Source organism: Melospiza melodia, chromosome 6, assembly GCF_035770615.1.
Source record: "Melospiza melodia melodia isolate bMelMel2 chromosome 6, bMelMel2.pri, whole genome shotgun sequence".
NCBI lineage: Eukaryota > Metazoa > Chordata > Aves > Passeriformes > Passerellidae > Melospiza > Melospiza melodia.
Genome location: NC_086199.1, coordinates 42203447 through 42347625, shown reverse-complemented (window position 1 = coordinate 42347625; position 144179 = coordinate 42203447).

Here is a 144179-nt window from a genome sequence, read left to right as displayed (position 1 = left end):
GCCCCCAAACAAAAACCACAGCCTTTTTCTCTGGCAAACAAAATTCAGCTGCCCCACTTCTGGATGGCAGATTGCAGGAGCCACTTGGGACTATCACACCAGCACAACATGGCACTGGTGCCACCTTGGATATGGGAACCATCCTTCCTATCGTGGATTTTCAGGGGCCAGCCGGTCACTCTCAGCCATAGGCCCCAAACACAAACCACGGCCCTTTTCTCTGGAAAACAAAACTCAACTGCCCCTCTTCTGGATGGCAGATTGCAGGAGCCACTGGGTACTATGAAACTAGTCCTACTTGGCACTGGTGCCACCTTGGGTCTGGGAACCATGCTGCGTATCATGGATTTTCAGGAGCCAGCCGTCCACTGCCAGCCACAGGCCCCGAAACACAAACAACAGCCTTTTTCTCTGGCAAACAAAATTCAGCTGCCCCGCTTCTGGATGGCAGATTGCAGGAACCACTTGGTACTAACAAACCAGCCCGACTTGGCACTGGTGCCACCTTGGGTCTGGGAACCATCCTGCGTATCGTGGATTCTAAGGAGCCAGCTGGCCACTCCCAGCCACAGGCCCCAAAATACACACAACGGCGCTTTTCCCTGGAAAACAAAACTCGCCTGCCAACTTTTTGATGGCAGATTGCAGGAGCCACTTGGTACTATCAAACCAGCCCAACTTGGCACTGGTGCCACCATGGGTCTGGTCACCATCCTGCCTATCGTAGCTTTTCAGGAGCCAGCCGGTCACTCCCAGCCATAGGCCCCCAGAAAAAAACCTCGGTCCGTTTCCCTGGAAAACAAAAGTAAGCTGCCCCGCTTCTGGATGGCAGATTGCAGGAGCCACTTGGTGCTATCAAACCAGCCCGACTTGGCACTGGTGCCACCTTGGGTCTGGGAACCATCCTGCGTATCCTGTGTTCTAAGGAGCCAGTCGGCCACTCCCAGCCACAGTCCCCCAAACACAAACAACGGCGCTTTTCCCTGGAAAACAAAACTGACCTGCCAACTTTTTGATGGCAGATTGCAGGAGCAACTTGGTACTATCAAACCAGCCCAACTTGGCACTGGTGCCACCATGGGTCTGGTCACCATCCTGCCTATCGTAGCTTTTCAGGAGCCAGCCGGTCACTCCCAGCCATAGGTCCCCAGACAAATACCTCGGCCCGTTTCCCTGGCAAACAAAAGTAAGCTGCCCCGCTTCTGGATGGCAGATTGCAGGAGCCACTTGGTACAATCATACCAGCCCAACTTGACACTGGTGCCACCTTGGCTCTGGGAACCATGCTGCGTAATCCGGATTCTAAGACGACAGGCAGCCACTGCCAGCCACAGGCCTCCAAACAAAATCAACGGCGCTTTTCCCTGGAAAACAAAACTCGCCTGACAACTTTTAGATGGCAGATTGCAGGAGCCAGTTGGTACCATCAAACCAGCCCAACTTGGCACTGGTGCCACCTTGGGTCTGGGAACCATCCTGCCTATTGTTGCTTTTCAGGAGCCAGCCGGTCACTTCTAGCCATACGTCCCCAGTCACAAACCTCGGCCCGTTTCCCTGGCACACAAATGTAAGCTACCCCGCTTCAGGATGGCAGATTGCAGGAGCCACTTTTCACCATCAAACCAGCCCGACGTGGCACTGGTGCCACCTTGGGTCTGGGAACCATCCTGCGTATCGTGTGTTCTAAGGAGCCAGCCGGCCACTCCCAGCCACAGGCCCCCAAACACAAACAACGGCGCTTTTCCCTGGAAAACAAAACTGGCCTGCCAACTTTTTGATGGCAGATTGCAGGAGCCACTTGGTACTATCAAACCAGCCCAACTTGGCACTGGTGCCACCATGGGTCTGGTCACCATCCTGCCTATCGTAGCTTTTCAGGAGCCAGGCGGTCACTCCCAGCCATAGGCCCCCAGACACAAACCTCGGCCCGTTTCCCTGGCAAACAAAAGTAAGCTGCCCCGCTTCTGCATGGCAGATTGCAGGTGCTATTTAGTACTATCAAACCAGCCCGACTTGGCACTGGTGCCACCTCTGGTCTGGGAACCATCCTGCCTATCGTGGATTTTCAGGCGCCAGACGGCCACTATCAGCCATATGCCCCCAAAAACAAACCACGGCCCTTTTCTCTGGTAAACAAAACTCACCTGCCCCTCTTCTGGATGGCAAATTTTAGGACGCACTTTGTACTACGAAAACCGCCCGACTTGGCACTGGTGCCACCTTGGGTCAGGGAACCATCCTGCCTATCGTAGCTTTTCAGGAGCCAGCCGGTCACTCCCAGCCATAGGTCCCCAGACAAATACCTCGGCCCGTTTCCCTGGCAAACAAAAGTAAGCTGCCCCGCTTCTGGATGGCAGATTGCAGGAGCTATTTAGTACTATCAAACCAGCCCAACTTGACACTGGTGCCACCTTGGGTCTGGGAACCATGCTGCGTAACCCGGATTCTAAGACGACAGGCAGCCACTGCCAGCCACAGGCCTCCAAACAAAATCAACGGCGCTTTTCCCTGGAAAACAAAACTCGCCTGACAACTTTTAGATGGCAGATTGCAGGAGCCAGTTGGTACCATCAAACCAGCCCAACTTGGCACTGGTGCCACCTTGGGTCTGGGAATCATCCTGCCTATTGTTGCTTTTCAGGAGCCAGCCGGTCACTTCTAGCCCTAGGCCCCCAGTCATAAACCTCGGCCCGTTTCCCTGGCACACAAATGTAAGCTACCCCGCTTCAGGATGGCAGATTGCAGGAGCCACTTTTCACCATCAAACCAGCCCGACGTGGCACTGGTGCCACCTTGGGTCTGGGAACCATCCTGCGTATCGTGTGTTCTAAGGAGCCAGCCGGCCACTCCCACCCACAGTCCCCCAAACACAAACAACGGCGCTTTTCCCTGGAAAACAAAACTGGCCTGCCAACTTTTTGATGGCAGATTGCAGGAGCCACTTGGTACTATCAAACCAGCCCAACTTGGCACTGGTGCCACCATGGGTCTGGTAACCATCCTGCCTATCGTAGCTTTTTAAGGAGCCATCAGGCCACGCCCAGCCATATAGCCCCAAAAACAAACCACGGACCATTTCTCTTGGAAACAAAAATCCGCTGCCCCGCGTCAGGATGGCAGATTGCAGGAGCCACTTTGCACCATCAAACCACCCCGACTTGGCACTGGTGCCATCTTGGATCTGGGAACCATCCTGCCTATCGTAGCTTTTCAGGAGCCAGCCGGTTACTCCCAACCATAGGCCCCCAGACAGAAATCTCTGCCCGTTTCCCTGGCAAACAAAAGTAAGCTACCCCGCTTCTGGATGGCAGATTGCAGGAGCCACTTGGTACTATCAAACCAGCCCAACTTGGCACTGGTGCCACCATGGGTCTGGTCACCCTCCTGCCTATCGTAGCTTTTCAGGAGCCAGGCGGTCACTCCCAGCCATAGGCCCCCAGACAAATACCTCGGCCCGTTTCCCTGGCAAACAAATGTAAGCTGCCCCGCTTCTGGATGGCAGATTGCAGGAGCCACATGGTACTATCAAACCAGGCCAACATGGCACTGGTGCCACCTTGGCTCTGGGAACCATCCTGCCTATCGTGGATTTTCAGGCGCCAGCCGGCCACTCTCAGCCATATGCCCCCAAACACAAACCACGGCCCTTTTCTCTGGTAAACAAAACTCAACTGCCCCTCTTCTGGATGGCAAATTGCAGGACGCACTTGGTACTACGAAAACAGCCCGACTTGGCAGTGATGCCACCTTGGGTCAGGGAACCATCCTGCGTATCGATGTTTTTAAGGAGTCAGCCGGCAACGTCCACCAATATACCCCCAAAAAAAACCCACGGAACTTTTCTCCAGCAAGCAAAAATCCGCTGCCCCGCGTCTGGATGGCAGATTGCAGGAGCTATTTAGTATTATCAAACCAGCCCGACTTGGCACTGGTGCCGCCATGGGTCTGGTCACCATCCTGCCTATCGTAGCTTTTCAGGAGCCAGCCGGTCACTCTCAGCCATAGGCCCCAAACACAAACCACGGCCCTTTTCTCTGGAAAACAAAACTCAACTGCCCCTCTTCTGGATGGCAGATTGCAGGAGCCACTGGGTACTATGAAACCAGCCCTACTTGGCACTGGTGCCACCTTGGGTCTGGGAACCCTGCTGCGTATCATGGATTTTCAGGAGCCAGCCGTCCACTGCGAGCCACAGGCCCCGAAACACAAACAACAGCCTTTTTCTCTGGCAAACAAAATTCAGCTGCCCCGCTTCTGGATGGCAGATTGCAGGAACCACTTGGTACTAACAAACCAGCCCGACTTGGCACTGGTGCCACCTTGGGTCTGGGAACCATCCTGCGTATCGTGGATTCTAAGGAGCCAGCTGGCCACTCCCAGCCACAGGCCCCAAAACACACACAACGGCGCTTTTCCCTGGAAAACAAAACTCGCCTGCCAACTTTTTGATGGCAGATTGCAGGAGCCACTTGGTACTATCAAACCAGCCCAACTTGGCACTGGTGCCACCATGGGTCTGGTCACCATCCTGCCTATCGTAGCTTTTCAGGAGCCAGGCGGTCACTCCCAGCCATAGGCCCCCAGACACAAACCTCGGCCTGTTTCCCTGGCACACAAAAGTAATCTACCGCACTTCTGGATGGCAGATTGCAGGAGCCACTTTGCACCATCAAACCAGCCCGACTTGGCACTGGTGCCACCTTGGCTCTGGGAACCATGCTGTGTAACCCGGATTCTAAGAAGACAGGCAGCCACTGCCAGCCACAGGCCTCCAAACAAAATCAACGGCGCTTTTCCCTGGAAAACAAAACTCGCCTGACAACTTTTAGATGGCAGATTGCAGGAGCCAGTTGGTACCATCAAACCAGCCCAACTTGGCACTGGTGCCACCTTGGGTCTGGGAACCATCCTGCCTATTGTTGCTTTTCAGGAGCCAGCCGGTCACTCCTAGCCCTAGGCCCCCAGTCATAAACCTCGGCCCGTTTCCCTGGCACACAAAAGTAAGCTACCCCGCTTCAGGATGGCAGATTGCAGGAGCCACTTTTCACCATCAAACCAGCCCGACGTGGCACTGGTGCCACCTTGGGTCTGGGAACCATCCTGCGTATCGTGTGTTCTAAGGAGCCAGCCGGCCACTCCCACCAACAGTCCCCCAAACACAAACAACGGCGCTTTTCCCTGGAAAACAAAACTCGCCTGACAACTTTTTGATGGCAGATTGCAGGAGCCACTTGGTACTATCAAACCAGCCCAACTTGGCACTGGTGCCACCATGGGTCTGGTAACCATCCTGCCTATCGTAGCTTTTCAGGAGCCAGCCGGTCACTCCCAGCCATAGGCCCCCAGACACAAACCTCGGCCCGTTTCCCTGGCAAACAAAAGTAAGCTGCCCCGCTTCTGCATGGCAGATTGCAGGTGCTATTTAGTACTATCAAACCAGCCCGACTTGGCACTGGTGCCACCTCTGGTCTGGGAACCATCCTGCCTATCGTGGATTTTCAGGCGCCAGACGGCCACTATCAGCCATATGCCCCCAAAAACAAACCACGGCCCTTTTCTCTGGTAAACAAAACTCAACTGCCCCTCTTCTGGATGGCAAATTTTAGGACGCACTTTGTACTACGAAAACCGCCCGACTTGGCACTGGTGCCACCTTGGGTCAGGGAACCATCCTGCCTATCGTAGCTTTTTAAGGAGCCAGCAGGCCACGCCCAGCCATATAGCCCCAAAAAAAACCACGGACCATTTCTCTTGGAAACAAAAATCCGCTGCCCCGCGTCAGGATGGCAGATTGCAGGAGCCACGTTGCACCATCAAACCACCCCGACTTGGCACTGGTGCCATCTTGGATCTGGGAACCATCCTGCCTATCGTAGCTTTTCAGGAGCCAGCCGGTTACTCCCAACCATAGGCCCCCAGACAGAAAGCTCTGCCCGTTTCCCTGGCAAACAAAAGTAAGCTACCCCGCTTCTGGATGGCAGATTGCAGGAGCCACTTGGTACTATCAAACCAGCCCAACTTGACACTGGTGCCACTTTGGGTCTGGGAACCATGCTGCGTAACGTAGATTCTAAGGCGCCAGGCGGCCACTCCCAGCCACAGGCCCCCAAACACAAACAACGGCGCTTTTCCCTGGAAAACAAAACTCGCCTGCCAGCTTTTTGATGGCAGATTGCAGGAGCCACTTGGTACTATCAAATCATCCCAACTCTGCACTGGTGCCACTATGGGTCTGGGAACCATCCTGCCAATTGTACCATTTCAGGAGCCAGCCGGTCACTCCCAGCCATAGGCCCCCATCACAAACCTCGGACCGTTTCCCTGGCAAACAAAATTAAGCTGCCCCGATTCTGGATGGCAGATTGCAGGAGCCACTCGGTAGTGTCAAAACAGCCCGACTTGGCACTGGTGCCACCTTGGGTCTGGGAACCATCCTGCGTATCGTGGATTCTAAGCAGCCACCCGGCCACTCCGTGCCACAGGCGCCCAAACACAAACAACGGCGCTTTTCCCTGGAAAACAAAACTCTCCTGCCAACATTTTGATGGCAGATTGCAGGAGCCACTTGGTACTATCAAACCAGCCCAACTTGGCACTGGTGCCACCATGGGTCTGGTCACCATCCTGCCTATCGTAGCTTTTCAGGAGCCAGCCGGTCACTCCCAGCCATAAACCCCCAGACACAAACGTCGGCCCGTTTCCCTGGAAAACAAAAGTAAGCACCCACGATTCTGGATGGCAGATTGCAGGAGCCACTTGGGAGTATCAAATTAGCCCAACTTGGCACTGGTGCCATCATGGGTCTGGTAAACATCCTGCCTATCTTAGCTTTTCAGGAGCCGGCCGGTCACTCCCTGCCATAGGCCCCCAGAGAAATACCTCGGCCCGTTTCCCTGGCAAACAAAAGTAAGCTGCCCCTCTTCTGGATGGCAGATTGCAGGAACCACTTGCTACTATCAAACCAGCCCAACTTGGCACTGGTGCCACCTTGGCTCTGGGAACCATGCTGCGTAACGTAGATTCTAAGAGGACAGGCGGACATTCCCAGCCACAGGCCTCTAAACAAAAACAACGGCGCGTTACCCTGGAAAACAAAACTCGCCTGCCAACTTTTTGATGGCAGATTGCAGGAGCCACTTGGTACTATCAAACCAGCCCAACTTGGCACTGGTGCCACCATGGGTCTGGTCACCATCCTGCCTATAGTAGCTTTTCAGGAGCCAGCCGGTCACTCCCAGCCATAGGCCCCCAGACAAATACCTCGGCCCGTTTCCCTGGCAAACAAAAGTAAGCTGCCCCGCTTCTGGATGGCAGATTGCAGGAGCCACATGGTACTATCAAACCAGGCCAACATGGCACTGGTGCCACCTTGGCTCTGGGAACCATCCTGCCTATCGTGGATTTTCAGGCGCCAGCCGGCCACTCTCAGCCATATGCCCCAAAACACAAACCACGGCCCTTTTCTCTGGTAAACAAAACTCAACTGCCCCTCTTCTGGATGGCAAATTGCAGGACGCACTTGGTACTACGAAAACAGCCCGACTTGGCAGTGATGCCACCTTGGGTCAGGGAACCATCCTGCGTATCGATGTTTTTAAGGAGTCAGCCGGCAACGTCCAGCCATATACCACCAAAAAAAACCCACGGAATTTTTCTCCAGCAAGCAAAAATCCGCTGCCCCGCGTCTGGATGGCAGATTGCAGGAGCCACTTGGTACTATGAAATCAGCCGAACATGTCACTGGTGCCACCATGGGTCTGGTCACCATCCTGCCTATCGTAGCTTTTCAGGAGCCAGCCGGTCACTCCCAGCCATAGGCCCCCAGACACAAACCTCGGCCCGTTTCCCTGGCAAACAAAAGTAAGCTGCCCCGCTTCTGCATGGTAGATTGCAGGAACCATTTGCTACAATCAAACCAGCCCAACTTGGCACTGGTGCCACCTCAGGTCTGGGAACCATCCTGCGTATTTTGGATTCTAAGGAGCCAGCCGGCCACTCCCAGCCACAGGCCCCCAAACACAAACAACGGCGCTTTTCCCTGGAAAACAAAACTTGCCTGCCAACATTTTGATGGCAGATTGCAGGAGCCACTTGGTACTATCAAACCAGCCCAACTTGCCACTGGTGCCACCATGGGTCTGGTCACCATCCTGCCTATCGTAGTTTTTCAGGAGCCAGCCGGTCACTCCCTGCCATAGGCCCCCAGACAAAACCTCGGCGCTTTTCCCTGGCAAACAAAAGTAAGCTGCCCCGCTTCTGGATGGCAGATTGCAGGACGCACTTGGTAGTATCAAACCAGCCCAACTTGGCACTGGTGCCACCTCAGGTCTGGGAACCATCCTGCGTATCGTGGATTCTAATTAGCCATCCGGCCACTCCCAGCCACAGGCCCCCAAACAAAAACAACGGCGCTTTTCCCTGGATAACAAATTCGCCTGCCAACTTTTTGATGGCAGATTGCAGGAGCCACTTGGTACTATCAAACCAGCCCAACTTGGCACTGGTGCCACCATGGGTCTGGTCACCATCCTGCCTATCGTAGCTCTTCAGGAGACAGCCGGTCACTCCCAGCCATAGGCCCCCAGACAAAAACCTCGGCCCTTTTCCCTGGCAAACAAAAGTAAGTTAACCCGCTTCTGGATGGCAGATTGCAGGAGCCGCTTTTCACCATCAAACTAGCCCGACTTGGCACTGGCTTCACCTCTGGTCTGGGAACCATCCTGCCTGTCGTGGATTCTAATTAGCCAGCCGGCCACTCCCAGCCACAGGCCCCCAAACACAAACAACGGCGCTTTTCCCTGGGAAACAAAACTCGCCTGCCAAGTTTTGATGGCAGATTGCAGGAGCCACTTGGTACTATCAAACCAGCCCAACTTGGCACTGGTGCCACCATGGGTCTGGTCACCATCCTGCCTATCGTAGCCTTTCAGGAGCCAGCCGGTCACTCCCAGCCATAGGCCCCCAGACACAAACCTCGGCCCGTTTCCCTGGCAAACAAAAGTAAGCTGCCCCGCTTCTGGATGGCAGATTGCAGGAACCACTTGGTACTATCAAACCAGCCCAAGTTGGGACTGGTGCCACCTTGGGTCTGGGAACCATGCTGTGTATCGTGGATTCTAAGGAGCCAGGCGGCCACTCCCAGCCACAGGCCCCCAAACACAAACAACGACGCTTTTCCCTGGAAAACAAAACTCGCCTGACATCTTTTTGATGGCAGATTGCAGGAACCACTTGGTACTATCAAACCAGCCCAACTTGGCACTGGTGCCACCTTGGGTCTGGGAACCATGCTGCGTATCGTGGATTCTAAGGAGCCAGCCGGCCACTCCAGCCACAGGCCCGCAGACACAAACAACGGCGCTTTTCCCTGGAAAACAAAACTCGCCTGCCGACTTTTTGATGGCAGATTGCAGGAGCCACTTGGTACTATGAAATCAGCCGAACATGGCACTGGTGCCACCATGGGTCTGGTCACCATCCTGCCTATCGTAGCTTTTCAGTAGCCAGCCGGTCACTCCCAGCCATAGGCCCCCTGACACAATGCTCGGCCCGTTTCCCTGGCAAACAAAAGTAAGCTGCCCCGCTTCTGGATGGCAGATTGCAGGACGCACTTGGTACTATAAAACCAGCCCGACTTGGCACTGGTGCCACCATGGGTCTGGTCACCATCCTGCCTATCGTAGCTTTTCAGGAGCCAGCCGGTCACTCCCAGCCACAGTCCCCGAGACACAAAGCTCGGACCGTTTCCCTGGCAAACAAAAGTAAGCTGCCCCGCTTCTGGATGGCAGATTGCAGGAGCCACTTTGCACCATCATACTAGCCCGACTTGGCACTGGTGCCACCTTGGGTCTGGGAACCATCCTGCGTATCGTGGATTCTAAGCAGCCAGCCGGCCACTCCCAGCCACAGGCCCCCAAACACAAACAACGGCGCTTTTCCCTGGAAAATAAAAACTCGCCTGCCAAATTTTGACGGCAGATTGCAGGAGCCACTTGGTACTATCAAATCAGCCCAACTTGGGACTGGTGCCACCATGGGTCTGGTCACCATCCTGCCTATCGTAGCTTTTCAGGAGCCAGCCGGTCACTCTCAGCCATAGGCCCCCAGACAAAAACCACGGCCCGTTTCCCTGGCAAACAAAAGTAAGCTGCCCTGCTTCTGGATGGCAGATTGCAGGAACCACTTGGTACTATCAAACCAGCAAAACTTGGCACTGGTGCCACCTTGGGTCTGGATACCATGCTGCGTATCGTGGATTCTAAGGAGCCAGCCGGCCACTCCCAGCCACAGGCCCCCAAACACAAACAACGGCGCTTTTCCCTGGAAAACAAAACTCTCCTGCCAACTTTTTGATGGCAGATTGCAGGAGCCACTTGGTTTTATCAAATCAGCCCAACTTGGCACTGGTGCCACCATGGGTCTGGTCACCATCCTGCCTATCTTAGCTTTTCAGGAGCCAGCCGGTCACTCCCCGCCATAGGCCCCCAGACAAAAAGCTCGGCCCGTTTCCCTGGCAAACAAAAGTAAGCTACCCCGCTTCTGGATGGCAGATTGCAGGAGCCACTTTGCACCATCAAACTAGCCCGTCTTGGCGCTGGTGCCACCTCTGGTCTGGGAACCATCCTGCGTATCGTGGATTCTAATTAGCCAGCCGGCCACTCCCTACCACAGGCCCCCAAACAAAAACAACGGCGCTTTTCCCTGGAAAACAAAACTCGCCTACCAACTATTTGATGGCAGATTACAGGAGCCACTTGGTACTATCAAACCAGCCCAACTTGGCACTGGTGCCACCATGGGTCTGGTCACAATCCTGCCTATCGTAACTTTTCAGGAGCCAGCCGGTCACTCCCAGCCATAGGTCCCCAGTCACAAACCTCGGCCCGTTTCCCTGGCAAACAAAAGTAAGCTGCCCCGCTTCTGGATGGCAGATTGCAGGAGCCACTTGGTACTATCAAACCAGTCCGACTTGGCACTGGTGCCACCTCTGGTCTGGGACCCATCCTGCGTATCGTGGATTCTAAGGAGCCAGTCGGCCACTCCCAGCCACAGGCCCCCAAACACAAACAACGGCACGTTTCCGTGGCAAACAAAAGTAAGCTGCCCCGCTTCTGGATGGCAGATTGCAGGAACCACTTGGTAGTATCCAACCAGCACAACTTGGCACTGGTGGCACCTCTTGTCTGGTAACCATGCTGCGTATCGTGGTTTCTAAGGAGCCAGCCGGGCACTCCCAACCACAGGTCCCCAAACACAAACAATGGCGCTTTTCCCTGGAAAACAAAACTCGCCTGCCAACTTTTTGATGGCAGATTGCAGGAGCCACTTGGTACTATCAAACCAGCCCAACTTGGCACTGGTGCCACCATGGGTCTGGTCACCATCCTGCCTATCGTAGCTTTTCAGGAGCCAGCCGGTCACTCCCTGCCATAGGCCCCGAGACAGAAAGCCCGGCCCGTTTCCCTGGCAAACAAAAGTAAGCTGCCCCGCTTCTGGATGGCAGATTGCAGGAGCCACTTTGTACTATCAAACCAGCCCGACTTGGCACTGGTGCCACCTCTGGTCTGGGAACCATGCTGCGTATCGTGGATTTTAAGGAGCCAGTCGGCCACTCCCAGCCATATGCCTCCAAACACAAACAACGGTCCATTTCCCTGGCAAACAAAAGTAAGCTGCCCCGCTTCTGGATGTCAGATTGCAGGAACCACTTGTTGCCAAGTCGGGCTGGTTTGATAGTACCAAGTGGCTCCTGCAATCTGCCATCAAAAAGTTGGCATGCGAGTTTTGTTTTCCAGGGAAAAGCGCCGTTGTTTTTGTTTGGGGGCCTGTGGCTGGGAGTGGCCAGCTGTCTCCTTAGAATCCACGATACGCAGGATGGGTCCCAGACCAGAGGTGGCACCAGTGCCAAGTTGGGCTGGTTTGATAGTACCAAGTGGCTCCTGCAATCTGCCATCAAAAAGTTGGCAGGTGAGTTTTGTTTTCCAGGGAAAAGCACCGTTGTTTGTGTTTGGGGGCCTGTGGCTGGGAGTGGCCAGCTGGCTCCTTAGAATCCACGATACGCAGGATGGTTCCCAGACCAGAGGTGGCACCAGTGCCATGTTGGCCTGGTTTGATAGTACAAAGTGGCTCCTGCAATCTGCCATCCAGAAGCGGGGCAGCTTACTTTTGTTTGCCAGGGAAACGGGCCGGGCTTTCTGTCTCGGGGCCTATGGCAGGGAGTGACCGGCTGGCTCCTGAAAAGCTACGATAGGCAGGATGGTGACCAGACCCATGGTGGCACCAGTGCCAAGTTGGGCTGGTTTGATAGTACCAAGTGGCTCCTGCAATCTGCCATCAAAAAGTTGGCAGGCGAGTTTTGTTTTCCAGGGAAAAGCGCCATTGTTTGTGTTTGGGGACCTGTGGTTGGGAGTGCCCGGCTGGCTCCTTAGAAACCACGATACGCAGGATGGTTCCCAGAGCCATGGTGGCACCAGTGCCAAGTTGGGCTGGTTTGATAGTACCAAGTGGCTCCTGCAATCTGCCATCCAGAAGCGGGTCAGCTTACTTTTGTTTGCCAGGGAAACGGGCCGAGGTTTGTGTCTGGGGGCCTATGGCTGGGAGTGACCGGCTGGCTACTGAAAAGCTACGATAGGCAGGATGGTTACCAGACTCATGGTGGCACCAGTGCCAAGTCCGGCTGGTTTGATAATACTAAATAGCTCCTGAAATCTGCCATTCAGACGCGGGGCAGCGGATTTTTGTTTGCTGGAGAAAAGTTCCGTGGTTTTTTTTTGGGGGTATATGGCTGGACATGGCCGGCTGGCTCCTTAAAAAGATCGATACACAGGATTGTTCCCTGACCCAAGGTGGCATCACTGCCAAGTCGGGCTGTTTTCGTAGTACCAAGTGCGTCCTGCAATTTGCCATCCAGAAGAGGGGCAGTTGAGTTTTGTTTGCCAGAGCAAAGGGCCGTGGTATGTGTTTGGGGGCATATGGCTGAGAGTGGCCGGCTGGCCCCTGAAAATCCACGATAGGCAGGATGGTTCCCAGAGCCAAGGTGGCACCAGTGCCATGTTGGCCTGGTTTGATAGTACCATGTGGCTGCTGTAATCTGCCATCCAGAAGCGGGGCAGCTTACTTTTGTTTGCCAGGGAAACGGGCCGAGATATTTGTCTGGGGGCCTATGGCTGGGAGTGACCGGCTGGCTCCTGAAAAGCTACGATAGGCAGGATGGTGACCAGACCCATGGTGGCACCAGTACCAAGTTGGGCTGGTTTGATAGTACCAAGTGGCTCCTGCAATCTGCCATCAAAAATTTGGCAGGCGAGTTTTGTTTTCCAGGGAAAAGCGCCGTTGTTTTTGTTTAGAGGCCTGTGGCTGGGAGTGGCCGCCTGTCCTCGTAGAATCTACGTTACGCAGCATGGTTCCCAGAGCCAAGGTGGCACGAGGGCCAAGTCGGGCAGGTTTGATAGTACCAAATGCATCCTGCAATCTGCCATCCAAAAGCGGGGCAGTTTACTTTTGTTTGCCAGGGAAACGGGCCGAGGTTTGTGTCTGGGGGCCTATGGCAGGGAGTGACCGGCTGGCTCCTGAAAAGCTATGATAGGCAGGATGTTTACCAGACCCATGGTGGCACCAGTGCCAAGTTGGGCTGATTTGATAGTACCAAGTGGCTCCTGCAATCTGCCATCCAGAATCGGGGCAGCTTACTTTTGTTTTCCAGGGAAACGGGCCGAGGTTTGTGTCTGGGGGTCTATGGCTGGGAGTGACCGGCTGGCTCCTGAAAAGCTACGATAGGCAGGATGGTGACCAGACCCATGGTGGCACCAGTGCCAAGTTGGGCTGGTTTGATAGCACCAAGTGGCTCCTGCAATCTGCCATCAAAATGTTGGCAGGCGAGTTTTGTTTTCCAGGGAAAAGCGCCGTTGTTTGTGTTTGGGCGCCTGTGGCTCAGAGTGGCCGGGTGGCTGCTTAGAATCCACGATACGCAGGATGGTTCCCAGACCCAAGGTGGCACCAGTGCCAAGTCGGGCTGGTTTGACACTACCAAGTGGCTCCTGCAATCTGCCATCCAGAATCGGGGCAGCTTAATTTTGTTTGCCAGGGAAACGGTCCGAGGTTTGTGTCTGGGGGCCTATGGCTGCGAGTGACCGGCTGGCTCCTGAAAAGCTACAATAGGCAGGATGGTTCCCAGACCCATAGTGGCACCAGTGCCAAGTTGGGATGATTTGATAGTACCAAGTGGCTCCTGCAATCTGCCATCAAAAAGCTGGCAGGCGAGTTTTGTTTTCCAGGGAAAAGCGCCGTTGTTTGTGTTTGGGGGCCTGTGGCTGGGAGTGGCCGGCTGGCTCCTTAGAATCCACGATATGCAGGATTGTTCCCAGACCCAAGGTGGCACCAGTGCCAAGTCGGGCTGGTTTGATGGTGCAAAGTGGCTCCTGCAATCTGCCATCCAGACGCGGGGCAGCGGATTTTTGTTTCCATGAGAAATGGTCCGTGGTTTGTTTTTGGGGGTATATGGCTGGGCGTGGCCGGCTGGCTCCTTAAAAAGCTCGATATGCAGGATGGTTCCCTGACACAAGGTGGCACCAGTGCCACGTCGGGCGGTTTTCGTAGTACAAAGTGCGTCCTAAAATTTGCCATCCAGAAGAGGGGCAGTTGACTTTTGTTTGCCAGAGAAAAGGGCCGTGGTTTGTTTTTGGGGGCATATGGCTGAGAGTGGCCGGCTGGCCCCTGAAAATCCACGATAGGCAGGATGGTTCCCAGACCAGAGGTGTCACCAGTGCCAAGTCGGGCTGGATTGATAGTACTAAATAGCTCCTGCAATCTGCCATCCAGAAGCGGGGCAGCTTACTTTTGTTTGCCAGGGAAACGGGCCGAGGTTTGTGTCTCAGGGCCTATGGCTGGGAGTGACCGGCTGGCTCCTGAAAAGCTACGATAGGCAGGATGGTGACCAGACCCATGGTGGCACCAGTGCCAAGTTGGGCTGGTTTGATAGTACCAAGTGGCTCCGGCAATCTGCCATCAAAAAGTTGGCAGGCGAGTCTTGTTTTCCAGGGAAAAGCGCCGTTGTTTGTGTTTGGGGGCCTGTGGCTGGGAGTGGCCAGCTGGCTCCTTAGAACCCACGATACGCAGGATGGTTCCCAGACCAGAGGTGGCACCAGTGCCAAGTTGGGCTGGTTTGATGGTGCAAAGTGGCTCCTGCAATCTGCCATCCAGAAGCGGGGTAGCTTACTTTTGTTTGCCAGGGAAACGGGCCGAAATATTTGTCTAGGGGCCTCTGGCTGGGGGTGGCTGGCTGGCACCTGAAAAGCTACGATAGGCAGGATGGTGACCAGACCCATGGTGGCACCAGTGCCAAGTTGGGCTGGTTTGATAGTACCAAGTGGCTCCTGCAATCTGCCATCAAAATGTTGGCAGGCGAGTTTTGTTTTCCAGGGAAAAGCGCCGTTGTGTGTGTTTTGGGCGCCTGTGGCTGGGAGTGGCCAGCTGGCTCCTTAGAATCCACGATACGCAGGATGGTTCCCAGACCCAAGGTGGCACCAATGCCAAGTCGGGCTGGTTTGTTAGTACCAAGTGGTTCCTGCAATCTGCCATCCAGAAGCGGGGCAGCTGAATTTTGTTTGCCAGAGAAAAAGGCTGTTGTTTGTGTTTCGGGGCCTGTGGCTGGCAGTGGACGGCTGGCTCCTGAAAATCCATGATACGCAGGATGGTTCCCAGACCCAAGGTGGCACCAGTGCCAAGTCGGGCTGGTTTGATACTACCAAGTGCGTCCTGCAATCTGCCATCCAGAAGCGGGGCAGCTTAATTTTGTTTGCCAGGGAAACGGGCCGTGAGTTTTGTATGGGGGCCTATGGCTGAGAGTGGCCGGCTGGCTCCTGAAAATCCACGCTAGGCAGCATGTTTCCCAGATGCAAGGTGGCACCAGTGCCAAGTCGGGCTGGTTTCATGGTGCAAAGTGGCTCCTGCAATCTGCCATCCAGAAGCGGGGCAGCTGATTTTTGTTTGCCAGAGAAAAATTCCGTGGATTGTTTTTGGGGGCATATTGCTGGGAGTGGCCGGCTTGGCTCCTTAAAATGCTCGATACGCATGATGGTTCCCAGGCCCAAGGTGTCACCACTACCAAGTCGGCCTGCGGTTTTAGTATCAAGTTCATCCTGCAATTTGCCATCCAGAAGAGGGGCAGTTGAGTTTTGTTTGCCAGAGAAACGGGCCGAGGTTTCTGTTTGGGGACATATGGCTGAGAGTGGCCGGGTGGCCCCTGAATATCCACGATACACAGCATGGTTCCCAGATCCAAGGTGGCACCAGTGCCAAGTTGGGCTGGTTTGATAGTCCCAAGTGTCTCCTGCAATCTGCCATCCAGAAGCGGGGCAGCTTACTTTTTTTTGCCAGAGAAATAGGCCTAGGTTTTTGTCTGGGGGCCTGTGGCTAGGAGTGGCCGGCTGGCTCCTTAGAATCCACGATACGCAGGATGTTTCCCAGACCCAAGGTGGCACCAGTGCCAAGTCGGGCTGGTTTGATAGTACCAAGTGGCTCCTGCAAACTCCATCAAAATGTTGGCAGACGTGTTTTGTTTTCCAGGGAACAGCGCCGTTGATTATGTTTGGGGACTTGTGGCTGGGAGTGGCCGGCTGGCTCCTTAGAATCCACGATACGCAGGATGGTTCCCAGACCCAAGGTGGCACCAGTGCCAAGTCGGGCTGGTTTGATTACACCAAGTGGCTCCTGCAATCTGCCATCCAGAAGTGAGGCAGCTAAGTTTTGTTTGCCAGAAAAAAGGGCCGTGGTTTTTGTTGGGGGCCTGTGGCTGGGAGTAGCCGGCTGGCTCCTTAAAATCCACGATAGGCTGGATGGTTCCCAGACCCAAGGTGGCACCAGTGCCAAGTAGGGCTGGTTTCATAGTACCAAGTGGCTCCTGCAATCTGCCATCCAGAAGCGGTGCAGTTGAGTTTTGTTTGCCAGAGAAAAGGGCCGTGGGTTGTGTTTGGGGGCATATGGCTGGGAGTGGCCGGCTGTCTCATTAAAAAGATCGATACGCAGGATGGTTCCCAGACCCAAGGTGGCACCAGTGCCAAGTCGGGCTGTTTTTATAGTACCAAGTGCGTCCTGCAATTTGCCATCCAGAAGAGGGGCAGTGGAGTTTTGTTTGCCAGAGGATAGCGCCGTTGTTTGTGTTTGGGGGCTTGTGGCTGGGAGTGGCCGACTGGCGCCTTAGAATCTGTGTTACGCAGCATGGTTCCCAGACCAGAGGTGGCACCAGTGCCAAGTTGGGCTGGTTTGATAGTACCAAGTGGCTCCTGCAATCTGCCATCCAGAAGTGGGGCAGCTTACTTTTGTTTGCCAGGGAAACGGGCCGAGGTTTGTGACTGGGGACCTATGGCTGGGAGTGACCGGCTATCTCCTGAAAAGCTACGATAGGCAGGATGGTGACCAGACCCATGGTGGCACCAGTGCCAAGTTGGGCTGGTTTGATAGTACCAAGTGGCTCCTGCAATCTGCCATCAAAAAGTTGTCAGGCGAGTTTTGTTTTCCAGGGAAAAGCGCCGTTGTTTGTATTTGGGGGCCTGTGGCTGGGAGTGGCCGGCTGGCTCCTTTGAACCCACAATACGCAGGATGGTTCCCAGACCCAAGGTGGCACCAGTGCCAAGTCGGGCTGGTTTGATACTACCAAGTGCGTCCTGCAATCTGCCATCCAGAAGCGGGGCAGCTGAATTTTGTTTGCCAGGGAAACGGGCCGTGGGTTTTGTTTGGGGGCCTATGGCTGAGAGTGGCCGGCTGGCTCCTGAAAATCCACGCTAGGCAGCATGGTTCCCAGATGCAAGGTGGCACCAGTGCCAAGTCGGGCTGGTTTGATGGTGCAAAGTGGCTCCTGCAATCTGCCATCCAGAAGCGGGGCAGCTGATTTTTGTTTGCCATAGAAAAATTCCGTGGATTGTTTTTGGGGGCATATTGCTGGGAGTGGCCGGCTGGCTCCTTAAAATGCTCGATACGCATGATGGTTCCCAGGTCCAAGGTGTCACCACTACCAAGTCGGCCTGCGGTTTTAGTATCAAGTTCATCCTGCAATTTGCCATCCAGAAGAGGGGCAGTTGAGTTTTGTTTGCCAGAGAAACGGGCCGAGGTTTCTGTTTGGGGACATATGGCTGAGAGTGGCCGGCTGGCCCCTGAATATCCACGATACACAGCATGGTTCCCAGATCCAAGGTGGCACCAGTGCCAAGTTGGGCTGGTTTGATAGTCCCAAGTGTCTCCTGCAATCTGCCATCCAGAAGCGGGGCAGCTTACTTTTGTTTGCCAGAGAAATAGGCCTAGGTTTTTGTCTGGGGGCCTGTGGCTAGGAGTGGCCGGCTGGCTCCTAAGAATCCACGATACGCAGGATGTTTCCCAGACCCAAGGTGGCACCAGTGCCAAGTCGGGCTGGTTTGATAGTACCAAGTGGCTCCTGCAAACTCCATCAAAAAGTTGGCAGGCGTGTTTTGTTTTCCAGGGAACAGCGCCGTTGATTTTGTTTGGGGGCCTGTGGCTGGGAGTGGCCGGCTGGCTCCTTAGAATCCACGATACGCAGGATGGTTCCCAGACCCAAGGTGGCACCAGTGCCAAGTCGGGCTGGTTTGATTACACCAAGTGGCTCCTGCAATCTGCCATCCAGAAGTGAGGCAGCTAAGTTTTGTTTGCCAGAAAAAAGGGCCGTGGTTTTTGTTGGGGGCCTGTGGCTGGGAGTGGCCGGCTGGCTCCTTAGAATCCACCATACGCAGGATGGTTCCCAGACCCAAGGTGGCACCAGTGCCAAGTCGGGCTGGTTTGATAGTACCAAGTGGCTCCTGCAATCTGCCATCCAGAAGCGGTGCAGTTGAGTTTTGTTTGCCAGAGAAAAGGGCCGTGGGTTGTGTTTGGGGGCATATGGCTGGGAGTGGCCGGCTGTCTCATTAAAAAGATCGATACGCAGGATGGTTCCCAGACCCAAGGTGGCACCAGTGCCAAGTCGGGCTGTTTTTATAGTACCAAGTGCGTCCTGCAATTTGCCATCCAGAAGAGGGGCAGTGGAGTTTTGTTTGCCAGAGAATAGCGCCGTTGTTTGTGTTTGGGAGCTTGTGGCTGGGAGTGGCCGACTGGCGCCGTAGAATCTGTGTTACGCAGCATGGTTCCCAGACCAGAGGTGGCACCAGTGCCAAGTTGGGCTGGTTTGATAGTACCAAGTGGCTCCTGCAATCTGCCATCCAGAAGCGGGGCAGCTTACTTTTGTTTGCCAGGGAAACGGGCCGAGGTTTGTGACTGGGGACCTATGGCTGGGAGTGACCGGCTGGCTCCTGAAAAGCTACGATAGGCAGGATGGTGACCAGACCCATGGTGGCACCAGTGCCAAGTTGGGCTGGTTTGATAGTACCAAGTGGCTCCTGCAATCTGCCATCAAAAAGTTGTCAGGCGAGTTTTGTTTTCCAGGGAAAAGCGCCGTTGTTTGTATTTGGGGGCCTGTGGCTGGGAGTGGCCGGCTGGCTCCTTTGAACCCACAATACGCAGGATGGTTCCCAGACCCAAGGTGGCACCAGTGCCAAGTCGGGCTGGTTTGATACTACCAAGTGCGTCCTGCAATCTGCCATCCAGAAGCGGGGCAGCTTAATTTTGTTTGCCAGGGAAACGGGCCGTGGGTTTTGTTTGGGGGCCTATGGCTGAGAGTGGCCGGCTGGCTCCTGAAAATCCACGCTAGGCAGCATGGTTCCCAGATGCAAGGTGGCACCAGTGCCAAGTCGGGCTGGTTTGATGGTGCAAAGTGGCTCCTGCAATCTGCCATCCAGAAGCGGGGCAGCTGATTTTTGTTTGCCAGAGAAAAATTCCGTGGATTGTTTTTGGGGGCATATTGCTGGGAGTGGCCGGCTGGCTCCTTAAAATGCTCGATACGCATGATGGTTCCCAGGTCCAAGGTGTCACCACTACCAAGTCGGCCTGCGGTTTTAGTATCAAGTTCATCCTGCAATTTGCCATCCAGAAGAGGGGCAGTTGAGTTTTGTTTGCCAGAGAAACGGGCCGAGGTTTCTGTTTGGGGACATATGGCTGAGAGTGGCCGGCTGGCCCCTGAATATCCACGATACACAGCATGGTTCCCAGATCCAAGGTGGCACCAGTGCCAAGTTGGGCTGGTTTGATAGTACCAAGTGTCTCCTGCAATCTGCCATCCAGAAGCGGGGCAGCTTACTTTTGTTTGCCAGAGAAATAGGCCTAGGTTTTTGTCTGGGGGCCTGTGGCTAGGAGTGGCCGGCTGGCTCCTAAGAATCCACGATACGCAGGATGTTTCCCAGACCCAAGGTGGCACCAGTGCCAAGTCGGGCTGGTTTGATAGTACCAAGTGGCTCCTGCAAACTCCATCAAAAAGTTGGCAGGCGTGTTTTGTTTTCCAGGGAACAGCGCCGTTGATTTTGTTTGGGGGCCTGTGGCTGGGAGTGGCCGGCTGGCTCCTTAGAATCCACGATACGCAGGATGGTTCCCAGACCCAAGGTGGCACCAGTGCCAAGTCGGGCTGGTTTGATTACACCAAGTGGCTCCTGCAATCTGCCATCCAGAAGTGAGGCAGCTAAGTTTTGTTTGCCAGAAAAAAGGGCCGTGGTTTTTGTTGGGGGCCTGTGGCTGGGAGTGGCCGGCTGGCTCCTTAGAATCCACCATACGCAGGATGGTTCCCAGACCCAAGGTGGCACCAGTGCCAAGTCGGGCTGGTTTGATAGTCCCAAGTGGCTCCTGCAAACTGCCATCCAGAAGCGGGGCAGCTGAGTTTTGTTTGCCAGGGAAATGGGCCGTTGTTTGTGTTTGGGGGCCTGTGGCTGGGAGTGTTCGGCTGGTTCCTGAATATGTACGATACGCAGGATTGTTCCCAGACCCAAGGTGGCACCAGTGCCAAGTCGGGCTGGTTTGATGGTGCAAAGTGGCTCCTGCAATCTGCCATCCAGACGCGGGGCAGCGGATTTTTGTTTCCATGAGAAATGGTCCGTGGTTTGTTTTTGGGGGTATATGGCTGGGCCTGGCCGGCTGGCTCCTTAAAAAGCTCGATATGCAGGATGGTTCCCTGACACAAGGTGGCACCAGTGCCACGTCGGGCGGTTTTCGTAGTACAAAGTGCGTCCTAAAATTTGCCATCCAGAATAGGGGCAGTTGAGTTTTGTTTGCCAGAGAAAAGGTCCGTGGTTTGTTTTTGGGGGCATATGGCTGAGAGTGGCTGGCTGGCCCCTGAAAATCCACGATACACAGGATGGTTCCCAGATCCAAGGTGGCACCTGTGCCAAGTCGGGCTGATTTGATAGTACTAAGTAGCTCCTGCAATCTGCCATCCAGAAGCGGGGCAGCTTACTTTTGTTTGCCAGGGAAACGGGCCGAGGTTTGTGTTTGGGGGCCTATGGCTGAGAGTGACCGGCTGGCTCCTGAAAAGCTACAATAGGCAGGATGGTGACCAGACCCATGGTGGCACCAGTGCCAAGTTGGGCTGGTTTGATAGTACCAAGTGGTTCCTGCAATCTGCCATCCAGAAGCAGGGCAGCTGAGTTTTGTTTGCCAGAGAAAAGGGCCTTGGTTTGTGTTTGGGGGCATATGGCTGGGTGTGGCCAGCTGGCTCCTTAAAATGCACGATATGCAACATGGCTCCCAGACCCAAGGTGGCACCAGTGCCAAGTTGGGCTGGTTTTATAGTACCAAGTGGCTCCTGCAATCTTCCATGATCACGTGGAGAAATACTTTCTGGTTTCAGCCTCATGCTCTTTCTTCTCTCCCTCAACTTCTCTATCACCTCTCATCTGGTTCACATGCGCTGTCTTCAAGGTCCACAGGCTACTTTTCACAGAATCTTCTGGCCTGATGAAGTAAGAATGATGAATAGAACAGAGCTGGGATCTATTTTCCAGTTTGGATAAAATGCATTCTGCACACAAATCCAAGGAGAACGGGCTGCCCCGATGCCCAGAAAATCTTTCACTCCTGCTAGTGTTCTACGTCAACCGCAACTTAGTCTGAAAGAAAAGCTTTTTCTCTGAGAGCATCTGAGAGGTTTGCATGAAGCACTGATATCTGACATATGCAATTTTGAATAGGAGAGGAAAAAGAAAATGGCAAGGAGTTTTTAATTTTAGTGGTTTCAATTTTAATTTCCGTGCACTTTTTCAAAACTTGTCAGCTCAAATGCCCATCAACATCTTTTAGTCATCTGTAAGTCAGTATTCATATAAAATGTGCTTCAAATCCAAAGAATTTCAAATTTGCACTCCAAGCTTCTATGCCTAGATTTATGATTTCCTACACATATTAGATGAAAGGAAGGCCTTTTTTACTGTGGGAGTGCTGGAACACTGGAACAGGTTGCCCAGAGAAGTTGTGGGTGTCCCATCCCTGAAAGTATTCAAGGTCACCTTGGACGGGGCTTGGAGCAGCAACAAAGGAGAAGCTTGATGGTAGAGAAACAAAGTTGGACTATAGAAGAAACTCGGATTGAAGTATAGGATCAAGTTTTCTCTCAGCTCTTGGGGTAAATTCAAAGTTGTACAAAATGACATTTATCTGTGCTATTCACTACTGTAACAGAAAGTTTCATGAAAACTGTACAGAAGATAGTAAATTTTAAAAGAGATAAGAATTACAGCATAAAATCCATGGGATAGGTTACAACATGAGACACTCTCTAAGAGAAAATCTCTGTGTTTCAGCACTTCATCGGGGTAAGATTTCATGAAGTGCCAAAGAAGGCGGCAAAATATCATTCGGGACATTATTTACTGGAATTCAGCCTGGCCATTAGTAGGAACTGCCTTTGAACATATCATGTAGATATACCACACACGCTTTCCCTTCACTGAAAAATTACTGTTTACAACAAATAAGCAATTGACGATCAAAATTGATTGAAAGCATCTTAAACATGTCAAGTATTTCATTGTAGATGATCTGTGATCCAAATGCTTCTTCCACCTTCGAGAGGGACAGAAGAATTCTTCCATATCATGATGGTTTAAAATTGTATCAACCAATGTTTTCTGCTGAAAAGATATCATCTATTTTTTTCTATTTTTGGAAGAAAATATTCCTAGACATACAACAGGTGAGAACTAAGTAATTTTAAAGAAACAAATGAAATGAAAATATTCTGTAAATAGAATGAAATGAAAAGCTGTGTTTTAAATAGGAGCTAAATATTAAACAGAATTTTTGTACCAGGCATTTGAATTACTGCACCAGCTCTTTTGCCCATCAAGAGAGGCATTTAGCATTTCAGTCTTTTCCAAGGTGTTCATGATCTGCTATGCTGATCTCTGTGTGTGCCTAGGTGTGTGTGGAGGGGGGGGCATATGAAGGGGAGTGTGTATGTTTGCTTTACAATTGTTGTGGCAGATTCATGCCTCAGCTCCACATTTTGTTTTAAAAAGGTCACACCGAGTGGATATGAAGTTTACTATCAACAAGAGATCGATTCCCAAATCATCCATTTGACTCTCCCTTATAAATCATGTGCTTTGTTGCATATTTTATCAAATATACTTTCAAGCCAGATGGAGGAAGGAGGATGTGGGAATCCCTCCACCATCTTGCAACTTTTATGTAAGTAGGTTTTCAAGAAAATCATCATTTCTCTTTTAAATATGTCTGGAACAGGCATGATGGTAGTGTCAACCTGTTGGAGTTTTTGTTGCTGGAAGAAGTTGTACAAAAGGATTGGTTTTTACATTGACCAGTTACTGAATCAAGCGCAGGAATACATTGGAAATTTAGCTGGGGGTTCCTTTTCCCAGCAGACTACTTCTAGAACGAGCTTGTACACTGAAGCTGACTCTTTTGCTCTCTTTTTGTTTCTTTCCTATTTTCTTGGCTTCTTTGCCACTATCTAGACAATTTTGGAACTTTGTTCCCAACTAAAATGGTTTCAATAGTCTGATTGTGATCATACATTTTTACAAGGAATTTTTAAAATCTTTCCTCGAGTCCAGAAAGTCAAGGACTTAGATCTTTTTCTTCCCTTATCAATATTGCCATGAAATTGATAAATAAAGACCAACTCTTTATTTTTGTTTTTAACCCACGTAGATAATTCCCATCCATTAATCCATTTTGTGGACCAATAGCTGCCATTCTGATGGAAGCTGTCACTTCTTAACAATAGGCATTCTGTGACTATGTTGACTGCACTTTGGGTGAAGATCCTAACTGGTCTTAGATATACATAGGGAGAAATTTGCTCAGCCAGTGTCAGTCTTAAGCATGCGTATCAGAAGATCTTTCTAGAGCTGGGAATTTTCCCATGAAAGGGATTCAGTTAGGGAAGAGACACTTGTGCCAGAGTTTTACATTCTTCTTGAACACTGCTTAAGGAACTTAGATGCCATGTCCATTTGGATCTCTGTCTGCACAGAACTTTGTCATGCCAGCGCTTTGAAATGCATCTTGAAGAGAATTCACTAGCACAGAATGAAAGAGAGTGGAAGGGGTTGGTGGGGCTAACCAGGCCCAACCCCCCTGCCTAAACCAGGATACCTAGAGCCTCTTGCCCAGGATTCTATCTGGGTGTACTTTTAATGTCTTCAAAGATCCAGGCTCCACAATCTTTCTGGGCAGTCTGTGCCGTGGTTCAGTCACCCTGACAGTAAAGAAACATTTACTGATGTTCAAAGGCAATCTCCTGTATTTCAGTGTGTGCCCACTGCCTCTTGTCTTTTCCCTCAGCATCACTGAAAAGACACTGATTCCCTCCCCTTTGCACTATTGCTTCCATATGTATGTGTGATGCCATGTAGAGGTATGTCAAAAACCTCCCTGAAGCCCAGGCAGATAATATTCCCTTCATCTACCAGTCAAGTTGATTCATCAGAGGAGTTTAAAGTGATGTTCAGCATGAAATTCCCCTGAAAAATCATGCTAACTACATTATTTGGTCATCTGTCATGTGCCTGGCAAGGATTTCCAGGAAGAGCTGCTTCATCAACTTCCTGGGGATAAAAAAGAGGCTGGCTGGTTTGTACTATGGCGAGTCCTCTTAATTGCCTTTTTTGAAGATGGGTGTCATTTGCTAACATCCACTCTTTAGCTCCTCTTCTCATCTACACCTCGGCAAAAAGCTTTTCCACTATGTCTGGCTAGGAAAAACTGTGCCAGCACAGAAAACATCTCCCATCGTGTTCTAGAAGTTGCACGGATGTCTGCCAAGTGTTTGGCAGGAAGAAAAGAAAAGTTGTCCAAAACAGCTTCCAATCGAATGTTCCTGTGATTGGAAAAGTCAGGAGAGTGCAAAGGTACTGTTTTCTATCAGTTGGCAAGGTGCGCACACAATCCCAGTGTTGTACAGCTTGCTTCTTCACCTTCCCGAAGCTGCCGCTCTCGCCGGCTGCCGGAGCCCAAGAAGCGGCTTCTTCGCGCAAAGACGATTGTGCCGCTCACAGTGCTCTCCTTAGCGCGGCTTCTGCCGAAAGACGCCCGGCAGCGGCTCTTACCTCCGGAGAGCATCCTACCTTCGTCTTTAGCTCCTCTTCTCATCTACACCTCGGCAAAAAGCTTTTCCACTATGTCTGGCTAGGAAAAACTGTGCCAGCACAGAAAACATCTCCCATCGTGTTCTAGAAGTTGCACGGATGTCTGCCAAGTGTTTGGCAGGAAGAAAAGAAAAGTTGTCCAAAACAGCTTCCAATCGAATGTTCCTGTGATTGGAAAAGTCAGGAGAGTGCAAAGGTACTGTTTTCTATCAGTTGGCAAGGTGCGCACACAATCCCAGTGTTGTACAGCTTGCTTCTTCACCTTCCCGAAGCTGCCGCTCTCGCCGGCTGCCGGAGCCCAAGAAGCGGCTTCTTCGCGCAAAGACGATTGTGCCGCTCACAGTGCTCTCCTTAGCGCGGCTTCTGCCGAAAGACGCCCGGCAGCGGCTCTTACCTCCGGAGAGCATCCTACCTTCGTCTTTCGCGTCTTTTGTAGTCTACATCTTAGCAAAACGCTTCTCCACTATGTCTGGCTAGGAAAAACTGTGCCAGCACAGAAAACATCTCCCATCGTGTTCTAGAAGTTGCACGGATGTCTGCCAAGTGTTTGGCAGGAAGAAAAGAAAAGTTGTCCAAAACAGCTTCCAATCGAATGTTCCTGTGATTGGAAAAGTCAGGAGAGTGCAAAGGTACTGTTTTCTATCAGTTGGCAAGGTGCGCACACAATCCCAGTGTTGTACAGCTTGCTTCTTCACCTTCCCGAAGCTGCCGCTCTCGCCGGCTCCCGGAGCCCAAGAAGCGGCTTCTTCGCGCAAAGACGATTGTGCCGCTCACAGTGCTCTCCTTAGCGCGGCTTCTGCCGAAAGACGCCCGGCAGCGGCTCTTACCTCCGGAGAGCATCCTACCTTCGTCTTTCGCGTCTTATGTAGTCTACACCTCGGCAAAAAGCTTTTCCACTATGTCTGGCTAGGAAAAACTGTGCCAGCACAGAAAACATCTCCCATCGTGTTCTAGAAGTTGCACGGATGTCTGCCAAGTGTTTGGCAGGAAGAAAAGAAAAGTTGTCCAAAACAGCTTCCAATCGAATGTTCCTGTGATTGGAAAAGTCAGGAGAGTGCAAAGGTACTGTTTTCTATCAGTTGGCAAGGTGCGCACACAATCCCAGTGTTGTACAGCTTGCTTCTTCACCTTCCCGAAGCTGCCGCTCTCGCCGGCTGCCGGAGCCCAAGAAGCGGCTTCTTCGCGCAAAGACGATTGTGCCGCTCACAGGGCTCTCCTTAGCGCGGCTTCTGCCGAAAGACGCCCGGCAGCGGCTCTTACCTCCGGAGAGCATCCTACCTTCGTCTTTCGCGTCTTTTGTAGTCTACACCTCGGCAAAACGCTTTTCCACTATGTCTGGCTAGGAAAAACTGTGCCAGCACAGAAAACATCTCCCATCGTGTTCTAGAAGTTGCACGGATGTCTGCCAAGTGTTTGGCAGGAAGAAAAGAAAAGTTGTCCAAAACAGCTTCCAATCGAATGTTCCTGTGATTGGAAAAGTCAGGAGAGTGCAAAGGTACTGTTTTCTATCAGTTGGCAAGGTGCGCACACAATCCCAGTGTTGTACAGCTTGCTTCTTCACCTTCCCGAAGCTGCCGCTCTCGCCGGCTGCCGGAGCCCAAGAAGCGGCTTCTTCGCGCAAAGACGATTGTGCCGCTCACAGTGCTCTCCTTAGCGCGGCTTCTGCCGAAAGACGCCCGGCAGCGGCTCTTACCTCCGGAGAGCATCCTACCTTCGTCTTTCGCGTCTTTTGTAGTCTACATCTTAGCAAAACGCTTTTCCACTATGTCTGGCTAGGAAAAACTGTGCCAGCACAGAAAACATCTCCCATCGTGTTCTAGAAGTTGCACGGATGTCTGCCAAGTGTTTGGCAGGAAGAAAAGAAAAGTTGTCCAAAACAGCTTCCAATCGAATGTTCCTGTGATTGGAAAAGTCAGGAGAGTGCAAAGGTACTGTTTTCTATCAGTTGGCAAGGTGCGCACACAATCCCAGTGTTGTACAGCTTGCTTCTTCACCTTCCCGAAGCTGCCGCTCTCGCCGGCTGCCGGAGCCCAAGAAGCGGCTTCTTCGCGCAAAGACGATTGTGCCGCTCACAGTGCTCTCCTTAGCGCGGCTTCTGCCGAAAGACGCCCGGCAGCGGCTCTTACCTCCGGAGAGCATCCTACCTTCGTCTTTCGCGTCTTTTGTAGTCTACATCTTAGCAAAACGCTTTTCCACTATGTCTGGCTAGGAAAAACTGTGCCAGCACAGAAAACATCTCCCATCGTGTTCTAGAAGTTGCACGGATGTCTGCCAAGTGTTTGGCAGGAAGAAAAGAAAAGTTGTCCAAAACAGCTTCCAATCGAATGTTCCTGTGATTGGAAAAGTCAGGAGAGTGCAAAGGTACTGTTTTCTATCAGTTGGCAAGGTGCGCACACAATCCCAGTGTTGTACAGCTTGCTTCTTCACCTTCCCGAAGCTGCCGCTCTCGCCGGCTCCCGGAACCGAAGAATCGGCTTGTTCGCGCAAACACGATTGTGCCGCTCACAGGGCTCTCCTTAGCGCGGCTTCTGCCGAAAGACGCCCGGCAGCGGCTCTTAACTCCGGAGAGCATCCTACCTTCGTCTTTCGCGTCTTATGTAGTCTACATCTTAGCAAAACGCTTTTCCACTATGTCTGGCTAGGAAAAACTGTGCCAGCACAGAAAACATCTCCCATCGTGTTCTAGAAGTTGCACGGATGTCTGCCAAGTGTTTGGCAGGAAGAAAAGAAAAGTTGTCCAAAACAGCTTCCAATCGAATGTTCATGTGATTGGAAAAGTCAGGAGAGTGCAAAGGTACTGTTTTCTATCAGTTGGCAAGGTGCGCACACAATCCCAGTGTTGTACAGCTTGCTTCTTCACCTTCCCGAAGCTGCCACTCTCAGGAGGTAAGAGCCGCTGCCGGGCGTCTTTCGGCAGAAGCCGCGCTAAGGGGAGCACTGTGAGCGGCACAATCGTCTTTGCGCGAAGAAGCCGATTCTTCGGTTCCGGCAGCCGGCGAGAGCGGCAGCTTCGGGAAGGTGAAGAAGCAAGCTGTACAACACTGGGATTGTGTGCGCACCTTGCCAACTGATAGAAAACAGTACCTTTGCACTCTCCTGACTTTTCCAATCACAGGAACATTCGATTGGAAGCTGTTTTGGACAACTTTTCTTTTCTTCCTGCCAAACACTTGGCAGACATCCGTGCAACTTCTAGAACACGATGGGAGATGTTTTCTGTGCTGGCACAGTTTTTCCTAGCCAGACATAGTGGAAAAGCGTTTTGCTAAGATGTAGACTACAAAAGACGCGAAAGACGAAGGTAGGATGCTCTCCGGAGGTAAGAGCCGCTGCCGGGCGTCTTTCGGCAGAAGCCGCGCTAAGGAGAGCACTGTGAGCGGCACAATCGTCTTTGCGCGAAGAAGCCGCTTCTTGGGCTCCGGCAGCCGGCGAGAGCGGCAGCTTCGGGAAGGTGAAGAAGCAAGCTGTACAACACTGGGATTGTGTGCGCACCTTGCCAACTGATAGAAAACAGTACCTTTGCACTCTCCTGACTTTTCCAATCACAGGAACATTCGATTGGAAGCTGTTTTGGACAACTTTTCTTTTCTTCCTGCCAAACACTTGGCAGACATCCGTGCAACTTCTAGAACACGATGGGAGATGTTTTCTGTGCTGGCACAGTTTTTCCTAGCCAGACATAGTGGAAAAGCGTTTTGCTAAGATGTAGACTACAAAAGACGCGAAAGACGAAGGTAGGATGCTCTCCGGAGGTAAGAGCCGCTGCCGGGCGTCTTTCGGCAGAAGCCGCGCTAAGGAGAGCACTGTGAGCGGCACAATCGTCTTTGCGCGAAGAAGCCGCTTCTTCGGTTCCGGGAGCCGGCGAGAGCGGCAGCTTCGGGAAGGTGAAGAAGCAAGCTGTACAACACTGGGATTGTGTGCGCACCTTGCCAACTGATAGAAAACAGTACCTTTGCACTCTCCGGACTTTTCCAATCACAGGAACATTCGATTGGAAGCTGTTTTGGACAACTTTTCTTTTCTTCCTGCCAAACACTTGGCAGACATCCGTGCAACTTCTAGAACACGATGGGAGATGTTTTCTGTGCTGGCACAGTTTTTCCTAGCCAGACATAGTGGAAAAGCTTTTTGCCGAGGTGTAGACTACATAAGACGCGAAAGACGAAGGTAGGATGCTCTCCGGAGGTAAGAGCCGCTGCCGGGCGTCTTTCAGCAGAAGCCGCGCTAAGGAGAGCACTGTGAGCGGCACAATCGTCTTTGCGCGAAGAAGCCGCTTCTTGGGCTCCGGCAGCCGGCGAGAGCGGCAGCTTCGGGAAGGTGAAGAAGCAAGCTGTACAACACTGGGATTGTGTGCGCACCTTGCCAACTGATAGAAAACAGTACCTTTGCACTCTCCTGACTTTTCCAATCACAGGAACATTCGATTGGAAGCTGTTTTGGACAACTTTTCTTTTCTTCCTGCCAAACACTTGGCAGACATCCGTGCAACTTCTAGAACACGATGGGAGATGTTTTCTGTGCTGGCACAGTTTTTCCTAGCCAGACATAGTGGAAAAGCTTTTTGCTAAGATGTAGACTACAAAAGACGCGAAAGACGAAGGTAGGATGCTCTCCGGAGGTAAGAGCCGCTGCCGGGCGTCTTTCGGCAGAAGCCGCGCTAAGGAGAGCCCTGTGAGCGGCACAATCGTCTTTGCGCGAAGAAGCCGCTTCTTGGGCTCCGGCAGCCGGCGAGAGCGGCAGCTTCGGGAAGGTGAAGAAGCAAGCTGTACAACACTGGGATTGTGTGCGCACCTTGCCAACTGATAGAAAACAGTACCTTTGCACTCTCCTGACTTTTCCAATCACATGAACATTCGATTGGAAGCTGTTTTGGACAACTTTTCTTTTCTTCCTGCCAAACACTTGGCAGACATCCGTGCAACTTCTAGAACACGATGGGAGATGTTTTCTGTGCTGGCACAGTTTTTCCTAGCCAGACATAGTGGAAAAGCGTTTTGCCGAGGTGTAGATGAGAAGAGGAGCTAAAGACGAAGGTAGGATGCTCTCCGGAGGTAAGAGCCGCTGCCGGGCGTCTTTCGGCAGAAGCCGCGCTAAGGAGAGCACTGTGAGCGGCACAATCGTCTTTGCGCGAAGAAGCCGCTTCTTGGGCTCCGGCAGCCGGCGAGAGCGGCAGCTTCGGGAAGGTGAAGAAGCAAGCTGTACAACACTGGGATTGTGTGCGCACCTTGCCAACTGATAGAAAACAGTACCTTTGCACTCTCCTGACTTTTCCAATCACAGGAACATTCGATTGGAAGCTGTTCTGGACAACTTTTCTTTTCTTCCTGCCAAACACTTGGCAGACATCCGTGCAACTTCTAGAACACGATGGGAGATGTTTTCTGTGCTGGCACAGTTTTTCCTAGCCAGACATAGTGGAAAAGCTTTTTGCCGAGGTGTAGATGAGAAGAGGAGCTAAAGAGTGGATGTTAGCAAATGACACCCATCTTCAAAAAAGGCAATTAAGAGGACTCGCCATAGTACAAACCAGCCAGCCTCTTTTTTATCCCCAGGAAGTTGATGAAGCAGCTCTTCCTGGAAATCCTTGCCAGGCACATGACAGATGACCAAATAATGTAGTTAGCATGATTTTTCAGGGGAATTTCATGCTGAACATCACTTTAAACTCCTCTGATGAATCAACTTGACTGGTAGATGAAGGGAATATTATCTGCCTGGGCTTCAGGGAGGTTTTTGACATACCTCTACATGGCATCACACATACATATGGAAGCAATAGTGCAAAGGGGAGGGAATCAGTGTCTTTTCAGTGATGCTGAGGGAAAAGACAAGAGGCAGTGGGCACACACTGAAATACAGGAGATTGCCTTTGAACATCAGTAAATGTTTCTTTACTGTCAGGGTGACTGAACCACGGCACAGACTGCCCAGAAAGATTGTGGAGCCTGGATCTTTGAAGACATTAAAAGTACACCCAGATAGAATCCTGGGCAAGAGGCTCTAGGTATCCTGGTTTAGGCAGGGGGGTTGGGCCTGGTTAGCCCCACCAACCCCTTCCACTCTCTTTCATTCTGTGCTAGTGAATTCTCTTCAAGATGCATTTCAAAGCGCTGGCATGACAAAGTTCTGTGCAGACAGAGATCCAAATGGACATGGCATCTAAGTTCCTTAAGCAGTGTTCAAGAAGAATGTAAAACTCTGGCACAAGTGTCTCTTCCCTAACTGAATCCCTTTCATGGGAAAATTCCCAGCTCTAGAAAGATCTTCTGATACGCATGCTTAAGACTGACACTGGCTGAGCAAATTTCTCCCTATGTATATCTAAGACCAGTTAGGATCTTCACCCAAAGTGCAGTCAACATAGTCACAGAATGCCTATTGTTAAGAAGTGACAGCTTCCATCAGAATGGCAGCTATTGGTCCACAAAATGGATTAATGGATGGGAATTATCTACGTGGGTTAAAAACAAAAATAAAGAGTTGGTCTTTATTTATCAATTTCATGGCAATATTGATAAGGGAAGAAAAAGATCTAAGTCCTTGACTTTCTGGACTCGAGGAAAGATTTTAAAAATTCCTTGTAAAAATGTATGATCACAATCAGACTATTGAAACCATTTTAGTTGGGAACAAAGTTCCAAAATTGTCTAGATAGTGGCAAAGAAGCCAAGAAAATAGGAAAGAAACAAAAAGAGAGCAAAAGAGTCAGCTTCAGTGTACAAGCTCGTTCTAGAAGTAGTCTGCTGGGAAAAGGAACCCCCAGCTAAATTTCCAATGTATTCCTGCGCTTGATTCAGTAACTGGTCAATGTAAAAACCAATCCTTTTGTACAACTTCTTCCAGCAACAAAAACTCCAACAGGTTGACACTACCATCATGCCTGTTCCAGACATATTTAAAAGAGAAATGATGATTTTCTTGAAAACCTACTTACATAAAAGTTGCAAGATGGTGGAGGGATTCCCACATCCTCCTTCCTCCATCTGGCTTGAAAGTATATTTGATAAAATATGCAACAAAGCACATGATTTATAAGGGAGAGTCAAATGGATGATTTGGGAATCGATCTCTTGTTGATAGTAAACTTCATATCCACTCGGTGTGACCTTTTTAAAACAAAATGTGGAGCTGAGGCATGAATCTGCCACAACAATTGTAAAGCAAACATACACACTCCCCTTCATATGCCCCCCCCTCCACACACACCTAGGCACACACAGAGATCAGCATAGCAGATCATGAACACCTTGGAAAAGACTGAAATGCTAAATGCCTCTCTTGATGGGCAAAAGAGCTGGTGCAGTAATTCAAATGCCTGGTACAAAAATTCTGTTTAATATTTAGCTCCTATTTAAAACACAGCTTTTCATTTCATTCTATTTACAGAATATTTTCATTTCATTTGTTTCTTTAAAATTACTTAGTTCTCACCTGTTGTATGTCTAGGAATATTTTCTTCCAAAAATAGAAAAAAATAGATGATATCTTTTCAGCAGAAAACATTGGTTGATACAATTTTAAACCATCATGATATGGAAGAATTCTTCTGTCCCTCTCGAAGGTGGAAGAAGCATTTGGATCACAGATCATCTACAATGAAATACTTGACATGTTTAAGATGCTTTCAATCAATTTTGATCGTCAATTGCTTATTTGTTGTAAACAGTAATTTTTCAGTGAAGGGAAAGCGTGTGTGGTATATCTACATGATATGTTCAAAGGCAGTTCCTACTAATGGCCAGGCTGAATTCCAGTAAATAATGTCCCGAATGATATTTTGCCGCCTTCTTTGGCACTTCATGAAATCTTACCCCGATGAAGTGCTGAAACACAGAGATTTTCTCTTAGAGAGTGTCTCATGTTGTAACCTATCCCATGGATTTTATGCTGTAATTCTTATCTCTTTTAAAATTTACTATCTTCTGTACAGTTTTCATGAAACTTTCTGTTACAGTAGTGAATAGCACAGATAAATGTCATTTTGTACAACTTTGAATTTACCCCAAGAGCTGAGAGAAAACTTGATCCTATACTTCAATCCGAGTTTCTTCTATAGTCCAACTTTGTTTCTCTACCATCAAGCTTCTCCTTTGTTGCTGCTCCAAGCCCCGTCCAAGGTGACCTTGAATACTTTCAGGGATGGGACACCCACAACTTCTCTGGGCAACCTGTTCCAGTGTTCCAGCACTCCCACAGTAAAAAAGGCCTTCCTTTCATCTAATATGTGTAGGAAATCATAAATCTAGGCATAGAAGCTTGGAGTGCAAATTTGAAATTCTTTGGATTTGAAGCACATTTTATATGAATACTGACTTACAGATGACTAAAAGATGTTGATGGGCATTTGAGCTGACAAGTTTTGAAAAAGTGCACGGAAATTAAAATTGAAACCACTAAAATTAAAAACTCCTTGCCATTTTCTTTTTCCTCTCCTATTCAAAATTGCATATGTCAGATATCAGTGCTTCATGCAAACCTCTCAGATGCTCTCAGAGAAAAAGCTTTTCTTTCAGACTAAGTTGCGGTTGACGTAGAACACTAGCAGGAGTGAAAGATTTTCTGGGCATTGGGGCAGCACGTTCTCCTTGGATTTGTGTGCAGAATGCATTTTATCCAAACTGGAAAATAGACCCCAGCTCTGTTCTATTCATCATTCTTACTTCATCAGGCCAGAAGATTCTGTGAAAAGTAGCCTGTGGACCTTGAAGACAGCGCATGTGAACCAGATGAGAGGTGATAGAGAAGTTGAGGGAGAGAAGAAAGAGCATATGGCTGAAACCAGAAAGTATTTCTCCACGTGATCATGGAAGATTGCAGGAGCCACTTGGTACTATCAAACCAGCCCGACTTGGCACTGGTGCCACTATGGGTCTGGGAGCCATGTTGCATATCGTGCATTTTAAGGAGCCAGCTGGCCACACACAGCCATATGCCCCCAAACACAAACCAAGCCCTTTTCTCTGGCAAACAAAACTCAGCTGCCCTGCTTCTGGATGGCAGATTGCAGGAGCCACTTGGTACTATCAAACCAGCCCAACTTGGCACTGGTGCCACCTTGGCTCTGGGAACCATCCTGCCTATTGTAGCTTTTCAGGAGCCAGCCGGTCACTCCCAGCCATAGGCCCCCAAACACAAACCTCGGCCCGTTTCCCTGGCAAACAAAAGTAAGCTGCCCCGCTTCTGGATGGCAGATTGCAGGAGCTACTTAGTACTATCAAATCAGCCCGACTTGGCACAGGTGCCACCTTGGATCTGGGAACCATCCTGTGTATCGTGGATTTTCAGGGGCCAGCCGGCCACTCTCAGCCATATGCCCCCAAACACAAACCACGGACCTTTTCTCTGGCAAACAAAAATCAGCTGTCCCACTTCTGGATGGCAGATTGCAGGAGCCACTTGGGACTATCACACCAGCACAACATGGCACTGCTGCCACCTTGGATCTGGGAACAATCCTGCGTATCGTACATATTCAGGAACCAGCCGAACACTCCCAGCCACAGGCCCCCAAACACAAACAACGGCCCATTTCCCTGGCAAACAAAACTCAGCTGCCCCGCTTCTGGTGTGGCAGTTTGCAGGAGCCACTTGGGACTATCAAAGCAGCCCGACTTGGTAATGGTACCATCTTGGATCTGGGAACCATCCGGCGTATCGTGGATTTTCAGGGGCCAGCCGGTCATTCCCAGCCATATGCTCCCAAACACAAACCTCGGCCCTTTTCTCTGGCAAACAAAACTCAACTGCCCCTCTTCTGGATGGCAAATTGCAGGACGCACTTGGTACTACAAAAAGAGCCCGACTTGGCAGTGGTGCCACCTTGGCTCTGGGAACCATCCTGCGTATCGAGCATTTTAAGGAGCCAGCCGGCAATTCCCAGCCGTATGCCCCAAAAAGAAACCACGGACCTTTTCTCTGGCAAAAAAAACACAGCTGTCCCGCTTCTGGATGGCAGATTGCAGGAGTCACTTTGAACCATACAACCAGCCTTACTTGGCACTGGTGCCACCTTGGATCTGGGAACCATCCTGCCTATCGTTGATTTTCAGGGGCCAGCCTACCACTCTCGGCCATAGGACCCCAAATACAAACCACAGCCCTTTTCTCTAGCAAACAAAATTTAGCTGCCCCGCTTCTGGATGGCAAATTGCAGGAGCCACTGGGTACTACAAAAACAGCCCGACTTGGCACTGGTGCCACCTTGCGTCTGGTTACCATGCGGCGTATCGTGCATTTTAAGGAGCCAGGTGGCCACTCCCAGCCATATGCCCCCAAACACAACCCACGGCCCTTTTCTCTGGCAAACAAAACTCAGCTGCCCCGCTTCTGGATGGCAGAGTGCAAGAGACACTTGGTACTATCAAACCAGCCCGACTTGGCACTGGTGCCACCTTTGGTCTGGGAACCATCCTGCGTATTGTGGATTGTCAGGAGACAGCCGACCACTCTCGGCCACAGACCCCAATCAAAAACAAAGGTCCGTTTCCCTGGCAAAAAAAACTCAGCTGCCCCGCTTCTGGATGGGAGATTGCAGGAGGCACTTGACACTGTCAAACGAGCCCCACTTTGTACTGGTGCCACCTTGGGTCTGGGAACCATGCTGCGTATCGTGGATTTTCAGGAGCCAGCCGGCCACTGCCAGCCACAGGCCCCCAAACAAAAACCACAGCCTTTTTCTCTGGCAAACAAAACTCAGCTGCCCCGCTTCTGGATGGCAGATTGCAGGAGCCACTTGGTACTATCAAACCAGCCCAACTTGGCACTGGTGCCACCTTGGGTCTGGGAACCATCCTGCCTATCGTGGATTTTAAGGAGCCAGCCGGCTACTCCCAGCCACAGGCCCCCAACAAAAACCACGGCCCTTTTTTCTCGCAAACAAAACTTAGCTGCCTCACTTCTGGATGGCAGATTGCAGGAGTCACTTGGTGTAATCAAACCAGCCCGACTTGGCACTGGTGCCACCTTGGGTCTGGGAACCATCCTGCGTATCGTGGATTCTAAGGAGCCAGCCGGCCACTCCCAGCCACAGGCCCCCAAACAAAATCAACGGCGCTTTTCCCTGGAAAACAAAACACGCCTGCCAACTTTTTGATGGAGTTTGCAGGAGCCACTTGGTACTATCAAACCAGCCCAACTTGGCACTGGTGCCACCATGGGTCTGGTAAACATCCTGCGTATCGTGGATTCTTAGGAGCCAGCCGGCCACTCCTAGCCACAGGCCCCCAAACAAAAACCTAGGCCTATTTCTCTGGCAAACAAAAGTAAGCTGCCCCGCTTCTGGATGGCAGATTGCAGGAGACACTTGGGACTATCAAACCAGCCCAACTTGGCACTGGTGCCACCTTGGATCTGGGAACCATGCTGTGTATCGTGGATTTTCAGGGGCCAGCCGGCCACTCTCAGCCATATGCCCCCAAACAGAAACCTCGGCCCGTTTCTCTGGCAAACAAAACTCAACTGCCCCTCTTCTGGATGGCAAATTGCAAGATGAACTTGATACTAAAACCGCAGGCCGACTTGGTAGTGGTGACACCTTGGGCCTGGGAACCATCATGCGTATCGAGCATTTTAAGGAGCCAGCCGGCCACTCCCAGCAATATGCCCCCAAAAACAATCCACGGAATTTTTCTCTGGCAAACAAAAATCAGCTGCCCCGCTTCTGGATGGCAGATTGCAGGAGCCACTTTGACCCATCAAACCAGCCCGACTTGGCACTGGTGCCACCTTGCATCCTGGAACCATGCTGCCTAGCGTGGATTTTCAGGGGCCAGCAGGCCACTCTCAGCTATATGCCCCCAAACAAAACCCACGGCCCGTTTCCCTGGCAAACAAAAGTAAGCTGCCCCGCTTCTGGATGGCAGATTGCAGGAACCACTTGGTAGTATCAAACCAGCCCGACTTGGCACTGGTGCCACCTTGGGTCTGGGAACCATCCTGCGTATCGTGGATTCTAAGGAGCCAGCCGGCCACTCCCAGCCACAGGCCCCCAAATACAAACAACGGCGCTTTTCCCTGGAAAACAAAACTCGCCTGCCAACTTTTTGATGGCAGATTGCAGGAGCAACTTGGTACTATCAAACCAGCCCAACTTGGCACTGGTGCCACCATGGGTCTGGTAACCATCCTGCCTATTGTAGCTTTCCAGGAGCCAGCCGGTCACTCCCAGCCATAGGCCCCCAGTCACAAACCTCGGCCCGTTTCCCTGGCAAACAAAAGTAAGCTGCCCCGCTTCTGGATGGCAGATTGCAGGAGCCACTTGGTACTATCAAACCAGCCCGACTTGGCACTGGTGCCACCTTGGGTCTGGGAACCATGCTGCGTATCGCAGATTCTAAGGCGCCAGTCGGCCACTCCCAGCCACAAGACCCCAAACACAAACAACGGCGCTTTTCTCTGGCAAACAAAACTCAACTGCCCCTCTTCTGGATGGCAAATTGCAGGACGCACTTGGTACTATCAAACCAGCACGACTTGGCACTGGTGCCACCTTGGGTCTGGGAACCATCCTGCGTATTGTGGATTGTCAGGAGCCAGCTGGACACTCTCGGCCACAGACCCCAATCAAAAACAACTGCCCGTTTCACAGGCAAACAAAACTCAGCTGCCCCGCTTCTGGATGGGAGATTGCAGGAGGCACTTGACACTGTGAAACCAGCCCCACTTGGCACTGGTGCCACCTTGGGTCTGGGAACCATGCTGCGTATCATGGATTTTCAGGAGCCAGCCGGCCACTCCCAGCCATAGGCCCCCAAACAAAAACCACAGCCTTTTTCTCTGGCAAACAAAATTCAGCTGCCCCGCTTCTGGATGGCAGATTGCAGGAGCCACTTGGGACTATCACACCAGCACAACATGGCACTGGTGCCACCTTGGATCTGGGAATCATCCTTCCTATCGTGGATTTTCAGGGGCCGGCCGGTCACTCTCAGCCATAGGCCCCAAACACAAACCACGGCCCTTTTCTCTGGAAAACAAAACTCAACTGCCCCTCTTCTGGATGGCAGATTGCAGGAGCCACTGGGTACTATGAAACCAGCCCTACTTGGCACTGGTGCCACCTTGGGTCTGGGAACCATCCTGCGTATGGTGGATTCTAAGGAGCCAGCCGGCCACTCCCAGCCACAGGCCCCCAACAAAAACCACGGCCCTTTTTTCTGGCAAACAAAACTTAGCTGCCTCACTTCTGGATGGCAGATTGCAGGAGCCACTTGGTGTAATCAAACCAGCCCGACTTGGCACTGGTGCCACCTTGGGTCTGGGAACCATCCTGCGTATCGTGGATTCTAAGCAGCCAGCCGGCCACTCCCAGCCACAGGCCCCCAAACAAAATCAACGGCGCTGTTCCCCGGAAAACAAAACACGCCTGCCAACTTTTTGATGGAGTTTGCAGGAGCCACTTGGTACTATCAAACCAGCCCGACTTGGCACTGGTGCCACCTTGGGTCTGGGAAACATCCTGCGTATCGTGGATTCTTAGGAGCCAGCCGGCCACTCCTAGCCACAGGCCCCCAGACAAAAACCTAGGCCTATTTCTCTGGCAAACAAAAGTAAGCTGCCCCGCTTCTGGATGGCAGATTGCAGGAGACACTTGGTACTATCAAACCAGCCCAACTTGGCACTGGTGCCACCTTGGATCTGGGAACCATGCTGTGTATCGTGGATATTCAGGGGCCAGCCGGCCACTCTCAGCCATATGTCCCCAAACAGAAACCTCGGCCCGTTTCTCTGGCAAACAAAACTCAACTGCCCCTCTTCTGGATGGCAAATTGCAGGATGAACTTGATACTAAAACCGCAGGCCGACTTGGTAGTGGTGACACCTTGGACCTGGGAACCATCATGCGTATCGAGCATTTTAAGGAGCCAGCCGGCCACTCCCAGCAATATGCCCCCAAAAACAATCCACGGAATTTTTCTCTGGCAAACAAAAATCAGCTGCCCCGCTTCTGGATGGCAGATTGCAGGAGCCACTTTGCACCATCAAACCAGCCCGACTTGGCACTGGTGCCACCTTGCATCTGGGAACCATGCTGCCTAGCGTGGATTTTCAGGAGCCAGCCGGCCACTCTCAGCCATAGGCCCCCAAACAAAACCCACGGCCCGTTTCCCTGGCAAACAAAATTAAGCTGCCCCGCTTCTGGATGGCAGATTGCAGGACGCACTTGGTAGTATCAAACCAGCCCGACTTGGCACTGGTGCCACCTTGGGTCTGGGAACCATCCTGCGTATCGTGGGTTCAAAGGAGCCAGCCGGCCACTCCCAGCCACAGGCCCCCAAATACAAACAACGGCGCTTTTCCCTGGAAAACAAAACTCGCCTGCCAACTTTTTGATGGCAGATTGCAGGAGCCACTTGGTACTATCAAACCAGCCCAACTTGGCACTGGTGCCACCATGGGTCTGGTCACCATCCTGCCTATCGTAGCTTTTCAGGAGCCAGCCAGCCACCCCCAGCCAGAGGCCCCTAGACAAATATTTCGGCCCGTTTCCCTGGCAAACAAAAGTAAGCTGCCCCGCTTCTGGATGGCAGATTGCAGGAGCCACTTTGCACCATCAAACTAGCCCGACTTGGCACTGGTGCCACCTCAGCTCTGGGAACCATCCTGCGTATCGTTCATTGTAAGGAGCCAGCCGGCCACTCCAGCCACAGGCCCCCAGACACAAACAACGGCGCTTTTCCCTGGAAAACAAAACTCGCCTGCCAACTTTTTGATGGCAGATTGCAGGAGCCACTTGCTACTATCAAATCAGCCCAACTTGGCACTGGTGCCACCATGGGTCTGGTCACCATCCTGCCTATCGTAGCTTTTCAGGAGCCAGCCGGTCACTCGCAGCCATAGGCCCCCAGACACAAAACTCGGCCCGTTTCCCTGGCAAACAAAAGTAAGCTACCCCGCTTCTGGATGGCAGATTGCAGGAGACACTTTGCACCATCAAACTAGCCCGACTTGGCACTGGTGCCACCTCTGGTCTGGGAACCATCCTGCGTATCGTGGATTCTAAGGAGCCAGCCGGTCACTCCCACCCACAGGCCCCCAAACACAAACAACGGCACTTTTCCCTGGAAAACAAAACTCGCCTGCCAACTTTTTGATGGCAGATTGCAGGAGCCACTTGGTACTATCAAACCAGCCCAACTTGGCACTGGTGCCACCATGGGTCTGGTCACCATCCTGCCTATCGTAGCTTTTCAGGAGCCAGCCGGTCACTCCCAGCCATAGGCCCCCAGACAAAAACCTCGGCCCGTTTCCCTGGCAAACAAAAGTAAGTCATCCCGCTTCTGGATGGCAGATTGCAGGAGCCACTTTTCACCATCAAACCAGCCCGACTTGGCACTGGTGCCACCTCTGGTCTGGGAACCATCCTGCGTATCATGGATTCTAAGGACCCAGCCGGCCACTCCCAGCCAGAGGCCCCCAAACACAAACAACGGCGCTTTTCCCTGGATAACAAACTCGCCTGCCAACTTTTTGATGGCAGATTGCAGGAGCCACTTGGTACTATCAAACCAGCCCAACTTGGCACTGGTGCCACCATGGATCTGGTCACCATCCTGCCTATCGTAGCTTTTCAGGAGCCAGCCGGTCACTCCCAGCCATTGGCCCTGAGACACAAACCTCGGCCCGTTTCCCTGGCAAGCAAAAGTAAGCTGCCCCGCTTCTGGATGGTAGATTGCAGGACGCACTTGGTACTATCAAACCAGCCCAACTTGGCACTGGTGCCACCTCTGGTCTGGGAACCATCCTTCGTATCGTGGATTCTAAGGAGCCAGCCGGCCACTCCCAGCCACAGGCCCCCAAACACAAACAACGGCGCTATTCCCTGGAAAACAAAACTCGCCTGCCAACTTTTTGATGGCAGATTGCAGGAGCCACTTGGTACTATCAAATCAGCCCAACTTGGCACTGGTGCCACCTTGGGTCTGGGAACCATCCTGCGTATGGTGGATTCTAAGGAGCCAGCCGGCCACTCCCAGCCACAGGCCCCCAACAAAAACCACGGCCCTTTTTTCTGGCAAACAAAACTTAGCTGCCTCACTTCTGGATGGCAGATTGCAGGAGCCACTTGGTGTAATCAAACCAGCCCGACTTGGCACTGGTGCCACCTTGGGTCTGGGAACCATCCTGCGTATCGTGGATTCTAAGGAGCCAGCCGGCCACTCCCAGCCACAGGCCCCCAAACAAAATCAACGGCGCTGTTCCCTGGAAAACAAAACACGCCTGCCAACTTTTTGATGGAGTTTGCAGGAGCCACTTGGTACTATCAAACCAGCCCGACTTGGCACTGGTGCCACCTTGGGTCTGGGAAACATCCTGCGTATCGTGGATTCTTAGGAGCCAGCCGGCCACTCCTAGCCACAGGCCCCCAGACAAAAACCTAGGCCTATTTCTCTGGCAAACAAAAGTAAGCTGCCCCGCTTCTGGATGGCAGATTGCAGGAGACACTTGGTACTATCAAACCAGCCCAACTTGGCACTGGTGCCACCTTGGATCTGGGAACCATGCTGTGTATCGTGGATATTCAGGGGCCAGCCGGCCACTCTCAGCCATATGTCCCCAAACAGAAACCTCGGCCCGTTTCTCTGGCAAACAAAACTCAACTGCCCCTCTTCTGGATGGCAAATTGCAGGATGAACTTGATACTAAAACCGCAGGCCGACTTGGTAGTGGTGACACCTTGGACCTGGGAACCATCATGCGTATCGAGCATTTTAAGGAGCCAGCCGGCCACTCCCAGCAATATGCCCCCAAAAACAATCCACGGAATTTTTCTCTGGCAAACAAAAATCAGCTGCCCCGCTTCTGGATGGCAGATTGCAGGAGCCACTTTGCACCATCAAACCAGCCCGACTTGGCACTGGTGCCACCTTGCATCTGGGAACCATCCCGCGTATCGTGGATTTTCAGGAGCCAGCCGGCCACTCTCAGCCATAGGCCCCCAAACAAAACCCACGGCCCGTTTCCCTGGCAAACAAAATTAAGCTGCCCCGCTTCTGGATGGCAGATTGCAGGACGCACTTGGTAGTATCAAACCAGCCCGACTTGGCACTGGTGCCACCTTGGGTCTGGGAACCATCCTGCGTATTGTGGGTTCAAAGGAGCCAGCCGGCCACTCCCAGCCACAGGCCCCCAAATACAAACAACGGCGCTTTTCCCTGGAAAACAAAACTCGCCTGACAACTTTTTGATGGCAGATTGCAGGAGCCACTTGGTACTATCAAACCAGCCCAACTTGGCACTGGTGCCACCATGGGTCTGGTCACCATCCTGCCTATCGTAGCTTTTCAGGAGCCAGCCGGTCACTCCCAGCCATAGGTCCCCAGTCACAAACCTCGGCCCGTTTCCCTGGCAAACAAAAGTAAGCTGCCCCGCTTCTGGATGGCAGATTGCAGGAGCCACTTGGTACTATCAAACCAGCCCAACTTGGCACTGGTGCCACCTCTGGTCTGGGAACCATGCTGCGTAACACAGATTCTAAGGCGCCAGTCGGCCACTCCCAGCCACAAGCCCCCAAACACAAACAACGGCGCTATTCTCTGGCAAACAAAACTCCACTGCCCCTCTTCTGGATGGCAAATTGCAGGACGCACTTGGTACTATAAAAACAGCCCGACTTGGCACTGGTGCCACCTTGGGTCTGGGAACCATCCTGCGTATCGATCTTTTTAATGAGACAGCCGGCCACTCCCAGCCATATGCCCCCAAACACAACCCACGGCCCTTTTCTCTGGCAAACAAAACTCAACTGCACCGCTTCTGGATGGCAGATTGCAGGAGCCACTTGGTACTATCAAACCAGCCCGACTTGGCACTGGTGCCACCTTGGGTCTGGGAACCATCCTGCGTATGGTGGATTCTAAGGAGCCAGCCGGCCACTCCCAGCCACAGGCCCCCAACAAAAACCACGGCCCTTTTTTCTGGCAAACAAAACTTAGCTGCCTCACTTCTGGATGGCAGATTGCAGGAGCCACTTGGTGTAATCAAACCAGCCCGACTTGGCACTGGTGCCACCTTGGGTCTGGGAACCATCCTGCGTATCGTGGATTCTAAGCAGCCAGCCGGCCACTCCCAGCCACAGGCCCCCAAACAAAATCAACGGCGCTGTTCCCCGGAAAACAAAACACGCCTGCCAACTTTTTGATGGAGTTTGCAGGAGCCACTTGGTACTATCAAACCAGCCCGACTTGGCACTGGTGCCACCTTGGGTCTGGGAAACATCCTGCGTATCGTGGATTCTTAGGAGCCAGCCGGCCACTCCTAGCCACAGGCCCCCAGACAAAAACCTAGGCCTATTTCTCTGGCAAACAAAAGTAAGCTGCCCCGCTTCTGGATGGCAGATTGCAGGAGACACTTGGTACTATCAAACCAGCCCAACTTGGCACTGGTGCCACCTTGGATCTGGGAACCATGCTGTGTATCGTGGATATTCAGGGGCCAGCCGGCCACTCTCAGCCATATGTCCCCAAACAGAAACCTCGGCCCGTTTCTCTGGCAAACAAAACTCAACTGCCCCTCTTCTGGATGGCAAATTGCAGGATGAACTTGATACTAAAACCGCAGGCCGACTTGGTAGTGGTGACACCTTGGACCTGGGAACCATCATGCGTATCGAGCATTTTAAGGAGCCAGCCGGCCACTCCCAGCAATATGCCCCCAAAAACAATCCACGGAATTTTTCTCTGGCAAACAAAAATCAGCTGCCCCGCTTCTGGATGGCAGATTGCAGGAGCCACTTTGCACCATCAAAACAGCCCGACTTGGCACTGGTGCCACCTTGCATCTGGGAACCATGCTGCCTAGCGTGGATTTTCAGGAGCCAGCCGGCCACTCTCAGCCATAGGCCCCCAAACAAAACCCACGGCCCGTTTCCCTGGCAAACAAAATTAAGCTGCCCCGCTTCTGGATGGCAGATTGCAGGACGCACTTGGTAGTATCAAACCAGCCCGACTTGGCACTGGTGCCACCTTGGGTCTGGGAACCATCCTGCGTATCGTGGGTTCAAAGGAGCCAGCCGGCCACTCCCAGCCACAGGCCCCCAAATACAAACAACGGCGCTTTTCCCTGGAAAACAAAACTCGCCTGACAACTTTTTGATGGCAGATTGCAGGAGCCACTTGGTACTATCAAACCAGCCCAACTTGGCACTGGTGCCACCATGGGTCTGGTCACCATCCTGCCTATCGTAGCTTTTCAGGAGCCAGCCAGCCACCCCCAGCCAGAGGCCCCTAGACAAATATTTCGGCCCGTTTCCCTGGCAAACAAAAGTAAGCTACCCCGCTTCTGGATGGCAGATTGCAGGAGCCACTTTGCACCATCAAACTAGCCCGACTTGGCACTGGTGCCACCTCTGGTCTGGGAACCATCCTGCGTATCGTGGATTCTAAGGAGCCAGCCGGTCACTCCCACCCACAGGCCCCCAAACACAAACAACGGCACTTTTCCCTGGAAAACAAAACTCGCCTGCCAACTTTTTGATGGCAGATTGCAGGAGCCACTTGGTACTATCAAACCAGCCCAACTTGGCACTGGTGCCACCATGGGTCTGGTCACCATCCTGCCTATCGTAGCTTTTCAGGAGCCAGCCGGTCACTCCCAGCCATAGGCCCCCAGACAAAAACCTCGGCCCGTTTCCCTGGCAAACAAAAGTAAGTCATCCCGCTTCTGGATGGCAGATTGCAGGAGCCACTTTTCACCATCAAACCAGCCCGACTTGGCACTGGTGCCACCTCTGGTCTGGGAACCATCCTGCGTATCATGGATTCTAAGGAGCCAGCCGGCCACTCCCAGCCAGAGGCCCCCAAACACAAACAACGGCGCTTTTCCCTGGATAACAAACTCGCCTGCCAACTTTTTGATGGCAGATTGCAGGAGCCACTTGGTACTATCAAACCAGCCCAACTTGGCACTGGTGCCACCATGGATCTGGTCACCATCCTGCCTATCGTAGCTTTTCAGGAGCCAGCCGGTCACTCCCAGCCATAGGCCCTGAGACACAAACCTCGGCCCGTTTCCCTGGCAAACAAAAGTAAGCTGCCCCGCTTCTGGATGGTAGATTGCAGGACGCACTTGGTACTATCAAACCAGCCCAACTTGGCACTGGTGCCACCTCTGGTCTGGGAACCATCCTGCGTATCGTGGATTCTAAGGAGCCAGCCGGCCACTCCCAGCCACAGGCCCCCAAACACAAACAACGGCGCTATTCCCTGGAAAACAAAACTCGCCTGCCAACTTTTTGATGGCAGATTGCAGGAGCCACTTGGTACTATCAAATCAGCCCAACTTGGCACTGGTGCCACCATGGGTCTGGTCACCATCCTGCCTATCGTAGCTTTTCAGGAGCCAGCCGGTCACTCCCAGCCATAGGCCCCCAGACACAAACCTCGGCCCGTTTCCCTGGCAAACAAAAGTAAGCACCCCCGATTCTGGATGGCAGATTGCAGGAGCCACTTGGTACTATCAAATCAGCACAACTTGGCACTGGTGCCACCATGGGTCTGGTCACCATCCTGCCTATCGTAGCTTTTCAGGAGCCAGCCGGTCACTCGCAGCCATAGGCCCCCAGACAAAAAGCTCGGCCCGTTTCCCTGGCAAACAAAAGTAAGTTATCCCGCTTCTGGATGGCAGATTGCAGGAGCCACTTTTCACCATCAAACCAGCCCGACTTGGCACTGGTGCCACCTCTGGTCTGGGAACCATCCTGCGTATCGTGGATTCTAAGGAGCCAGCCGGCCACTCCCAGCCACTGGCCCCCAAACACAAACAACGGCGCTTTTCCCTGGATAACAAACTCGCCTGCCAACTTTTTGATGGCAGATTGCAGGAGCCACTTGGTACTATCAAACCAGCCCAACTTGGCACTGGTGCCACCATGGGTCTGGTCACCATCCTGCCTATCGTAGCTTTTCAGGAGCCAGCCGGTCACTCCCAGCCATAGGCCCCCAGACAAAAACCTCGGCCCGTTTCCCTGGCAAACAAAAGTAAGTTATCCCGCTTCTGGATGGCAGATTGCAGGAGCCACTTTTCACCATCAAACCAGCCCAACTTGGCACTGGTGCCACCTCTGGTCTGGGAACCATCCTGCGTATCGTGGATTCTAAGGAGCCAGCCGGCCACTCCCAGCCACTGGCCCCCAAACACAAACAACGGCGCTTTTCCCTGGAAAACAAAACTCGCCTGCCAACTTTTTGATGGCAGATTGCAGGAGCCACTTGGTTTTATCAAATCAGCCCAACTTGGCACTGGTGCCACCATGGGTCTGGTCACCATCCTGCCTATCGTAGCTTTTCAGGAGCCAGGCGGTCACTCCCAGCCATAGGCCCCCAGACACAAACCTCGGCCCGTTTCCCTGGCAAACAAAAGTAAGCTGCCCCGCTTCTGGATGGCAGATTGCAGGAACCACTTGGTATTATCAAACCAGCCCGACTTGGCACTGGTGCCACCTCTGGTCTGGGAACCATCCTGCGTATCGTGGTTCTAAGGAGCCATCCGTCCACTCCCAGCCACAGGCCCCCAAACACAAACAACGGCGCTTTTCCCTGGAAAACAAAACTCGCCTGCCAACTTTTTGATGGCAGATTGCAGGAGCCACTTGGTACTATCAAATCAGCCCAACTTGGCACTGGTGCCACCATGGGTCTGGTCACCATCCTGCCTATCGTAGCTTTTCAGGAGCCAGCCGGTCACTCGCAGCCATAGGCCCCCAGAAACAATACTCGGCCCGTTTCCCTGGCAAACAAAAGTAAGCTGCCCCGCTTCTGGATGGCAGATTGCAGGAGCCACTTTGCACCATCAAACTAGCCCGACTTGGCACTGGTGCCACCTCTGGTCTGGGAACCATCCTGCGTATCGTGGATTCTAAGGAGCCAGCCGGCCACTCCCACCCACAGGCCCGCAAACAAAACAACGGCGCTTTTCCCTGGAAAACAAAACTCGCCTGCCAATTTTTTGATGGCAGATTGCAGGAGCCACTTGGTACTATCAAACCAGCCCAACTTGGCACTGGTGCCACCATGGGTCTGGTCACCATCCTGCCTATCGTAGCTTTTCAGGAGCCAGCCGGTCACTCCCAGCCATAGGCCCCCAGACACAAACCTCGGCCCGTTTCCCTGGCAAACAAAAGTAAGCTACCCCGCTTCTGGATGGCAGATTGCAGGACGCACTTGATAGTATCAAACCAGCCCGACTTGGCACTGGTGCCACCTCAGGTCTGGGAACCATGCTGCGTATCGTGGATTCTAATTAGCCATCTGGCCACTCCCACCCACAGGCCCCCAAACAAAAACAACGGCGCTTTTCCCTGGAAAACAAACCTCGCCTGCCAAATTTTGATGGCAGATTGCAGGAGCCACTTTTCACCATCAAACCAGCAAAACTTGGCACTGGTGCCACCTTGGGTCTGGATACCATGCTGCGTATCGTGGATTCTAAGGAGCCAGCCGGCCACTCCCAGCCACAGGCCCCCAAACACAAACCACAGCGCTTTTCCCTGGAAAACAAAACTCGCCTGCCAACTTTTTGATGGCAGATTGCAGGAGCCACTTGGTACTATCAAACCAGCCCAACTTGGCACTGGTGCCACCATGGATCTGGTCACCATCCTGCCTATCGTAGCTTTTCAGGACCTAGCCAGTCACTCCCAGCCATAGGCCCCCAGAGAAAAACCTCGGCCCGTTTCCCTGGCAAACAAAAGTAAGCTGCCCCGCTTCTGGATGGCAGATAGCAGGAACCACTTGGTACTATCAAACCAGCCCAACTTGGCACTGGTGCCACCTCTGGTCTGGGAACCATCCTGCGTATCGTGGATTCTAAGGAGCCAGCCGGTCACTCCCAGCCACAGGCCACCAAACACAAACAACGGCGCTTTTCCCTGGAAAACAAAACTCGCCTGCCAACATTTTGATGGCAGATTGCAGGAGCCACTTGGTACTATCAAATCAGCCCAACTTGGCACTGGTGCCACCATGGGTCTGGTCACCATCCTGCCTATCGTAGCTTTTCAGGAGCCAGCCGGTCCCTCCCTGCCATAGGCCCCCAGAGAAAAACCTCGGCCCGTATCCCTGGCAAACAAAAGTAAGCTACCCCGCTTCTGGATGGCAGATTGCAGGAGCCACTTTGCACCATCAAACTAGCCCGACTTGGCACTGGTGCCACCTCAGGTCTGGGAACCATCCTGCGTATCGTTCATTGTAAGGAGCCAGCCGGCCACTCCCAGCCACAGGCCCCCAGACACAAACAACGGCGCTTTTCCCTGGAAAACAAAACTCGCCTGCCAACTTTTTGATGGCAGATTGCAGGAGCCACTTGGTACTATCAAATCAGCCCAACTTGGCACTGGTACCACCATGGGTCTGGTCACCATCCTGCCTATCGTAGCTTTTCAGGAGCCAGCCGGTCACTCGCAGCCATAGGCCCCCAGACACAAAACTCGGCCCGTTTCCCTGGCAAACAAAAGTAAGCTACCCCGCTTCTGGATGGCAGATTGCAGGAGCCACTTTGCACCATCAAACTGGCCCGACTTGGCACTGGTGCGACCTCTGGTCTGGGAACCATCCTGCGTATCGTGGATTCTAAGGAGCCAGCCGGTCACTCCCACCCACAGGCCCCCAAACACAAACAACGGCACTTTTCCCTGGAAAACAAAACTCGCCTGCCAACATTTTGATGGCAGATTGCAGGAGCCACTTGGTACTATCAAACCAGCCCAACTTGGCACTGGTGCCACCATGGGTCTGGTCACCATCCTGCCTATCGTAGCTTTTCAGGAGCCAGCCGGTCACTCCCAGCCATAGGCCCCCAGACAAAAACCTCGGCCCGTTTCCCTGGCAAACAAAAGTAAGTTATCCCGCTTCTGGATGGCAGATTGCAGGAGCCACTTTTCACCATCAAACTAGCCCGACTTGGCACTGGTGCCACCTCTGGTCTGGGAACCATCCTGCGTATCGTGGATTCTAAGGAGCCAGCCGGCCACTCCCAGCCACAGGCCCCCAAACACAAACAACGGCGCTTTTCCCTGGATAACAAACTCGCCTGCCAACTTTTTGATGGCAGATTGCAGGAGCCACTTGGTACTATCAAACCAGCCCAACTTGGCACTGGTGCCACCATGGGTCTGGTCACCATCCTGCCTATCGTAGCTTTTCAGGAGCCAGGCGGTCACTCCCAGCCATAGGCCCTGAGACACAAAGCTCGGCCCGTTTCCCTGGCAAACAAAAGTAAGCTGCCCCGCTTCTGGATGGCAGATTGCAGGACGCACTTGGTACTATCAAACCAGCCCGACTTGGCACTGGTGCCACCTCTGGTCTGGGAACCATGCCGCGTATCGTGGATTCTAAGGAGCCAGCCGGCCACTCCCAGCCACAGGCCCCCAAATACAAACAACGGCGCTTTTCCCTGGAAAACAAAACTCGCCTGCCAACTTTTTCATGGCAGATTGCAGGAGCCACTTGGTACTATCAAATCAGCCCAACTTGGCACTGGTGCCACCATGGGTCTGGTCACCATCCTGCCTATCGTAGCTTTTCAGGAGCCAGCCGGTCACTCCCAGCCATAGGCCCCCAGACACAAACCTCGGCCCGTTTCCCTGGCAAACAAAAGTAAGCTGCCCCGCTTCTGGATGGCAGATTGCAGGAGCCACTTGGTACTATCAAACCAGCCCAACTTGGCACTGGTGCCACCTCTGGTCTGGGAACCATGCTGCGTAACACAGATTCTAAGGCGCCAGTCGGCCACTCCCAGCCACAAGCCCCCAAACACAAACAACGGCGCTATTCTCTGGCAAACAAAACTCCACTGCCCCTCTTCTGGATGGCAAATTGCAGGACGCACTTGGTACTATCAAACCAGCCCGACTTGGCACTGGTGCCACCTTGGGTCTGGGAACCATCCTGCGTATCGATCTTTTTAATGAGACAGCCGGCCACTCCCAGCCATATGCCCCCAAACACAACCCACGGCCCTTTTCTCTGGCAAACAAAACTCAACTGCACCGCTTCTGGATGGCAGATTGCAGGAGCCACTTGGTACTATCAAACCAGCCCGACTTGGCACTGGTGCCACCTTGGGTCTGGGAACCATCCTGCGTATGGTGGATTCCTAGGAGCCAGCCGGCCACTCCCAGCCACAGGCCCCCAACAAAAACCACGGCCCTTTTTTCTGGCAAACAAAACTTAGCTGCCTCACTTCTGGATGGCAGATTGCAGGAGCCACTTGGTGTAATCAAACCAGCCCGACTTGGCACTGGTGCCACCTTGGGTCTGGGAACCATCCTGCGTATCGTGGATTCTAAGGAGCCAGCCGGCCACTCCCAGCCACAGGCCCCCAAACAAAATCAACGGCGCTGTTCCCTGGAAAACAAAACACGCCTGCCAACTTTTTGATGGAGTTTGCAGGAGCCACTTGGTACTATCAAACCAGCCCGACTTGGCACTGGTGCCACCTTGGGTCTGGGAAACATCCTGCGTATCGTGGATTCTTAGGAGCCAGCCGGCCACTCCTAGCCACAGGCCCCCAGACAAAAACCTAGGCCTATTTCTCTGGCAAACAAAAGTAAGCTGCCCCGCTTCTGGATGGCAGATTGCAGGAGACACTTGGTACTATCAAACCAGCCCAACTTGGCACTGGTGCCACCTTGGATCTGGGAACCATGCTGTGTATCGTGGATATTCAGGGGCCAGCCGGCCACTCTCAGCCATATGTCCCCAAACAGAAACCTCGGCCCGTTTCTCTGGCAAACAAAACTCAACTGCCCCTCTTCTGGATGGCAAATTGCAGGATGAACTTGATACTAAAACCGCAGGCCGACTTGGTAGTGGTGACACCTTGGACCTGGGAACCATCATGCGTATCGAGCACTTTAAGGAGCCAGCCGGCCACTCCCAGCAATATGCCCCCAAAAACAATCCACGGAATTTTTCTCTGGCAAACAAAAATCAGCTGCCCCGCTTCTGGATGGCAGATTGCAGGAGCCACTTTGCACCATCAAACCAGCCCGACTTGGCACTGGTGCCACCTTGCATCTGGGAACCATGCTGCCTAGCGTGGATTTTCAGGAGCCAGCCGGCCACTCTCAGCCATAGGCCCCCAAACAAAACCCACGGCCCGTTTCCCTGGCAAACAAAATTAAGCTGCCCCGCTTCTGGATGGCAGATTGCAGGACGCACTTGGTAGTATCAAACCAGCCTGACTTGGCACTGGTGCCACCTTGGGTCTGGGAACCATCCTGCGTATCGTGGGTTCAAAGGAGCCAGCCGGCCACTCCCAGCCACAGGCCCCCAAATACAAACAACGGCGCTTTTCCCTGGAAAACAAAACTCGCCTGACAACTTTTTGATGGCAGATTGCAGGAGCCACTTGGTACTATCAAACCAGCCCAACTTGGCACTGGTGCCACCATGGGTCTGGTCACCATCCTGCCTATCGTAGCTTTTCAGGAGCCAGCCAGCCACCCCCAGCCAGAGGCCCCTAGACAAATATTTCGGCCCATTTCCGTGGCAAACAAAAGTAAGCTACCCCGCTTCTGGATGGCAGATTGCAGGAGCCACTTTGCACCATCAAACTAGCCCGACTTGGCACTGGTGCCACCTCAGCTCTGGGAACCATCCTGCGTATCGTTCATTGTAAGGAGCCAGCCGGCCACTCCAGCCACAGGCCCCCAGACACAAACAACGGCGCTTTTCCCTGGAAAACAAAACTCGCCTGCCAACTTTTTGATGGCAGATTGCAGGAGCCACTTGGTACTATCAAACCAGCCCAACTTGGCACTTGTGCCACCATGGGTCTGGTCACCATCCTGCCTATCGTAGCTTTTCAGGAGCCAGCCGGTCACTCCCAGCCATAGGCCCCCAGACAAAAACCTCGGCCCGTTTCCCTGGCAAACAAAAGTAAGTCATCCCGCTTCTGGATGGCAGATTGCAGGAGCCACTTTTCACCATCAAACCAGCCCGACTTGGCACTGGTGCCACCTCTGGTCTGGGAACCATCCTGCGTATCATGGATTCCAAGGAGCCAGCCGGCCACTCCCAGCCAGAGGCCCCCAAACAAAAACAACGGCGCTTTTCCCTGGATAACAAACTCGCCTGCCAACTTTTTGATGGCAGATTGCAGGAGCCACTTGGTACTATCAAACCAGCCCAACTTGGCACTGGTGCCACCATGGGTCTGGTCACCATCCTGCCTATCGTAGCTTTTCAGGAGCCAGCCGGTCACTCCCAGCCATAGGCCCTGAGACACAAACCTCGGCCCGTTTCCCTGGCAAACAAAAGTAAGCTGCCCCCTTCTGGATGGCAGATTGCAGGACGCACTTGGTACTATCAAACCAGCCCAACTTGGCACTGGTGCCACCTCTGGTCTGGGAACCATGCTGCGTATCGTGGATTCTAAGGAGCCAGCCGTCCACTCCCAGCCACAGGCCCCCAAACACAAACAACGGCGCTTTTCCCTGGAAAACAAAACTCGCCTGCCAACTTTTTGATGGCAGATTGCAGGAGCCACTTGGTACTATCAAATCAGCCCAACTTGGCACTGGTGCCACCATGGGTCTGGTCACCATCCTGCCTATCGTAGCTTTTCAGGAGCCAGCCGGTCACTCCCAGCCATAGGCCCCCAGACACAAACCTCGGCCCGTTTCCCTGGCAAACAAAAGTAAGCTACCCCGCTTCTGGATGGCAGATTGCAGGAACCACTTTGCACCATCAAACTAGCCCGACTTGGCACTGGTGCCACCTCTGGTCTGGGAACCATGCTGTGTATCGTGGATTCTAAGGAGCCAGCCGGCCACTCCCAGCCACAGGCCCCCAAACAAAAACAACGGCGCTTTTCCCTGGAAAACAAAACTCGCCTGCCAACTTTTTGATGGCAGATTGCAGGAGCCACTTGGTACTATCAAACCAGCCCAACTTGGCACTGGTGCCACCATGGGTCTGGTCACCATCCTGCCTATCGTAGCTTTTCAGGAGCCAGCCGGTCACTCCCAGCCATAGGCCCCCAGACACAAAGCTCGGCCCGTTTCCCTGGCAAACAAAAGTAAGCTGCCCCGCTTCTGGATGGCAGATTGCAGGACGCACTTGGTAGTATCAAACCAGCCCGACTTGGCACTGGTGCCACCTCTGGTCTGGGAACCATCCTGCGTATCGTGGATTCTAAGCAGCCAGCCGGCCACTCCCAGCCACAGGCCCCCAAACACAAACAACGGCGCTTTTCCCTGGAAAACAAAACTCGCCTGCCAACTTTTTGATGGCAGATTGCAGGAGCCACTTGGTACTATCAAATCAGCCCAACTTGGCACTGGTGCCACCATGCGTTTGGTCACCATCCTGCCTATCGTAGCTTTTCAGGAGCCAGCCGGTCTCTCCCAGCTATAGGCCCCCAGACAAAAACCTCGGCCCGTTTCCCTGGCATACAAAAGTAAGCTGCCCCGCTTCTGGATGGCAGATTGCAGGAACCACTTTGTACTATCAAACCAGCCCGACTTGGCACTGGTGCCACCTCTGGTCTGGGAACCATCCTGCGTATCGTGGTTCTAAGGAGCCATCCGTCCACTCCCAGCCACAGGCCCCCAAACACAAACAACGGCGCTTTTCCCTGGAAAACAAAACTCGCCTGCCAACATTTTGATGGCAGATTGCAGGAGCCACTTGGTACTATCAAATCAGCCCAACTTGGCACTGGTGCCACCATGGGTCTGGTCACCATCCTGCCTATCGTAGCTTTTCAGGAGCCAGCCGGTCACTCGCAGCCATAGGCCCCCAGAAACAATACTCGGCCCGTTTCCCTGGCAAACAAAAGTAAGCTGCCCCGCTTCTGGATGGCAGATTGCAGGAGCCACTTTGCACCATCAAACTAGCCCGACTTGGCACTGGTGCCACCTCTGGTCTGGGAACCATGCTGTGTATCGTGGATTCTAAGGAGCCAGCCGGCCACTCCCACCCACAGGCCCGCAAACAAAAACAACGGCGCTTTTCCCTGGAAAACAAAACTCGCCTGCCAATTTTTTGATGGCAGATTGCAGGAGCCACTTGGTACTATCAAACCAGCCCAACTTGGCACTGGTGCCACCATGGGTCTGGTCACCATCCTGCCTATCGTAGCTTTTCAGGAGCCAGCCGGTCACTCCCAGCCATAGGCCCCCAGACACAAACCTCGGCCCGTTTCCCTGGCAAACAAAAGTAAGCTACCCCGCTTCTGGATGGCACATTGCAGGACACACTTGATAGTATCAAACCAGCCCGACTTGGCACTGGTGCCACCTCAGGTCTGGGAACCATGCTGCGTATCGTGGATTCTAGTTAGCCATCTGGCCACTCCCACCCACAGGCCCCCAAACAAAAACAACGGCGCTTTTCCCTGGAAAACAAACCTCGCCTGCCAAATTTTGATGGCAGATTGCCTGAGCCACTTGGTACTATCAAACAAGCCCAACTTGACACTGGTGCCACCATGGGTCTGGTCACCATCCTGCCTATCGTAGCTTTTCAGGAGCCAGCCGGTCACTCCCAGCCATAGGCCCCCAGAGAAAAACCTCGGCCCGTTTCCCTGGCAAACAAAAGTAAGTTATCCCGCTTCTGGATGGCAGATTGCAGGAGCCACTTTTCACCATCAAACCAGCCCGACTTGGCACTGGTGCCACCTCTGGTCTGGGAACCATCCTGCGTATCGTGGATTCTAAGGAGCCAGCCGGCCACTCCCAGCCACAGGCCCCCAGACACACAACGGCGCTTTTCCCTGGAAAACAAAACTCGCCTGCCAACATTTTGATGGCAGATTGCAGGAGCCACTTGGTACTATCAAACCAGCCCAACTTGGCACTGGTGCCACCATGGATCTGGTCACCATCCTGCCTATCGTAGCTTTTCAGGACCTAGCCGGTCACTCCAAGCCATAGGCCCCCAGAGAAAAACCTCGGCCCGTTTCCCTGGCAAACAAAAGTAAGCTGCCCCGCTTCTGGATGGCAGATTGCAGGAACCACTTGGTACTATCAAACCAGCCCAACTTGGCACTGGTGCCACCTTGGGTCTGGGAACCATCCTGCGTATCGTGGATTCTAAGGAGCCAGCCAGTCACTCCCAGCCACAGGCCACCAAACACAAACAACGGCGCTTTTCCCTGGAAAACAAAACTCGCCTGCCAACATTTAGATGGCAGATTGCAGGAGCCACTTGGTACTATGAAACCAGCCCAACTTGGCACTGGTGCCACCATGGGTCTGGTCACCATCCTGCCTATCGTAGCTTTTCAGGAGCCAGCCGGTCACTCCCTGCCATAGGCCCCCAGAGAAAAACCTCGGCCCGTTTCCCTGGCAAACAAAAGTAAGCTACCCCGCTTCTGGATGGCAGATTGCAGGAACCACTTTGCACCATCAAACTAGCCCGACTTGGCACTGGTGCCACCTCAGGTCTGGGAACCATCCTGCGTATCGTTCATTGTAAGGAGCCAGCCGGCCACTCCCAGCCACAGGCCCCCAGACACAAACAACGGCGCTTTTCCCTGGAAAACAAAACTCGCCTGCCAACATTTTGATGGCAGATTGCAGGAGCCACTTGGTACTATCAAATCAGCCCAACTTGGCACTGGTGCCACCATGGGTCTGGTCACCATCCTGCCTATCGTAGCTTTTCAGGAGCCAGCCGGTCACTCGCAGCCATAGGCCCCCAGACACAAAACTCGGCCCGTTTCCCTGGCAAACAAAAGTAAGCTACCCCGCTTCTGGATGGCAGATTGCAGGAGCCACTTTGCACCATCAAACTGGCCCGACTTGGCACTGGTGCGACCTCTTGTCTGGGAACCATCCCGCGTATCGTGGATTCTAAGGAGCCAGCCGGTCACTCCCACCCACAGGCCCCCAAACACAAACAACGGCACTTTTCCCTGGAAAACAAAACTCGCCTGCCAACATTTTGATGGCAGATTGCAGGAGCCACTTGGTACTATCAAACCAGCCCAACTTGGCACTGGTGCCACCATGGGTCTGGTCACCATCCTGCCTATCGTAGCTTTTCAGGAGCCAGCCGGTCACTCCCAGCCATAGGCCCCCAGACAAAAACCTCGGCCCGTTTCCCTGGCAAACAAAAGTAAGTCATCCCGCTTCTGGATGGCAGATTGCAGGAGCCACTTTTCACCATCAAACCAGCCCGACTTGGCACTGGTGCCACCTCTGGTCTGGGAACCATCCTGCGTATCATGGATTCTAAGGAGCCAGCCGGCCACTCCCAGCCAGAGGCCCCCAAACACAAACAACGGCGCTTTTCCCTGGATAACAAACTCGCCTGCCAACTTTTTGATGGCAGATTGCAGGAGCCACTTGGTACTATCAAACCAGCCCAACTTGGCACTGGTGCCACCATGGGTCTGGTCACCATCCTGCCTATCGTAGCTTTTCAGGAGCCAGCCGGTCACTCCCAGCCATAGGCCCCCAGACACAAACCTCGGCCCGTTTCCCTGGCAAACAAAAGTAAGCTGCCCCGCTTCTGGATGGCAGATTGCAGGACGCACTTGGTAGTATCAAACCAGCCCGACTTGGCACTGGTGCCACCTCTGGTCTGGGAACCATCCTGCGTATCGTGGATTCTAAGCAGCCAGCCGGCCACTCCCAGCCACAGGCCCCCAAACACAAACAACGGCGCTTTTCCCTGGAAAACAAAACTCGCCTGCCAACATTTTGATGGCAGATTGCAGGAGCCACTTGGTACTATCAAATCAGCCCAACTTGGCACTGGTGCCACCATGCGTTTGGTCACCATCCTGCCTATCGTAGCTTTTCAGGAGCCAGCCGGTCACTCCCAGCCATAGGCCCCCAGAAAAAAACCTCGGCCCGTTTCCCTGGCATACAAAAGTAAGCTGCCCCGCTTCCGGATGGCAGATTGCAGGAACCACTTGGTACTATCAAACCAGCCCGACTTGGCACTGGTGCCACCTCTGGTCTGGGAACCATCCTGCGTATCGTGGTTCTAAGGAGCCATCCGTCCACTCCCAGCCACAGGCCCCCAAACACAAACAACGGCGCTTTTCCCTGGAAAACAAAACTCGCCTGCCAACTTTTTGATGGCAGATTGCAGGAGCCACTTGGTACTATCAAACCAGCCCAACTTGGCACTGGTGCCACCATGGGTCTGGTCACCATCCTGCCTATCGTAGCTTTTCAGGAGCCAGCCGGTCACTCGCAGCCATAGGCCCCCAGACACAAACCTCGGCCCGTTTCCCTGGCAAACAAAAGTAAGCTACCCCGCTTCTGGATGGCAGATTGCAGGACGCACTTGATAGTATCAAACCAGCCCGACTTGGCACTGGTGCCACCTCAGGTCTGGGAACCATGCTGCGTATCGTGGATTCTAGTTAGCCATCTGGCCACTCCCACCCACAGGCCCCCAAACAAAAACAACGGCGCTTTTCCCTGGAAAACAAACCTCGCCTGCCAAATTTTGATGGCAGATTGCCTGAGCCACTTGGTACTATCAAACCAGCCCAACTTGACACTGGTGCCACCATGGGTCTGGTCACCATCCTGCCTATCGTAGCTTTTCAGGAGCCAGCCGGTCACTCCCAGCCATAGGCCCCCAGAGAAAAACCTCGGCCCGTTTCCCTGGCAAACAAAAGTAAGTTATCCCGCTTCTGGATGGCAGATTGCAGGAGCCACTTTTCACCATCAAACCAGCCCGACTTGGCACTGGTGCCACCTCTGGTCTGGGAACCATCCTGCGTATCGTGGATTCTAAGGAGCCAGCCGGCCACTCCCAGCCACAGGCCCCCAGACACACAACGGCGCTTTTCCCTGGAAAACAAAACTCGCCTGCCAACATTTTGATGGCAGATTGCAGGAGCCACTTGGTACTATCAAACCAGCCCAACTTGGCACTGGTGCCACCATGGATCTGGTCACCATCCTGCCTATCGTAGCTTTTCAGGACCTAGCCGGTCACTCCAAGCCATAGGCCCCCAGAGAAAAACCTCGGCCCGTTTCCCTGGCAAACAAAAGTAAGCTGCCCCGCTTCTGGATGGCAGATTGCAGGAACCACTTGGTACTATCAAACCAGCCCAACTTGGCACTGGTGCCACCTTGGGTCTGGGAACCATCCTGCGTATCGTGGATTCTAAGGAGCCAGCCAGTCACTCCCAGCCACAGGCCACCAAACACAAACAACGGCGCTTTTCCCTGGAAAACAAAACTCGCCTGCCAACATTTAGATGGCAGATTGCAGGAGCCACTTGGTACTATGAAACCAGCCCAACTTGGCACTGGTGCCACCATGGGTCTGGTCACCATCCTGCCTATCGTAGCTTTTCAGGAGCCAGCCGGTCACTCCCTGCCATAGGCCCCCAGAGAAAAACCTCGGCCCGTTTCCCTGGCAAACAAAAGTAAGCTACCCCGCTTCTGGATGGCAGATTGCAGGAACCACTTTGCACCATCAAACTAGCCCGACTTGGCACTGGTGCCACCTCAGGTCTGGGAACCATCCTGCGTATCGTTCATTGTAAGGAGCCAGCCGGCCACTCCCAGCCACAGGCCCCCAGACACAAACAACGGCGCTTTTCCCTGGAAAACAAAACTCGCCTGCCAACATTTTGATGGCAGATTGCAGGAGCCACTTGGTACTATCAAATCAGCCCAACTTGGCACTGGTGCCACCATGGGTCTGGTCACCATCCTGCCTATCGTAGCTTTTCAGGAGCCAGCCGGTCACTCGCAGCCATAGGCCCCCAGACACAAAACTCGGCCCGTTTCCCTGGCAAACAAAAGTAAGCTACCCCGCTTCTGGATGGCAGATTGCAGGAGCCACTTTGCACCATCAAACTGGCCCGACTTGGCACTGGTGCGACCTCTTGTCTGGGAACCATCCCGCGTATCGTGGATTCTAAGGAGCCAGCCGGTCACTCCCACCCACAGGCCCCCAAACACAAACAACGGCACTTTTCCCTGGAAAACAAAACTCGCCTGCCAACATTTTGATGGCAGATTGCAGGAGCCACTTGGTACTATCAAACCAGCCCAACTTGGCACTGGTGCCACCATGGGTCTGGTCACCATCCTGCCTATCGTAGCTTTTCAGGAGCCAGCCGGTCACTCCCAGCCATAGGCCCCCAGACAAAAACCTCGGCCCGTTTCCCTGGCAAACAAAAGTAAGTCATCCCGCTTCTGGATGGCAGATTGCAGGAGCCACTTTTCACCATCAAACCAGCCCGACTTGGCACTGGTGCCACCTCTGGTCTGGGAACCATCCTGCGTATCATGGATTCTAAGGAGCCAGCCGGCCACTCCCAGCCAGAGGCCCCCAAACACAAACAACGGCGCTTTTCCCTGGATAACAAACTCGCCTGCCAACTTTTTGATGGCAGATTGCAGGAGCCACTTGGTACTATCAAACCAGCCCAACTTGGCACTGGTGCCACCATGGGTCTGGTCACCATCCTGCCTATCGTAGCTTTTCAGGAGCCAGCCGGTCACTCCCAGCCATAGGCCCCCAGACACAAACCTCGGCCCGTTTCCCTGGCAAACAAAAGTAAGCTGCCCCGCTTCTGGATGGCAGATTGCAGGACGCACTTGGTAGTATCAAACCAGCCCGACTTGGCACTGGTGCCACCTCTGGTCTGGGAACCATCCTGCGTATCGTGGATTCTAAGCAGCCAGCCGGCCACTCCCAGCCACAGGCCCCCAAACACAAACAACGGCGCTTTTCCCTGGAAAACAAAACTCGCCTGCCAACATTTTGATGGCAGATTGCAGGAGCCACTTGGTACTATCAAATCAGCCCAACTTGGCACTGGTGCCACCATGCGTTTGGTCACCATCCTGCCTATCGTAGCTTTTCAGGAGCCAGCCGGTCACTCCCAGCCATAGGCCCCCAGAAAAAAACCTCGGCCCGTTTCCCTGGCATACAAAAGTAAGCTGCCCCGCTTCCGGATGGCAGATTGCAGGAACCACTTGGTACTATCAAACCAGCCCGACTTGGCACTGGTGCCACCTCTGGTCTGGGAACCATCCTGCGTATCGTGGTTCTAAGGAGCCATCCGTCCACTCCCAGCCACAGGCCCCCAAACACAAACAACGGCGCTTTTCCCTGGAAAACAAAACTCGCCTGCCAACTTTTTGATGGCAGATTGCAGGAGCCACTTGGTACTATCAAACCAGCCCAACTTGGCACTGGTGCCACCATGGGTCTGGTCACCATCCTGCCTATCGTAGCTTTTCAGGAGCCAGCCGGTCACTCGCAGCCATAGGCCCCCAGACACAAACCTCGGCCCGTTTCCCTGGCAAACAAAAGTAAGCTACCCCGCTTCTGGATGGCAGATTGCAGGACGCACTTGATAGTATCAAACCAGCCCGACTTGGCACTGGTGCCACCTCAGGTCTGGGAACCATGCTGCGTATCGTGGATTCTAGTTAGCCATCTGGCCACTCCCACCCACAGGCCCCCAAACAAAAACAACGGCGCTTTTCCCTGGAAAACAAACCTCGCCTGCCAAATTTTGATGGCAGATTGCCTGAGCCACTTGGTACTATCAAACCAGCCCAACTTGACACTGGTGCCACCATGGGTCTGGTCACCATCCTGCCTATCGTAGCTTTTCAGGAGCCAGCCGGTCACTCCCAGCCATAGGCCCCCAGACAAAACCTTGGCCCGTTTCCCTGGCAAACAAAAGTAAGCTACCCCGCTTCTGGATGGCAGATTGCAGGAGCCACTTTTCACCATCAAACCAGCCCGACTTGGCACTGGTGCCACCTCTGGTCTGGGAACCATCCTGCGTATCGTGGATTCTAAGGAGCCAGCCGGCCACTCCCAGCCACAGGCCCCCAGACACAAACAACGGCGCTTTTCCCTGGAAAACAAAACTCGCCTGCCAACATTTTGATGGCAGATTGCAGGAGCCACTTGGTACTATCAAACCAGCCCAACTTGGCACTGGTGCCACCATGGATCTGGTCACCATCCTGCCTATCGTAGCTTTTCAGGACCTAGCCGGTCACTCCAAGCCATAGGCCCCCAGAGAAAAACCTCGGCCCGTTTCCCTGGCAAACAAAAGTAAGCTGCCCCGCTTCTGGATGGCAGATTGCAGGAACCACTTGGTACTATCAAACCAGCCCAACTTGGCACTGGTGCCACCTTGGGTCTGGGAACCATCCTGCGTATCGTGGATTCTAAGTAGCCAGCCGGTCACTCCCAGCCACAGGCCACCAAACACAAACAACGGCGCTTTTCCCTGGAAAACAAAACTCGCCTGCCAACATTTAGATGGCAGATTGCAGGAGCCACTTGGTACTATGAAACCAGCCCAACTTGGCACTGGTGCCACCATGGGTCTGGTCACCATCCTGCCTATCGTAGCTTTTCAGGAGCCAGCCGGTCACTCCCTGCCATAGGCCACCAGAGAAAAACCTCGGCCCGTTTCCCTGGCAAACAAAAGTAAGCTACCCCGCTTCTGGATGGCAGATTGCAGGAACCACTTTGCACCATCAAACTAGCCCGACTTGGCACTGGTGCCACCTCAGGTCTGGGAACCATCCTGCGTATCGTTCATTGTAAGGAGCCAGCCGGCCACTCCCAGCCACAGGCCCCCAGACACAAACAACGGCGCTTTTCCCTGGAAAACAAAACTCGCCTGCCAACATTTTGATGGCAGATTGCAGGAGCCACTTGGTACTATCAAATCAGCCCAACTTGGCACTGGTGCCACCATGGGTCTGGTCACCATCCTGCCTATCGTAGCTTTTCAGGAGCCAGCCGGTCACTCGCAGCCATAGGCCCCCAGACACAAAACTCGGCCCGTTTCCCTGGCAAACAAAAGTAAGCTACCCCGCTTCTGGATGGCAGATTGCAGGAGCCACTTTGCACCATCAAACTGGCCCGACTTGGCACTGGTGCGACCTCTTGTCTGGGAACCATCCCGCGTATCGTGGATTCTAAGGAGCCAGCCGGTCACTCCCACCCACAGGCCCCCAAACACAAACAACGGCACTTTTCCCTGGAAAACAAAACTCGCCTGCCAACATTTTGATGGCAGATTGCAGGAGCCACTTGGTACTATCAAACCAGCCCAACTTGGCACTGGTGCCACCATGGGTCTGGTCACCATCCTGCCTATCGTAGCTTTTCAGGAGCCAGCCGGTCACTCCCAGCCATAGGCCCCCAGACAAAAACCTCGGCCCGTTTCCCTGGCAAACAAAAGTAAGTCATCCCGCTTCTGGATGGCAGATTGCAGGAGCCACTTTTCACCATCAAACCAGCCCGACTTGGCACTGGTGCCACCTCTGGTCTGGGAACCATCCTGCGTATCATGGATTCTAAGGAGCCAGCCGGCCACTCCCAGCCAGAGGCCCCCAAACACAAACAACGGCGCTTTTCCCTGGATAACAAACTCGCCTGCCAACTTTTTGATGGCAGATTGCAGGAGCCACTTGGTACTATCAAACCAGCCCAACTTGGCACTGCTGCCACCATGGGTCTGGTCACCATCCTGCCTATCGTAGCTTTTCAGGAGCCAGCCGGTCACTCCCAGCCATAGGCCCCCAGACACAAACCTCGGCCCGTTTCCCTGGCAAACAAAAGTAAGCTGCCCCGCTTCTGGATGGCAGATTGCAGGACGCACTTGGTAGTATCAAACCAGCCCGACTTGGCACTGGTGCCACCTCTGGTCTGGGAACCATCCTGCGTATCGTGGATTCTAAGGAGCCAGCCGGCCACTCCCAGCCACAGGCCCCCAGACACAAACAACGGCGCTTTTCCCTGGAAAACAAAACTCGCCTGCCAACATTTTGATGGCAGATTGCAGGAGCCACTTGGTACTATCAAACCAGCCCAACTTGGCACTGGTGCCACCATGGATCTGGTCACCATCCTGCCTATCGTAGCTTTTCAGGACCTAGCCGGTCACTCCAAGCCATAGGCCCCCAGAGAAAAACCTCGGCCCGTTTCCCTGGCAAACAAAAGTAAGCTGCCCTGCTTCTGGATGGCAGATTGCAGGAACCACTTGGTACTATCAAACCAGCCCAACTTGGCACTGGTGCCACCTTGGGTCTGGGAACCATCCTGCGTATCGTGGATTCTAAGGAGCCAGCCGGTCACTCCCAGCCACAGGCCACCAAACACAAACAACGGCGCTTTTCCCTGGAAAACAAAACTCGCCTGCCAACATTTTGATGGCAGATTGCAGGAGCCACTTGGTACTATGAAACCAGCCCAACTTGGCACTGGTGCCACCATGGGTCTGGTCACCATCCTGCCTATCGTAGCTTTTCAGGAGCCAGCCGGTCACTCCCAGCCATAGGCCCTGAGACACAAACCTCGGCCCGTTTCCCTGGCAAACAAAAGTAAGCTGCCCCGCTTCTGGATGGCAGATTGCAGGACGCACTTGGTACTATCAAACCAGCCCAACTTGGCACTGGTGCCACCTCTGGTCTGGGAACCATCCTGCGTATCGTGGATTCTAAGGAGCCAGCCGTCCACTCCCAGCCACAGGCCCCCAAACACAAACAACGGCGCTTTTCCCTGGAAAACAAAACTCGCCTGACAACTTTTTGATGGCAGATTGCAGGAGCCACTTGGTACTATCAAATCAGCCCAACTTCGCACTGGTGCCACCATGGGTCTGGTCACCATCCTGCCTATCGTAGCTTTTCAGGAGCCAGCCGGTCACTCCCAGCCATAGGCCCCCAGACACAAACCTCGGCCCGTTTCCCTGGCAAACAAAAGTAAGCTGCCCCGCTTCTGGATGGCAGATTGCAGGAACCACTTTGCACCATCAAACCAGCCCGACTTGTCACTGGTGCCACCTCTGGTCTGGGAACCATGCTGTGTATCGTGGATTCTAAGGAGCCATCCGTCCACTCCCAGCCACAGGCCCCCAAACACAAACAACGGCGCTTTTCCCTGGAAAACAAAACTCGCCTGCCAACATTTTGATGGCAGATTGCAGGAGCCACTTGGTACTATCAAACCAGCCCAACTTGGCACTGGTGCCACCATGGGTCTGGTCACCATCCTGCCTATCGTAGCTTTTCAGGAGCCAGCCGGTCACTCCCAGCCATAGGCCCCCAGACACAAACCTCGGCCCGTTTCCCTGGCAAACAAAAGTAAGCTGCCCCGCTTCTGGATGGCAGATTGCAGGACGCACTTGGTAGTATCAAACCAGCCCGACTTGGCACTGGTGCCACCTCTGGTCTGGGAACCATCCTGCGTATCGTGGATTCTAAGCAGCCAGCCGGCCACTCCCAGCCACAGGCCCCCAAACACAAACAACGGCGCTTTTCCCTGGAAAACAAAACTCGCCTGCCAACATTTTGATGGCAGATTGCAGGAGCCACTTGGTACTATCAAATCAGCCCAACTTGGCACTGGTGCCACCATGCGTTTGGTCACCATCCTGCCTATCGTAGCTTTTCAGGAGCCAGACGGTCACTCCCAGCTATAGGCCCCCAGAAAAAAACCTCGGCCCGTTTCCCTGGCATACAAAAGTAAGCTGCCCCGCTTCTGGATGGCAGATTGCAGGAACCACTTGGTACTATCAAACCAGCCCGACTTGGCACTGGTGCCACCTCTGGTCTGGGAACCATCCTGCGTATCGTGGTTCTAAGGAGCCATCCGTCCACTCCCAGCCACAGGCCCCCAAACACAAACAACGGCGCTTTTCCCTGGAAAACAAAACTCGCCTGCCAACATTTTGATGGCAGATTGCAGGAGCCACTTGGTACTATCAAATCAGCCCAACTTGGCACTGGTGCCACCATGGGTCTGGTCACCATCCTGCCTATCGTAGCTTTTCAGGAGCCAGCCGGTCACTCGCAGCCATAGGCCCCCAGAAACAATACTCGGCCCGTTTCCCTGGCAAACAAAAGTAAGCTGCCCCGCTTCTGGATGGCAGATTGCAGGAGCCACTTTGCACCATCAAACTAGCCCGACTTGGCACTGGTGCCACCTCTGGTCTGGGAACCATCCTGCGTATCGTGGATTCTAAGGAGCCAGCCGGCCACTCCCACCCACAGGCCCCCAAACAAAATCAACGGCGCTTTTCCCTGGAAAACAAAACTCGCCTGCCAATTTTTTGATGGCAGATTGCAGGAGCCACTTGGTACTATCAAACCAGCCCAACTTGGCACTGGTGCCACCATGGGTCTGGTCACCATCCTGCCTATCGTAGCTTTTCAGGAGCCAGCCGGTCACTCCCAGCCATAGGCCCCCAGACACAAACCTCGGCCCGTTTCCCTGGCAAACAAAAGTAAGCTACCCCGCTTCTGGATGGCAGATTGCAGGACGCACTTGATAGTATCAAACCAGCCCGACTTGGCACTGGTGCCACCTCTGGTCTGGGAACCATGCTGCGTATCGTGGATTATAATTAGCCATCTGGCCACTCCCACCCACAGGCCCCCAAACAAAAACAACGGGGCTTTTCCCTGGAAAACAAACCTCGCCTGCCAAATTTTGATGGCAGATTGCCTGAGCCACTTGGTACTATCAAACCAGCCCAACTTGACACTGGTGCCACCATGGGTCTGGTCACCATCCTGCCTATCGTAGCTTTTCAGGAGCCAGCCGGTCACTCCCAGCCATAGGCCCCCAGACAAAAACCTTGGCCCGTTTCCCTGGCAAACAAAAGTAAGTTATCCCGCTTCTGGATGGCAGATTGCAGGAGCCACTTTTCACCATCAAACCAGCCCGACTTGGCACTGGTGCCACCTCTGGTCTGGGAACCATCCTGCGTATCGTGGATTCTAAGGAGCCAGCCGGCCACTCCCAGCCACAGGCCCCCAAACACAAACCACAGCGCTTTTCCCTGGAAAACAAAACTCGCCTGCCAACTTTTTGATGGCAGATTGCAGGAGCCACTTGGTACTATCAAACCAGCCCAACTTGGCACTGGTGCCACCATGGATCTGGTCACCATCCTGCCTATCGTAGCTTTTCAGGACCTAGCCGGTCACTCCAAGCCATAGGCCCCCAGAGAAAAACCTCGGCCCGTTTCCCTGGCAAACAAAAGTAAGCTGCCCCGCTTCTGGATGGCAGATTGCAGGAACCACTTGGTACTATCAAACCAGCCCAACTTGGCACTGGTGCCACCTTGGGTCTGGGAACCATCCTGCGTATCGTGGATTCTAAGGAGCCAGCCGGTCACTCCCAGCCACAGGCCACCAAACACAAACAACGGCGCTTTTCCCTGGAAAACAAAACTCGCCTGCCAACATTTTGATGGCAGATTGCAGGAGCCACTTGCTACTATCAAATCAGCCCAACTTGGCACTGGTGCCACCATGGGTCTGGTCACCATCCTGCCTATCGTAGCTTTTCAGGAGCCAGCCGGTCCCTCCCTGCCATAGGCCCCCAGAGAAAAACCTCGGCCCGTTTCCCTGGCAAACAAAAGTAAGCTACCCCGCTTCTGGATGGCAGATTGCAGGAGCCACTTTGCACCATCAAACTAGCCCGACTTGGCACTGGTGCCACCTCAGGTCTGGGAACCATCCTGCGTATCGTTCATTGTAAGGAGCCAGCCGGCCACTCCCAGCCACAGGCCCCCAGACACAAAAAACGGCGCTTTTCCCTGGAAAACAAAACTCGCCTGCCAACTTTTTGATGGCAGATTGCAGGAGCCACTTGGTACTATCAAATCAGCCCAACTTGGCACTGGTGCCACCATGGGTCTGGTCACCATCCTGCCTATCGTAGCTTTTCAGGAGCCAGCCGGTCACTCCCAGCCATAGGCCCCCAGACAAAAACCTCGGCCCGTTTCCCTGGCAAAGAAAAGTAAGTTATCCCGCTTCTGGATGGCAGATTGCAGGAGCCACTTTTCACCATCAAACCAGCCCAACTTGGCACTGGTGCCACCTCTGGTCTGGGAACCATCCTGCGTATCGTGGATTCTAAGGAGCCAGCCGGCCACTCCCTGCCACAGGCCCCCAAACACAAACAACAGCGCTTTTCCCTGGAAAACAAACTCGCCTGCCAACTTTTTGATGGCAGATTGCAGGAGCCACTTGGTACTATCAAACCAGCCCAACTTGGCACTGGTGCCACCATGGGTCTGGTCACCATCCTGCCTATCGTAGCTTTTCAGGAGCCAGCCGGTCACTCCCAGCCATAGGCCCTGAGACACAAACCTCGGCCCGTATCCCTGGCATACAAAAGTAAGCTGCCCCGCTTCTGGATGGCAGATTGCAGGACGCACTTGGTACTATCAAACCAGCCCAACTTGGCACTGGTGCCACCTCTGGTCTGGGAACCATGCCGCGTATCGTGGATTCTAAGGAGCCAGCCGGCCACTCCCACCCACAGGCCCCCAAACAGAAACAACGGCGCTTTTCCCTGGAAAACAAAACTCGCCTGCCAACATTTTCATGGCAGATTGCAGGAGCCACTTGGTACTATCAAATCAGCCCAACTTGGCACTGGTGCCACCATGGATCTGGTCACCATCCTGCCTATCGTAGCTTTTCAGGAGCCAGCCGGTCACTCCCAGCCATAGGCCCCCAGACACAAACCTCGGCCCGTTTCCCTGGCAAACAAAAGTAAGCTACCCCGCTTCTGGATGGCAGATTGCAGGAACCACTTTGCACCATCAAACTAGCCCGACTTGGCACTGGTGCCACCTCTGGTCTGGGAACCATGCTGCGTATCGTGGATTCTAAGGAGCCATCCGTCCACTCCCAGACACAGGCCCCCAAACACAAACAACGGCGCTTTTCCCTGGAAAACAAAACTCGCCTGCCAACTTTTTGATGGCAGATTGCAGGAGCCACTTGGTACTATCAAACCAGCCCAACTTGGCACTGGTGCCACCATGGGTCTGGTCACCATCCTGCCTATCGTAGCTTTTCAGGAGCCAGCCGGTCACTCCCAGCCATAGGCCCCCAGACACAAACCTCGGCCCGTTTCCCTGGCAAACAAAAGTAAGCTGCCCCGCTTCTGGATGGCAGATTGCAGGACGCACTTGGTAGTATCAAACCAGCCCGACTTGGCACTGGTGCCACCTCTGGTCTGGGAACCATCCTGCGTATCGTGGATTCTAAGCAGCCAGCCGGCCACTCCCAGCCACAGGCCCCCAAACAAAAACAACGGCGCTTTTCCCTGGAAAACAAAACTCGCCTGCCAACATTTTGATGGCAGATTGCAGGAGCCCCTTGGTACTATCAAATCAGCCCAACTTGGCACTGGTGCCACCATGCGTTTGGTCACCATCCTGCCTATCGTAGCTTTTCAGGAGCCAGACGGTCACTCCCAGCTATAGGCCCCCAGACAAAAACCTCGGCCCGTTTCCCTGGCATACAAAAGTAAGCTGCCCCGCTTCTGGATGGCAGATTGCAGGAACAACTTGGTACTATCAAACCAGCCCGACTTGGCACTGGTGCCACCTCTGGTCTGGGAACCATCCTGCGTATCGTGGATTCTAAGGAGCCATCCGTCCACTCCCAGCCACAGGCCCCCAGACACAAACAACGGCGCTTTTCCCTGGAAAACAAAACTCGCCTGCCAACATTTTGATGGCAGATTGCAGGAGCCACTTGGTACTATCAAACCAGCCCAACTTGGCACTGGTGCCACCATGGATCTGGTCACCATCCTGCCTATCGTAGCTTTTCAGGACCTAGCCGGTCACTCCAAGCCATAGGCGCCCAGACAAAAAGCTCGGCCCGTTTCCCTGGCAAACAAAGTAAGCTGCCCCGCTTCTGGATGGCAGATTGCAGGAACCACTTGGTACTATCAAACCAGCCCGACTTGGCACTGGTGCCACCTTGGGTCTGGGAACCATCCTGCGTATCGTGGATTCTAAGGAGCCAGCCGGTCACTCCCAGCCACAGGCCCCCAAACACAAACAACGGCGCTTTTCCCTGGAAAACAAAACTCGCCTCCCAATATTTTGATGGCAGATTGCAGGAGCCACTTGCTACTATCAAATCAGCCCAACTTGGCACTGGTGCCACCATGGGTCTGGTCACCATCCTGCCTATCGTAGCTTTTCAGGAGCCAGCCGGTCCCTCCCTGCCATAGGCCCCCAGAGAAAAACCTCGGCCCGTTTCCCTGGCAAACAAAAGTAAGCTACCCCGCTTCTGGATGGCAGATTGCAGGAGCCACTTTGCACCATCAAACTAGCCCGACTTGGCACTGGTGCCACCTCAGGTCTGGGAACCATCCTGCGTATCGTTCATTCTAAGGAGCCAGCCGGCCACTCCAGCCACAGGCCCCCAGACACAAACAACGGCGCTTTTCCCTGGAAAACAAAACTCGCCTGCCAACATTTAGATGGCAGATTGCAGGAGCCACTTGGTACTGTCAAATCAGCCCAACTTGGCACTGGTGCCACCATGGGTCTGGTCACCATCCTGCCTATCGTAGCTTTTCAGGACCTAGCAGGTCACTCCCAGCCATAGGCGCCCAGACACAAAGCTCGGCCCGTTTCCCTGGCAAACAAAAGTAAGCTGCCCCGCTTCTGGATGGCAGATTTCCGGAGCCACTTGGTACTATCAAACCAGCCCGACTTGGCACTGGTGCCACCTCTGGTCTGGGAACCATGCTGCGTATCGTGGATTCTAAGGAGCTATCCGTCCACTCCCAGCCACAGGCCCCCAAACACAAACAACGGCGCTTTTCCCTGGAAAACAAAACTCGCCTGCTAACATTTTGATGGCAGATTGCAGGAGCCACTTGCTACTATCAAATCAGCCCATCTTGGCACTGGTGCCACCATGGGTCTGGTCACCATCCTGCCTATCGTAGGTGTTCAGGCGCCAGCCGGTCACTCCCAGCCATAGGCCCCCAGAGAAAAACCTCGGCCCGTTTCCCTGGCAAACAAAAGTAAGCTGCCCCGCTTCTGGATGGCAGATTGCAGGAGCCACTTTGCACCATCAAACCAGCCCAACTTGGCACTGGTGCCACCTCTGGTCTGGGAACCATGCTGTGTATCGTGGATTCCAATTAGCAAGCCGGCCACTCCCAGCCACAGGCCTCCAAACACAAACAACGGCGCTTTTCCCTGGAAAACAAAACTCGCCTGCCAACTTTTTGATGGCAGATTGCAGGAGCCACTTGGTACTATCAAACCAGCCCAACTTGGCACTGGTGCCACCATGGGTCTGGTCACCATCCTGCCTATCGTAGCTTTTCAGGACCTAGACGGTCACTCCCAGCCATAGGCCCCGTGACACAAAGCTCGGCCCGTTTCCCTGGCAAACAAAAGTAAGCTGTCCCGCTTCTGGATGGCAGATTGCAGGATCCACTAGGTATTATCAAACCAGCCCGACTTGGCACTGGTGCCACCTCTGGTCTGGGAACCATGCTGCGTATCGTGGATTCTAAGCAGCCAGCCGGCCACTCCCAGCCACAGGCCCCCAAACAGAAACAACGGCGCTTTTCCCTGGAAAACAAAACTCGCCTGCCAACATTTTGATGGCAGATTGCAGGAGCCACTTGGTACTATCAAACCAGCCCAACTTGGCACTGGTGCCACCATGGGTCTGGTCACCATCCTGCCTATCGTAGCTTTTCAGGAGCCAGCCGGTCACTCCAAGCCATAGGCCCCCAGACAAAAACCTCGGCCCGTTTCCCTGGCAAAGAAAAATAAGCTACCCCGCTTCTGGATGGCACATTGCAGGAGCCACTTTGCACCATCAAACCAGCCCGACTTGGCACTGGTGCCACCTCTGGTCTGGGAACCATCCTGCGTATCGTGGATTCTAATTAGCCATCCGTCCACTCCCAGCCACAGGCCCCCAAACACAAACAACGGCGCTTTTCCCTGGAAAACAAAACTCGCCTGCCAAATTTTGATGGCAGATTGCCGGAGCCACTGGGTACTATCAAACCAGCCCAACTTGACACTGGTGCCACCATGGGTCTGGTCACCATCCTGCCTATCGTAGCTTTTCAGGAGCCAGCCGGTCACTCCCAGCCATAGGCCCCCAGACAAAAAGCTCGGACCGTTTCCCTGGCAAACAAAAGTAAGTTATTCCGCTACTGGATGGCAGATTGCAGGAGCCACTTTTCACCATCAAACCAGCCCGACTTGGCACTGGTGCCACCTCTGGTCTGGGAACCATGCTGCGTATCGTGGATTCTAAGGAGCCAGCCGGCCACTCCCAGCCACAGGCCCCCAAACACAAACAACGGCGCATTTCCCTGGATAACAAACTCGCCTGCCAACTTTTTGATGGCAGATTGCAGGAGCCACTTGGTACTATCAAACCAGCCCAACTTGGCACTGGTGCCACCATGGATCTGGTCACCATCCTGCCTATCGTAGCTTTTCAGGACCTAGCCGGTCACTCCAAGCCATAGGCCCCCAGACAAAAACCTCGGCCCGTTTCCCTGGCAAACAAAGTAAGCTGCCCCGCTTCTGGATGGCAGATTGCAGGAACCACTTGGTACTATCAAACCAGCCCGACTTGGCACTGGTGCCACCTTGGGTCTGGGAACCATCCTGCGTATCGTGGATTCTAAGGAGCCAGCCGGTCACTCCCAGCCACAGGCCCCCAAACACAAACAACGGCGCTTTTCCCTGGAAAACAAAACTCGCCTCCCAATATTTTGATGGCAGATTGCAGGAGCCACTTGCTACTATCAAATCAGCCCAACTTGGCACTGGTGCCACCATGGGTCTGGTCACCATCCTGCCTATCGTAGCTTTTCAGGAGCCAGCCGGTCCCTCCCTGCCATAGGCCCCCAGAGAAAAACCTCGGCCCGTTTCCCTGGCAAACAAAAGTAAGCTACCCCGCTTCTGGATGGCAGATTGCAGGAGCCACTTTGCACCATCAAACTAGCCCGACTTGGCACTGGTGCCACCTCAGGTCTGGGAACCATCCTGCGTATCGTTCATTTTAAGGAGCCAGCCGGCCACTCCAGCCACAGGCCCCCAGACACAAACAACGGCGCTTTTCCCTGGAAAACAAAACTCGCCTGCCAACATTTAGATGGCAGATTGCAGGAGCCACTTGGTACTGTCAAATCAGCCCAACTTGGCACTGGTGCCACCATGGGTCTGGTCACCATCCTGCCTATCGTAGCTTTTCAGGACCTAGCAGGTCACTCCCAGCCATAGGCGCCCAGACACAAAGCTCGGCCCGTTTCCCTGGCAAACAAAAGTAAGCTGCCCCGCTTCTGGATGGCAGATTTCCGGAGCCACTTGGTACTATCAAACCAGCCCGACTTGGCACTGGTGCCACCTCTGGTCTGGGAACCATGCTGCGTATCGTGGATTCTAAGGAGCTATCCGTCCACTCCCAGCCACAGGCCCCCAAACAAAAACAACGGCGCTTTTCCCTGGAAAACAAAACTCGCCTGCTAACATTTTGATGGCAGATTGCAGGAGCCACTTGCTACTATCAAATCAGCCCATCTTGGCACTGGTGCCACCATGGGTCTGGTCACCATCCTGCCTATCGTAGGTGTTCAGGCGCCAGCCGGTCACTCCCAGCCATAGGCCCCCAGAGAAAAACCTCGGCCCGTTTCCCTGGCAAACAAAAGTAAGCTGCCCCGCTTCTGGATGGCAGATTGCAGGAGCCACTTTGCACCATCAAACCAGCCCGACTTGGCACTGGTGCCACCTCTGGTCTGGGAACCATGCTGTGTATCGTGGATTCCAATTAGCAAGCCGGCCACTCCCAGCCACAGGCCTCCAAACACAAACAACGGCGCTTTTCCCTGGAAAACAAAACTCGCCTGCCAACTTTTTGATGGCAGATTGCAGGAGCCACTTGGTACTATCAAACCAGCCCAACTTGGCACTGGTGCCACCACGGGTCTGGTCACCATCCTGCCTATCGTAGCTTTTCAGGACCTAGACGGTCACTCCCAGCCATAGGCCCCGTGACACAAAGCTCGGCCCGTTTCCCTGGCAAACAAAAGTAAGCTGTCCCGCTTCTGGATGGCAGATTGCAGGATCCACTAGGTATTATCAAACCAGCCCGACTTGGCACTGGTGCCACCTCTGGTCTGGGAAACATCCTGCGTATCGTGGATTCTAAGCAGCCAGCCGGCCACTCCCAGCCACAGGCCCCCAAACAGAAACAACGGCGCTTTTCCCTGGAAAACAAAACTCGCCTGCCAACATTTTGATGGCAGATTGCAGGAGCCACTTGGTACTATCAAACCAGCCCAACTTGGCACTGGTGCCACCATGGGTCTGGTCACCATCCTGCCTATCGTAGCTTTTCAGGAGCCAGCCGGTCACTCCAAGCCATAGGCCCCCAGACAAAAACCTCGGCCCGTTTCCCTGGCAAAGAAAAATAAGCTACCCCGCTTCTGGATGGCACATTGCAGGAGCCACTTTGCACCATCAAACCAGCCCAACTTGGCACTGGTGCCACCTCTGGTCTGGGAACCATCCTGCGTATCGTGGATTCTAATTAGCCATCCGTCCACTCCCAGCCACAGGCCCCCAAACAAAAACAACGGCGCTTTTCCCTGGAAAACAAAACTCGCCTGCCAAATTTTGATGGCAGATTGCCGGAGCCACTGGGTACTATCAAACCAGCCCAACTTGACACTGGTGCCACCATGGGTCTGGTCACCATCCTGCCTATCGTAGCTTTTCAGGAGCCAGCCGGTCACTCCCAGCCATAGGCCCCCAGACAAAAAGCTCGGACCGTTTCCCTGGCAAACAAAAGTAAGTTATTCCGCTACTGGATGGCAGATTGCAGGAGCCACTTTTCACCATCAAACCAGCCCGACTTGGCACTGGTGCCACCTCTGGTCTGGGAACCATGCTGCGTATCGTGGATTCTAAGGAGCCAGCCGGCCACTCCCAGCCACAGGCCCCCAAACACAAACAACGGCGCATTTCCCTGGATAACAAACTCGCCTGCCAACTTTTTGATGGCAGATTGCAGGAGCCACTTGGTACTATCAAACCAGCCCAACTTGGCACTGGTGCCACCATGGGTCTGGTCACCATCCTGCCTATCGTAGCTTTTCAGGAGCCAGCCGGTCACTCCCAGCCATAGGCCCCGAGACACAAACCTCGGCCCGTTTCCCTGGCAAACAAAAGTAAGCTACCCCGCTTCTGGATGGCAGATTGCAGGACGCACTTGGTACTATCAAACCAGCCCAACTTGGCACTGGTGCCACCTCTGGTGTGGGAACCATGCTGCGTATCGTGGATTCTAAGGAGCCAGCCGGCCACTCCCAGCCACAGGCCCCCAAACAAAAACAACGGCGCTTTTCCCTGGAAAACAAAACTCGCCTGCCAACATTTTGATGGCAGATTGCAGGAGCCACTTGGTACTATCAAACCAGCCCAACTTGGCACTGGTGCCACCATGGGTCTGGTCACCATCCTGCCTATCTTAGCTTTTCAGGAGCCAGCCGGTCACTCGCAGCCATAGGCCCCCAGACACAAACCTCGGCCCGTTTCCCTGGCAAACAAAAGTAAGCTGCCCCGCTTCTGGATGGCAGATTGCAGGAGCCACTTGGTACTATCAAACCAGCCCAACTTGGCACTGGTGCCACCTTGGGTCTGGGAACCATCCTGCGTATCGTGGATTCTAAGGAGCCAGCCGGTCACTCCCAGCCACAGGCCCCCAAACACAAACCACAGCGCTTTTCCCTGGAAAACAAAACCCGCCTGCCGACATTTTGATGGCAGATTGCAGGAGCCACTTGCTACTATCAAATCAGCCCAACTTGGCACTGGTGCCACCATGGGTCTGGTCACCATCCTGCCTATCGTAGCTTTTCAGGAGCCAGCCGGTCACTCCCAGCCATAGGCCCCCAGACACAAAGCTCGGCCCGTTTCCCTGGCAAACAAAAGTAAGCTGCCCCGCTTCTGGATGGCAGATTGTAGGACGCACTTGGTACTATCAAACCAGCCCGACTTGGCACTGGTGCCACCTCTGGTCTGGGAACCATGGTGCGTATCGTGAATTCTAAGGAGCCAGCCGGCCACTCCCTGCCATAGGCACCCAAACACAAACAACGGCGCTTTTCCCTGGAAAACAAAACTCGCCTGCCAACTTTTTGATGGCAGATTGCAGGAGCCACTTGGTACTATAAAACCAGCTCAACTTGGCACTGGTGCCACCATGGGTCTGCTCACCATCCTGCCTATCGTAGCTTTTCAGGAGCCAGACGGTCACTCGCAGCCATAGGCCCCCAGACACAAACCTCGGCCCGTTTCCCTGGCAAACAAAAGTAAGCTCCCCCGCTTCTGCATGGCAGATTGCAGGAGCTATTTAGTACTATCAAACCAGCCCGACTTGGCACTGGTGCCACCTCAGGTCTGGGAACCATCCTGCGTAACGTGGATTCTAAGGAGCCAGCCGGCCACTCCCAGCCACAGTCGCCCAAACACAAACAACGGCGCTTTTCCCTGGAAAACAAAACTCTCCTGCCAACTTTTTGATGGGAGATTGCAGGAGCCACTTGGTTTTATCAAATCAGACCAACTTGGCACTGGTGCCACCATGGGTCTGGTCACCATCCTGCCTATCGTAGCTTTTCAGGAGCCAGCCGGTCACTCCCAGCCATAGGCCCCCAGACACAAACCTCGGCCCGTTTCCCTGACAAACAAAAGTAAGTTATCCCGCTTCTGGATGGCAGATTGCCGGAGCCACTTGGTACTATCAAACCAGCCCGACTTGGCACTGGTGCCACCATGGGTCTGGTCACCATCCTGCCTATCGTGGATTCTAATTAGCCATCTGTCCACTCCCAGCCACAGGCCCCCAAACAAAAACAACGGCGCTTTTCCCTGGAAAACAAAACTCGTCTGCCAACTTTTTGATGGCAGATTGCCAGAGCCACTTGGTACTATCAAACCAGCCCAACTTGGCACTGGTGCCACCTTGGGTCTGGGAACCATGCTGCGTATCGTGGATTCTAAGGAGCCAGCCGGCCACTCCCAGCCACAGGCCCCCAAACACAAACCATAGCGCTTTTCCCTGGAAAACAAAATTCGCCGCCCAAATTATTGATGGCAGATTGCAGGAGCCACTTGGTACTATCAAATCAGCCCAACTTGGCACTGGTGCCACCATGGGTCTGGTCACCATCCTGCTTATCGTAGCTTTTCAGGAGCCAGCCGGTCACTCCCAGCCATAGGCGCCCAGACACAATGCTCTGCCCTTTTCCCTGGCAAACCAAAGTAAGCTGCCCCGCTTCTGGATGGCAGATTGCAGGAACCACTTGGTACTATAAAACCAGCCCGACTTGGCACTGGTGCCACCTCTGGTCTGGGAACCATGCTGCGTATCGTGGATTCTAAGCAGCCAGCCGGCCACTCCCAGCCACAGGCCCCCAAACAAAAACAACGGCGCTTTTCCCTGGCAAACAAAACTCGTCTGCCAACTTTTTGATGGCAGATTGCCAGAGCCACTTGGTACTATCAAACCAGCCCAACTTGGCACTGGTGCCACCATGGGTCTGGTCACCATCCTGCCTATCGTAGCTTTTCAGGACCTAGACGGTCACTCCCAGCCAGAGGCCCCGTGACACAAAGCTCGGCCCGTTTCCCTGGCAAACAAAAGTAAGCTGTCCCGCTTCTGGATGGCAGATTGCAGGATCCACTAGGTATTATCAAACCAGCCCGACTTGGCACTGGTGCCACCTCTGGTCTGGGAACCATCCTGCGTATCGTGGATTCTAAGCAGCCAGCCGGCCACTCCCAGCCACAGGCCCCCAAACAGAAACAACGGCGCTTTTCCCTGGAAAACAAAACTCGCCTGCCAACATTTTGATGGCAGATTGCAGGAGCCACTTGGTACTATCAAACCAGCCCAACTTGGCACTGGTGCCACCATGGGTCTGGTCACCATCCTGCCTATCGTAGCTTTTCAGGAGCCAGCCGGTCACTCCAAGCCATAGGCCCCCAGACAAAAACCTCGGCCCGTTTCCCTGGCAAAGAAAAATAAGCTACCCCGCTTCTGGATGGCACATTGCAGGAGCCACTTTGCACCATCAAACCAGCCCGACTTGGCACTGGTGCCACCTCTGGTCTGGGAACCATCCTGCGTATCGTGGATTCTAATTAGCCATCCGTCCACTCCCAGCCACAGGCCCCCAAACAAAAACAACGGCGCTTTTCCCTGGAAAACAAAACTCGCCTGCCAAATTTTGATGGCAGATTGACGGAGCCACTGGGTACTATCAAACCAGCCCAACTTGGCACTGGTGCCACCATGGGTCTGGTCACCATCCTGCCTATCGTAGCTTTTCAGGAGCCAGCCGGTCACTCCCAGCCATAGGCCCCCAGACAAAAAGCTCGGACCGTTTCCCTGGCAAACAAAAGTAAGTTATTCCGCTACTGGATGGCAGATTGCAGGAGCCACTTTTCACCATCAAACCAGCCCGACTTGGCACTGGTGCCACCTCTGGTCTGGGAACCATGCTGCGTATCGTGGATTCTAAGGAGCCAGCCGGCCACTCCCAGCCACAGGCCCCCAAACACAAACAACGGCGCATTTCCCTGGATAACAAACTCGCCTGCCAACTTTTTGATGGCAGATTGCAGGAGCCACTTGGTACTATCAAACCAGCCCAACTTGGCACTGGTGCCACCATGGGTCTGGTCACCATCCTGCCTATCGTAGCTTTTCAGGAGCCAGCCGGTCACTCCAAGCCATAGGCCCCCAGACAAAAACCTCGGCCCGTTTCCCTGGCAAAGAAAAATAAGCTACCCCGCTTCTGGATGGCACATTGCAGGAGCCACTTTGCACCATCAAACCAGCCCGACTTGGCACTGGTGCCACCTTGGCTCTGGGAACCATCCTGCGTATCGTGGATTCTAATTAGCCATCCGTCCACTCCCAGCCACAGGCCCCCAAACAAAAACAACGGCGCTTTTCCCTGGAAAACAAAACTCGCCTGCCAAATTTTGATGGCAGATTGCCGGAGCCACTGGGTACTATCAAACCAGCCCAACTTGACACTGGTGCCACCATGGGTCTGGTCACCATCCTGCCTATCGTAGCTTTTCAGGAGCCAGCCGGTCACTCCCAGCCATAGGCCCCCAGACAAAAAGCTCGGACCGTTTCCCTGGCAAACAAAAGTAAGTTATTAAGCTACTGGATGGCAGATTGCAGGAGCCACTTTTCACCATCAAACCAGCCCGACTTGGCACTGGTGCCACCTCTGGTCTGGGAACCATGCTGCGTATCGTGGATTCTAAGGAGCCAGCCGGCCACTCCCAGCCACAGGCCCCCAAACACAAACCACAGCGCTTTTCCCTGGATAACAAACTCGCCTGCCAACTTTTTGATGGCAGATTGCAGGAGCCACTTGGTACTATCAAACCAGCCCAACTTGGCACTGGTGCCACCATGGGTCTGGTCACCATCCTGCCTATCGTAGCTTTTCAGGAGCCAGCCGGTCACTCCCAGCCATAGGCCCCGAGACACAAACCTCGGCCCGTTTCCCTGGCAAACAAAAGTAAGCTACCCCGCTTCTGGATGGCAGATTGCAGGACGCACTTGGTACTATCAAACCAGCCCAACTTGGCACTGGTGCCACCTCTGGTCTGGGAACCATGCTGCGTATCGTGGATTCTAAGGAGCCAGCCGGCCACTCCCAGTCACAGGCCCCCAAACAAAAACAACGGCGCTTTTCCCTGGAAAACAAAACTCGCCTGCAAACATTTTGATGGCAGATTGCTGGAGCCACTTGGTACTATCAAACCAGCCCAACTTGGCACTGGTGCCACCATGGGTCTGGTCACCATCCTGCCTATCTTAGCTTTTCAGGAGCCAGCCGGTCACTCGCAGCCATAGGCCCCCAGACACAAACCTCGGCCCGTTTCCCTGGCAAACAAAAGTAAGCTGCCCCGCTTCTGGATGGCAGATTGCAGGAGCCACTTGGTACTATCAAACCAGCCCAACTTGGCACTGGTGCCACCATGGGTCTGGGAACCATGGTGCGTATCGTGAATTCTAAGGAGCCAGCCGGCCACTCCCAGCCATAGGCACCCAAACACAAACAACGGCGCTTTTCCCTGGAAAACAAAACTCGCCTGCCAATTTTTTGATGGCAGATTGCAGGAGCCACTTGGTACTATCAAACCAGCTCAACTTGGCACTGGTGCCACCATGGGTCTGCTCACCATCCTGCCTATCGTAGCTTTTCAGGAGCCAGACGGTCACTCCCAGCCATAGGCCCCCAGACACAAACCTCGGCCCGTTTCCCTGGCAAACAAAAGTAAGCTCCCCCGCTTCTGCATGGCAGATTGCAGGAGCTATTTAGTACTATCAAACCAGCCCGACTTGGCACTGGTGCCACCTCAGGTCTGGGAACCATCCTGCGTAACGTGGATTCTAAGGAGCCAGCCGGCCACTCCCAGCCACAGGCGCCCAAACAGAAACAACGGCGCTTTTCCCTGGAAAACAAAACTCGCCTGCCAAATTTTGACGGCAGATTGCAGGAGCCACTTGGTACTATCAAATCAGCCCAACTTGGGACTGGTGCCACCATGGGTCTGGTCACCATCCTGCCTATCGTAGCGTTTCAGGAGCCAGCCGGTCACTCCCAGCCATAGGCCCCCAGACAAAAACCTCGGCCCGTTTCCCTGGCATACAAAAGTAAGCTGCCCTGCTTCTGGATGGCAGATTGCAGGAACCACTTGGTACTATCAAACCAGCAAAACTTGGCACTGGTGCCACCTTGGGTCTGGATACCATGCTGCGTATCGTGGATTCTAAGGAGCCAGCCGGCCACTCCCAGCCACAGGCCCCCAAACACAAACAACGGCGCTTTTCCCTGGAAAACAAAACTCTCCTGCCAACTTTTTGATGGGAGATTGCAGGAGCCACTTGGTTTTATCAAATCAGACCAACTTGGCACTGGTGCCACCATGGGTCTGGTCACCATCCTGCCTATCGTAGCTTTTCAGGAGCCAGCCGGTCACTCCCAGCCATAGGCCCCCAGACACAAACCTCGGCCCGTTTCCCTGACAAACAAAAGTAAGTTATCCCGCTTCTGGATGGCAGATTGCCGGAGCCACTTGGTACTATCAAACCAGCCCGACTTGGCACTGGTGCCACCATGGGTCTGGTCACCATCCTGCCTATCGTGGATTCTAATTAGCCATCTGTCCACTCCCAGCCACAGGCCCCCAAACAAAAACAACGGCGCTTTTCCCTGGAAAACAAAACTCGTCTGCCAACTTTTTGATGGCAGATTGCCAGAGCCACTTGGTACTATCAAACCAGCCCAACTTGGCACTGGTGCCACCTTGGGTCTGGGAACCATGCTGCGTATCGTGGATTCTAAGGAGCCAGCCGGCCACTCCCAGCCACAGGCCCCCAAACACAAATCATAGCGCTTTTCCCTGGAAAACAAAATTCGCCGGCCAAATTATTGATGGCAGATTGCAGGAGCCACTTGGTACTATCAAATCAGCCCAACTTGGCACTGGTGCCACCATGGGTCTGGTCACCATCCTGCTTATCGTAGCTTTTCAGGAGCCAGCCGGTCACTCCCAGCCATAGGCGCCCAGACACAATGCTCTGCCCTTTTCCCTGGCAAACCAAAGTAAGCTGCCCCGCTTCTGGATGGCAGATTGCAGGAACCACTTGGTACTATAAAACCAGCCCGACTTGGCACTGGTGCCACCTCTGGTCTGGGAACCATGCTGCGTATCGTGGATTCTAAGCAGCCAGCCGGCCACTCCCAGCCACAGGCCCCCAAACAAAAACAACGGCGCTTTTCCCTGGCAAACAAAACTCGTCTGCCAAATTTTGATGGCAGATTGCCAGAGCCACTTGGTACTATCAAACCAGCCCAACTTGGCACTGGTGCCACCATGGGTCTGGTCACCATCCTGCCTATCGTAGCTTTTCAGGACCTAGACGGTCACTCCCAGCCATAGGCCCCGTGACACAAAACTCGGCCCGTTTCCCTGGCAAACAAAAGTAAGCTGTCCCGCTTCTGGATGGCAGATTGCAGGATCCACTAGGTATTATCAAACCAGCCCGACTTGGCACTGGTGCCACCTCTGGTCTGGGAACCATCCTGCGTATCGTGGATTCTAAGCAGCCAGCCGGCCACTCCCAGCCACAGGCCCCCAAACAGAAACAACGGCGCTTTTCCCTGGAAAACAAAACTCGCCTGCCAACATTTTGTTGGCAGATTGCAGGAGCCACTTGGTACTATCAAACCAGCCCAACTTGGCACTGGTGCCACCATGGGTCTGGTCACCATCCTGCCTATCGTAGCTTTTCAGGAGCCAGCCGGTCACTCCAAGCCATAGGCCCCCAGACAAAAACCTCGGCCCGTTTCCCTGGCAAAGAAAAATAAGCTACCCCGCTTCTGGATGGCACATTGCAGGAGCCACTTTGCACCATCAAACCAGCCCGACTTGGCACTGGTGCCACCTCTGGTCTGGGAACCATCCTGCGTATCGTGGATTCTAATTAGCCATCCGTCCACTCCCAGCCACAGGCCCCCAAACAAAAACAACGGCGCTTTTCCCTGGAAAACAAAACTCGCCTGCCAAATTTTGATGGCAGATTGCCGGAGCCACTGGGTACTATCAAACCAGCCCAACTTGGCACTGGTGCCACCATGGGTCTGGTCACCATCCTGCCTATCGTAGCTTTTCAGGAGCCAGCCGGTCACTCCCAGCCATAGGCCCCCAGACAGAAAGCTCGGACCGTTTCCCTGGCAAACAAAAGTAAGTTATTCCGCTACTGGATGGCAGATTACAGGAGCCACTTTTCACCATCAAACCAGCCCGACTTGGCACTGGTGCCACCTCTGGTCTGGGAACCATGCTGCGTATCGTGGATTCTAAGGAGCCAGCCGGCCACTCCCAGCCACAGGCCCCCAAACACAAACAACGGCGCATTTCCCTGGATAACAAACTCGCCTGCCAACTTTTTGATGGCAGATTGCAGGAGCCACTTGGTACTATCAAACCAGCCCAACTTGGCACTGGTGCCACCATGGGTCTGGTCACCATCCTGCCTATCGTAGCTTTTCAGGAGCCAGCCGGTCACTCCAAGCCATAGGCCCCCAGACAAAAACCTCGGCCCGTTTCCCTGGCAAAGAAAAATAAGCTACCCCGCTTCTGGATGGCACATTGCAGGAGCCACTTTGCACCATCAAACCAGCCCGACTTGGCACTGGTGCCACCTTGGCTCTGGGAACCATCCTGCGTATCGTGGATTCTAATTAGCCATCCGTCCACTCCCAGCCACAGGCCCCCAAACAAAAACAACGGCGCTTTTCCCTGGAAAACAAAACTCGCCTGCCAAATTTTGATGGCAGATTGCCGGAGCCACTGGGTACTATCAAACCAGCCCAACTTGACACTGGTGCCACCATGGGTCTGGTCACCATCCTGCCTATCGTAGCTTTTCAGGAGCCAGCCGGTCACTCCCAGCCATAGGCCCCCAGACAAAAAGCTCGGACCGTTTCCCTGGCAAACAAAAGTAAGTTATTCCGCTACTGGATGGCAGATTGCAGGAGCCACTTTTCACCATCAAACCAGCCCGACTTGGCACTGGTGCCACCTCTGGTCTGGGAACCATGCTGCGTATCGTGGATTCTAAGGAGCCAGCCGGCCACTCCCAGCCACAGGCCCCCAAACACAAACAACGGCGCTTTTCCCTGGAAAACAAAACTCGCCTGCCAACATTTTGATGGCAGATTGCAGGAGCCACTTGGTACTATCAAACCAGCCCAACTTGGCACTGGTGCCACCATGGGTCTGGTCACCATCCTGCCTATCGTAGCTTTTCAGGAGCCAGCCGGTCACTCCCAGCCATAGGCCCCCAGACACAAACCTCGGCCCGTTTCCCTGGCAAACAAAAGTAAGCTGCCCCGCTTCTGGATGGCAGATTGCAGGAGCCACTTGGTACTATCAAACCAGCCCAACTTGGCACTGGTGCCACCTTGGGTCTGGGAACCATCCTGCGTATCGTGGATTCTAAGGAGCCAGCCGGTCACTCCCAGCCACAGGCCCCCAAACACAAACCACAGCGCTTTTCCCTGGAAAACAAAACCCGCCTGCCGACATTTTGATGGCAGATTGCAGGAGCCACTTGCTACTATCAAATCAGCCCAACTTGGCACTGGTGCCACCATGGGTCTGGTCACCATCCTGCCTATCGTAGCTTTTCAGGAGCCAGCCGGTCACTCCCAGCCATAGGCCCCCAGACACAAAGCTCGGCCCGTTTCCCTGGCAAACAAAAGTAAGCTGCCCCGCTTCTGCATGGCAGATTGCAGGAGCTATTTAGTACTATCAAACCAGCCCGACTTGGCACTGGTGCCACCTCAGGTCTGGGAACCATCCTGCGTAACGTGGATTCTAAGGAGCCAGCCGGCCACTCCCAGCCACAGGCGCCCAAACACAAACAACGGCGCTTTTCCCTGGAAAACAAAACTCGCCTGCCAAATTTTTGATGGCAGATTGCAGGAGCCACTTGGTACTATCAAATCAGCCCAACTTGGGACTGGTGCCACCATGGGTCTGGTCACCATCCTGCCTATCGTAGCTTTTCAGGAGCCAGCCGGTCACTCCCAGCCATAGGCCCCCAGACAAAAACCTCGGCCCGTTTCCCTGCCATACAAAAGTAAGCTGCCCTGCTTCTGGATGGCAGATTGCAGGAACCACTTGGTACTATCAAACCAGCAAAACTTGGCACTGGTGCCACCTTGGGTCTGGATACCATGCTGCGTATCGTGGATTCTAAGGAGCCAGCCGGCCACTCCCAGCCACAGGCCCCCAAACACAAACAACGGCGCTTTTCCCTGGAAAACAAAACTCTCCTGCCAACTTTTTGATGGGAGATTGCAGGAGCCACTTGGTTTTATCAAATCAGACCAACTTGGCACTGGTGCCACCATGGGTCTGGTCACCATCCTGCCTATCGTAGCTTTTCAGGAGCCAGCCGGTCACTCCCAGCCATAGGCCCCCAGACACAAACCTCGGCCCGTTTCCCTGACAAACAAAAGTAAGTTATCCCGCTACTGGATGGCAGATTGCCGGAGCCACTTGGTACTATCAAACCAGCCCGACTTGGCACTGGTGCCACCATGGGTCTGGTCACCATCCTGCCTATCGTGGATTCTAATTAGCCATCTGTCCACTCCCAGCCACAGGCCCCCAAACAAAAACAACGGCGCTTTTCCCTGGAAAACAAAACTCGTCTGCCAACTTTTTGATGGCAGATTGCCAGAGCCACTTGGTACTATCAAACCAGCCCAACTTGGCACTGGTGCCACCTTGGGTCTGGGAACCATCCTGCGTATCGTGGATTATAAGGAGCCAGCCGGCCACTCCCAGCCACAGGCCCCCAAACACAAACCATAGCGCTTTTCCCTGGAAAACAAAATTCGCCGGCCAAATTATTGATGGCAGATTGCAGGAGCCACTTGGTACTATCAAATCAGCCCAACTTGGCACTGGTGCCACCATGGGTCTGGTCACCATCCTGCTTATCGTAGCTTTTCAGGAGCCAGCCGGTCACTCCCAGCCATAGGCGCCCAGACACAATGCTCTGCCCTTTTCCCTGGCAAACCAAAGTAAGCTGCCCCGCTTCTGGATGGCAGATTGCAGGAACCACTTGGTACTATAAAACCAGCCCGACTTGGCACTGGTGCCACCTCTGGTCTGGGAACCATGCTGCGTATCGTGGATTCTAAGGAGCCAGCCGGCCACTCCCAGCCACAGGCCCCCAAACAAAAACAACGGCGCTTTTCCCTGGAAAACAACACTCGCCTGCCAAATTTTTGATGGCAGATTGCAGGAGCCACTTGGTACTATCAAACCAGCCCAACTTGACACTGGTGCCACCATGGGTCTGGTCACCATCATGCCTATCTTAGCTTTTCAGGAGCCAGCCGGTCACTCCCAGCCATAGGCCCCCAGACACAAATCTCGGCCCGTTTCCCTGGCAAACAAAAGTAAGCTGCCCCGCTTCTGGATGGCAGATTGCAGGAGCCACTTGGTACTATCAAACCAGCCCAACTTGGCACTGGTGCCACCTTGGGTCTGGGAACCATCCTGCGTATCGTGGATTCTAAGGAGCCAGCCGGTCACTCCCAGCCACAGGCCCCCAAACACAAACCACAGCGCTTTTCCCTGGAAAACAAACCCGCCTGCCGACATTTTGATGGCAGATTGCAGGAGCCACTTGCTGCTATCAAATCAGCCCAACTTGGCACTGGTGCCACCATGGGTCTGGTCACCATCCTGCCTATCGTAGCTTTTCAGGAGCCAGCCGGTCACTCCCAGTCATAGGCCCCCAGACACAAAGCTCGGCCCGTTTCCCTGGCAAACAAAAGCAAGCTGCCCCGCTTCTGGATGGCAGATTGTAGGACGCACTTGGTACTATCAAACCAGCCCGACTTGGCACTGGTGCCACCTCTGGTCTGGGAACTATGGTGCGTATCGTGGATTCTAAGGAGCCAGCCGGCCACTCCCAGCCATAGGCACCCAAACACAAACAACGGCGCTTTTCCCTGGAAAACAAAACTCGCCTGCCAACTTTTTGATGGCAGATTGCAGGAGCCACTTGGTACTATCAAACCAGCCCGACTTGGCACTGGTGCCACCATGGGTCTGCTCACCATCCTGCCTATCGTAGCTTTTCAGGAGCCAGACGGTCACTCGCAGCCATAGGCCCCCAGACAAAAACCTCGGCCCGTTTCCCTGGCAAACAAAAGTAAGCTGCCCCGCTTCTGCATGGCAGATTGCAGGAGCTATTTAGTACTAACAAACCAGCCCGACTTGGCACTGGTGCCACCATGGGTCTGGTCACCATCCTGCCTATCGTAGCTTTTCAGGAGCCAGCCGGTCACTCCCAGCCATAGGCCCCCAGACACAAACCTCGGCCCGTTTCCCTGGCAAACAAAAGTAAGTTATCCCGCTTCTGGATGGCAGATTGCAGGAGCCACTTTTCACCATCAAACCAGCCCAACTTGGCACTGGTGCCACCTCTGGTCTCGGAACCATCCTGCGTATCGTGGATTCTAAGGAGCCAGCCGGCCACTCCCTGCCACAGGCCCCCAAACACAAACAACGGCGCTTTTCCCTGGATAACAAAACTCGCCTGCCAACTTTTTGATGGCAGATTGCAGGAGCCACTTGGTACTATCAAACCAGCCCAACTTGGCACTGGTGCCACCATGGGTCTGGTCACCATCCTGCCTATCGTAGCTTTTCAGGAGCCAGACGGTCACTCGCAGCCATAGGCCCCCAGACAAAAACCTCGGCCCGTTTCCCTGGCAAACAAAAGTAAGCTGCCCCGCTTCTGCATGGCAGATTGCAGGAGCTATTTAGTACTATCAAACCAGCCCGACTTGGCACTGGTGCCACCATGGGTCTGGTCACCATCCTGCCTATCGTAGCTTTTCAGGAGCCAGCCGGTCACTCCCAGCCATAGGCCCCCAGACACAAACCTCGGCCCGTTTCCCTGGCAAACAAAAGTAAGTTATCCCGCTTCTGGATGGCAGATTGCAGGAGCCACTTTTCACCATCAAACCAGCCCACCTTGGCACTGGTGCCACCTCTGGTCTGGGAACCATCCTGCGTATCGTGGATTCTAAGGAGCCAGCCGGCCACTCCCTGCCACAGGCCCCCAAACACAAACAACGGCGCTTTTCCCTGGATAACAAAAGTCGCCTGCCAACTTTTTGATGGCAGATTGCAGGAGCCACTTGGTACTATCAAACCAGCCCAACTTGGCACTGGTGCCACCATGGGTCTGGTCACCATCCTGCCTATCGTAGCTTTTCAGGAGCCAGGCGGTCACTCCCAGCCATAGGCCCTGAGACACAAACCTCGGCCCGTATCCCTGGCAAACAAAAGTAAGCTGCCCCGCTTCTGGATGGCAGATTGCAGGAGCCACTTGGTACAATCAAACCAGCCCAACTTGGCACTGGTGCCACCTCTGGTCTGGGAACCATGCCGCGTATCGTGGATTCTAAGGAGCCAGCCGGCCACTCCCAGCCACAGGCCCCCAAACAGAAACAACGGCGCTTTTCCCTGGAAAACAAAACTCGCCTGCCAACTTTTTCATGGCAGATTTCAGGAGCCACTTGGTACTATCAAACCAGCCCGACTTGGCACTGGTGCCACCATGGGTCTGGTCACCATCCTGCCTATCGTGGATTCTAATTAGCCATCTGTCCACTCCCAGCCACAGGCCCCCAAACAAAAACAACGGCGCTTTTCCCTGGAAAACAAAACTCGTCTGCCAACTTTTTGATGGCAGATTGCCAGAGCCACTTGGTACTATCAAACCAGCCCGACTTGGCACTGGTGCCACCTTGGGTCTGGGAACCATGCTGCGTATCGTGGATTCTAAGGAGCCATCCGTCCACTCCCAGACACAGGCCCCCAAACACAAACAACGGCGCTTTTCCCTGGAAAACAAAACCCGCCTGCCGACATTTTGATGGCAGATTGCAGGAGCCACTTGCTACTATCAAATCAGCCCAACTTGGCACTGGTGCCACCATGGGTCTGGTCACCATCCTGCTTATCGTAGCTTTTCAGGAGCCAGCCGGTCACTCCCAGCCATAGGCGCCCAGACACAATGCTCTGCCCTTTTCCCTGGCAAACCAAAGTAAGCTGCCCCGCTTCTGGATGGCAGATTGCAGGAACCACTTGGTACTATAAAACCAGCCCGACTTGGCACTGGTGCCACCTCTGGTCTGGGAACCATGCTGCGTATCGTGGATTCTAAGGAGCCAGCCGGCCACTCCCAGCCACAGGCCCCCAAACAAAAACAACGGCGCTTTTCCCTGGAAAACAAAACTCGCCTGCCAACATTTTGATGGCAGATTGCAGGAGCCACTTGGTACTATCAAACCAGCCCAACTTGGCACTGGTGCCACCATGGGTCTGGTCACCATCCTGCCTATCTTAGCTTTTCAGGAGCCAGCCGGTCACTCCCAGCCATAGGCCCCCAGACACAAAGCTCGGCCCGTTTCCCTGGCAAACAAAAGTAAGCTGCCCCGCTTCTGGATGGCAGATTGCAGGAGCCACTTGGTACTATCAAACCAGCCCAACTTGGCACTGGTGCCACCTTGGGTCTGGGAACCATCCTGCGTATCGTGGATTCTAAGGAGCCAGCCGGTCACTCCCAGCCACAGGCCCCCAAACACAAACCACAGCGCTTTTCCCTGGAAAACAAACCCGCCTGCCGACATTTTGATGGCAGATTGCAGGAGCCACTTGCTGCTATCAAATCAGCCCAACTTGGCACTGGTGCCACCATGGGTCTGGTCACCATCCTGCCTATCGTAGCTTTTCAGGAGGCAGCCGGTCACTCCCAGTCATAGGCCCCCATACACAAAGCTCGGCCCGTTTCCCTGGCAAACAAAAGTAAGCTGCCCCGCTTCTGGATGGCAGATTGTAGGACGCACTTGGTACTATCAAACCAGCACGACTTGGCACTGGTGCCACCTCTGGTCTGGGAACTATGGTGCGTATCGTGGATTCTAAGGAGCCAGCCGGCCAATCCCAGCCATAGGCACCCAAACACAAACAACGGCGCTTTTCCCTGGAAAACAAAACTCGCCTGCCAACTTTTTGATGGCAGATTGCAGGAGCCACTTGGTACTATCAAACCAGCTCAACTTGGCACTGGTGCCACCATGGGTCTGCTCACCATCCTGCCTATCGTAGCTTTTCAGGAGCCAGACGGTCACTCGCAGCCATAGGCCCCCAGACAAAAACCTCGGCCCGTTTCCCTGGCAAACAAAAGTAAGCTGCCCCGCTTCTGCATGGCAGATTGCAGGAGCTATTTAGTACTATCTAACCAGCCCGACTTGGCACTGGTGCCACCATGGGTCTGGTCACCATCCTGCCTATCGTAGCTTTTCAGGAGCCAGCCGGTCACTCCCAGCCATAGGCCCCCAGACAAAAACCTCGGCCCGTTTCCCTGGCAAACAAAAGTAAGTTATCCCGCTTCTGGATGGCAGATTGCAGGAGCCACTTTTCACCATCAAACCAGCCCAACTTGGCACTGGTGCCACCTCTGGTCTGGGAACCATCCTGCGTATCGTGGATTCTAAGGAGCCAGCCGGCCACTCCCTGCCACAGGCCCCCAAAGACAAACAACGGCGCTTTTCCCTGGATAACAAACTCGCCTGCCAACTTTTGATGGCAGATTGCAGGAGCCACTTGGTACTATCAAACCAGCCACACTTGGCACTGGTGCCACCATGGGTCTGGTCACCATCCTGCCTATCGTAGCTTTTCAGGAGCCAGGCGGTCACTCCCAGCCATAGGCCCTGAGACACAAACCTCGGCCCGTATCCCTGGCAAACAAAAGTAAGCTGCCCCGCTTCTGGATGGCAGATTGCAGGAACCACTTGGTACTATCAAACCAGCAAAACTTGGCACTGGTGCCACCTCTGGTCTGGGAACCATGCCGCGTATCGTGGATTCTAAGGAGCCAGCCGGCCACTCCCAGCCACAGGCCCCCGAACAGAAACAACGGCGCTTTTCCCTGGAAAACAAAACTCGCCTGCCAACTTTTTCATGGCAGATTGCAGGAGCCACTTGGTACTATCAAATCAGCCCAACTTGGCACTGGTGCCACCATGGGTCTGGTCACCATCCTGCCTATCGTAGCTTTTCAGGAGCCAGCCGGTCACTCCCAGCCATAGGCCCCCAGACACAAACCTCGGCCCGTTTCCCTGGCAAACAAAAGTAAGCTACCCCGCTTCTGGATGGCAGATTGCAGGAGCCACATTGCACCATCAAACTAGCCCGACTTGGCACTGGTGCCACCTCTGGTCTGGGAACCATGCTGCGTATCGTGGATTCTAAGGAGCCATCCGTCCACTCCCAGACACAGGCCCCCAAACACAAACAACGGCGCTTTTCCCTGGAAAACAAAACTCGCCTGCCAACTTTTTGATGGCAGATTGCAGGAGCCACTTGGTACTATCAAACCAGCCCAACTTGGCACTGGTGCCACCATGGGTCTGGTCACCATCCTGCCTATCGTAGCTTTTCAGGAGCCAGCCGGTCACTCGCAGCCATAAACCCCCAGACACAAACCTCGGCCCGTTTCCCTGGCAAACAAAAGTAAGCTGCCCCGCTTCTGGATGGCAGATTGCAGGACGCACTTAGTAGTATCAAACCAGCCCGACTTGGCACTGGTGCCACCTCTGGTCTGGGAACCATCCTGCGTATCGTGGATTCCTAGCAGCCAGCCGGCCACTCCCAGCCACAGGCCCCCAAACACAAACAACGGCGCTTTTCCCTGGAAAACAAAACTCGCCTGCCAACATTTTGATGGCAGATTGCAGGAGCCACTTGGTACTATCAAATCAGCCCAACTTGGCACTGGTGCCACCATGCGTTTGGTCACCATCCTGCCTATCGTAGCTTTTCAGGAGCCAGACGGTCACTCCCAGCTATAGGCCCCCAGACAAAAACCTCGGCCCGTTTCCCTGGCATACAAAAGTAAGCTGCCCCGCTTCTGGATGGCAGATTGCAGGAACAACTTGGTACTATCAAACCAGCCCGACTTGGCACTGGTGCCACCTCTGGTCTGGGAACCATCCTGCGTATCGTGGTTCTAAGGAGCCATCCGTCCACTCCCAGCCACAGGCCCCCAAACACAAACAACGGCGCTTTTCCCTGGAAAACAAAACTCGCCTGCCAACATTTTGATGGCAGATTGCAGGAGCCACTTGGTACTATCAAACCAGCCCGACTTGGCACTGGTGCCACCATGGATCTGGTCACCATCCTGCCTATCGTAGCTTTTCAGGACCTAGCCAGTCACTCCAAGCCATAGGCGCCCAGACAAAAAGCTCGGCCCGTTTCCCTGGCAAACAAAGTAAGCTTCCCCGCTTCTGGATGGCAGATTGCAGGAACCACTTGGTACTATCAAACCAGCCCGACTTGGCACTGGTGCCACCTCAGGTCTGGGAACCATCCTGCGTATCGTGGATTCTAAGGAGCCAGCCGGTCACTCCCAGCCACAGGCCCCCAAACACAAACAACGGCGCTTTTCCCTGGAAAACAAAACTCGCCTGCCAATATTTTGATGGCAGATTGCTGGAGCCACTTGCTACTATCAAATCAGCCCAACTTGGCACTGGTGCCACCATGGGTCTGGTCACCATCCTGCCTATCGTAGCTTTTCAGGAGCCAGCCGGTCCCTCCCTGCCATAGGCCCCCAGAGAAAAACCTCGGCCCGTTTCCCTGGCAAACAAAAGTAAGCTGCCCTGCTTCTGAATGGCAGATTGCAGGAGCCACTTTGCACCATCAAACTAGCCCGACTTGGCACTGGTGCCACCTCAGGTCTGGGAACCATCCTGCGTATCGTTCATTCTAAGGAGCCAGCCGGCCACTCCAGCCACAGGCCCCCAGACACAAACAACGGCGCTTTTCCCTGGAAAACAAAACTCGCCTGCCAACTTTTAGATGGCAGATTGCAGGAGCCACTTGGTACTGTCAAATCAGCCCAACTTGGCACTGGTGCCACCATGGGTCTGGTCACCATCCTGCCTATCGTAGCTTTTCAGGACCTAGCAGGTCACTCCCAGCCATAGGCGCCCAGACACAAAGCTCGGCCCGTTTCCCTGGCAAACAAAAGTAAGCTGCCCCGCTTCTGGATGGCAGATTTCCGGAGCCACTTGGTACTATCAAACCAGCCCGACTTGGCACTGGTGCCACCTCTGGTCTGGGAACCATGCTGCGTATCGTGGATTCTAAGGAGCCATCCGTCCACTCCCAGCCACAGGCCCCCAAACACAAACAACGGCGCTTTTCCCTGGAAAACAAACTCGCCTGCCAACATTTTGATGGCAGATTGCAGGAGCCACTTGCTACTATCAAATCAGCCCATCTTGGCACTGGTGCCACCATGGGTCTGGTCACCATCCTGCCTATCGTAGGTGTTCAGGCGCCAGCCGGTCACTCCCAGCCATAGGCCCCCAGAGAAAAACCTCGGCCCGTTTCCCTGGCAAACAAAAGTAAGCTGCCCCGCTTCTGGATGGCAGATTGCAGGAGCCACTTTGCACCATCAAACCAGCCCAACTTGGCACTGGTGCCACCTCTGGTCTGGGAACCATGCTGTGTATCGTGGATTCCAATTAGCAAGCCGGCCACTCCCAGCCACAGGCCTCCAAACACAAACAACGGCGCTTTTCCCTGGAAAACAAAACTCGCCTGCCAACTTTTTGATGGCAGATTGCAGGAGCCACTTGGTACTATCAAACCAGCCCAACTTGGCACTGGTGCCACCATGGGTCTGGTCACCATCCTGCCTATCGTAGCTTTTCAGGACCTAGACGGTCACTCCCAGCCAGAGGCCCCGTGACACAAAGCTCGGCCCGTTTCCCTGGCAAACAAAAGTAAGCTGTCCCGCTTCTGGATGGCAGATTGCAGGATCCACTAGGTATTATCAAACCAGCCCGACTTGGCACTGGTGCCACCTCTGGTCTGGGAACCATCCTGCGTATCGTGGATTCTAAGCAGCCAGCCGGCCACTCCCAGCCACAGGCCCCCAAACACAAACAACGGCGCTTTTCCCTGGAAAACAAAACTCGCCTGCCAACATTTTGATGGCAGATTGCAGGAGCCACTTGGTACTATCAAACCAGCCCAACTTGGCACTGGTGCCACCATGGGTCTGGTCACCATCCTGCCTATCGTAGCTTTTCAGGAGCCAGCCGGTCACTCCAAGCCATAGGCCCCCAGACAAAAACCTCGGCCCGTTTCCCTGGCAAAGAAAAATAAGCTACCCCGCTTCTGGATGGCACATTGCAGGAGCCACTTTGCACCATCAAAGCAGCCCGACTTGGCACTGGTGCCACCTCTGGTCTGGGAACCATGCTGCGTATCGTGGATTCTAAGGAGCCAGCCGGCCACTCCCAGCCACAGGCCCCCAAACACAAACAACGGCGCATTTCCCTGGATAACAAACTCGCCTGCCAACTTTTTGATGGCAGATTGCAGGAGCCACTTGGTACTATCAAACCAGCCCAACTTGGCACTGGTGCCACCATGGGTCTGGTCAACATCCTGCCTATCGTAGCTTTTCAGGAGCCAGCCGGTCACTCTCAGCCATAGGCCCCGAGACACAAACCTCGGCCCGTTTCCCTGGCAAACAAAAGTAAGCTACCCCGCTTCTGGATGGCAGATTGCAGGAGCCACTTTGTACTATCAAACCAGCCCAACTTGGCACTGGTGCCACCTTCGGTCTGGGAACCATCCTGCGTATCGTGGATTCTAAGGAGCCAGCCGGTCACTCCCAGCCACAGGCCCCCAAACACAAACCACAGCGCTTTTCCCTGGAAAACAAAACCCGCCTGCCGACATTTTGATGGCAGATTGCAGGAGCCACTTGCTACTATCAAATCAGCCCAACTTGGCACTGGTGCCACCATGGGTCTGGTCACCATCCTGCCTATCGTAGCTTTTCAGGAGCCAGCCGGTCACTCCCAGCCATAGGCCCCCAGACAAAAACCTCGGCCCGTTTCCCTGGCAAACAAAAGTAAGCTGCCCCGCTTCTGGATGGCAGATTGTAGGACGCACTTGGTACTATCAAACCAGCCCGACTTGGCACTGGTGCCACCTCTGGTCTGGGAACCATGGTGCGTATCGTGAATTCTAAGGAGCCAGCCGGCCACTCCCAGCCATAGGCACCCAAACACAAACAACGGCGCTTTTCCCTGGAAAACAAAACTCGCCTGCCAACTTTTTGATGGCAGATTGCAGGAGCCACTTGGTACTATCAAACCAGCTCAACTTGGCACTGGTGCCACCATGGGTCTGCTCACCATCCTGCCTATCGTAGCTTTTCAGGAGCCAGACGGTCACTCGCAGCCATAGGCCCCCAGACACAAACCTCGTCCCGTTTCCCTCGCAAACAAAAGTAAGCTGCCCCGCTTCTGCATGGCAGATTATAGGAGCTATTTAGTACTATCAAACGAGCCCGACTTGGCACTGGTGCCACCTCAGGTCTGGGAACCATCCTGCGTATCGTGGATTCTAAGGAGCCAGCCGGCCACTCCCAGCCACAGGCGCCCAAACACAAACAACGGCGCTTTTACCTGGAAAACAAAACTCGCCTGCCAAATTTTGACGGCAGATTGCAGGAGCCACTTGGTACTATCAAATCAGGCCAACTTGGGACTGGTGCCACCATGGGTCTGGTCACCATCCTGCCTATCGTAGCTTTTCAGGAGCCAGCCGGTCACTCCCAGCCATAGGCCCCCAGACACAAACCTAGGCCCGTTTCCCTGGCATACAAAAGTAAGCTGCCCTGCTTCTGGATGGCAGATTGCAGGAACCGCTTGGTACTATCAAACCAGCAAAACTTGGCACTGGTGCCACCTTGGGTCTGGATACCATGCTGCGTATCGTGGATTCTAAGGAGCCAGCCGGCCACTCCCAGCCACAGGCCCCCAAACACAAACAACGGCGCTTTTCCCTGGAAAACAAAACTCTCCTGCCAAGTTTTTGATGGGAGATTGCAGGAGCCACTTGGTTTTATCAAATCAGACCAACTTGGCACTGGTGCCACCATGGGTCTGGTCACCATCCTGCCTATCGTAGCTTTTCAGGAGCCAGCCGGTCACTCCCAGCCATAGGCCCCCAGACACAAACCTCGGCCCGTTTCCCTGACAAACAAAAGTAAGTTATCCCGCTTCTGGATGGCAGATTGCAGGAGCCACTTGGTACTATCAAACCAGCCCAACTTGGCACTGGTGCCACCATGGGTCTGGTCACCATCCTGCTTATCGTAGCTTTTCAGGAGCCAGCCGGTCACTCCCAGCCATAGGCGCCCAGACACAATGCTCTGCCCTTTTCCCTGGCAAACCAAAGTAAGCTGCCCCGCTTCTGGATGGCAGATTGCAGGAACCACTTGGTACTATAAAACCAGCCCGACTTGGCACTGGTGCCACCTCTGGTCTGGGAACCATGCTGCGTATCGTGGATTCTAAGGAGCCAGCCGGCCACTCCCAGCCACAGGCCCCCAAACAAAAACAACGGCGCTTTTCCCTGGAAAACAAAACTCGCCTGCCAAATTTTTGATGGCAGATTGCAGGAGCCACTTGGTACTATCAAACCAGCCCAACTTGACACTGGTGCCACCATGGGTCTGGTCACCATCCTGCCTATCTTAGCTTTTCAGGAGCCAGCCGGTCACTCCCAGCCATAGGCCCCCAGACACAAAGCTCGGCCCGTTTCCCTGGCAAACAAAAGTAAGCTGCCCCGCTTCTGGATGGCAGATTGCAGGAGCGACTTTGTACTATCAAACCAGCCCAACTTGGCACTGGTGCCACCTTGGGTCTGGGAACCATCCTGCGTATCGTGGATTCTAAGGAGCCAGCCGGTCACTCCCAGCCACAGGCCCCCAAACACAAACCACAGCGCTTTTCCCTGGAAAACAAACCCGCCTGCCGACATTTTGATGGCAGATTGCAGGAGCCACTTGCTGCTATCAAATCAGCCCAACTTGGCACTGGTGCCACCATGGGTCTGGTCACCATCCTGCCTATCGTAGCTTTTCAGGAGCCAGCCGGTCACTCCCAGTCATAGGCCCCCAGACACAAAGCTCGGCCCGTTTCCCTGGCAAACAAAAGTAAGCTGCCCCGCTTCTGGATGGCAGATTGTAGGACGCACTTGGTACTATCAAACCAGCCCGACTTGGCACTGGTGCCACCTCTGGTCTGGGAACTATGGTGCGTATCGTGGATTCTAAGGAGCCAGCCGGCCACTCCCAGCCATAGGCACCCAAACACAAACAACGGCGCTTTTCCCTGGAAAACAAAACTCGCCTGCCAACTTTTTGATGGCAGATTGCAGGAGCCACTTGGTACTATCAAACCAGCTCAACTTGGCACTGGTGCCACCATGGGTCTGCTCACCATCCTGCCTATCGTAGCTTTTCAGGAGCCAGCCGGTCACTCCCAGCCATAGGCGCCCAGACACAATGCTCTGCCCTTTTCCCTGGCAAACCAAAGTAAGCTGCCCCGCTTCTGGATGGCAGATTGCAGGAACCACTTGGTACTATAAAACCAGCCCAACTTGGCACTGGTGCCACCTCTGGTCTGGGAACCATGCTGCGTATCGTGGATTCTAAGGAGCCAGCCGGCCACTCCCAGCCACAGGCCCCCAAACAAAAACAACGGCGCTTTTCCCTGGAAAACAAAACTCGCCTGCCAAATTTTTGATGGCAGATTGCAGGAGCCACTTGGTACTATCAAACCAGCCCAACTTGACACTGGTGCCACCATGGGTCTGGTCACCATCCTGCCTATCGTAGCTTTTCAGGAGCCAGCCGGTCACTCCCAGCCATAGGCCCCCAGACACAAAGCTCGGCCCGTTTCCCTGGCAAACAAAAGTAAGCTGCCCCGCTTCTGGATGGCAGATTGCAGGAGCCACTTGGTACTATCAAACCAGCCCAACTTGGCACTGGTGCCACCTTGGGTCTGGGAACCATCCTGCGTATCGTGGATTCTAAGGAGCCAGCCGGTCACTCCCAGCCACAGGCCCCCAAACACAAACCACAGCGCTTTTCCCTGGAAAACAAACCCGCCTGCCGACATTTTGATGGCAGATTGCAGGAGCCACTTGCTGCTATCAAATCAGCCCAACTTGGCACTGGTGCCACCATGGGTCTGGTCACCATCCTGCCTATCGTAGCTTTTCAGGAGCCAGCCGGTCACTCCCAGCCATAGGCCCCCAGACACAAAGCTCGGCCCGTTTCCCTGGCAAACAAAAGTAAGCTGCCCCGCTTCTGGATGGCAGATTGTAGGACGCACTTGGTACTATCAAACCAGCCCGACTTGGCACTGGTGCCACCTCTGGTCTGGGAACTATGGTGCGTATCGTGGATTCTAAGGAGCCAGCCGGCCACTCCCAGCCATAGGCACCCAAACACAAACAACGGCGCTTTTCCCTGGAAAACAAAACTCGCCTGCCAACTTTTTGATGGCAGATTGCAGGAGCCACTTGGTACTATCAAACCAGCTCAACTTGGCACTGGTGCCACCATGGGTCTGCTCACCATCCTGCCTATCGTAGCTTTTCAGGAGCCAGACGGTCACTCGCAGCCATAGGCCCCCAGACAAAAACCTCGGCCCGTTTCCCTGGCAAACAAAAGTAAGCTGCCCCGCTTCTGCATGGCAGATTGCAGGAGCTATTTAGTACTATCAAACCAGCCCGACTTGGCACTGGTGCCACCTCAGGTCTGGGAACCATCCTGCGTATCGTGGATTCTAAGGAGCCAGCCGGCCACTCCCAGCCACAGGCCCCCAAACACAAACAACGGCGCTTTTCCCTGGAAAACAAAACTCGCCTGCCAAATTTTGACGGCAGATTGCAGGAGCCACTTGGTACTATCAAATCAGCCCAACTTGGGACTGGTGCCACCATGGGTCTGGTCACCATCCTGCCTATCGTAGCTTTTCAGGAGCCAGCCGGTCACTCCCAGCCATAGGCCCCCAGACAAAAACCTCGGCCCGTTTCCCTGGCAAAAAAAAGTAAGCTGCCCTGCTTCTGGATGGCAGATTGCAGGAACCACTTGGTACTATCAAACCAGCAAAACTTGGCACTGGTGCCACCTTGGGTCTGGATACCATGCTGCGTATCGTGGATTCTAAGGAGCCAGCCGGCCACTCCCAGCCACAGGCCCCCAAACACAAACAACGGCGCTTTTCCCTGGAAAACAAAACTCTCCTGCCAATTTTTGATGGCAGATTGCAGGAGCCACTTGGTTTTATCAAATCAGACCAACTTGGCACTGGTGCCACCATGGGTCTGGTCACCATCCTGCCTATCGTAGCTTTTCAGGAGCCAGCCGGTCACTCCCAGCCATAGGCCCCCAGACACAAACCTCGGCCCGTTTCCCTGACAAACAAAAGTAAGTTATCCCGCTTCTGGATGGCAGATTCCAGGAGCCACTTGGTACTATCAAACCAGCCCGACTTGGCACTGGTGCCACCATGGGTCTGGTCACCATCCTGCCTCTCGTGGATTCTAATTAGCCATCCGTCCACTCCCAGCCACAGGTCCCCAAACAAAAACAACGGCGCTTTTCCCTGGAAAACAAAACTCGTCTGCCAACTTTTTGATGGCAGATTGCCAGAGCCACTTGGTACTATCAAACCAGCCCGACTTGGCACTGGTGCCACCTTGGGTCTGGGAACCATGCTGCGTATCGTGGATTATAAGGAGCCAGCCGGCCACTCCCAGCCACAGGCCCCCAAACACAAACCACAGCGCTTTTCCCTGGAAAACAAAATTCGCCGGCCAACTTTTTGATGGCAGATTGCAGGAGCCACTTGGTACTATCAAACCAGCCCAACTTGGCACTGGTGCCACCATTTGTCTGGTCACCATCCTGCTTATCGTAGCTTTTCAGGAGCCAGCCGGTCACTCCCAGCCATAGGCGCCCAGACACAATGCTCTGCCTTTTTCCCTGGCAAACCAAAGTAAGCTACCCCGCTTCTGGATGGCACATTGCAGGAAACACTTGGTACTATAAAACCAGCCCGACTTGGCACTGGTGCCACCTCTGGTCTGGGAACCATGCTGCGTATCGTGGATTCTAAGGAGCCAGCCGGCCACTCCCAGTCACAGGCCCCCAAACAAAAACAACGGCGCTTTTCCCTGGAAAACAAAACTCGCCTGCCAAATTTTTGATGGCAGATTGCAGGAGCCACTTGGTACTATCAAACCAGCCCAACTTGGCACTGGTGCCACCATGGGTCTGGTCACCATCCTGCCTATCTTAGCTTTTCAGGAGCCAGCCGGTCACTCCCAGCCATAGGCCCCCAGACACAAAGCTCGGCCCGTTTCCCTGGCAAACAAAAGTAAGCTGCCCCGCTTCTGGATGGCAGATTGCAGGAGCCACTTGGTACTATCAAACCAGCCCGACTTGGCACTGGTGCCACCTCTGGTCTGGGAACTATGGTGCGTATCGTGGATTCTAAGGAGCCAGCCGGTCACTCCCAGCCACAGGCCCCCAAACACAAACCACAGCGCTTTTCCCTGGAAAACAAACCCGCCTGCCGACATTTTGATGGCAGATTGCAGGAGCCACTTGCTGCTATCAAACCAGCTCAACTTGGCACTGGTGCCACCATGGGTCTGCTCACCATCCTGCCTATCGTAGCTTTTCAGGAGCCAGCCGGTCACTCCCAGCCATAGGCGCCCAGACACAATGCTCTGCCCTTTTCCCTGGCAAACCAAAGTAAGCTGCCCCGCTTCTGGATGGCAGATTGCAGGAACCACTTGGTACTATAAAAGCAGCCCAACTTGGCACTGGTGCCACCTCTGGTCTGGGAACCATGCTGCGTATCGTGGATTCTAAGGAGCCAGCCGGCCACTCCCAGCCACAGGCCCCCAAACAAAAACAACGGCGCTTTTCCCTGGAAAACAAAACTCGCCTGCCAAATTTTTGATGGCAGATTGCAGGAGCCACTTGGTACTATCAAACCAGCCCAACTTGACACTGGTGCCACCATGGGTCTGGTCACCATCCTGCCTATCTTAGCTTTTCAGGAGCCAGCCGGTCACTCCCAGCCATAGGCGCCCAGACACAAACCTCGGCCCGTTTCCCTGGCAAACCAAAGTAAGCTGCCCCGCTTCTGGATGGCAGATTGCAGGAACCACTTGGTACTATAAAACCAGCCCGACTTGGCACTGGTGCCACCTTGGGTCTGGGAACCATGCTGCGTATCGTGGATTATAAGGAGCCAGCCGGCCACTCCCAGCCACAGGCCCCCAAACACAAACCACAGCGCTTTTCCCTGGAAAACAAAATTCGCCGGCCAACTTTTTGATGGCAGATTGCAGGAGCCACTTGGTACTATCAAACCAGCCCAACTTGGCACTGGTGCCACCATGGGTCTGGTCACCATCCTGCTTATCGTAGCTTTTCAGGAGCCAGCCGGTCACTCCCAGCCATAGGCGCCCAGACACAATGCTCTGCCTTTTTCCCTGGCAAACCAAAGTAAGCTACCCCGCTTCTGGATGGCAGATTGCAGGAACCACTTGGTACTATAAAACCAGCCCGACTTGGCACTGGTGCCACCTCTGGTCTGGGAACCATGCTGCGTATCGTGGATTCTAAGGAGCCAGCCGGCCACTCCCAGTCACAGGCCCCCAAACCAAAACAACGGCGCTTTTCCCTGGAAAACAAAACTCGCCTGCCAAATTTTTGATGGCAGATTGCAGGAGCCACTTGGTACTATCAAACCAGCCCAACTTGACACTGGTGCCACCATGGGTCTGGTCACCATCCTGCCTATCTTAGCTTTTCAGGAGCCAGCCGGTCACTCCCAGCCATAGGCCCCCAGACACAAAGCTCGGCCCGTTTCCCTGGCAAACAAAAGTAAGCTACCCCGCTTCTGGATGGCAGATTGCAGGAGCCACTTGGTACTATCAAACCAGCCCGACTTGGCACTGGTGCCACCTCTGGTCTGGGAACTATGGTGCGTATCGTGGATTCTAAGGAGCCAGCCGGTCACTCCCAGCCACAGGCCCCCAAACACAAACCACAGCGCTTTTCCCTGGAAAACAAACCCGCCTGCCGACATTTTGATGGCAGATTGCAGGAGCCACTTGCTGCTATCAAACCAGCTCAACTTGGCACTGGTGCCACCATGGGTCTGCTCACCATCCTGCCTATCGTAGCTTTTCAGGAGCCAGCCGGTCACTCCCAGCCATAGGCGCCCAGACACAATGCTCTGCCCTTTTCCCTGGCAAACCAAAGTAAGCTGCCCCGCTTCTGGATGGCAGATTGCAGGAACCACTTGGTACTATAAAACCAGCCCAACTTGGCACTGGTGCCACCTCTGGTCTGGGAACCATGCTGCGTATCGTGGATTCTAAGGAGCCAGCCGGCCACTCCCAGCCACAGGCCCCCAAACAAAAACAACGGCGCTTTTCCCTGGAAAACAAAACTCGCCTGCCAAATTTTTGATGGCAGATTGCAGGAGCCACTTGGTACTATCAAACCAGCCCAACTTGACACTGGTGCCACCATGGGTCTGGTCACCATCCTGCCTATCGTAGCTTTTCAGGAGCCAGCCGGTCACTCCCAGCCATAGGCCCCCAGACACAAAGCTCGGCCCGTTTCCCTGGCAAACAAAAGTAAGCTGCCCCGCTTCTGGATGGCAGATTGCAGGAGCCACTTGGTACTATCAAACCAGCCCAACTTGGCACTGGTGCCACCTTGGGTCTGGGAACCATCCTGCGTATCGTGGATTCTAAGGAGCCAGCCGGTCACTCCCAGCCACAGGCCCCCAAACACAAACCACAGCGCTTTTCCCTGGAAAACAAACCCGCCTGCCGACATTTTGATGGCAGATTGCAGGAGCCACTTGCTGCTATCAAATCAGCCCAACTTGGCACTGGTGCCACCATGGGTCTGGTCACCATCCTGCCTATCGTAGCTTTTCAGGAGCCAGCCGGTCACTCCCAGCCATAGGCCCCCAGACACAAAGCTCGGCCCGTTTCCCTGGCAAACAAAAGTAAGCTGCCCCGCTTCTGGATGGCAGATTGTAGGACGCACTTGGTACTATCAAACCAGCCCGACTTGGCACTGGTGCCACCTCTGGTCTGGGAACTATGGTGCGTATCGTGGATTCTAAGGAGCCAGCCGGCCACTCCCAGCCATAGGCACCCAAACACAAACAACGGCGCTTTTCCCTGGAAAACAAAACTCGCCTGCCAACTTTTTGATGGCAGATTGCAGGAGCCACTTGGTACTATCAAACCAGCTCAACTTGGCACTGGTGCCACCATGGGTCTGCTCACCATCCTGCCTATCGTAGCTTTTCAGGAGCCAGACGGTCACTCGCAGCCATAGGCCCCCAGACAAAAACCTCGGCCCGTTTCCCTGGCAAACAAAAGTAAGCTGCCCCGCTTCTGCATGGCAGATTGCAGGAGCTATTTAGTACTATCAAACCAGCCCGACTTGGCACTGGTGCCACCTCAGGTCTGGGAACCATCCTGCGTATCGTGGATTCTAAGGAGCCAGCCGGCCACTCCCAGCCACAGGCCCCCAAACACAAACAACGGCGCTTTTCCCTGGAAAACAAAACTCGCCTGCCAAATTTTGACGGCAGATTGCAGGAGCCACTTGGTACTATCAAATCAGCCCAACTTGGGACTGGTGCCACCATGGGTCTGGTCACCATCCTGCCTATCGTAGCTTTTCAGGAGCCAGCCGGTCACTCCCAGCCATAGGCCCCCAGACAAAAACCTCGGCCCGTTTCCCTGGCAAACAAAAGTAAGCTGCCCTGCTTCTGGATGGCAGATTGCAGGAACCACTTGGTACTATCAAACCAGCAAAACTTGGCACTGGTGCCACCTTGGGTCTGGATACCATGCTGCGTATCGTGGATTCTAAGGAGCCAGCCGGCCACTCCCAGCCACAGGCCCCCAAACACAAACAACGGCGCTTTTCCCTGGAAAACAAAACTCTCCTGCCAATTTTTGATGGGAGATTGCAGGAGCCACTTGGTTTTATCAAATCAGACCAACTTGGCACTGGTGCCACCATGGGTCTGGTCACCATCCTGCCTATCGTAGCTTTTCAGGAGCCAGCCGGTCACTCCCAGCCATAGGCCCCCAGACACAAACCTCGGCCCGTTTCCCTGACAAACAAAAGTAAGTTATCCCGCTTCTGGATGGCAGATTCCAGGAGCCACTTGGTACTATCAAACCAGCCCGACTTGGCACTGGTGCCACCATGGGTCTGGTCACCATCCTGCGTATCGTGGATTCTAAGGAGCCAGCCGGCCACTCCCAGCCACAGGCCCCCAAACAAAAACAACGGCGCTTTTCCCTGGAAAACAAAACTCGTCTGCCAACTTTTTGATGGCAGATTGCCAGAGCCACTTGGTACTATCAAACCAGCCCAACTTGGCACTGGTGCCACCTTGGGTCTGGGAACCATGCTGCGTATCGTGGATTATAAGGATCCAGCCGGCCACTCCCAGCCACAGGCCCCCAAACACAAACCACAGCGCTTTTCCCTGGAAAACAAAATTCGCCGGCCAACTTTTTGATAGCAGATTGCAGGAGCCACTTGGTACTATCAAATCAGCCCAACTTGGCACTGGTGCCACCATGGGTCTGGTCACCATCCTGCTTATCGTAGCTTTTCAGGAGCCAGCCGGTCACTCCCAGCCATAGGCGCCCAGACACAATGCTCTGCCCTTTTCCCTGGCAAACCAAAGTAAGCTGCCCCGCTTCTGGATGGCAGATTGCAGGAACCACTTTTCACCATCAAATAGCCCGACTTGGAACTGGAGCCACCTCTGGTCTGGGAACCATTCTGCGTATCGTGGATTCTAAGGAGCCAGCCGGCCACTCCCAGCCACAGGCCCCCAAACAAAAAAAACGGCTCTTTTCCCTGGAAAACAAAACTCGCCTGACAACTTTTTGATGGCAGATTGCAGGAGCCACTTGCTACTATCAAATCAGCCCAACTTGGCACTGGTGCCACCATGGGTCTGGTCACCATCCTGCCTATCGTAGCTTTTCAGGAGCCAGGCGGTCACTCCCAGCCATAGGCTCCCAGACAAAAACCTCGGCCCGTTTCCCTGGCAAACAAAAGTAAGCTGCCCCGCTTCTGGATGGCAGATTGCAGGAACCACTTGGTACTATAAAACCAGCCCGACTTGGCACTGGTGCCACCTCTGGTCTGGGAACCATGCTGCGTATCGTGGATTCTAAGGAGCCAGCCGGCCACTCCCAGCCAAAGGCCCCCAAACACAAACAACGGCGCTTTTCCCTGGAAAACAAAACTCGCCTGCCAACTTTTTGATGGCAGATTGCAGGAGCCACTTGGTACTATCAAACCAGCCCAACTTGGCACTGGTGCCACCATGGGTCTGGTCACCATCCTGCCTACCTTAGCTTTTCAGGACCTAGCCGGTCACTCCCAGCCATAGTCCCCCAGACACAAATCTCGACCCGTTTCCCTGGCAAACAAAAGCAAGCTGTCCCGCTTCTGGATGGCAGATTGTAGGACGCACTCGGTACTATCAAACCAGCCCGACTTGGCACTGGTGCCACCTCTGGTCTGGGAACCATCCTGCGTATCGTGGATTCTAAGGAGCCAGCCGGCCACTCCCAGACATAGGCACCCAAACACAAACAACGGCGCTTTTCCCTGGAAAACAAAACTCGCCTGCCAACATTTTGATGGCAGATTGCAGGAGCCACTTGGTACTATCAAACCAGCCCAACTTGGCACTTGTGCCACCATGGGTCTGCTCACCATTCTGCCTATCGTAGCTTTTCAGGAGCCAGCCGCTCACTCCCAGCCATAGGCCCCCAGACAAAAAGCTCGGCCCGTTTCCCTGGCAAACAAAAGTAAGCTGCCCCGCTTCTGGATGGCAGATTGCAGGACGCATTTGGTACTATCAAACCAGCCCGACTTGGCACTGGTGCCACCTCAGCTCTGGGAACCATCCTGCGTATCGTGGATTCTAAGGAGCCAGCCGGCCACTCCCAGCCACAGGCCCCCAAACACAAACAACGGCGCTTTTCCCTGGAAAACAAAACTCGCCTGCCGACATTTTGATGGCAGATTGCAGGAGCCACTTGGTACTATCAAACCAGCCCAACTTGGCACTGGTGCCACCATGGGTCTGGTCACCATCCTGCCTATCGTAGCTTTTCAGGAGCCAGCCGGTCACTCCCAGCCATAGGCCCCGAGACACAAAGCTCGGCCCTTTTCCCTGGCAAACAAAAGTAATCTGCCCCGCTTCTGGATGGCAGATTGCAGGAGCCACTTTGCACCATCATACTAGCCCGACTTGGCACTGGTGCCACCTTGGGTCTGGGAACCATCCTGCGTATCGTGGATTCTAAGGAGCCAGCCGGCCACTCCCAGCCACAGGCCCCCAAACAAAAACAACGGCGCTTTTCCCTGGAAAACAAAACTCGCCTGCCAAATTTTGACGGCAGATTGCCGGAGCCACTTGGTACTATCAAATCAGCCCAACTTGGGACTGGTGCCAGCATGGGTCTGGTCACCATCCTGCCTATCGTAGCTTTTCAGGAGCCAGCCGGTCACTCCCAGCCATAGGCCCCCAGACAAAAACCTCGGACCGTTTCCCTGGCAAACAAAAGTAAGCTGCCCTGCTTCTGGATGGCAGATTGCAGGAACCACTTTGTAATATCAAACCAGCAAAACTTGGCACTGGTGCCACCTTGGGTCTGGATACCATGCTGCGTATCGTGGATTCTAAGGAGCCAGCCGGCCACTCCCAGCCACAGGCCCCCAAACACAAACAACGGCGCTTTTCCCTGGAAAACAAAACTCTCCTGCCAACTTTTTGATGGCAGATTGCAGGAGCCACTTGGTACTATCAAATCAGCCCAACTTGGCACTGGTGCCACCATGGGTCTGGTCACCATCCTGCCTATCGTAGCTTTTCAGGAGCCAGCCGGTCACTCCCAGCCATAGGCCCCCAGACAAAAAGCTCGGCCCGTTTCCCTGGCAAACAAAAGTAAGCTACCCCGCTTCTGGATGGCAGATTGCAGGAGCCACTTTGCACCATCAAACTAGCCCGTCTTGGCACTGGTGCCACCTCTGGTCTGGGAACCATCCTGCGTATCGTGGATTTTAAGGAGCCAGTCGGCCACTCCCAGCCATACGCCTCCAAACACAAACAACGGTCCGTTTCCCTGGCAAAGAAAAGTAAGCTGCCCCGCTTCTGGATGTCAGATTGCAGGAACCACTTGTTGCCAAGTTGGGGTGGTTTGATAGTACCAAGTGGCTCCTGCAATCTTCCATCAAAAAGTTGGCAAGCGAGTTTTGTTTTCCAGGGAAAAGCGCCGTTGTTTGTGTTTGGGGGCCTGTGGCTGGGAGTGGCCAGCTGTCTCCTTAGAATCCACGATACGCAGGATGGGTCCCAGACCAGAGGTGGCACCAGTGCCAAGTCGGGCTGGTTTGATGGTGCAAAGTGACTCCTGCAATCTGCCATCCAGAAGCGGGGTAGCTTACTTTTGTTTGCCAGGGAAACGGGCAGAGCTTTGTGTCTGGGGGCCTATGGCTGGGAGTGACCGGCTGCCTCCTGAAAAGCTACGATAGGCAGGATGGTGACCAGACCCATGGTGGCACCAGTGCCAAGTTGGGCTGGTTTGATAGTACCAAGTGGCTCCTGCAATCTGCCATCAAAAAGTTGCAGGTGAGTTTTGTTTTCCAGGGAAAAGCGCCGTTGTTTGTGTTTGGGGGCCTGTGGCTGGGAGTGGCCAGCTGGCTCCTTAGAATCCACGATACGCAGGATGGTTCCCAGACCAGAGGTGGCACCAGTGCCAAGTCGGGCTGGTTTGATGGTACAAAGTGGCTCCTGCAATCTGCCATCCAGAAGCGGGGTAGCTTACTTTTGTTTGCCAGGGAAACGGGCCGAGGTTTGTGACTGGGGGCCTATGGCTGGGAGTGACCGGCTGGCGCCTGAAAAGCTACGATAGGCAGGATGGTGACCAGACCCATGGTGGCACCAGTGTCAAGTTGGGCTGGTTTGATAGTACCAAGCGGCTCCTGCAATCTGCCATCCAGAAGCGGGACAGCTTAATTTTGTTTCTCAGGGAAACGGGCCGAGGTATTTGTCTGGGGGCCTATGGCTGGGAGTGACTGGCTGGCTACTGAAAAGCTACAATAGGCAGGATGGTGACCAGACTCATGGTGGCACCAGTGCCAAGTCGGGCTGGTTTGATAATACTAAATAGCTCCTGCAATCTGCCATCCAGACGGGGGGCAGCGGATTTTTGTTTGCTGCAGAAAAGTTCCGTGGTTTTTTTTTGGGGGTATATGGCTGGACGCGGCCGGCTGGCTCCTTAAAAGATCGATACGCAGGATTGTTCCCTGACCCAAGGCGGCATCAGTGCCAAGTCGGGCTGTTTTCGTAGTACCAAGTGCGTCCTGCAATTTGCCATCCAGAAGAGGGGCAGTTGAGTTTTGTTTGCCAGAGAAAAGGGCCGTGGTATATGTTTGGGGGCATATGGTTGAGAGTGGCCGGCTGGCCCCTGAAAATCCACGATAGGCAGGATGGTTCCCAAAACCAAGGTGGCACCAGTGCCATGTTGGCCTGGTTTGATAGTACCATGTGGCTCCTGCAATCTGCCATCCAGAAGCGGGGCTGCTTACTTTTGTTTGCCAGGGAAACGGGCCGAGATATTTGTCTGGGGGCCTATGGCTGGGAGTGAGCGGCTGGCTCCTGAAAAGCTACGATAGGCAGGATGGTGACCAGACCCATGGTGGCACCAGTGCCAAGTTGGGCTGGTTTGATAGTACCAAGTGGCTCCTGCAATCTGCCATCAAAAAGTTGTCAGGCGAGTTTTGTTTTCCAGGGAAAAGCGCCGTTGTTCTTGTTTAGAGGCCTGTGGCTGGGAGTGGCCGGCTGCCTCCTTTGAATCCAGGATACGCAGGATGGTTCCCAGACCCAAGGTGGCACCAGTGCCAAGTTGGGCTGGTTTGATAGTACCAAGTGGCTCCTGCAATCTGCCATCCAGAAGCGGGACAGCTTAATTTTGTTTCTCAGGGAAACGGGCCGAGGTATTTGTCTGGGGGCCTATGGCTGGGAGTGACTGGCTGGCTCCTGAAAAGCTACAATAGGCAGGATGGTGACCAGACTCATGGTGGCACCAGTGCCAAGTCGGGCTGGTTTGATAATACTAAATAGCTCCTGCAATCTGCCATCCAGACGGGGGGCAGCGGATTTTTGTTTGCTGCAGAAAAGTTCCGTGGTTTTTTTTTGGGGGTATATGGCTGGACGCGGCCGGCTGGCTCCTTAAAAGATCGATACGCAGGATTGTTCCCTGACCCAAGGCGGCATCAGTGCCAAGTCGGGCTGTTTTCGTAGTACCAAGTGCGTCCTGCAATTTGCCATCCAGAAGAGGGGCAGTTGAGTTTTGTTTGCCAGAGAAAAGGGCCGTGGTATATGTTTGGGGGCATATGGTTGAGAGTGGCCGGCTGGCCCCTGAAAATCCACGATAGGCAGGATGGTTCCCAAAACCAAGGTGGCACCAGTGCCATGTTGGCCTGGTTTGATAGTACCATGTGGCTCCTGCAATCTGCCATCCAGAAGCGGGGTAGCTTACTTTTGTTTGCCAGGGAAACGGGCCGAGATATTTGTCTGGGGGCCTATGGCTGGGAGTGAGCGGCTGGCTCCTGAAAAGCTACGATAGGCAGGATGGTGACCAGACCCATGGTGGCACCAGTGCCAAGTTGGGCTGGTTTGATAGTACCAAGTGGCTCCTGCAATCTGCCATCAAAAAGTTGTCAGGCGAGTTTTGTTTTCCAGGGAAAAGCGCCGTTGTTCTTGTTTAGAGGCCTGTGGCTGGGAGTGGCCGGCTGCCTCCTTTGAATCCAGGATACGCAGGATGGTTCCCAGACCCAAGGTGGCACCAGTGCCAAGTTGGGCTGGTTTGATAGTACCAAGTGGCTCCTGCAATCTGCCATCCAGAAGCGGGACAGCTTACCTTTGTTTCCCAGGGAAACGGGCCGAGGTATTTGTCTGGGGGCCTATGGCTGGGAGTGACCAGCTGGCTACTGAAAAGCTACGATAGGCAGGATGGTTACCAGACTCATGGTGGCACCAGTGCCAAGTCGGGCTGGTTTGATAATACTAAATAGCTCCTGAAATCTGCCATTCAGACGCGGGGCAGCGGATTTTTGTTTGCTGGAGAAAAGTTCCGTGGTTTTTTTTGGGGGGTATATGGCTGGACGTGGCCGGCTGGCTCCTTAAAAAGATCGATACGCAGGATTGTTCCCTGACACAAGGTGGCATCACTGCCAAGTCGGGCTGTTTTCGTAGTACCAAGTGCGTCCTGCAATTTGCCATCCAGAAGAGGGGCAGTTGAGTTTTGTTTGCCAGAGCAAAGGGCCGTGGTATGTGTTTGGGGGCATAGGGCTGAGAGTGGCCGGCTGGCCCCTGAAAATCCACGATAGGCAGGATGGTTCCCAGAGCCAAGGTAGCACCAGTGCCATGTTGGCCTGGTTTGATAGTACCATGTGGCTCCTGCAATCTGCCATCCAGAATCGGGGCAGCTTACTTTTTTTTGCCAGGGAAACGGGCCGAGATATTTGTCTGGGGGCCTATGGCTGGGAGTGACCGGCTGGCTCCTGAAAAGCTACGATAGGCAGGATGGTGACCAGACCCAAAGTGGAACCAGTACCAAGTTGGGCTGGTTTGATAGTACCAAGTGGCTCCTGCAATCTGCCATCAAAAATTCGGCAGGCGAGTTTTGTTTTCCAGGGAAAAGCGCCGTTGTTTAGAGGCCTGTGGCTGGGAGTGGCCGCCTGTCCTCGTAGAATCTACGTTACGCAGCATGTTTCCCAGAGCCAAGGTGGCACCAGGGCCAAGTCGGGCAGGTTTGATAGTACCAAATGCATCCTGCAATCTGCCATCCAAAAGCGGGGCAGTTTACTTTTGTTTGCCAGGGAAACGGGCCGAGGTTTTTGTCTGGGGGCCTATGGCAGGGAGTGACCGTCTGGCTCCTGAAAAGCTACGATAGGCAGGATGTTTACCAGACCCATGGTGGCACCAGTGCCAAGTTGGGCTGATTTGATAGTACCAAGTGGCTCCTGCAATCTGCCATCCAGAATCGGGGCAGCTTACTTTTGTTTTCCAGGGAAACGGGCCGAGGTTTGTGTCTGGGGGTCTATGGCTGGGAGTGACCGGCTGGCTCCTGAAAAGCTACGATAGGCAGGATGGTGACCAGACCCATGGTGGCACCAGTGCCAAGTTGGGCTGGTTTGATAGCACCAAGTGGCTCCTGCAATCTGCCATCAAAATGTTGGCAGGCGATTTTTGTTTTCCAGGGAAAAGCGCCGTTGTTTGTGTTTGGGCGCCTGTGGCTCAGAGTGGCCGGGTGGCTGCTTAGAATCCACGATACGCCGGATGGTTCCCAGACCCAAGGTGGCACCAGTGCCAAGTCGGGCTGGTTTGACACTACCACGTGGCTCCTGCAATCTGCCATCCAGAATCGGGGCAGCTTAATTTTGTTTGCCAGGGAAACGGTCCGAGGTTTGTGTCTGGGGGCCTATGGCTGGGAGTGACCGGCTGGCTCCTGAAATGCTACAATAGGCAGGATGGTTCCCAGACCCATAGTGGCACCAGTGCCAAGTTGGGATGATTTGATAGTACCAAGTGGCTCCTGCAATCTGCAATCAAAAAGCTGGCAGGCGAGTTTTGTTTTCCAGGGAAAAGCGCCGTTGTTTGTGTTTGGGGGCCTGTGGCTGGGAGTGGCCGGCTGGCTCCTTAGAATCCACGATATGCAGGATTGTTCCCAGACCCAAGGTGGCACCAGTGCCAAGTCGGGCTGGTTTGATGGTGCAAAGTGGCTCCTGCAATCTGCCATCCAGACGCGGGGCAGCGGATTTTTGTTTCCATGAGAAATGGTCCGTGGTTTGTTTTTGGGGGTATATGGCTGGGCGTGGCCGGCTGGCTCCTTAAAAAGCTCGATATGCAGGATGGTTCCCTGACAAAAGGTGGCACCAGTGCCACGTCGGGCGGTTTTCGTAGTACAAAGTGCGTCCTAAAATTTGCCATCCAGAAGAGGGGCAGTTGAGTTTTGTTTGCCAGAGAAAAGGGCCGTGGTTTGTTTTTGGGGGCATATGGCTGATAGTGGCCGGCTGGCCCCTGAAAATCCACAATAAGCAGGATGGTTCCCACACCAGAGGTGTCACCAGTGCCAAGTCGGGGTGGTTTGATAGTACTAAATAGCTCCTGCAATCTGCCATCCAGAAGCGGGGCAGCTTACTTTTGTTTCCCAGGGAAACGGGCCGAGGTTTGTGTCTGGGGGCCTATGGCTGCGAGTGACCGGCTGGCTCCTGAAAAGCTACGATAGGCAGGATGGTGACCAGACCCATGGTGGCACCAGTGCCAAGTTGGGCTGGTTTGATAGTACCAAGTGGCTCCGGCAATCTGCCATCAAAAAGTTGGCAGGCGAGTTTTGTTTTCCAGGGAAAAGCGCCGTTGTTTGTGTTTGGGGGCCTGTGGCTGGGAGTGGCTAGCTGGCTCCTTAGAACCCACGATACGCAGGATGGTTCCCACACCAGAGGTGGCACCAGTGCCAAGTTGGGCTGGTTTGATGGTGCAAAGTGGCTCCTGCAATCTGCCATCCAGAAGCGGGGTAGCTTACTTTTGTTTGCCAGGGAAACGGGCCGAAATATTTGTCTAGGGGCCTCTGGCTGGGGGTGACTGGGTGGCACCTGAAAAGCTACGATAGGCAGGATGGTGACCAGACCCATGGTGGCACCAGTGCCAAGTTGGGCTGATTTGATAAAACCAAGTGGCTCCTGCAATCTGCCATCAAATGTTTGGCAGGCGAGTTTTGTTTTCCAGGGAAAAGCACCGTTGTGTGTGTTTTGGGGCCTGTGGCTGGGAGTGGCCAGCTGGCTCCTTAGAATCCACGATACGCAGGATGGTTCCCAGACCCAAGGTGGCACCAGTGCCAAGTCGGGCTGGTTTGATAGTACCAAGTGGTTCCTGCAATCTGCCATCCAGAAGCGGGGCAGCTGAATTTTGTTTGCCAGAGAAAAAGGCTGTTGTTTGTGTTTCGGGGCCTGTGGCTGGCAGTGGCCGGCTGGCTCCTGAAAATCCATGATACGCAGCATGGTTCCCAGACCCAAGGTGGCACCAGTGCCAAGTAGGGCTGGTTTCATAGTACCCAGTGGCTCCTGCAATCTCCCATCAGGAAGAGGGGCAGTTGAGTTTTGTTTTCCAGAGAAAAGGGCCGTGGTTTGTGTTTGGGGCCTATGGCTGAGAGTGACCGGCTGGCCCCTGAAAATCCACGACAGGAAGGATGGTTCCCAGATCCAAGGTGGCAGCAGTGCCATGTTGTGCTGGTGTGATAGTCCCAAGTGGCTCCTGCAATCTGCCATCCAGAAGCGGGGCAGCTGAATTTTGTTTGCCAGAGAAAAATGCTGTGGTTTGTGTTTGGGGGCCTGTGGCTGGGAGTGGCCGGCTGGCTCCTGAAAATCCATGATACGCAGCATGGTTCCCAGACCCAAGGTGGCACCAGTGCCAAGTGGGGCTGGTTTCACAGTGTCAAGTGCCTCCTGCAATCTCCCATCCAGAAGCGGGGCAGCTGAGTTTTGTTTGCCTGTGAAACGGGCCGTTGTTTTTGATTGGGGTCTGTGGCCGAGAGTGTTCGGCTGGCTCCTGACAACCCACAATACGCAGGATTTTTCCCAGACCCAAGGTGGCACCAGTGCCAAGTCGGGCTGGTTTGATAGTACCAAGTGGCTCCTGCAATCTGCCATCCAGAAGCGGTGCAGTTGAGTGTTGTTTGCCAGAGAAAAGGGCCGTGGGTTGTGTTTGGGGGCATATGGCTGGGAGTGGCCGGCTGTCTCATTAAAAAGATCGATACGCAGGATGGTTCCCAGACCCAAGTTGGCACCAGTGCCAAGTAGGGCTGTTTTTATAGTACCAAGTGCGTCCTGCAATTTGCCATCCAGAAGAGGGGCAGTTGAGTTTTGTTTGCCAGAGAATAGCGCCGTTGTTTGTGTTTGGGGGCTTGTGGCTGGGAGTGGCCGACTGGCGCCTTAGAATCTGTGTTACGCAGCATGGTTCCCAGACCAGAGGTGGCACCAGTGCCAAGTTGGGCTGGTTTGATAGTACCAAGTGGCTCCTGCAATCTGCCATCCAGAAGCGGGGCAGCTTACTTTTGTTTGCCAGTTAAACGGGCCGAGGTTTGTGACTTGGGACCTATGGCTGGGAGTGGCCGGCTGGCTCCTTTGAACCCACGATACGCAGGATGGTTCCCAGACCAGAGGTGGCACCAGTGCCAAGTCGGGCTGGTTTGATACTACCAAGTGCGTCCTGCAATCTGCCATCCAGAAGCGGGGCAGCTTAATTTTGCTTGCCAGGGAATCGGGCCGAGGGTTTTGTATGGGGGCCTATGGCTGAGAGTGGCCGGCTGGCTCCTGAAAATCCACGCTAGGCAGCATGGTTCCCAGATGCAAGCTGGCACCAGTGCCAAGTCGGGCTGGTTTGATGGTGCAAAGTGGCTCCTGCAATCTGCCATCCAGAAGCGGGGCAGCTGATTTTTGTTTGCCAGAGAAAAATTCCGTGGATTGTTTTTGGGGGCATATTGCTGGGAGTGGCCGGCTGGCTCCTTAAAATGCTCGATACGCATGATGGTTCCCAGGCCCAAGGTGTCACCACTACCAAGTCGGCCTGCGGTTTTAGTATCAAGTTCATCCTGCAATTTGCCATCCAGAAGAGGGGCAGTTGAGTTTTGTTTGCCAGAGAAACGGGCCGAGGTTTCTGTTTGGGGACATATGGCTGAGAGTGGCCGGCTGGCCCCTGAATATCCACGATACACAGCATGGTTCCCAGATCCAAGGTGGCACCAGTGCCAAGTTGGGCTGGTTTGATAGTCCCAAGTGTCTCCTGCAATCTGCCATCCAGAAGCGGGGCAGCTTACTTTTGTTTGCCAGAGAAATAGGCCTAGGTTTTTGTCTGGGGGCCTGTGGCTAGGAGTGGCCGGCTGGCTCCTAAGAATCCACGATACGCAGGATGTTTCCCAGACCCAAGGTGGCACCAGTGCCAAGTCGGGCTGGTTTGATAGTACCAAGTGGCTCCTGCAAACTCCATCAAAATGTTGGCAGACGTGTTTTGTTTTCCAGGGAACAGCGCCGTTGATTTTGTTTGGGGGCCTGTGGCTGGGAGTGGCCGGCTGGCTCCTTAGAATCCACGATACGCAGCATGGTTCCCAGACCCAAGGTGGCACCAGTGCCAAGTCGGGCTGGTTTGATTACAGCAAGTGGCTCCTGCAATCTGCCATCCAGAAGTGAGGCAGCTAAGTTTTGTTTGCCAGAAAAAAGGGCCGTGGTTTTTGTTGGGGGCCTGTGGCTGGGAGTAGCCGGCTGGCTCCTTAAAATCCACGATAGGCTGGATGGTTCCCAGACCCAAGGAGGCACCAGTGCCAAGTCGGGCTGGTTTGATAGTACCAAGTGGCTCCTGCAATCTGCCATCCAGAAGCGGTGCAGTTGAGTTTTGTTTGCCAGAGAAAAGGGCCGTGGGTTGTGTTTGGGGGCATATGGCTGGGAGTGGCCGGCTGTCTCATTAAAAAGATCGATACGCAGGATGGTTCCCAGACCCAAGGTGGCACCAGTGCCAAGTAGGGCTGTTTTTATAGTACCAAGTGCGTCCTGCAATTTGCCATCCAGAAGAGGGGCAGTGGAGTTTTGTTTGCCAGAGAATAGCGCCGTTGTTTGTGTTTGGGGGCTTGTGACTGGGAGTGGCCGACTGGCGCCTTAGAATCTGTCTTACGCAGCATGGTTCCCAGACCAGAGGTGGCACCAGTGCCAAGTTGGGCTGGTTTGATAGTACCAAGTGGCTCCTGCAATCTGCCATCCAGAAGCGGGGCAGCTTACTTTTGTTTGCCAGGTAAACGGGCCGAGGTTTGTGACTGGGGACGTATGGCTGGGAGTGACCGGCTGGCTCCTGGAAAGCTACAATAGGCAGGATGGTGACCAGACCCATGGTGGCACCAGTGCCAAGTTGGGCTGGTTTGATAGTACCAAGTGGCTCCTGCAATCTGCCATCAAAAAGTTGGCAGGCGAGTTTTGTTTTCCAGGGAAAAGCGCCGTTGTTTGTATTTGGGGGCCTGTGGCTGGGAGTGGCCGGCTGGCTCCTTTGAACCCACAATACGCAGGATGGTTCCCAGACCCAAGGTGGCACCAGTGCCAAGTCGGGCTGGTTTGATACTACCAAGTGCGTCCTGCAATCTGCCATCCAGAAGCGGGGCAGCTTAATTTTGTTTGCCAGGGAAACGGGCCGTGGGTTTTGTTTGGGGGCCTATGGCTGAGAGTGGCCGGCTGGCTCCTGAAAATCCACGCTAGGCAGCATGGTTCCCAGATTCAAGGTGGCACCAGTGCCAAGTCGGGCTGGTTTGATGGTGCAAAGTGGCTCCTGCAATCTGCCATCCAGAAGCGGGGCAGCTGATTTTTGTTTGCCAGAGAAAAATTCCGTGGATTGTTTTTGGGGGCATATTGCTGGGAGTGGCCGGCTGGCTCCTTAAAATGCTCGATACGCATGATGGTTCCCAGGTCCAAGGTGTCACCACTACCAAGTCGGCCTGCGGTTTTAGTATCAAGTTCATCCTGCAATTTGCCATCCAGAAGAGGGGCAGTTGAGTTTTGTTTGCCAGAGAACAGGGCCGAGGTTTCTGTTTGGGGACATATGGCTGAGAGTGGCCGGCTGGCCCCTGAATATCCACGATACACAGCATGGTTCCCAGACCCAAGGTGGCACCAGTGCCAAGTTCGGCTGGTTTGATAGTCCCAAGTGTCTCCTGCAATCTGCCATCCAGAAGCGGGGCAGCTTACTTTTGTTTGCCAGAGAAATAGGCCTAGGTTTTTGTTTGGGGGCCTGTGGCTAGGAGTGGCCGGCTGGCTCCTAAGAATCCACGATACGCAGGATGTTTACCAGACCCAAGGTGGCACCAGTGCCAAGTCGGGCTGGTTTGATAGTCCCAAGTGGCTCCTGCAAACTGCCATCCAGAAGCGGGGCCGCTGAGTTTTGTTTGCCAGGGAAATGGGCCGTTGTTTGTGTTTGGGGGCCTGTGGCTGGGAGTGTTCGGCTGGTTCCTGAATATGTACGATACGCAGGATTGTTCCCAGACCCAAGGTGGCACCAGTGCCAAGTCGGGCTGGTTTGATGGTGCAAAGTGGCTCCTGCAATCTGCCATCCAGACGCGGGGCAGCGGATTTTTTTTTCCATGAGAAATGGTCCGTGGTTTGTTTTTGGGGGTATATGGCTGGGCCTGGCCGGCTGGCTCCTTAAAAAGCTCGATATGCAGGATGGTTCCCTGACACAAGGTGGCACCAGTGCCACGTCGGGCGGTTTTCGTAGTACAAAGTGCGTCCTAAAATTTGCCATCCAGAAGAGGGGCAGTTGAGTTTTGTTTGCCAGAGAAAAGGTCCGTGGTTTGTTTTTGGGGGCATATGGCTGAGAGTGGCTGGCTGGCCCCTGAAAATCCACGATACACAGGATGGTTCCCAGATCCAAGGTGGCACCTGTGCCAAGTCGGGCTGATTTGATAGTACTAAGTAGCTCCTGCAATCTGCCATCCAGAAGCGGGGCAGCTTACTTTTGTTTGCCAGGTAAACGGGCCGAGGTTTGTGTTTGGGGGCCTATGGCTGAGAGTGACCGGCTGGCTCCTGAAAAGCTACAATAGGCAGGATGGTGACCAGACCCATGGTGGCACCAGTGCCAAGTTGGGCTGGTTTGATAGTACCAAGTGGTTCCTGCAATCTGCCATCCAGAAGCAGGGCAGCTGAGTTTTGTTTGCCAGAGATAAGGGCCTTGGTTTGTGTTTGGGGGCATATGGCTGGGTGTGGCCAGCTGGCTCCTTAAAATGCACGATATGCAACATGGCTCCCAGACCCAAGGTGGCACCAGTGCCAAGTTGGGCTGGTTTGATAGTACCAAGTGGCTCCTGCAATCTTCCATGATCACGTGGAGAAATACTTTCTGGTTTCAGCCTCATGCTCTTTCTTCTCTCCCTCAACTTCTCTATCACCTCTCATCTGGTTCACATGCGCTGTCTTCAAGGTCCACAGGCTACTTTTCACAGAATCTTCTGGCCTGATGAAGTAAGAATGATGAATAGAACAGAGCTGGGATCTATTTTCCAGTTTGGATAAAATGCATTCTGCACACAAATCCAAGGAGAACGGGCTGCCCCGATGCCCAGAAAATCTTTCACTCCTGCTAGTGTTCTACGTCAACCGCAACTTAGTCTGAAAGAAAAGCTTTTTCTCTGAGAGCATCTGAGAGGTTTGCATGAAGCACTGATATCTGACATATGCAATTTTGAATAGGAGAGGAAAAAGAAAATGGCAAGGAGTTTTTAATTTTAGTGGTTTCAATTTTAATTTCCGTGCACTTTTTCAAAACTTGTCAGCTCAAATGCCCATCAACATCTTTTAGTCATCTGTAAGTCAGTATTCATATAAAATGTGCTTCAAATCCAAAGAATTTCAAATTTGCACTCCAAGCTTCTATGCCTAGATTTATGATTTCCTACACATATTAGATGAAAGGAAGGCCTTTTTTACTGTGGGAGTGCTGGAACACTGGAACAGGTTGCCCAGAGAAGTTGTGGGTGTCCCATCCCTGAAAGTATTCAAGGTCACCTTGGACGGGGCTTGGAGCAGCAACAAAGGAGAAGCTTGATGGTAGAGAAACAAAGTCGGACTATAGAAGAAACTCGGATTGAAGTATAGGATCAAGTTTTCTCTCAGCTCTTGGGGTAAATTCAAAGTTGTACAAAATGACATTTATCTGTGCTATTCACTACTGTAACAGAAAGTTTCATGAAAACTGTACAGAAGATAGTAAATTTTAAAAGAGATAAGAATTACAGCATAAAATCCATGGGATAGGTTACAACATGAGACACTCTCTAAGAGAAAATCTCTTTGTTTCAGCACTTCATCGGGGTAAGATTTCATGAAGTGCCAAAGAAGGCGGCAAAATATCATTCGGGACATTATTTACTGGAATTCAGCCTGGCCATTAGTAGGAACTGCCTTTGAACATATCATGTAGATATACCACACACACTTTCCCTTCACTGAAAAATTACTGTTTACAACAAATAAGCAATTGACGATCAAAATTGATTGAAAGCATCTTAAACATGTCAAGTATTTCATTGTAGATGATCTGTGATCCAAATGCTTCTTCCACCTTCGAGAGGGACAGAAGAATTCTTCCATATCATGATGGTTTAAAATTGTATCAACCAATGTTTTCTGCTGAAAAGATATCATCTATTTTTTTCTATTTTTGGAAGAAAATATTCCTAGACATACAACAGGTGAGAACTAAGTAATTTTAAAGAAACAAATGAAATGAAAATATTCTGTAAATAGAATGAAATGAAAAGCTGTGTTTTAAATAGGAGCTAAATATTAAACAGAATTTTTGTACCAGGCATTTGAATTACTGCACCAGCTCTTTTGCCCATCAAGAGAGGCATTTAGCATTTCAGTCTTTTCCAAGGTGTTCATGATCTGCTATGCTGATCTCTGTGTGTGCCTAGGTGTGTGTGGAGGGGGGGGCATATGAAGGGGAGTGTGTATGTTTGCTTTACAATTGTTGTGGCAGATTCATGCCTCAGCTCCACATTTTGTTTTAAAAAGGTCACACCGAGTGGATATGAAGTTTACTATCAACAAGAGATCGATTCCCAAATCATCCATTTGACTCTCCCTTATAAATCATGTGCTTTGTTGCATATTTTATCAAATATACTTTCAAGCCAGATGGAGGAAGGAGGATGTGGGAATCCCTCCACCATCTTGCAACTTTTATGTAAGTAGGTTTTCAAGAAAATCATCATTTCTCTTTTAAATATGTCTGGAACAGGCATGATGGTAGTGTCAACCTGTTGGAGTTTTTGTTGCTGGAAGAAGTTGTACAAAAGGATTGGTTTTTACATTGACCAGTTACTGAATCAAGCGCAGGAATACATTGGAAATTTAGCTGGGGGTTCCTTTTCCCAGCAGACTACTTCTAGAACGAGCTTGTACACTGAAGCTGACTCTTTTGCTCTCTTTTTGTTTCTTTCCTATTTTCTTGGCTTCTTTGCCACTATCTAGACAATTTTGGAACTTTGTTCCCAACTAAAATGGTTTCAATAGTCTGATTGTGATCATACATTTTTACAAGGAATTTTTAAAATCTTTCCTCGAGTCCAGAAAGTCAAGGACTTAGATCTTTTTCTTCCCTTATCAATATTGCCATGAAATTGATAAATAAAGACCAACTCTTTATTTTTGTTTTTAACCCACGTAGATAATTCCCATCCATTAATCCATTTTGTGGACCAATAGCTGCCATTCTGATGGAAGCTGTCACTTCTTAACAATAGGCATTCTGTGACTATGTTGACTGCACTTTGGGTGAAGATCCTAACTGGTCTTAGATATACATAGGGAGAAATTTGCTCAGCCAGTGTCAGTCTTAAGCATGCGTATCAGAAGATCTTTCTAGAGCTGGGAATTTTCCCATGAAAGGGATTCAGTTAGGGAAGAGACACTTGTGCCAGAGTTTTACATTCTTCTTGAACACTGCTTAAGGAACTTAGATGCCATGTCCATTTGGATCTCTGTCTGCACAGAACTTTGTCATGCCAGCGCTTTGAAATGCATCTTGAAGAGAATTCACTAGCACAGAATGAAAGAGAGTGGAAGGGGTTGGTGGGGCTAACCAGGCCCAACCCCCCTGCCTAAACCAGGATACCTAGAGCCTCTTGCCCAGGATTCTATCTGGGTGTACTTTTAATGTCTTCAAAGATCCAGGCTCCACAATCTTTCTGGGCAGTCTGTGCCGTGGTTCAGTCACCCTGACAGTAAAGAAACATTTACTGATGTTCAAAGGCAATCTCCTGTATTTCAGTGTGTGCCCACTGCCTCTTGTCTTTTCCCTCAGCATCACTGAAAAGACACTGATTCCCTCCCCTTTGCACTATTGCTTCCATATGTATGTGTGATGCCATGTAGAGGTATGTCAAAAACCTCCCTGAAGCCCAGGCAGATAATATTCCCTTCATCTACCAGTCAAGTTGATTCATCAGAGGAGTTTAAAGTGATGTTCAGCATGAAATTCCCCTGAAAAATCATGCTAACTACATTATTTGGTCATCTGTCATGTGCCTGGCAAGGATTTCCAGGAAGAGCTGCTTCATCAACTTCCTGGGGATAAAAAAGAGGCTGGCTGGTTTGTACTATGGCGAGTCCTCTTAATTGCCTTTTTTGAAGATGGGTGTCATTTGCTAACATCCACTCTTTAGCCTCTGTTGTCGTCTACATCTTAGCAAAACGCTTTTCCACTATGTCTGGCTAGGAAAAACTGTGCCAGCACAGAAAACATCTCCCATCGTGTTCTAGAAGTTGCACGGATGTCTGCCAAGTGTTTGGCAGGAAGAAAAGAAAAGTTGTCCAGAACAGCTTCCAATCGAATGTTCCTGTGATTGGAAAAGTCAGGAGAGTGCAAAGGTACTGTTTTCTATCAGTTGGCAAGGTGCGCACACAATCCCAGTGTTGTACAGCTTGCTTCTTCACCTTCCCGAAGCTGCCGCTCTCGCCGGCTGCCGGAGCCCAAGAAGCGGCTTCTTCGCGCAAAGACGATTGTGCCGCTCACAGTGCTCTCCTTAGCGCGGCTTCTGCCGAAAGACGCCCGGCAGCGGCTCTTACCTCCGGAGAGCATCCTACCTTCGTCTTTCGCGTCTTTTGTAGTCTACATCTTAGCAAAACGCTTTTCCACTATGTCTGGCTAGGAAAAACTGTGCCAGCACAGAAAACATCTCCCATCGTGTTCTAGAAGTTGCACGGATGTCTGCCAAGTGTTTGGCAGGAAGAAAAGAAAAGTTGTCCAAAACAGCTTCCAATCGAATGTTCCTGTGATTGGAAAAGTCAGGAGAGTGCAAAGGTACTGTTTTCTATCAGTTGGCAAGGTGCGCACACAATCCCAGTGTTGTACAGCTTGCTTCTTCACCTTCCCGAAGCTGCCGCTCTCGCCGGCTGCCGGAGCCCAAGAAGCGGCTTCTTCGCGCAAAGACGATTGTGCCGCTCACAGTGCTCTCCTTAGCGCGGCTTCTGCCGAAAGACGCCCGGCAGCGGCTCTTACCTCCGGAGAGCATCCTACCCTCGTCTTTCGCGTCTTTTGTAGTCTACATCTTAGCAAAACGCTTTTCCACTATGTCTGGCTAGGAAAAACTGTGCCAGCACAGAAAACATCTCCCATCGTGTTCTAGAAGTTGCACGGATGTCTGCCAAGTGTTTGGCAGGAAGAAAAGAAAAGTTGTCCAAAACAGCTTCCAATCGAATGTTCCTGTGATTGGAAAAGTCAGGAGAGTGCAAAGGTACTGTTTTCTATCAGTTGGCAAGGTGCGCACACAATCCCAGTGTTGTACAGCTTGCTTCTTCACCTTCCCGAAGCTGCCGCTCTCGCCGGCTGCCGGAGCCCAAGAAGCGGCTTCTTCGCGCAAAGACGATTGTGCCGCTCACAGTGCTCTCCTTAGCGCGGCTTCTGCCGAAAGACGCCCGGCAGCGGCTCTTACCTCCGGAGAGCATCCTACCTTCGTCTTTAGCTCCTCTTCTCATCTACACCTCGGCAAAACGCTTTTCCACTATGTCTGGCTAGGAAAAACTGTGCCAGCACAGAAAACATCTCCCATCGTGTTCTGCCACTCTCAGGAGTTAAGAGCCGCTGCCGGGCGTCTTTCGGCAGAAGCCGCGCTAAGGGGAGCACTGTGAGCGGCACAATCGTCTTTGCGCGAAGAAGCCGATTCTTCGGTTCCGGGAGCCGGCGAGAGCGGCAGCTTCGGGAAGGTGAAGAAGCAAGCTGTACAACACTGGGATTGTGTGCGCACCTTGCCAACTGATAGAAAACAGTACCTTTGCACTCTCCTGACTTTTCCAATCACAGGAACATTCGATTGGAAGCTGTTTTGGACAACTTTTCTTTTCTTCCTGCCAAACACTTGGCAGACATCCGTGCAACTTCTAGAACACGATGGGAGATGTTTTCTGTGCTGGCACAGTTTTTCCTAGCCAGACATAGTGGAAAAGCGTTTTGCTAAGATGTAGACTACAAAAGACGCGAAAGACGAAGGTAGGATGCTCTCCGGAGGTAAGAGCCGCTGCCGGGCGTCTTTCGGCAGAAGCCGCGCTAAGGAGAGCACTGTGAGCGGCACAATCGTCTTTGCGCGAAGAAGCCGCTTCTTGGGCTCCGGCAGCCGGCGAGAGCGGCAGCTTCGGGAAGGTGAAGAAGCAAGCTGTACAACACTGGGATTGTGTGCGCACCTTGCCAACTGATAGAAAACAGTACCTTTGCACTCTCCTGACTTTTCCAATCACAGGAACATTCGATTGGAAGCTGTTTTGGACAACTTTTCTTTTCTTCCTGCCAAACACTTGGCAGACATCCGTGCAACTTCTAGAACACGATGGGAGATGTTTTCTGTGCTGGCACAGTTTTTCCTAGCCAGACATAGTGGAGAAGCGTTTTGCTAAGATGTAGACTACAAAAGACGCGAAAGACGAAGGTAGGATGCTCTCCGGAGGTAAGAGCCGCTGCCGGGCGTCTTTCGGCAGAAGCCGCGCTAAGGAGAGCACTGTGAGCGGCACAATCGTCTTTGCGCGAAGAAGCCGCTTCTTGGGCTCCGGCAGCCGGCGAGAGCGGCAGCTTCGGGAAGGTGAAGAAGCAAGCTGTACAACACTGGGATTGTGTGCGCACCTTGCCAACTGATAGAAAACAGTACCTTTGCACTCTCCTGACTTTTCCAATCACAGGAACATTCGATTGGAAGCTGTTTTGGACAACTTTTCTTTTCTTCCTGCCAAACACTTGGCAGACATCCGTGCAACTTCTAGAACACGATGGGAGATGTTTTCTGTGCTGGCACAGTTTTTCCTAGCCAGACATAGTGGAAAAGCGTTTTGCTAAGATGTAGACTACAAAAGACGCGAAAGACGAAGGTAGGATGCTCTCCGGAGGTAAGAGCCGCTGCCGGGCGTCTTTCGGCAGAAGCTGCGCTAAGGAGAGCCCTGTGAGCGGCACAATCGTCTTTGCGCGAAGAAGCCGCTTCTTGGGCTCCGGCAGCCGGCGAGAGCGGCAGCTTCGGGAAGGTGAAGAAGCAAGCTGTACAACACTGGGATTGTGTGCGCACCTTGCCAACTGATAGAAAACAGTACCTTTGCACTCTCCTGACTTTTCCAATCACAGGAACATTCGATTGGAAGCTGTTTTGGACAACTTTTCTTTTCTTCCTGCCAAACACTTGGCAGACATCCGTGCAACTTCTAGAACACGATGGGAGATGTTTTCTGTGCTGGCACAGTTTTTCCTAGCCAGACATAGTGGAAAAGCGTTTTGCCGAGGTGTAGATGAGAAGAGGAGCTAAAGACGAAGGTAGGATGCTCTCCGGAGGTAAGAGCCGCTGCCGGGCGTCTTTCGGCAGAAGCCGCGCTAAGGAGAGCACTGTGAGCGGCACAATCGTCTTTGCGCGAAGAAGCCGCTTCTTGGGCTCCGGCAGCCGGCGAGAGCGGCAGCTTCGGGAAGGTGAAGAAGCAAGCTGTACAACACTGGGATTGTGTGCGCACCTTGCCAACTGATAGAAAACAGTACCTTTGCACTCTCCTGACTTTTCCAATCACAGGAACATTCGATTGGAAGCTGTTTTGGACAACTTTTCTTTTCTTCCTGCCAAACACTTGGCAGACATCCGTGCAACTTCTAGAACACGATGGGAGATGTTTTCTGTGCTGGCACAGTTTTTCCTAGCCAGACATAGTGGAAAAGCTTTTTGCCGAGGTGTAGATGAGAAGAGGAGCTAAAGAGTGGATGTTAGCAAATGACACCCATCTTCAAAAAAGGCAATTAAGAGGACTCGCCATAGTACAAACCAGCCAGCCTCTTTTTTATCCCCAGGAAGTTGATGAAGCAGCTCTTCCTGGAAATCCTTGCCAGGCACATGACAGATGACCAAATAATGTAGTTAGCATGATTTTTCAGGGGAATTTCATGCTGAACATCACTTTAAACTCCTCTGATGAATCAACTTGACTGGTAGATGAAGGGAATATTATCTGCCTGGGCTTCAGGGAGGTTTTTGACATACCTCTACATGGCATCACACATACATATGGAAGCAATAGTGCAAAGGGGAGGGAATCAGTGTCTTTTCAGTGATGCTGAGGGAAAAGACAAGAGGCAGTGGGCACACACTGAAATACAGGAGATTGCCTTTGAACATCAGTAAATGTTTCTTTACTGTCAGGGTGACTGAACCACGGCACAGACTGCCCAGAAAGATTGTGGAGCCTGGATCTTTGAAGACATTAAAAGTACACCCAGATAGAATCCTGGGCAAGAGGCTCTAGGTATCCTGGTTTAGGCAGGGGGGTTGGGCCTGGTTAGCCCCACCAACCCCTTCCACTCTCTTTCATTCTGTGCTAGTGAATTCTCTTCAAGATGCATTTCAAAGCGCTGGCATGACAAAGTTCTGTGCAGACAGAGATCCAAATGGACATGGCATCTAAGTTCCTTAAGCAGTGTTCAAGAAGAATGTAAAACTCTGGCACAAGTGTCTCTTCCCTAACTGAATCCCTTTCATGGGAAAATTCCCAGCTCTAGAAAGATCTTCTGATACGCATGCTTAAGACTGACACTGGCTGAGCAAATTTCTCCCTATGTATATCTAAGACCAGTTAGGATCTTCACCCAAAGTGCAGTCAACATAGTCACAGAATGCCTATTGTTAAGAAGTGACAGCTTCCATCAGAATGGCAGCTATTGGTCCACAAAATGGATTAATGGATGGGAATTATCTACGTGGGTTAAAAACAAAAATAAAGAGTTGGTCTTTATTTATCAATTTCATGGCAATATTGATAAGGGAAGAAAAAGATCTAAGTCCTTGACTTTCTGGACTCGAGGAAAGATTTTAAAAATTCCTTGTAAAAATGTATGATCACAATCAGACTATTGAAACCATTTTAGTTGGGAACAAAGTTCCAAAATTGTCTAGATAGTGGCAAAGAAGCCAAGAAAATAGGAAAGAAACAAAAAGAGAGCAAAAGAGTCAGCTTCAGTGTACAAGCTCGTTCTAGAAGTAGTCTGCTGGGAAAAGGAACCCCCAGCTAAATTTCCAATGTATTCCTGCGCTTGATTCAGTAACTGGTCAATGTAAAAACCAATCCTTTTGTACAACTTCTTCCAGCAACAAAAACTCCAACAGGTTGACACTACCATCATGCCTGTTCCAGACATATTTAAAAGAGAAATGATGATTTTCTTGAAAACCTACTTACATAAAAGTTGCAAGATGGTGGAGGGATTCCCACATCCTCCTTCCTCCATCTGGCTTGAAAGTATATTTGATAAAATATGCAACAAAGCACATGATTTATAAGGGAGAGTCAAATGGATGATTTGGGAATCGATCTCTTGTTGATAGTAAACTTCATATCCACTCGGTGTGACCTTTTTAAAACAAAATGTGGAGCTGAGGCATGAATCTGCCACAACAATTGTAAAGCAAACATACACACTCCCCTTCATATGCCCCCCCCTCCACACACACCTAGGCACACACAGAGATCAGCATAGCAGATCATGAACACCTTGGAAAAGACTGAAATGCTAAATGCCTCTCTTGATGGGCAAAAGAGCTGGTGCAGTAATTCAAATGCCTGGTACAAAAATTCTGTTTAATATTTAGCTCCTATTTAAAACACAGCTTTTCATTTCATTCTATTTACAGAATATTTTCATTTCATTTGTTTCTTTAAAATTACTTAGTTCTCACCTGTTGTATGTCTAGGAATATTTTCTTCCAAAAATAGAAAAAAATAGATGATATCTTTTCAGCAGAAAACATTGGTTGATACAATTTTAAACCATCATGATATGGAAGAATTCTTCTGTCCCTCTCGAAGGTGGAAGAAGCATTTGGATCACAGATCATCTACAATGAAATACTTGACATGTTTAAGATGCTTTCAATCAATTTTGATCGTCAATTGCTTATTTGTTGTAAACAGTAATTTTTCAGTGAAGGGAAAGTGTGTGTGGTATATCTACATGATATGTTCAAAGGCAGTTCCTACTAATGGCCAGGCTGAATTCCAGTAAATAATGTCCCAAATGATATTTTGCCGCCTTCTTTGGCACTTCATGAAATCTTACCCCGATGAAGTGCTGAAACAAAGAGATTTTCTCTTAGAGAGTGTCTCATGTTGTAACCTATCCCATGGATTTTATGCTGTAATTCTTATCTCTTTTAAAATTTACTATCTTCTGTACAGTTTTCATGAAACTTTCTGTTACAGTAGTGAATAGCACAGATAAATGTCATTTTGTACAACTTTGAATTTACCCCAAGAGCTGAGAGAAAACTTGATCCTATACTTCAATCCGAGTTTCTTCTATAGTCCGACTTTGTTTCTCTACCATCAAGCTTCTCCTTTGTTGCTGCTCCAAGCCCCGTCCAAGGTGACCTTGAATACTTTCAGGGATGGGACACCCACAACTTCTCTGGGCAACCTGTTCCAGTGTTCCAGCACTCCCACAGTAAAAAAGGCCTTCCTTTCATCTAATATGTGTAGGAAATCATAAATCTAGGCATAGAAGCTTGGAGTGCAAATTTGAAATTCTTTGGATTTGAAGCACATTTTATATGAATACTGACTTACAGATGACTAAAAGATGTTGATGGGCATTTGAGCTGACAAGTTTTGAAAAAGTGCACGGAAATTAAAATTGAAACCACTAAAATTAAAAACTCCTTGCCATTTTCTTTTTCCTCTCCTATTCAAAATTGCATATGTCAGATATCAGTGCTTCATGCAAACCTCTCAGATGCTCTCAGAGAAAAAGCTTTTCTTTCAGACTAAGTTGCGGTTGACGTAGAACACTAGCAGGAGTGAAAGATTTTCTGGGCATCGGGGCAGCCCGTTCTCCTTGGATTTGTGTGCAGAATGCATTTTATCCAAACTGGAAAATAGATCCCAGCTCTGTTCTATTCATCATTCTTACTTCATCAGGCCAGAAGATTCTGTGAAAAGTAGCCTGTGGACCTTGAAGACAGCGCATGTGAACCAGATGAGAGGTGATAGAGAAGTTGAGGGAGAGAAGAAAGAGCATGAGGCTGAAACCAGAAAGTATTTCTCCACGTGATCATGGAAGATTGCAGGAGCCACTTGGTACTATCAAACCAGCCCAACTTGGCACTGGTGCCACCTTGGGTCTGGGAGCCATGTTGCATATCGTGCATTTTAAGGAGCCAGCTGGCCACACCCAGCCATATGCCCCCAAACACAAACCAAGGCCCTTTTCTCTGGCAAACAAAACTCAGCTGCCCTGCTTCTGGATGGCAGATTGCAGGAACCACTTGGTACTATCAAACCAGCCCAACTTGGCACTGGTGCCACCATGGGTCTGGTCACCATCCTGCCTATTGTAGCTTTTCAGGAGCCAGCCGGTCACTCTCAGCCATAGGCCCCCAAACACAAACCTCGGCCCGTTTCCCTGGCAAACCAAAGTAAGCTGCCCCGCTTCTGGATGGCAGATTGCAGGAGCTACTTAGTACTATCAAATCAGCCCGACTTGGCACAGGTGCCACCTTGGATCTGGGAACCATCCTGTGTATCGTGGATTTTCAGGGGCCAGCCAGCCACTCTCAGCCATATGCCCCCAAAAACAAACCACGGACCTTTTCTCTGGCAAACAAAACTCAACGGCCCCTCTTCTGGATGGCAAATTTTAGGACGCACTTTGTACTACGAAAACCGCCCGACGTGGCACTGGTGCCACCTTGTGTCAGGGAACCATCCTGCATATCGAGCTTTTTAAGGAGCCAGCCGGCCAGGCCCAGCCATATACCCCCAAAAACAAACCACGGACCATTTCTCATGGAAACAAAAATCCGCTGCCCCGCGTCTGGATGGCAGATTGCAGGAGCCACTTTGCACCATCAAACCAGCCCGACTTGGCACTGGTGCCACCTTGGGTCTGGGAACAATCCTGCGTATCGTACATATTCAGGAACCAGCCGAACACTCCCAGCCACAGGCCCCCAAACACAAACAACGGCCCATTTCCCTGGCAAACAAAACTCAGCTGCCCCGCTTCTGGATGGCAGTTTGCAGGAGCCACTTGGGACTATCAAACCAGCCCGACTTGGCACTGGTGCCACCTTGGGTCTGGGAACCATCCTGCGTATGGTGGATTCTAAGGAGCCAGCCGGCCACTCCCAGACACAGGCCCCCAACAAAAACCACGGCCCTTTTTTCTGGCAAACAAAACTTAGCTGCCTCACTTCTGGATGGCAGATTGCAGGAGCCACTTGGTGTAATCAAACCAGCCCAACTTGGCACTGGTGCCACCTTGGGTCTGGGAACCATCCTGCGTATCGTGGATTCTAAGGAGCCAGCCGGCCACTCCCAGCCACAGGCCCCCAAACACAAACAACGGCGCTGTTCCCTGGAAAACAAAACACGCCTGCCAACTTTTTGATGGAGTTTGCAGGAGCCACTTGGTACTATCAAACCAGCCCGACTTGGCACTGGTGCCACCTTGGGTCTGGGAAACATCCTGCGTATCGTGGATTCTTAGGAGCCAGCCGGCCACTCCTAGCCACAGGCCCCCAGACAAAAACCTAGGCCTATTTCTCTGGCAAACAAAAGTAAGCTGCCCCGCTTCTGGATGGCAGATTGCAGGAGACACTTGGTACTATCAAACCAGCCCAACTTGGCACTGGTGCCACCTTGGATCTGGGAACCATGCTGTGTATCGTGGATATTCAGGGGCCAGCCGGCCACTCTCAGCCATATGTCCCCAAACAGAAACCTCGGCCCGTTTCTCTGGCAAACAAAACTCAACTGCCCCTCTTCTGGATGGCAAATTGCAGGATGAACTTGATACTAAAACCGCAGGCCGACTTGGTAGTGGTGACACCTTGGACCTGGGAACCATCATGCGTATCGAGCATTTTAAGGAGCCAGCCGGCCACTCCCAGCAATATGCCCCCAAAAACAATCCACGGAATTTTTCTCTGGCAAACAAAAATCAGCTGCCCCGCTTCTGGATGGCAGATTGCAGGAGCCACTTTGCACCATCAAACCAGCCCGACTTGGCACTGGTGCCACCTTGCATCTGGGAACCATGCTGCCTAGCGTGGATTTTCAGGAGCCAGCCGGCCACTCTCAGCCATAGGCCCCCAAACAAAACCCACGGCCCGTTTCCCTGGCAAACAAAATTAAGCTGCCCCGCTTCTGGACGGCAGATTGCAGGACGCACTTGGTAGTATCAAACCAGCCCGACTTGGCACTGGTGCCACCTTGGGTCTGGGAACCATCCTGCGTATTGTGGATTCAAAGGAGCCAGCCGGCCACTCCCAGCCACAGGCCCCCAAATACAAACAACGGCGCTTTTCCCTGGAAAACAAAACTCGCCTGACAACTTTTTGATGGCAGATTGCAGGAGCCACTTGGTACTATCAAACCAGCCCAACTTGGCACTGGTGCCACCATGGGTCTGGTCACCATCCTGCCTATCATAGCTTTTCAGGAGCCAGCCGGTCACTCCCAGCCATAGGTCCCCAGTCACAAACCTCGGCCCGTTTCCCTGGCAAACAAAAGTAAGCTGCCCCGCTTCTGGATGGCAGATTGCAGGAGCCACTTGGTACTATCAAACCAGCCCAACTTGGCACTGGTGCCACCTCTGGTCTGGGAACCATGCTGCGTAACACAGATTCTACGGCGCCAGTCGGCCACTCCCAGCCACAAGCTCCCAAACACAAACAACGGCGCTATTCTCTGGCAAACAAAACTCCACTGCCCCTCTTCTGGATGGCAAATTGCAGGACGCACTTGGTACTATAAAAACAGCCCGACTTGGCACTGGTGCCACCTTGGGTCTGGGAACCATCCTGCGTATCGATCTTTTTAATGAGACAGCCGGCCACTCCCAGCCATATGCCCCCAAACACAACCCACGGCCCTTTTCTCTGGCAAACAAAACTCAACTGCACCGCTTCTGGATGGCAGATTGCAGGAGCCACTTGGTACTATCAAACCAGCCCGACTTGGCACTGGTGCCACCTTGGGTCTGGGAACCATCCTGCGTATGGTGGATTCTAAGGAGCCAGCCGGCCACTCCCAGCCACAGGCCCCCAACAAAAACCACGGCCCTTTTTTCTGGCAAACAAAACTTAGCTGCCTCACTTCTGGATGGCAGATTGCAGGAGCCACTTGGTGTAATCAAACCAGCCCGACTTGGCACTGGTGCCACCTTGGGTCTGGGAACCATCCTGCGTATCGTGGATTCTAAGGAGCCAGCCGGCCACTCCCAGCCACAGGCCCCCAAACAAAATCAACGGCGCTGTTCCCTGGAAAACAAAACACGCCTGCCAACTTTTTGATGGAGTTTGCAGGAGCCACTTGGTACTATCAAACCAGCCCGACTTGGCACTGGTGCCACCTTGGGTCTGGGAAACATCCTGCGTATCGTGGATTCTTAGGAGCCAGCCGGCCACTCCTAGCCACAGGCCCCCAGACAAAAACCTAGGCCTATTTCTCTGGCAAACAAAAGTAAGCTGCCCCGCTTCTGGATGGCAGATTGCAGGAGACACTTGGGACTATCAAACCAGCCCAACTTGGCACTGGTGCCACCTTGGATCTGGGAACCATGCTGTGTATCGTGGATATTCAGGGGCCAGCCGGCCACTCTCAGCCATATGTCCCCAAACAGAAACCTCGGCCCGTTTCTCTGGCAAACAAAACTCAACTGCCCCTCTTCTGGATGGCAAATTGCAGGATGAACTTGATACTAAAACCGCAGGCCGACTTGGTAGTGGTGACACCTTGGACCTGGGAACCATCATGCGTATCGAGCATTTTAAGGAGCCAGCCGGCCACTCCCAGCAATATGCCCCCAAAAACAATCCACGGAATTTTTCTCTGGCAAACAAAAATCAGCTGCCCCGCTTCTGGATGGCAGATTGCAGGAGCCACTTTGCACCATCAAACCAGCCCGACTTGGCACTGGTGCCACCTTGCATCTGGGAACCATGCTGCCTAGCGTGGATTTTCAGGAGCCAGCCGGCCACTCTCAGCCATAGGCCCCCATACAAAACGCACGGCCCGTTTCCCTGGCAAACAAAATTAAGCTGCCCCGCTTCTGGATGGCAGATTGCAGGACGCACTTGGTAGTATCAAACCAGCCCGACTTGGCACTGGTGCCACCTTGGGTCTGGGAACCATGCTGCGTATCATGGATTTTCAGGAGCCAGCCGTCCACTGCCAGCCACAGGCCCCGAAACACAAACAACAGCCTTTTTCTCTGGCAAACAAAATTCAGCTGCCCCGCTTCTGGATGGCAGATTGCAGGAACCACTTGGTACTAACAAACCAGCCCGACTTGGCACTGGTGCCACCTTGGGTCTGGGAACCATCCTGCGTATCGTGGATTCTAAGGAGCCGGCTGGCCACTCCCAGCCACAGGCCCCAAAACACACACAACGGTGCTTTTCCCTGGAAAACAAAACTCGCCTGCCAAACATTTGATGGCAGATTGCAGGAGCCACTTGGTACTATCAAACCAGCCCAACTTGGCACTGGTGCCACCATGGGTCTGGTCACCATCCTGCCTATCGTAGCTTTTCAGGTGCCAGCCAGCCACCCCCAGCCAGAGGCCCCTAGACAAATATTTCGGCCCGTTTCCCTGGCAAACAAAAGTAAGCTACCCCGCTTCTGGATGGCAGATTGCAGGAGCCACTTTGCACCATCAAACCAGCCCAACTTGGCACTGGTGCCACCTCTGGTCTGGGAACCATCCTGCGTATCGTGGGTTCTAAGGAGCCAGCTGGCCACTCCCAGCCACAGGCCCCCAAACACAAACAACGGCGCTTTTCCCTGGAAAACAAAACTCGCCTGCCAACTTTTTGATGGCAGATTGCCGGAGCCACTTGGTACTATCAAACCAGCCCAACTTGGCACTGGTGCCACCATGGGTCTGGTCACCATCCTGCCTATCGTAGCTTTTCAGGAGCCAGCCGGTCACTCCGAGCCATAGGCCCCCAAACACAAACCTCGGCCCGTTTCCCTGGCAAACAAAAGTAAGCTGCCCCGCTTCTGCATGGCAGATTGCAGGAGCTATTTAGTACTATCAAACCAGCCCGACTTGGCACTGGTGACACCTCTGGTCTGGGAACCATCCTGCCTATCGTGGATTTTCAGGGGCCAGCCGTCCACTCTCAGCCATATGCCCCCAAAAACAAACCACGGCCCTTTTCTCTGGCAAACAAAACTCAACTGCCCCTCTTCTGGATGGCAAATTTTAGGACGCACTTTGTACTACGAAAACCGCCCGACGTGGCACTGGTGCCACCTTGTGTCAGGGAACCATCCTGCATATCGAGCTTTTTAAGGAGCCAGCCGGCCACGCCCAGCCATATACCCCCAAAAACAAACCACGGACCATTTCTCATGGAAACAAAAATCCGCTGCCCCGCGTCTGGATGGCAGATTGCAGGAGCCACTTTGCACCATCAAACCAGCCCGACTTGGCACTGGTGCCACCTTGGGTCTGGGAACAATCCTGCATATCGTGGATTCTAAGGAGCCAGCCGTCCACTCCCAGCCACAGGCCCCCAAACACAAACAACGGCGCTTTTCCCTGGAAAACAAAACTCGCCTGCCAGCTTTTTGATGGCAGATTGCAGGAGCCACTTGGTACTATCAAATCATCCCAACTTGGCACTGGTGCCACTATGGGTCTGGGAACCATCCTGCCTATCGTAGCTTTTCAGGAGCCAGCCGGTCACTCCCAGCCATAGTCCCCCAGACACAAACCTCGGACCGTTTCCCTGGCAAACAAAATTAAGCTGCCCCGATTCTGGATGGCAGATTGCAGGAGCCACTTGGTAGTGTCAAACCAGCCCGACTTGGCACTGGTGCCACCTTGGGTCTGGGAACCATCCTGCGTATCGTGGATTCTAAGCAGCCACCCGGCCACTCTGAGCCACAGGCGCCCAAACACAAACAACGGCGCTTTTCCCTGGAAAACAAAACTCGCCTGCCAACATTTTGATGGCAGATTGCAGGAGCCACTTGGTGCTATCAAACCAGCCCAACTTGGCACTGGTGCCACCATGGGTCTGGTCACCATCCTGCCTATCGTAGCTTTTCAGGAGCCAGCCGGTCACTCCCAGCCATAGACCCCCAGACACAAACCTCGGCCCGTTTCCCTGGAAAACAAAAGTAAGCTGCCCCGCTTTTGGATGGCAGATTGCAGGATGCATTTGGTACTATCAAACCTGCCCGACTTGGCCCTCGTGCCACCTTGGCTCTGGGAACCATGCTGCGTAACGTAGATTCTACGAGGACAGGCGGCCACTCCCAGCCACAGGCCTCTAAACAAAAACAACGGCGCTTTTCCCTGGAAAACAAAACTCGCCTGCCAAATTTTTGATGGCAGATTGCAGGAGCCACTTGGTACTATCAAACCAGCCCAACTTGGTACTGGTGCCACCATGGGTCTGGTCACCATCCTGCCTATCGTAGCTTTTCAGGAGCCAGCCGGTCACTCCCAGCCATAGGCCCCCAGACAAATATCTCGGCCCGTTTCCCTGGCAAACAAAAGTAAGCTGCCCCGCTTCTGGATGGCAGATTACAGCAGCCACATGGTACTATCAAACCAGGCCAACATGGCACTGGTGCCACCTTGGCTCTGGGAACCATCCTGCCTATCGTGGATTTTCAGGGGCCAGCCGGCCACTCTCAGCCATATGCCCCCAAACACATACCACGGCCCTTTGCTCTGGCAAACAAAACTCAACTGCCCCTCTTCTGGATGGCAAATTGCAGGACGCACTTGGTACTACGAAAACAGCCCGACTTGGCAGTGATGCCACCTTGGGTCAGGGAACAATCCTGCGTATCGATCTTTTTAAGGAGCCAGCCGGCCACGTCCAGCCATATACCCCCAAAAAAAAACCACGGAACTTTTCTCCAGCAAACAAAAATCCGCTGCCCCGCGTCTGAATGGCAGATTTCAGGAGCTATTTAGTATTATCAAACCAGCCCGACTTGGCACTGGTGCCACCATGAGTCTGGTAACCATCCTGCCTATCGTAGCTTTTCAGTAGCCAGCCGGTCACTCCCAGCCATAGGCCCCCAGACAAATACCTCGGCCCGTTTCCCTGGGAAACAAAAGTAAGCTGACCCGCTTCTGGATGGCAGATTGCAGGAGCCACTTGGTACTATCAAACCAGCCCAACTTGGCACTGGTGCCACCTTGGCTCTGGGAACCATCCTGCGTATCCTGGGTTCAAAGGAGGCAGCCGGCCACTCCCAGCCACAGGCCTCTAAACAAGAACAACGGCGCTTTTCCCTGGAAAACAAAAGTCGCCTGACAACTTTTTGATGGCAGATTGCAGGAGCCACTTGGTACTATCAAACCAGCCCAACTTGGCACTGGTGCCACCATGGGTCTGGTCACCATCCTGCCTATCGTAGCTTTTCAGGAGCCAGCCGGTCACTCCCAGCCATAGGCCCCCAGACACAAACCTCTACCCGTTTCCCTGGGAAACAAAAGTAAGCTGACCCGCTTCTGGATGGCAGATTGCAGGAGCCACTTGGTACTATCAAACCAGCCCAACTTGGCACTGGTGCCACCTTGGCTCTGGGAACCATCCTGCGTATCCTGGGTTCAAAGGAGGCAGCCGGCCACTCCCAGCCACAGGCCTCTAAACAAGAACAACGGCGCTTTTCCCTGGAAAACAAAAGTCGCCTGACAACTTTTTGATGGCAGATTGCAGGAGCCACTTGGTACTATCAAACCAGCCCAACTTGGCACTGGTGCCACCATGGGTCTGGTCACCATCCTGCCTATCGTAGCTTTTCAGGAGCCAGCCGCTCACTCCCAGCCATAGGCCCCCAGACAAATATCTCGGCCCGTTTCCCTGGCAAACAAAAGTAAGCAGCCCCGATTCTGGATGGCAGATTGCAGGAGCCACATGGTACTATCAAACCAGGCCAACATGGCACTGGTGCCACCTCTGGTCTGGGAACCATCCTGCGTATCGTGGATTCTAAGGAGCCAGTCGGCCACTCCCAGCCACAGGCCCCCAAACACAAACAACGGTGCTTTTCCCTGGAAAACAAAACTCACCTGCCAACTTTTTGATGGCAGATTGCAGGAGCCACTTGGTACTATCAAACCAGCCCAACTTGGCACTGGTGCCACCATGGGTCTGGTCACCATCCTGCCTATCGTAGCTTTTCAGGAGCCAGCCGGTCACTCCCAGCCATAGGCCCCCAGACACAAAGCTCTACCCGTTTCCCTGGCAAACAAAAGTAAGCTACCCCGCTTCTGGATGGCAGATTGCAGGAGTCACTTTGCACCATCAAACCAGCCCGACTTGGCACTGGTGCCACCTCTGGTCTGGGACCCATCCTGCGTATCGTGGATTCTAAGGAGACAGCTGGCCACTCCCAGCCACAGGACCCCAAACACAAACAACGTCGCTTTTCCCTGGAAAACAAAACTCTCTTGCCAACTTTTTGATGGCAGATTGCAGGAGCCACTTGGTACTATGAAACCACCCCAACTTGGCAACAAGTGGTTCCTGCAATCTGACATCCAGAAGCGGGGCAGCTTACTTTTGTTTGCCAGGGAAATGGACCGTTGTTTGTGTTTGGAGGCGTATGGCTGGGAGTGGCCGACTGGCTCCTTAAAATCCACGATACGCAGCATGGTTCCCAGACCAGAGGTGGCACCAGTGCCAAGTCGGGCTGGTTTGATAGTACAAAGTGGCTCCTGCAATCTGCCATCCAGAAGCGGGGCAGCTTACTTTTGTTTGCCAGGGAAACGGGCCGGGCATTCTGTCTCGGGGCCTATGGCAGGGAGTGACCGGCTGGCTCCTGAAAAGCTACGATAGGCAGGATGGTGACCAGACCCATGGTGGCACCAGTGCCAAGTTGGGCTGGTTTGATAGTACCAAGTGGCTCCTGCAATCTGCCATCAAAAAGTTGGCAGACGAGTTTTGTTTTCCAGGGAAAAGCGCCATTGTGTGTGTTTGGGGACCTGTGGTTGGGAGTGCCCGGCTGGCTCCTTAGAAACCACGATACGCAGCATGGTTACCAGACAAGAGGTGCCACCAGTGCCAAGTTGTGCTGGTTTGATACTACCAAGTGGTACCTGCAATCTGCCATCCAGAAGCGGGGCAGCTTACTTTTGTTAACCACGGAAACGGGCCGTTGTTTGTGTTTGGGGGCCTGTGGCTTGGAGTGGCCGACTGGCTCCTTAGAATCCACGATACGCAGGATGGGTCCCAGACCAGAGGTGGCACCAGTGCCAAGTCGGGCTGGTTTGATAGTACCAAGTGGCTCCTGCAATCTGCCATCCAGAAGCGGGGCAGCTTACTTTTGTTTGCCAGGGAAACGGGCCGAGGTTTGTGACAGGGGACCTATGGCTGGGAGTGACCGGCTGGCTCCTGAAAAGTTACGATAGGCAGGATTGTGACCAGACCCATGGTGGCACCAGTGCCAAGTTGGGCAGGTTTGATAGTACCAAGTGGCTCCTGTAATCTGCCATAAAATAGTTGGTAGGCGAGTTTTGTTTTCCAGGGAAAAGCGCCGTTGTTTGTGTTTGGGGGCCTGTGGTAGGGAGTGGCCGGCTGGCTAATTAGAATCCACGATACGCAGGATGGTTCCCAGACCAGAGGTGGCACCAGTGCCAAGACGGGCTAGTTTGATGGTGCAAAGTGGCTCCTGCAATCTGCCATCCAGAAGCGGGGTAGCTTACTTTTGTTTGCCAGGGAAACGGGCCGAGCTTTTTGTCTGGGGGCCTATGGCGGGGAGTGACCGGCTGGCTCCTGAAAAGATAAGATAGGCAGGATGGTGACCAGACCCATGGTGGCACCAGTGCCAAGTTGGGCTGATTTGATAAAACCAAGTGGCTCCTGCAATCTGCCATCAAAAAGTTGGCAGGAGAGTTTTGTTTTCCAGGGAAAAGCGCCGTTGTTTGTGTTTGGGGGCCTGTGGCTGGGAGTGGCCGGCTGGCTCCTTAGAATCCACGATACGCAGCATGGTATCCAGACCCAAGGTGGCACCAGTGCCAAGTTTTGCTGGTTTGATAGTACCATGTGGCTCCTGCAATCTGCCATCAAAAAGTTGGCAGGCGAGTTTTGTTTTCCAGGGAAAAGCGCCGTTGTTTGTATTTGGGGCCTGTGGCTGGGAGTGTCCGCCTGTCCTCTTAGAATCTACGTTACGCAGCATGGTTCCCAGAGCCAAGGTGGCACCAGTGCCAAGTCGGGGTGGTTTGATGGTGCAAAGTGGTTCCTGCAATCTGCCATCCAGAAGAGGGGCAGCTTACTTTTGTTTGCCAGGGAAACGGGCCGAGGTATTTCTCTGGGGGCCTATGGCAGGGAGTGACCGGCCGGCTCCTGAAAAGCTAAGATAGGCAGGATGTTTACCAGACCCATGATTGCACCAGTGCCAAGTTGGGCTAATTTGATACTACCAAGTGGCTCCTGCAATCTGCCATCCAGTATCGGGGGTGCTTACTTTTGTTTTCCAGGGAAACGGGCCGACGTTTCTGTCTGGGGGTTTATGGCTGGGAGTGACCGGCTGGCTCCTGAAAAGCTACGATAGGCAGGATGGTGACCAGACCCATGGTGGCACCAGTGCCAAGTTGGGCTGATTTGATAGTAGCAAGTGGCTCCTGCAATCTGCCATCAAAAAGTTGTCAGGCGAGTTTTGTTTTCCAGGGAAAAGCGCCGTTGTTTGTGTTTGGGCGCCTGTGGCACGGAGTGGCCGGGTGGCTGCTTAGAATCCACGATACGCAGGATGGTTCCCAGACCCAAGGTGGCACCAGTGCCAAGTCGGGCTGGTTTGACACTACCAAGTGGCTCCTGCAATCTGCCATCCAGAATCGGGGCAGCTTAATTTTGTTTGCCAGGGAAACGGTCCGAGGTTTGTGATGGGGGCCTATGGCAGGGAGGGACCGGCTGGCTCCTGAAATGGTACAATTGGCAGGATGGTTCCCAGACCCATAGTGGCACCAGTGCCAAGTTGGGATGATTTGATAGTACCAAGTGGCTCCTGCAATCTGCCATCAAAAAGCTGGCAGGCGAGTTTTGTTTTCCAGGGAAAAGCGCCGTTGTTTGTATTTGGGGCCTGTGGCTGGGAGTGGCCGCCTGGCGCCTTAGAATCTACGTTACGCAGCATGGTTCCCAGACCCAAAGTGGCACGAGTGTCAAGTTGGGCTGGTTTGATAGTACCAAGTGGCTCCTGCAATCTGCCATCCAGAAGCGGGGTAGCTTACTTTTGTTTGCCAGGGAAACGGGCAGAGCTTTCTGTCTGGGGGCCTATGGTTGGGAGTAACCGGCTGGCTCCTGAAAAGCTACGATAGGCAGGATGGTTCCCAGATTCAAGATGGCACCAGTGCCAAGTCAGGGTGGTTTGATGGTGCAACGTGGCTCCTGCAATCTGCCATCCTGACGCGGGGCAGCGGATTTTTGTTTCCAAGAGAAATGGTCCGTGGTTTGTTTTTGGGGGTATATGGCTGGGCGTGGCCTGCTGGCTCCTTAAAAAGCTACAATAGGCAGGATGGTTCCCTGACCCAAGGTGGCACCAGTGCCAAGTCGGGCAGTTTTCGTAGTACAAAGTGCGTCCTAAAATTTGCCATCCAGAAGAGGGGCAGTTGAGTTTTGTTTACCAGAGAAAAGGGCCGTGGTTTGTTTTTGGGGGCATATGGCTGATAGTGGCCGTCTGGCGCCTGAAAATCCACGATAGGCAGGATGGTTCCCAGACCAGAGGTGGCACCTGTGCCAAGTCGGGCTGGTTTGATAGTACTAAATAGCACCTGCAATCTGCCATGCAGAAGCGGGGCAGCTTACTTTTGTTTGCCAGGGAAACGGGCCGAGGTTTGTGTCTGGGGGCCTATGGCTGAGAGTGACCGCCTGGCTCCTGAAAAGCTACGATAGGCAGGATGGTTACCAGACCCATGGTGGCACCAGTGCCAAGTTGGGCTGGTTTGATAGTACCAAGTGGCTCCTGCAATCTGCCATCAAAAAGTTGTCAGGCGAGTTTTGTTTTCCAGGGAAAAGCGCCGTTGTTTGTGTTTGGGGGACTGTTGGTGGGAGTGGCCGGCTGGCTCCTTAGAACACACGATACGCAGGATGGTTCCCAGACCCAAGGTGGCACCAGTGCCACGTCGGGCTGGTTTGATGGTGAAAAGTGGCTCCTGCAATCTGCCATCCTGAAGCGGGGTAGCTTACTTTTGTGTGCCAGGGAAACGGGCCGAGGTTTATGACTGGGGGCCTAGGGCTAGGAGTGACCGGCTGGCTCCTGAAAAGCAACAATAGGCAGGATGGTTCCCAGACCCAAGGTGGCACCAGTGCCAAGTTGGGCTGGTTTGATGGTACCAACTGGCTCCTGCAATCTGCCATCTAAAAGTTGTCAGGCGAGTTTTGTTTTCCAGGGAAAAGCGACGTTGATTTTGTTTGGAGGCCTGTGGCTGGCAGTGGCTGCCTGTCGTCTTAGAATCCGGGTTACGCAGCATGGTTCCCAGAGCCAAGGTGGCACCAGTGCCAAGTTGGGCTGGTTTGATGGTGCAAAGTGGCTCCTGCAATCTGCCATCCAGAAGTGCGGTAGCTTTCTTTTGTGTGCCAGGGAAACAGGCCGAGCTTTGTGTCTGGGGGCCTATGGCTGGGAGTGACCGGCTGGCTCCTGAAAAGCTACGATAGGCAGGATGGTGACCAGACCCATGGTGGCACCAGTGCCAAGTTGGGCTGGTTTGATAGTACCAAGTGGCTCCTGCAATCTGCCATCAAAAAGTTGGCAGGCGAGTTTTGTTTTCCAGGGAAAAGCGCCGTTGTGTGTGTTTTGGGGCCTGTGGCTGGGAGTGGCCAGCTGGCTCCTTAGAATCCACGATACGCAGGATGGTTCCCAGACCCAAGGTGGCACCAGTGCCAAGTCGGGCTGGTTTGTTAGTACCAAGTGGTTCCTGCAATCTGCCATCCAGAAGCGGGGCAGCTGAATTTTGTTTGCCAGAGAAAAAGGCTGTTGTTTGTGTTTCGGGGCCTGTGGCTGGCAGTGGACGGCTGGCTCCTGAAAATCCATGATACGCAGCATGGTTCCCAGACCCAAGGTGGCACCAGTGCCAAGTAGGGCTGGTTTCATAGTACCCAGTGGCTCCTGCAATCTGCCATCCAGAAGAGGGGCAGTTGAGTTTTGTTTTCCAGAGAAAAGGGCCGTGGTTTGTGTTTGGGGCCTATGGCTGAGAGTGACCGGCTGGCTCCTGAAAAGCTACGATAGGCAGGATGGTGACCAGACCCATGGTGGCACCAGTGCCAAGTCGGGCTGGTTTGATAATACTAAATAGCTCCTGCAATCTGCCATCCAGAAGCGGGGCAGCGGATTTTTGCTTGCTGGAGAAAAGTTCCGTGGGTTTTTTTTGGGGGTATATGGCTGGACGTTGCCGGCTGACTCCTTAAAAACATCGATACGCAGGATGGTTCCCTGACCCAAGGTGGCATCACTGCCAAGTCGGGCTGTTTTCGTAGTACCAAGTGCGTCCTGCAATTTGCCATCCAGAAGAGGGGCAGTTGAGTTTTGTTTACCAGAGAAAAGGGCCGTGGTTTGTGTTTGGGTGCATATGGCTGAGAGTGGCCGGCTGGCACCTGAAAATCCACGATAGGCAGGATGGTTCCCAGAGCCAAGGTGGCACCAGTGCCATGTTGGCCTGGTTTGATAGTACCATGTGGCTCCTGCAATCTGCCATCCAGAAGCGGGGCAGCTTACATTTGTTTGCCAGGGAAACGGGCCGAGGTATTTGTCTGGGGGCCTATGGCTGGGAGTGACCGCCTGGCTCCTGAAAAGCTACGATAGGCAGGATGGTGACCAGACCCATGGTGGCACCAGTGCCAAGTTGGGCTGGTTTGATAGTACCAAGTGGCTCCTGCAATCTGCCATCCAGAAGCGGGGTAGCTTACTTTTGTTTGCCAGGGACACGGGCAGAGCTTTCTGTCTGGGGGCCTATGGTTGGGAGTAACCGGCTGGCTCCTGAAAAGCTACGATAGGCAGGATGGTTCCCAGATCCAAGATGGCACCAGTGCCAAGTCGGGGTGGTTTGATGGTGCAAAGTGGCTCCTGCAATCTGCCATCCTGACGCGGGGCAGCGGATTTTTGTTTCCAAGAGAAATGGTCCGTGGTTTGTTTTTGGGGCTATATGGCTGGGCGTGGCCTGCTGGCTCCTTAAAAAGCTACGATAGGCAGGATGGTTCCCTGACCCAAGGTGGCACCAGTGCCAAGTCGGGCGGTATTCGTAGTAAAAAGTGCGTCCTAAAATTTGCCATCCAGAAGAGGGGCAGTTGAGTTTTGTTTACCAGAGAAAAGGGCCGTGGTTTGTTTTTGGGGGCATATGGCTGATAGTGGCCGTCTGGCCCCAGAAAATCCACGATAGGCAGGATGGTTCCCAGACCAGAGGTGGCACCAGTGCCAAGTCGGTCTGGTTTGATAGTACTAAATAGCACCTGCAATCTGCCATGCAGAAGCGGGGCAGCTTACTTTTGTTTGCCAGGGAAACGGGCCGAGGTTTGTGTCTGGGGGCCTATGGCTGGGAGTGACCGCCTGGCTCCTGAAAAGCTACGATAGGCAGGATGGTTACCAGACCCATGGTGGCACCAGTGCCAAGTTGGGCTGGTTTGATAGTACCAAGTGGCTCCTGCAATCTGCCATCAAAAAGTTGGCAGGCCAGTTTTGTTTTCCAGGGAAAAGCGCCGTTGTTTGTGTTTGGGGGACTGTGGGTGGGAGTGGCCGCCTGGCTCCTTAGAACACACGATGCGCAGGATGGTTCCCAGACCCAAGGTGGAACCAGTGCCACGTCGGGCTAGTTTGATGGTGAAAAGTGGCTCCTGCAATCTGCCATCCTGAAGCGGGGTAGCTTACATTTGTGTGCCAGGGAAACGGGCCGAGGTTTATGACTGGGGGCCTAGGGCTAGAAGTGACCGGCTGGCTCCTGAAAAGCAACAATAGGCAGGATGGTTCCCAGACCCAAGGTGGCACCAGTGCCAAGTTGGGCTGGTTTGATGGTACCAACTGGCTCCTGCAATCTGCCATCTAAAAGTTGTCAGGCGAGTTTTGTTTTCCAGGGAAAAGCGCCGTTGATTTTGTTTGGAGGCCTGTGGCTGGCAGGGGCTGCCTGTCGTCTTAGAATCCGGGTTACGCAGCATGGTTCCCAGAGCCAAGGTGGCACCAGTGTCAAGTTGGGCTGGTTTGATAGTACCAAGTGGCTCCTGCAATCTGCCATCCAGAAGCGGGGCAGCTTACTTTTGTTTGCCAGGGAAACGGGCCGAGGTATTTGTCTGGGGACCTATGGCTGGGAGTGACCGGCTGGCTCCTGAAAAACTACGATAGGCAGGATGGTTCCCTGACCCAAGGTGGCACCAGTGCCAAGTCGGGCGGTTTTCGTAGTACAAAGTGCGTCCTAAAATTTGCCATCCAGAAGAGGGGCAGTTGAGTTTTGTTTACCAGAGAAAAGGGCCGTGGTTTGTTTTTGGGGGCATATGGCTGATAGTGGCCGTCTGGCCCCTGAAAATCCACGATAGGCAGGATGGTTCCCAGACCAGAGGTGGCACCAGTGCCAAGTCAGGCTGGTTTGATAGTACTAAATAGCACCTGCAATCTGCCATCCAGAAGCGGGGCAGCTTACTTTTGTTTGCCAGGGAAACGGGCCGAGGTTTGTGTCTGGGGGCCTATGGCTGGGAGTGACCGGCTGGCTCCTGAAAAGCTACGATAGGCAGGATGGTGACCAGACCCATGGTGGCACCAGTGCCAAGTTGGGCTGGTTTGATAGTACCAAGTGGCTCCTGCAATCTGCCATCAAAAAGTTGGCAGGCCAGTTTTGTTTTCCAGGGAAAAGCGCCGTTGTTTGTGTTTGGGGGACTGTGGCTGGGAGTGGCCGGCTGGCTCCTTAGAACACACGATACGCAGGATGGTTCCCAGACCCAAGGTGGCACCAGTGCCACGTCGGGCTGGTTTGATAGCACCAAGTGGCTCCTGCAATCTGCCATCCAGAAGCGGGGCAGCTTACTTTTGTTTTCCAGGGAAACGGACCGAGGTTTTTTTCTGGGGGCCTATGGCTGGGAGTGACCGGCTGGCTCCTGAAAAGCTACGATAGGCAGGATGGTGACCAGACCCATGGTGGCACCAGTGCCAAGTTGGGCTGGTTTGATAGTACCAAGTGGCTCCTGCAATCTGCCATCAAAAAGTTGGCAGGCGAGTTTTGTTTTCCAGGGAAAAGCGCCGTTGTGTGTATTTTGGGGCCTGTGGCTGGGAGTGGCCAGCTGGCTCCTTAGAATCCACGATACGCAGGATGGTTCCCAGACCCAAGGTGGCACCAGTGCCAAGTCGGGCTGGTTTGTTAGTACCAAGTGGTTCCTGCAATCTGCCATCCAGAAGCGGGGCAGCTGAATTTTGTTTGCCAGAGAAAAAGGCTGTTGTTTGTGTTTCGGGGCCTGTGGCTGGCAGTGGACGGCTGGCTCCTGAAAATCCATGATACGCAGCATGGTTCCCAGACCCAAGGTGGCACCAGTGCCAAGTAGGGCTAGTTTCATAGTACCCAGTGGCTCCTGCAATCTGCCATCCAGAAGAGGGGCAGTTGAGTTTTGTTTTCCAGAGAAAAGGGCCGTGGTTTGTGTTTGGGGCCTATGGCTGAGAGTGACCGGCTGGCCCCTGAAAATCCACGATAGGAAGGATGGTTCCCAGATCCAAGGTGGCAGCAGTGCCATGTTGTGCTGGTGTGATAGTCCCAAGTGGCTCCTGCAATCTGCCATCCAGAAGTGGGGCAGCTGAATTTTGTTTGCCAGAGAAAAAGGCTGTGGTTTTTGTTTGGGGGCCTATGGCTGGGAGTGGCCGGCTGGCTCCTGAAAATCCATGATACGCAGCATGGTTCCCAGACCCAAGGTGGCACCAGTGCCAAGTGGGGCTGGTTTCACAGTGTCAAGTGCCTCCTGCAATCTCCCATCCAGAAGCGGGGCAGCTGAGTTTTGTTTGCCTGTGAAACGGGCCGTTGTTTTTGATTGGGGTCTGTGGCCGAGAATGTTCAGCTGGCTCCTGACAATCCACAATACGCAGGATGGTTCCCAGACCCAAGGTCGCACCAGTGCCAAGTCTTGCTGGTTTGATAGTACCAAGTGGCTCCTGCAATCTGCCATCCAGAAGCGGTGCAGCTGAGTTTTGTTTGCCAGAGGAAAGGGCCGTGGGTTGTGTTTGGGGGCATATGGCTGGGAGTGGCCGGCTGTCTCATTAAAAAGATCGATACGCAGGATGGTTCC